The 144179-nt window shown below is 38.7% G+C and overlaps 2 protein-coding genes across 3 annotated transcripts; both read right to left on the bottom strand.

Moving 5' to 3' along the window:
* Positions 1 to 40941: 40941 nt before the first annotated feature.
* LOC128856586 (loricrin-like) lies at positions 40942 to 41529 on the bottom strand. Its single transcript, XM_054091895.1, has one exon. It carries the CDS (start codon positions 41527 to 41529, stop codon positions 40942 to 40944), a length of 588 nt encoding a protein of 195 aa, XP_053947870.1.
* A 9-nt stretch (positions 41530 to 41538) lies between these two features.
* LOC128857102 (homeotic protein ocelliless) lies at positions 41539 to 131370 on the bottom strand. 2 transcript variants are annotated; one of them, XM_054092679.1, is made up of 4 exons: positions 130384 to 131370; positions 84273 to 84502; positions 69300 to 69454; positions 41539 to 42723 (listed from the first exon to the last, which is right to left on the bottom strand). In XM_054092679.1, the coding sequence occupies exons 2-4, from the start codon at positions 84442 to 84444 to the stop codon at positions 41539 to 41541; spliced, it is 1512 nt and encodes a 503-aa protein (XP_053948654.1). In that variant the 5' UTR covers positions 84445 to 84502; positions 130384 to 131370. The 2 variants fall into 2 exon arrangements, with proteins under 2 accessions (XP_053948654.1, XP_053948653.1); XM_054092678.1 differs by having other exon boundaries at positions 84264 to 84502; positions 130384 to 131365.
* Positions 131371 to 144179: the final 12809 nt, after the last annotated feature.

Raw genomic sequence — 144179 nt, 5'->3', positions numbered from 1 at the left:
GCAATGCTTCACAAAGGCGATACCAGCGATCCATGCACTACCAACACAGACGTCCTAGATGAAGCCATGAGCCGACTGACCCTGCACAAAAAAGGCATCGTGTCGAGTTTCATCAGACATCTTGATTACCTGAACTTCGCCGATGACATCTGCCTCCTCTCTCACAAGCTCTCTGACATGCAAGCGAAGGTGGACAAACTAGTCGCGCTGGCACGCACTGTCGGACTGGAGGTCAACATCGCCAGGACCAAGGCCATGAGAGTTAACCTGAATAACGCAAGGCAGATATTAGTTGACGGATGCCCGGTGGAATTCGTTGAAAGCTTCTGCTACCACGTTAAATTCTCAAATGGAGGAACCATAAAATATTCTAAAAATATTTATTTCGATAATGGCTAAATTTACCAAACTGCAATTTTTCTAACTCTTCGTGGCCTATCTGATATAACTAAGCCAAACTTTTGGCTCGGTTCTTTACGAAGATACTCGATGGGCTAAATATAATTACTATTACCTGGAAGTATAACGTGAAAGCACCAGCTTCTTTGTTTTTTAATCCATTTCTTTATTGTGATCTGTTTTTTAAACATTGAGCAATATTTTTAGTTAAAGCTATTTAATTCATTTATGAAAAGAAAAAAACATTTATGGAATATACCTAATTGCATGATAAATAATAATATAGACTAATTTATTAGTAATATTAATATTTCATTTATGTTTTTGCGAGGCCACATTGGGGGATGAGTCAATTGTGAGTACGTCAGAGTCATCTGCGAACGTTCGGACTATTATTTTTTTAAGTTTAGGATGGGGCCTATAATATTGCCTTGTGGTACACCAGCTGATCTTTCACATAGCTCAGACTGTTCTTCGCGTTGTTTGACAAATTAACAAAGAAATATCCATTTTGGATAAATTTGATAAATTTTTCTTAACTTTAAAGGGGCCTTTAACTGTTTTCGTTTACTTAACAACCCCTAAATAAAAATTTGTCATTGAGTTACGAAACTACAATAACGTGGGATTTTGAAAAAAACGCGTTTTAAAATTACAACTTGAGCTCAAACAATTTGAACCTAGCTAAAAAAATTTAAAGAGAGTATCAACTGGCTTTTAAATATTATATAGAACTGCTTGAGCGAGCGAAAATGCGTCTACCGCTACTATAAAGGGGGCTGTACAGTTAGACGTTAGTTAAGAAAATGGACCTAAAAATATAAAATAATTCGAAGAAATAAAAATTTGTGGAGCGAAAAATATGAAGAAAATACAAGGTGGCGCAAAATTAATCACCCTATCGGAAGATGTATGCTTTTTAAAAATGGTGTCGTAAACCAATCATATTTGACACTTGTGAACCAGACAGATACACTATATCAGACAATGGCGAGCGTAAAGGTCAAAATGCTAGTTTTCATCAATCAAAATCATTTTTGTATTTAGTAAAAAAGTTAATCAAAAACCAAATTGAGTGATTAATTTTGCGCCATCTTGTTTAAGTGTGGTACAAAAATGTGCGGCATGGCCCGCAATGTGTTAAAAAACTAAAACAAGATAACTTTTTTTTGGAATTTTGCGAAATACGAGGGTCATTTGAGAAGTACGTGAAAAAGTCAGAGAGATGGCGCTACTGGCGCATATCCAGGTTATATTTAGTTAGTAGCATCTCGTGGAAGAACACACACCAAGTTTTAGTCAGATCTGTCTATTTCTTTGTGTTTCTTCAGTATGAATAGAGGAAGTCGAGTGCAGCAGGTGTGGGTGATCGCAAAATTAATGGAAGTAGGCTTACAATTTGTTTCAAATGCCCCGTAGTCTCCAGGCATGGCTCCCTCGGATCCCTAGGACTACTATTTGTCCCCTAGTTTGAAGAAATGGCTGGCGGACAAGACTTGGACAAATCCTTTTATTCGGAAGAGCTCACTAAAATAGCGTTGGACGAAGTATATAAGCCTATAGGTCTGCCTAAAAGCAGACTATGTGGGAAAATAAACAAAAAGGTTTACCACAAACAATAAAGTAATTTTTATTTTTGCACGGACTTCTTAAATGAGCCTCGTAAACACACAAATACTGGAACGCTGGAGATCAAAATAAAGATTTTCATCACTCAAAATAGTTATTTTTTTATTTAGTAAAAAAGTTATTCAAAACCAAAATTGGATGACTAATTTTGCACCACTGTGTACACGCGCTCGGAGAATGGCTGTAATCCCTAGAGGGTGCGTCGCAGATGGCGGATAGTGAATGCTTCCCAGATATGGGTGGTAAGAGAGATAAATGAAATATCTGCCACGGGCCAAACAAAGCCGCAGAAGGGAAACTTTCCCGTTTGTTAAACAAAAATCATTATAAACCTCAGTGCCTGTTCACAGTCTCTTTAGGTATGAATGGAGCGGGTGTCGGCTTTGAATCAAGCGGCTAGCTACATAATTGTAATCAACGGTCCTGTGAGGTCCTTGAACTCATCAAACATTGAGGCATGGTTTCAAATACTAATGGGAATATGTCTCTATGGACTAAATGGTTAAATGACGCAAATACTCTACACAAAATGCAGCCGGCACAACGGATACTTTATCATCGATCACTACAGCCATCTACCAAGAAAATAATGGATTTCTTTTTCCAGCAAACTTTTATTAACCTTTCTATCGTCTACTTATACAACGAGCTCTTCCAATTAGCCCTCCGTTGGACACCTTTTTTAAAAACTTCGGTTGGGCACCCGGGTCTGGCCTTACTGTACTGTTCCAGGATCCTTTTTAAAAGGTTTTATCCATAAATCGATAGAAAATTAAATTTTATTAAACTCAAGTCGGGAAGCTCAAGTCGGGAGCTGCAATAGAAATATGTTAAATTCACGTCCAAAGTCGAAAAAGCAAGTCTGGCCAGACGCGGGTGCCCAACGGAGGATTAAAGGGTATTCAATATTCCTCAAGCATCTACTGTTGCTTAACTGCCTTTAGCGTACCTTCGATTCCAGCTAGCTGCCAATGGCTATAGTCTGACAAGCACAATTGCCAATCTACTGCCTGTTTAATGGGCAGTAAGGACTTGGAAACTTGAGTTTATGAGCCAGTCGAGGTGACTATTTGATGTTATATTCCAAATTTGATTGGAAGCTTTAATTTTTCTAATAAAACGCAGTGGATGATTGTAAAATATATTGAATGATGTTTATAATAGTATTTTTAAAAAGAAGCCGGGGATTCGCTTACTCCTGCCGCCAATTTGAAAAGGCGCAGTGCGAAATCTGTGATCTTTCGATTTTATTTTTAATAAGAGTTCAGACACACTGCATATACATACATACATACATATTTACATATACACATACATAAATCCACACATACATACATATTTACATATATATTTCCATACATACATACATTCATAAGTACATTTACGTGCCCGAAACTCGCCAGCAAATGAGACACCAACAAAAAGCCGCCAATTCCACAAAAAAGCTGCAAATTACATTGCAACATTGGGGCTTTGTCGTGAACCTCCTATTCTGTGTGTGCTGCTTACCAGTCTGCAGGTTGTAGAAAAATAATCAAAAAACGAAAATTAAAAAAGGAAAAATTAGAAAGCGAAAGCAAACAATGTAAACGAATTGAAATAAATTGAAATGAATGCGAAATGTGGAAAATAATTTATGTGTATGTTTGTATGTATGCTTGGTTCAAATATACTGCCATACATAAGTTTGTGTGCGTGCATATAAGCATACATTTTATATAGGCATGTATGTACTCAGTACATATGTACTTGATACAGTGGAGACTCGATTCTCGTACGTGCAAGTTTCGAGGTTGTCGCTCGAACTGAGGTTTTTTTCACTTAAATTAAGGGGACAGATGCCTGTAAACGGGCATATTCTCCCTGATTTTCATTAAAATTATTTAAAATGAAGAAGTCAATATATTTTTTTCAAAATTGGCATACAGTTTATTTATACACCAAAATAATACATAATTTTTTTTTATATTTTAATCATTTAAAATGGCGGATATACACTCAATTCTTCCAGGAAGGTCGCAGCGGGGCTTCTCAATCGGCGGGTATTGTAGCATCGGCGTCAGTGACCTGAAAAATCAAAAAACCAAAATTTTTTTTGTTTATTAATGTCATAATTTCTATACGAATTAAAAAAAAATCGCGGAATAAAATGCTTAAAAAAATGAATTTTGGGCCGAATTTTCATACAGTTTTTGCTTCTAGAGAACTATTTTTTCAAAAAAATTTCGAAAACTTGTATTCACATAGAAAGTAATATCATAAAAAAGATGTGTGCAAATTTCAAGGTGATCGGTCAATAAATTTTCGAGTTATCGAGTTATTTCTATTCGAAAAATAAAGTTTTGAGAAAAACGCGTCTAAAGTTTGAATACAACGTAACTATACCTCTCCCAGCGCTCGAACGCAAAGAATAGAGTCGTCAGAGTTGACGATCTAAAGGATGGTTAAATTTCAAGGGCCGATGTTGAATGTGAACCACACCTAAACGTCAATGACAAGATTGGACTTCTTTCTTTGGGAATTATTTGAAAGGAAAGAGGTGCGTCGATCAGCCAGCAGCAATTCAAGAGCTAAAGGATGAGATAATTTGGCACATTAACGGCAGAGAACCTCAATTATGCGTCAGCGTCATCGAAAATTTGGACCATCGGATGGAGGTGTGCCGCCGAGGCAAATATTTTGTTCCATACGTAATTGAGCTATACGAATATTATCATATTAAAGAGGAATGACAATAATTTCCTAAAAGAATTGTATTTTATTCAAAATCAACACCGGCCCTTGAAACTTAACCACCCTTTATAATATATGAAATACTTAAATTTACGTTGCAAAAATTGTTTCACATATTCTTAAAGGATTATATTAACATTTTATGAAAAAAGAAATTTCTTTTTTCGAAATTTTACAGGTATCCGTCTCCTTAAAATAGGGCTCTTGCTAATGGTAATCCAAGTATATTTGTATTTATGAGTTTCGTTTGAAGTTAAAGAAATTTTCGATTTTGGTTTCTTTTTCTGCAGCATCATAACATCGCTTAAGCAAGCATTGTTTTGCTTTGCTCAATCCAAGCATGCTGATGTTGCCTCCTCCTCCGACATTAGTTCCTTCACCAACTGTTGCTACCTACCGTCAAAGTACCGATCCCCCGTGTACTACCGTCAAGTATTTCGTCGGGAGGCGGCTTGAGCGTTGCACTCAACGTCAGTTACTGTTTTGATGCAAAATGTCACAAGCTGCATCTGCCTATTACCACCACTGTTAGGTCATATCTGAATATTGGATGTATCATCAGCCATCTCTAATCGTGACTCCGAAAGAGGAATTATATCGTCACAATCTCAGTCAGACAGTTCTTGAAACGTTGACTGAATTGAAGTTGCAGTAAATGCATCCCATGCATGAGCTAAGAAGTATTTTACATTTTTCAAGTCGATATTTCGCAGTTACTCATCGATAGTTTCTCGAAGCGCGACAATGTGACTAAAGAGGGATTTTTTTGTAGTTCAATTTAGTAAGCCTTATAACGTTTTGATTTTTGATCGATAAGCTGGGATGAGCCCCACAATTTGGAGGAAAGTATATTACCGATATTTGGCCAGCGTAGGTCTTTTACTCGCCTTCTTTGGGATGGCATGGAGCATTTTCAATAAGAAGAAGTGCTCATTTACCTATTTATTTAAGTATTTTTTATTAAAACAAGATTCATTTATTTGACAAAAAATTAACATACCTCTGAGACAAATGCTCTGTCAAACCATTCGTCAAAGAAAACTAAGGCCTTCCAATCACTTTTATTTCCTTTGTAGACCACAGGCATATCAGTAAATGTTTTTAATGAACGCAGAATCGCCGATTTCCCAATAACCATTTTTTTTTACTTTATGATTTCCAGCAGCATCTGTAAAAGCAAGGAACGTTAGTCTCTCCTTACTAACCTTATGCCCCGAAAGCGAGGTTTCTTTTAAGCGCGCAAGAGCCTCATTGGGCTTTATAAAGCAACAAAATAAGCCGTGGTTACGTGAAATCACTTGGCAAATTGCTCAAAAAAGACGGGATATTAAAAAGGGGTATACGTTGCCATCAACAAACTAGCAAATGTGAAACCCCACATACCACCATTAAAAGATATAGATGGGAACACACTAACCACCATGGAGGAACAGCTTACCGAGTGGAGAAGACATTATGAAACTCGCGAAAGCGTTGAATAAGCAGACGTCGTCCCCAGCAATAGACGACGAAATCCCGACAGGGATATCTCGACTGAGCCCCCATCTAGCACGGAAATTAAAACCGCAATCCACAAGCTTAAAAACAACAAAGCTGCTGGCTAAGATGGTGTACCAGTTATTAAAATTCGGTGCTGATGAAATAACCCCACTACTCCGTCCCCTCTTACTTCAAATCTGGTCAACAAACACCATCCCGATCGACTGGAAAGAGGACATAATAATATCAATTCCGAAGAAGGGCGATTTAAGTCGCTGTGCAAATTGGCGTGGCATAGCTCTATTAAAGGCCGTAATAAAGATCTTGGCATTTGCCATTCTTGAGAGAATCGCCCCAGTTCTGAAGAACATATTGCGCACGGAATATTTATCAACAGATATCTGCGCATTATTCACCGCATATTTTGGCTAAGAGTTATCACCAACGAAAATCTTTTAAATATTTCAATGTGCAAGCCCATCGCAGCTGATATCAAAGAAAGGAAATGGCGTTGAATTGGGCACACCTTACGCAAAGAAGACTATGACTTCGCAAAGATGGCCCTAGAATGGAATCTACAAGATTCCAGAAGAAGAGGACGACCACGAACAACTTGGATGCGATCAATACACGCGGAATACCAATCAAGATGTTCCTGGCATGAAATTCGAAAAATTGCACAAGATCGCTCACGTTGGTCTGAGTTTGTTTCCGCCGTATGCTCTGATTATGAGCGGTATTTCTTCATATAACTATATAAATAACTTCATGTACAAACTGTTTATTGTTAATTTGACAACAGATATCAAGAAATAAAAAAAAGAGCATCCAAATTAAGTCAGACTCCTCAGCACTGTATGTCTGCTCTGTTGTCAAACTTAAATTCATGTAAAGGGTTTTTCAATAACAGGTGTTATTTTAAATAGCCCGCTATTTCGGGAGATGCCACTTTTGAAGCTGTCATTTTTTGATATTTGACAAGTAGAAACTACGCCATTAATAAAAATGGAACGATACATGCTTAAACAACGCATTGAAATTATTAAAATTCACTAAAAAATGGTGAAAATTGGCAGTGACGGTTCGTAAAACTCGAACATTTTTGGGTAATCGTGAAGCACCTTGACGGAGCGCAATGCAGAAATTGGTGAAAAAATGCGAAATTCGAGCTGTTGGCACAAGTTAGTGATGTGAAGAATAAAACCCATGCACGTCGCTCAAGAACAGCTGGAAATATTGCTGTTGTAGGCGAAAGTGTTGAAAACAACCCAGGTTTGTCCATTCCTCGCCGTACTTTGGAATTAGGCACTCCACAAACGACATTACACCGTATTTTGCATAAAAATTTGGGTCTTAAGGCTTATAAAGTCCAGTTAACACAAGAACTCAAGCCGGCCGATCATCAACAATGTCGTGTCTTCGCTGTCTTTGCTGATTGGGTCGTTGAAATGCAGGAAAATGATCCAGAATTCCATCGAAAAATCATCTTGAGTGATGAGGCCCATTTCCACTTCCACCTCGGTGGCTTCGTCAACAAGCAAGATTGTCGGATCTGGGGCTCAGAATCCAACAAGTCCAAGAGTTATTGTTGAAAAGTCTCTCCATCCTCAACATGTGACTGTTTGGTGCGGTTTATGGTCCGGCGGAGTCATTGGACCTTACTTTTTCAAAAATGAAGCTGGAGCAACAGTTACAGGTGAATGGATTGCGCTAGCGAGAGATGATTAACGATTTTTTATGGCCGGAATTTAATGGTCTTGATCTGGACAACGTTTATTTTGAACAAGACGGCGGCACTACGTTCCACACAAGCAACGAAACCATTGATTGAATATCAAATCTTATTTATTCTTATTTATTTATTTGTTTATATAAATGGTAGATAGTAAGACTAAGGTCTTTTAATAGTACTTCAACAATATTATTGTATAAACAACTGGAATATTTTTAACATACAAATTTTACACCAGTTCATTTAAAAATCATTCCAATATATTTAACTTAACTATAATAATAAGAAGAAAAGAAGCAGTAGGAAAAGAAAAGAAGGATTTTGAAAAGAAAAACTAAAAGTAGTAATTAGAGAATGTAGAGAGAAATTTAATGCCCTAATTTAATGCAATCAAACACTTTTAAAGTAGTTAAAGACTTGAACCCTGAAGTTAAATCTGTTAAGTCCAGACTTCACAGTGTCGGGTAATGAGTTCCTCAGTTTAACAGCGTTAATGAAAAATAATATATAGATGAGGCTAGGTAAATAAATTTTGGAGCGACGAATTTGTTGTGCCTGCGAGACCTTACTGGTATCAACTTCTCTGTCAGATACGGAGGAAACTTGAATAATGTAAGTTTGCACAAAAATATGCAATTTCTAGCAGACAAATAACTATTAAGGCAACAACTCAGTAACCTTGATCGCCAGGCAGAGATATGGTCATATCTGCCAATCCCCATATAAAGGGTGGTTAAGTTTTAAGGGCCGGTGTTGATTTTGAATAAAATACAATTTCTTTAAGAAATTATTGTCATTTATCTTTATTATGATAATATTGGTATGGCTCAATTACGTATAGAATAAAATATAGGCCAAATAGCCGCCGCGGCCTCGGCGGCACACCTCCATCCGATGGTCCAAATTTTCGATGACGTTGAGGCATAATTGAGGTTCTATGCCATTAATGTGCCGAATTATCTCATCCTTTAGCTCTTGAATTGTTGCTGGCTTATCGACGTACAGCTTTTCTTTCAAATAACCCCAAAGAAAGAAGTCCAACGGTGTCAAATCACATGATCTTGGCGGTCAATTGACATCGCCACGACGTGAGATTATTCGGCCATCAAATTTTTCGCGCAAAAGAGTCATTGTTTCGTTAGCTGTGTGACAAGTGGCACCGTCCTGTTGAAACCACATACATATCCATATCTTCCAATTCGGGCCATAAAAAGTTCGTTATCATCTCACGATAGCAAACACTATTCACAGTAACTGCCTGACTGGCCTCATTTTGGAAAAATTACGGCCCAATGATGCCGCCGGCCCATAAACCGCACCAAACAGTCACTCTTTATGGGTGCATTGGTTTTTTGGCAATCACTCTTGGATTATCATTCGCGCAAATGCGGCAATTCTGCTTATTGACGAATCCACTGAGGTGAAAATGTGCCTCATAACTGAAGATGATTTTCTTCGATATGCATTTTGATTTGATCGCCCGTTTTCATAATACTCGTAAGCCTGAATAATTTTAACGCGTTGCTTGATTGTGTATATTTCAATGGTTCAAATTGAATTAGTCTGAAATTCAAAAATGTCAAATCAAATGTAGAAAAAAACTTGACGCTTAGGTGTGGTTCACTTTTAACATCGGTCCTGAGTATTTAACCACTCTTTACATACCGCGTGGCGTTATTAAATGTCACATTAAGTTTATGACAAGATGTGGAGTCGAGTTTGCTGTATACCACCTCAGAGTAGGTAATGAGAGGCATAATTAGCTGGATAACTAATCTGCGCCTCGTTTTCCCTGGCATGAATGTTGCAGAGACTCTCAGCTTCGGCAATGTAGCATAAATATTCCTCCCAATTCTATTTATATGGTCAGCACAGGTAAGTTTTGTGTTAAGAATAAAGCCCAAACCTATCCACAATTTAGGAAAATTATCAACATGTACCACACTATTACATATAGGTAAGCCATATGACTTTGACGCGTTCAAACATAAAGAGTTTTCATTAGCCCATACAGAAATAGCAGACAAATCACTGTTTATTTTGAAACATAAATCTTGAACGAGACCAATACGACTGGACAAGTACAATTGTATAACATCAGCATACGCATTGACATTCACATACTGACAAACGTTAAAAACATCATTGACAAAAAGACTGAATAAAAGTGGACCAAGGATAGACCCTTGCGGAACACCAGAGTGTACGTATGTAGATTGATTAATTTGACCTTCTGCGTTCTGTCACCAAGGTAGCTGGCCATGAGCTTCACCGCACTGTCTTCGAAGCCGAAATAGTGTTTAAGCTTCAAATATAAAAATTTGTGATTCACTGAGTCAAATGCTTTAGAAAAGTCAAGTAAACAAAGTAGAGTCAAGTCTACGTTATCAAAACTAATTCTAATGTCGTGCAGTATTTTAACCATTGCAGTTGAGCAACTGTGACTTTGTTTGAAGCCAGATTGTAGTGGAGAGAGTAGACGACTGTCCTGTACAAATGATGAAATTTGCGTGGCCATCAAGTTTTCGCAAACTTTGGAAAATGTGGGCAGACCTATCAGCAGTCTATAGTCACCACCATAAATAGCATTTGTCTTTTTTGCGACTGGGAAAATCAATATTTCCATGCCTCTTTTTAAAATTTGTAACTCAACCACTGCTAGCCTTGGAAGCCTCCAGGCTTTTTCTTTAGCATTTAATTTGTAATTGGTAAGTTTTTAGCCCTTTGATCCGAAAAAAAAATTGAACCACAAACGATTGAACTTTTTCTTTTTCCGGAAATTCAGAAATGTTAAACGAAACTTTCAAGCTTTATTGTTATATATTTCAACAGTCTTGTCAAATAGTCCATTCCCGGTATAGCCATCAGCAACTGCTTCGATTCAGCTTTTACCTTCTCAATCGACTCGAAACGCGTTCTCCGGAGTGATCTCTTGAGTTTTGGGAATAGCCAGAAGTCACACGGAGCCAAATCAGGCGAATACGGTGGTTGCGGAACGATATCCGTGGGAATTTTTGGCGAAATGGTCACGAAGAACGAGTGCAGTGTGAGACGGTGCATTATCGTGATGCAAAAACCAAGAGTTGGTGGCCCATAATTCTGGTCTTTTTAGACGAATTGCTTTATGTAAACGACGCATAACGCTCAAATAATATTCCTTATTAACAGTTTGGCCAGGTGGAAGGAATTCATAGTCCACCACACCACGAAAATCGAAAAAACTGTCATCATGACCTTTATTTTTGAACGACTTTGACGTGCTCTTTTCGATCTGGCCTCGCCTTTAGCACGATATTCGTTTGATTGGTCGGTTGTTTCAGGGTCGTAAGCATAAATCCAAGTCTCATCTCCCGTAATGATGCATTTGAGCTTGTCCTGATAGTCTGAATTGTTTCACACACATCAACGCGACGACTTTTTTCCAAGAAATTGAGAGTTTTCGGTACCAAACGAGATTTGACTTTTCGTAGGCCCAAATGCTCTTTCAAAATGGTTTTCACAGATCCTTCTGGTATTCCGATCATATCAGTAAGGTCTTTAACAGTAAACCGACGATTTTTGAGCACTAACTCCTTCACTTTATTGACGTGTTGGTCATCTGTTGACGCCATTCAACTAATCCAATTCAAAAAATGTCATTATCAGAATAACATCGACGGTACTTCCCGAACTTTATTCGCAAAGATACTGCGAAAAAGAGCAAAAGTGAAAGACAAAACAAAAAATGTTGCAAGTATTGAGGTACAAGTTTTCTCATGTCGCAAGTATCTACCAAAAAAACAAATGTGTTGTAAGTAACGAGGTGTGCAAGTATCGAGTTTCTACTGTATATGCCATTAAGTGTAAATAAGCATAGGAGTCCACCGAAATTTAAAAGTTGGAAATAAGCTCAGATTCAGAGGCTGTACCCGAGACATAAGATATTTGTTTTTTTTCTGTACCCGAAACATAACACATTTGTTTTTGTTGTTGTTTCTTCTGTATTGATCAAGCTGCTTCGCCTCTTTCTAGCCTATAAAACGAATAGGGTCGCACACAGAATCAAAATACCGAAAAAATGGTAGGTGGGTAGGCAACTAATTTCAGAAAGTCACTCAACAAAATTGCATTAAAAGACATCAGAAAATTAGATGAATTTTTTTTTATGCCCGTCAGTCGGCACGGTTGTTCATAAACTTACGCACACATATGTAGGTATGAGTGTAGATATATGTACATATGTAAACATGTATGCATGCATCAGGATATTAACGTACGTATGTATGTACATATGTGCGTGTGCGTTTGACTGTAATTGAAAAGGTAGCGACTGCGCTGCCAATAACGCCACACAGCCTGCTGCTGGTGCTGCTGCTGCTGCCTTTAAAGTTTCCAATTTGACTCGCTGCTGTTGATGTTACCTAAGAAACACGACGTTTTGACTTTAAAGCGGACATTTTCTTGTACGCTCAACTTCAACAAAACGCCGAAGTGCGCATGAAAGGGAGGCGAAAATAATTGAAAAAAGAAAATAAACTTTCAACCAACAAACAAACCCACCGGAAAGCAACCACGGGAACACATACACACACGCACCCACACATACGTGTGTGTATATATGGCATACAAAATACAGACATTCCAACTTGAGCAACTCGGCATGCGTAAAAGAGATAGCCATGCATACTACCGCTAGGCTAGCTCACTTGCGCTTGAAATGCATAAGCAAAGACGCCAAGTTTACGCTGTACGGCGTTGACTCCGCCCCAATTGTGGATTCGATAAACACACATTTGCGTGAACTGGTTGAGGTGTGAGAGCGAGCTAGTTGATGGCGCATAGAATATAGCTGCTAGTTTGCTGAGTTGCACTGGAAGTAGTTTGAAATGAAAAGTTTTGTTTGGCAGTATTTTTCCCCTCGCTTGGAATTGGAACGTAACTTCGAATTGGATGGGCGCGCTCGCTGATTGTGTGCGCTAAAGGAGCGGAAGTAGCAGCAACGATGGGCTTGAACATAACTGAAAATGTCCAACGGTTGCTGCTTGCAATATTTACAAACCTACTTAGAGCTACATTTTGTATGTGCACACATACATACATACATAGTAGGTGGTGGTAACCTGTTAGATGCCATCATGTTTTGGTTTCGATTCATTTGCTTCGGATTGCCGAAAAATGTTCATGTTTACTTACTTATAAAAGTGTCTAGTACTTGCTAACATGGAATTTTAATTACAAAATCTTTATTGATTTCTGATGGGTGATTTTGCAGTCGAATGGCAGCAGCTTGTGACGATGATCTACATATTAAAAATATTGCACGGATAAATACACGCACATACATACATATATACAAGTGCATAAGGATGAAAGTTTGCATGTGTGTGGGCCTTCAAATGTTGCACTTGGATATGAAAGTCACAAATACATAGACACATATTTGTACTATATGTATACTTACATATGTGAAAATTTACATCTAAAGAAAGCAACATTTTAATGTTATATATCGGGTGTTTTTTTTTTTACCTGCATGAGAACTCTGGATATCGTTAACTGTGGTTTGACAGCTGCGAATCGCAAACTGTGTGGCCATTTCTGTTCAGTTGTGTTTCTGCAAGTCATAATGAATCGTTTAACGCCAGAGCAACGCTGCGAAATTGTGGAAATTTGCTTGGGAGAGAATAAATTTTGGAAAACTGCTTTTCTAATCTGCTGAACAAGGAAAGGAGCGCCGGAAGTAGTGTTTATTTATTTATTTATTTATTAAGCCAATGCATGTAATCGATCCCTATGGGCTAAGTAGACATATTTGAAGGTTAATAGGCAATAAAGAAAGGCAGTGCAATTAAACTATTTATAATAATTAAATATTGAAAAATTCCAATAGGTAATCTTTTGAAAATGACAAACCTATCTCAATAAATTTATTGATTTTATTAAACTGAATTAAGGCTTTAATAAAAGTAGCGTTTTGAGCATAAAGAGATTTTGAAAGATCAACATAGAAGAACTCCGAACTACGCAGAGCTCTGGCCGGAATATTAAAGAAAAGCCTCTCAAGCAGCACCGGACAGTCAACAGCACCACAGTCGTGTAGAAATTTCACAACATCGATTTTTTTACGATAATTCAAAAGTATAGCATCTTAAGAATATACTGTGAAATTTTCATGCGGAAATTCTCAATATTATAGCTTCTACAGCCCATTGACTAGGTAGAGAGCGGTCCGCGCGCTGCTGTACCTCAAACTTTACACTCATTTATTGATTGATTGATTTTCAATATTTTTTTGTTGCTAGTCAATTGCTTTATTTTACAAAAATAAAAACATAGCATTAACATTCGACTTGACTTAAGCAAAATTAAAAACAAAAAAATATTTTCTCCAGAAGTCCCTTGCGTTGATCATCACAAGTCCTTGGAGATTCATATAAAATCAATCGGACAAGAGAAATTAGTTTTATTAATAGATAATCTTGAGTCTGATCGAAGCTTTTCTCTTTCACAATTAACGATATGGCGGCCTCAGGACATATTTTTCAGATTTTCGGGGAAAAAAACCTACATTTAATTAAAAAAAAAATCGAAATTTTTAAGAAAAAATCCTTCGATCAGACACTTGTTTTTTATGTTTCTCAAAAGCAGTATACATTTTATTGAAATCTTCCAAGCGGTTTTTAAGTTACAGTGATCACCAGTTCAAAAAACATTGTTTTGAGAAAAACGTATTTAAAGTTTTTGTTTTTGTTTGTTTTTGGCTGAGCGCTCTTTGTTAGTTGTTGAATAACTCGAAAAATATTTGTCGGATTCACTTCAAATTTTCGCACAATATTTTTAAGTTATTATATTTTAAGAAAATGCAAAAAAAATCAAATTTTTTGAAAATTCTCATTACCCCTAACCCCTTATCTCGAAACGACTTTTTTCACACTATCCAACTGAATCGTCTGAAATTTTAAGATGTTGTTCACAACAACAATGGCTATCGCCCATACTAGAATCATACAAGGTGAAGTCCAAAATAAGCAAGACTAAGCTAAAATAGAAACGACAGGAGCTTTGTTCTGCTCACTTCGAGTTTATTTATTCAAAATAATCCCCTCTGGCCTTGATACACTGTTTTGCGCGATCTAAAATCTTTTCGGATGGCTTCTACGGACGCAAAAAGTTTTCCTTTCATGGCCAAATGTAATTTTCCAAATAGGTTGAAGTCGCAGGGAGCCATATCAGGCGAATACGTTGAGTGATTGATGGTTAAAATGCGATTGCTAGTCAAAAATCAGTCACAAGAGTGGAGCGATCAGATGGTGCATTATCATGCAATAAGCGCCAGCTTCCTCCTTCGCGGTATTCAGGGCGAATTCGACAAATGCGATGCAACAAACGCTTCAAAACGCCAAGATAGAAAATTGCATTGACGCTTTGTCCCATTGCCATGAACTCCTTGTGGACAATTCCCTAGAAATCGTAAAACCAAATGAGCAAAGTCTTAATTTTTGACTTCTCAAAACGTGGTTTTTTGGGTGGTGGCTCGTTTGAGGCCTTCCATTTGACACTTTGACGCTTAGTTTCAGGTTGACGTTGGAAAAACCAAGTTTCATCGCCACTTCGAATATTGTAAAGGAAGTGCTCGTCTTTTCTCGCCTTTTTAATGAGGTCTTTCGAATGTTGAATTCTGAGCAATTTTTGGTCCTCAGTTAACTTCTGCGGAATGAAACGTGCACAGACCATTCGTAAGACCAAATGAAAAAAACTCAGTTAAAATGCGATAACACGATGTTTTGGAGATATTCAACTCCGGTTCCATGAAGTTCAACGATGACTTCGGTTCATTTTTGATAAATTTACGAACAATTTCGTTGAAATTTTCGGCGATTACTGATTTTGGGCGGTCCGTATGTATGTTCATTGTCTTTTATGTCCTCACAACCATCTCTGAAGCATGTATACTATTCATGAACTCTGCCACAAGATAGACACTCATCGCCATCAACTTTTTTCATCAATTCAAATGTTTTGGTAAAGGTTTTACCGATTTTAAAACGAAATTTGATCTTAGCTCTTTGTTCGAAACTCTTTTTTGTACCGATGACACTAACATACGGACACTTTAGTCGCAATAACTTCGCTTCCACCGAACCGAATGTCACACAGCTTTCTCTGGAAGTCTGCTAGGGATGTAACTTCCAAGGCACTAACTCTTAAAGAGATGGCGCCAGCAAAAACATCTTTATAACGCCAGTCTTGTTTATTTTGGTCTTCACCTTGTATATCTCGTCCTGACTCTTCGGTGGGCATAGACATTGCGTCACCAAAGGAGGTGGAAGTTGAAACTGCAATACGAAAACTAAATAATGGCAAGCAAGCAACAGCCGAACCAATTAAATACGGCCTTGCAGCGGTGGTAAAAATACTAATTAAACTTTTAATAAGAATCTGGTGAAATGAAATTATTCCGCAAGACTGGTAATCTAGCCTAATTCTTCCAATCCATAAGAAATGATTACAACGATTTCAGAGGCATCACCCTTTTAAGGCAGCAGAAGCCACTAAAATTTTTGATAAAGCAATCGATTGAGCCGAGACAATACCAACTCGCTCGTTCACATTATTGTTCTGAAAAATATTACGGATACTGCAGTGCAAAAATCACTGAAAGTTAAGGAAAAATACTACAACACAAAAAAACCATGACTGGTAAAAATATTTCGTTGCTAATTATGTGGACGCCGCTGTATACTACAAATTATTATTACTGTTAAAAGCGTTTTGTTTAAAAATTTTGCATCTTGGCGCAATGTAATCTCGTATTGTTTGCATGGCGACCATAAAGCAATCGAATATTGAATAAAGCAGTAAGAAATTGTTGCGTGCCGTTGCACTCAATTGAAAATTGCTTAAACTACTCGTGTAAAATAGGTGCAGAAACAATACTAATCTGCATTTAGTTCTTTTTTCTGCCAAATCACAGTCTAACAGGGTTTAATAATGTACTGCATTTTACAATATTTTGCTTGAATGTTTTTAAATCGCAAATGACTTCAAAAGACTTCAAAGTGGTGCTGTAAGCTGTGTGATAAAAACAAGAAAAAGTCATAAACGCTTTTATAAAAACTACATTCGCTAAGACTCGTCCTCGATTTTGTGTGCCAGTTGGGAAAAGTGGATCTCACAATGTGTGTGCTTCCCCAATACAGCAGAACATCATCAGACTAAAATTTGTTGGTTTGAATGATGAGTAAAATCATCGATCTACAAGGAAATACAGCTTAAATCGATTTAGAGAAAAGTTGAGTTATTACTGTATTCCTTGCATTCCATTTGTGGAACAACATCAACACGCATACCACAAGTAGGAGGAGGAGCTCGGCCAAACACCTAACAGAAGTGTGCGCGCCAGTTGTCATATTTATTTTTTTGTTTTGTCTTGCCATTCAAATGCCACACCAGCCGAAATTGCATCATTAGGCCAAAATAAAAAAATATGTTATTTTATATCTTTAAAACTAAAGAGCTAAAGTGGATATTCTGTTTTTATGGTTTTTTAATAACTGTCTATCTTAATTCGCTTCAATACATATTCATTTCATGTATTTCCACGTTAAATTTCTGCCCAATTCGTGTTTAGTCATTGCCAAGTTTCTGTTTTACGCTGATGCCCATCCATTTGATTTGTAACCATCAAGGATATACGCGACTCTGGAGTTGGTGCCGTTCCAGTATTCTCTGGCTAATATTAAAATCCATTTTATAGTTTCCTGTTTTAAATTGTTTCTGTTAAAGCCGAAAAATGGGGTTGGCCCAATAAATGGCTCTTCCGCCCCTTTTTTGGCATACAAGTCTGCCGTCTCGTTTCCCTCTTGTACCTCTTATCCTGGGACCCAATTCAGGGAAACCTAATAGAGATTCGCCAGTTTGTTGAGTGCATTGCTACCCTCTATAAAGACTTTTGAATTGAACGGAAAGCCATTTAAGGACTTCATAGCCTTAGCTTGACTGTCCAAAAGTATTTTAATTTTTACTTTTCCGAACCCTCTTTTGGATAGGATTTCCACTCTTTCCAGTACGGCGAAAAGCTTCTCATGGAAAATTGTGGTAGCTATACTCAGTGTTAAAGATTTGGTTGCTCGAGGCTCCACTATCCCTGCTCTTACTCGTTGGAGCGTTTTGGAACCATCTGTGTATCATTTTTGTGAGTCATCATTTAGCCATGTTGGGTTAGTCTTCCACTCTTCCCTAGACGGAAAGATAACCTGGTATGTCTTTATAAAATTTAGTACGGGTTCCGTCTCGGTCATGCATGCTGCATGTTCAACCCTTTTTAGGATATTGAGGTGTCCAGTAAGATCTCCTGGTTTAAATTTTTCTTTCATATGAAAAGTGAGTGCTTACATAGTAGCTTCCTCTTGTATTGCTAAGTGCAGCGATCGCAGATTTAAATGCACTTCCATCCCAGCAGTTGGAGTAGTTCTCATGGTTCCTGTTATGCTTAGTCACGTTAGCTTTTGTAGTCTGGACAGTTTTGATATAGCTGTAGTTTGATTGGTTTTGTAGCATTGGTATGACCCATTTGGGCGTAGATCCTGAAGCTCATTATAGGGCTTAGGCAACAGAATTTACTCAAAAGTGGTTTTGTTGTTCAAAAGAATTTTCGTTGTCTGTTTTGTTACAGAGTTGAGGTGAGCCTCCCAGTTGAGTTTTTTATGCAGGATGATTCCTAGATATTTAATCTCTCTCTTTAGAGGTATTTCTATTCCATTTATTTCCAGAGCGGGAATATTTAAACCCCTTTTCCTGGTAAAGAAGCCATTAGCGGTTTGGGGAGGGCTTATTGATAATATCTCTTTCCTTCACCATTCCCAGGTTGTATTTAAGGCGTCTTGCATCAAAATCTTTTCCTTTTACTTTGTTGATAGAAATAACCTCGGACAGGAAAAACTAATCGATGAAAAAAGTTATATTTGAGCGAGTGTATTTCTGCCATGAAAAAAGCGCCTCATAAAAAACCATCTCGGAGGCGACTTAAAACTATAGGTGCCTCCATTTGTGGCACCACCACAAATATGCGGAGGCGCTCGGCCAAATACCCAAAAATGGGATAAGCGCCAAATTTGGCGTTCGCTTGCAATTAAATTTACTATAAGACAGACGCTGCAGACACTGGTTTGTCTTTAAGCCGCTTCAGTCCGAGTGGTCAGATACATCTTCTAATTTAAGCGCGCCCTCAAAACGGCTGGTTGGTTGCTACCCGTAAGATGTTTGATCGAAGTCGGAAGTTGTTAGCTGCTTGAAGAGTTTGCAAAATAATCGTTTCTAGCCATTTCCAGTTGTATGGCAATGAAAATCTTCCACCACCTCCGTGAAATATCATTTTGTGCGACCCAAGGCACGATTTTGACCCATAATTACTATACTTTATGCTCTTGGACGCCTTGTCGAAGAATTAAAAAAAAAAAAAAGAATTAGAATTTTCCGCAGATCAAGCAAGCGTCATATGCAGGATGATCAGTTTGGAGGTACTTTTATCAATAGGGTTCTTTTATACAGATCACGCGTGACTACTGTCAATCTAAATACATAATTTTTCATAATGGAAAGACTTACGCCTCAACAATGTTTAAAAGCGTAAAATTTTATTAGGAAAATCGACGCTGTGTGAAAAGTGTTTCTCGCGTGCTCAGGTTAATTTATGGACCTACCGAACGCACTCTTCGGCAAACCATCGGTCAAAAATTGCGAATAATTTTCCATTATTGGTTCATATTTGACCGATTGTGGGTGTAAATGAGAGTTTTGTCGAAGACCCGGATTAATCGATTCGACGCCGATCCTCCCTTATGGCATTACTTGAGCGATTTTAGGGCAAAATCTTAGTTCGAAAGGCTATAAAATGCAGCTAGTCTAAGATCCGACACCGCCGATCTTCCAAAGTGTTATAATTTCAGTTGTGGGACTCTTCAAAAACTGACCGAAGATCTGCATTTTGGGACCCGAATCTTGTTCAGCGATGAGGCTCATTTTTGGCTTAATGGCTACGTCAATAAGCAAAATTGGCATATTTGGGCTGATGAGCAACCCGAAGCCATTCAAGAACAGCCATTAAATCCATTGAAAACAACCGTTTGCTGCGACCTATGGGTTGGAGGAGTCATATACCCATATTTCTTCAAAGACGAGACTATCGCCAATGGAACAGTGAATGGCAAACGCTATCGAGCCATGATAAACGTTTTTTGGTGCCGAATAAACGGAAATTGAAGCCCGTGATCTGCACAACATTTGGTTTCAACAAGTCGGCGCTACTTGCCATGCAGCCCGTGAAACAATGGATTTACTACGTCGTCGTTTCGGTGAGCCATTTATATCTCGTCTCGGTCCAGTGGATTGGCAACCAAGATCGTGTGATATCACACCTTTGTACTTTTATTTGTAGGGGCATTTAAAGTCTAAATGCTTTGTGGATAAATCAGTTTCGATTGAAGCTTTGGGAACCAATAGGCTCCCTAATTTTAGCAAAAACTATGTACACTTACCATACGGACTATATGACTCCGAAACACAATTGGGTGAAGAGATTCCGAACAACAATTGAAGAAGAGGGGTAGAAAATACGCTTAATATATTTACTGACGGCTCGAAAATGATGGACGGAGTTGGTGCAGGGATTAATTGCGCAGAGCTGGATATCAAGCGGCTCTCTGACCATTGCAGTATTTTTTAAGCAAAAGTTTTTGCGGTAGGAAAGGCTGCAGAAATAGCACTTGGGAGGGCATCGAGAAAATCCTACATAAATCTATACGTTGACAGTCAAGCGGCAATGAAGGCAATAAATTCATATCTTAGGTCTAGGGAAGCCACAGAGAGACTAGCCGCAGACAGATGGTTACACATCTATTGGGTACCCGGACATAAGGGCATTGCAGGAAACGAAATTGTAGATGAGATTGCCAAGAGCGCAGCTTTCATGCCATTTGAACAAGAAAACGACATATAAAAACCCTTAAAGACGATCTACAATGGCATCTTTGCTGACATGAAAGGACGGATAGACAGGAGGTGGAATAATCTAGCTGCAGACTTAGCTAGAACCCGAATGAAATGCTTAGGAGCTCTATAATATGAGAGGTTACAATGTCTCTCGGGGTTAGCGCTTCAGAGCTTACTTAGATTCGCAAAAGACGCAGGCTTATTACAGGAAGCCTACTTTAAGGAAACGTAAGGCCCAAGCTCCAGTTGGTACCACTAAGTATCAATAGGTCTATGTGATGGCTTTCAGCCAGCTTGGTCAACCTAACCTATGGACATTCACCACAAGCTGGAGAAGAAGCTAGATTACACAATTAGTATTTTTCCGTCGTCTTAGCAGCCACGTATTTACACTTGTTTTTTAACACTTAAAGACAAAATTCCACCAAGGAATCAAATTAGCCTTGTTTTGTGTTTGCTGAGTCCTGATTTTGCGACTTAATAGCATCCAATTTTCATTGCTCCTTAATCTCGTTTCACAAGTGGCTTTTCAAGTCAAGAATCTGTCAAATGTCAGATTGACATAAACCATCAAATGGTACTTAGGAAATCCGATATTTTTCCGTAGCAAATGAGGGTGTGAGAGGGGTGTGCACACAAATTCATTAGCGCACATTTTTCATGCTCATTACGAGTGAGGCAAACAAAAAAATAAAAAAAAACACGAAACCACTTCGATGCAGCCAATTAATAGAATTGAAGGTTTTTCATGTGACAAGAACAACAACAACAATAATAACAACAACTACAGCAGCAACCGAAAAATCTCACAACATCATTCCCCAAACAAATTAATTCAACTAATTCACACAAAATGTTTTGAAAAAGGACAAGAACGCGGACAGTGAGAAACAGATAAGTGGAATAGCAGATTGAAATGGAATGGAATGCGTGACGGTAGCTGGGAGATGGACGATAAGCGATAAGCGCATCTACCCCGCATCACAGCAAAGGGTACCCAAATGATGCCGTTTCCATCGACGAATGACACATAAGAAAAATATGAAACCACAAAGCAATGACATCCTCAAATTCCTTGAATACTGACGGAGCGATTATTAGTTTTAAATATACTTGTACGAGTAGGTTGTAGGAATATAGGAATATTTCGCAGGCGTTTGCCGCTTGATGGTAGACGATTGGCGTGATTAGCTAGCGATCGGCCGTTTGCCATTGCATCCATTGCGGCTTTTGTATGCCGCGATGTGCGGCTGGTGCGAGTGCGGGTGCGGTCGTATGTCGGCGATTGCGAGTGCGAGTGGCGCAGAGACACGTGCCAAAACGATGCGGCGTCAAATTGGCAGCTAGTCGCTGCGGCTGGTGAGTTCTCACAGGCCTGTTAAGCGTAGTTCGTTTATAAATAGCAAATTAATGGGATGCGCTGAAAGCCGAAAGGAAAAAAAAATTACTACAACAGGAAAGTGGAAGATAAAAAACAAGGATGATGGCTGAGGGTACACTCTTATATTGGCTGATAGTTGTTTGGGAAAGCAGCAACTACTATAAAAGCAATAACAAACACAACACCGCCAACATGCAATCATCCAGCAGGACGGCGGCACAAATGGAGCAACACCATTTTGAGGCTTCTTAATCAGTAGCCAAGCAGACGGCCACATTTCAGCACTTACCGCTACTTGCATACCCACACACACACACACACACACATGCGCTCATACATATTTATTCAGCTACTCGCACTCACTGCCACATAGCCAAATATACGCAATATTCACTTACTTGCGGCCGGAGTGCTGCATCATCGTCGCTGGTGCCTTTGCATGCATTTGCAAAGTGGCATAAAATATAAATGTACTCATAGCAAATTAAGTAAAAGGAAAAGTAGCAGCAGCAGCAGCAGCGGCAGCACAAACTCATAAAAGACGAGCGCAAATGTGCAAAAAAGCAACTGACAGCAAATGGAAGCCTCATAAATACGAAATTAGTACGTAATTCTATAAGCAACACGCGCCAATTGTAGCTACGCCTCTGCGCCGCTGCTGTTTGCCCCCAGTGAATTGCTTGCTTACTTACGAGTATTTGCTTACTTGCTTTGCTCTAAGCATTGTTGTTGTTGTTGTTGTGGCTGTGTGCTTGCTGCTGCTATTTTTATTTCGGTTGATTATTGCCGTTGATTATCCTTTCAGACGAATTGAAAGGTACAGATGCATTCGCGTGGGTAGTTCGGCCACCTCAGCTCTGTGTGTTTAGTGTTAACGGATTGATGTGCGTGATAAAAAAAAAAAAGTTTTAAATAATGGTTTCTAAATAGTAAACGTATGCATATTGAGGTATGAATAAATATTGCAGCAATAAATAGGCATCAGCAACGAATAATCCGTGAGATGTTGTTTTCTTTTCTATTAATGGACATTCAACTAAGAGCTGTACAGTACCTCTTTATGTGGACTTCTGAGACTAGTTGAGAGCAAGCTCTGCCTTTGCGGTTGCCGAAATGAATACAATTCCGAAATGAATATTTGTTTAGACGCTGGAGTATTTAACACTTTGTGTGAAGATTTCTTACTATTAGGTGAGCAACTAAGTTCTCGGTGTTTTTTTTTATGAAAATACAACTTTTTTCTGAAAAAATGGTTACACGTGAATCATTCAAAGTATTGCCCATCGGTGGCTACTACTTTTTCCCATCTTTCTGGTAGATCTCGTATAACGTCGCTGTAAAACCGTTCATCTTTTGAGACTATTCACGGATCAAGTAATTTTTAACACACTTTTATTAGGTCGGGTTGTATGTATGTATGTATGTATGTATGTATGTATGTAACGGAATCTTTGAGCTGTATTTTCACTGGCTTCTAAAAATCTGATCGATTTGGAATTTTGCACACTTATCAAGGACCGATGACAATGCAATATTTTGGTAAAAATTTTCCATTATCCTTATTAGGATTGCCAGGATTAATATTTTCTTTTTTTACCTGTGGGCAAAAAGTAAGGTGAATTTGGTTGTAAAATGAAAAATCTTTATTTATTCTTGTAAATCAATTTCATCCCCTTCAAAATAATCCCCTCTCGATGAAATATACTTATGCCAACGATTTTTCCAATCCCCGAAACATGCCAAATAGTCCATTTCCGGTAAGCCATCAGCACCTTCTTCGATTCAGCTTTTATCTCCTCAATCGACTCGAAACGCGTTCCCCGGAGTGGTCTCTTGAGTTTTGGGGATAGCCAGAAGTCACACGGAGCCAAATCAGGCGAGTACGGTGGTTGCGGAACGATATGCGTGGAGTTTTTGGCGAAATGGTCACGAAGAACGAGTGCAGTGTGAGACGGTGCATTATCGTGATGCAAAAACCAAGAGTTGTTGGCCCATAATTCTGGTCTTTTTAGACGAATTGCCTCACATAAACGACGCATAACGCTCAAATAATATTCCTTATTAACAGTTTGGCCAGGTGGAAGGAATTCATAGTGCACCACACCACTAAAATCGAAAAAAACTGGCCAATGGAGTGGGGTAGCCGTTTCTCAAATAAGTCCTTCATCCCGATTACTTCTTTATCACGGCCGAAAACTGCATAGCTTTAGACTCACAGTCGATAAGAAAGGAATTAAATATAACACGAATATATCGAATCATTAATTCACTGACTGCAATGATAACAATAATTTTCATTCATAATAGTTTAGCATTTTGCTTCACTTTCATAACCCTCTGTACATAGGTAGTTGCCAATAGAATGATTGTTATATTGACTATATCAAGCATCCACGCTTTTAATTCTAATTTGAGTTATTCTATTTGAATCTTAATTTCTGTTATAATTTTGTTCTGAGGTAGTTGACTATGACTGATCGTTCGATTTGCTATTACTTCATTATAGGTCTCTTTGTCATTAAAATTTATTTTATACTTTTTAGTTCGATTGGCCATAAAAGCGTGTTTTTTAGTTTTTTTAAACTATTTTTTATTTTATGTCTTCATATGAATGGAACTGCTGGTCAGCTAGACCATGTGCCATCGATCGGAACAGGTGATGGGCAACGGTAGGTTGGCAACGTGAGGTCGAGCGTTGTCATGCTGTTGAATCACTTTTTCATGCCTCTCCGCGTATTGCGGCCGCTACTCGCGCAATGCTCGGCTCAATCGCATAAATTGAATTCGATGCCGATCCCCAGTGATAGTTTCGCTTGGTTTTAACAGAGCATAACACCAAGTTGGTCCCACCAAATACATAGCATAACCTTCGAGCGACCGGGTAGTCCCCACGACTTCCTTTTCTTTGGATTGCTGTAATGAATACATTTTTCATCACCCGCCACGATGCGATGAAGAAAACCCTTCCTTTTTGTCGCTGGAGCAGTTGTTCACAGACGTTCAACATCCCTTGGTTTTAACTCATAAGGAACCTAAGTCCGCTGTTTCTGAATCATTCCCAAAGCATGCAATCGCTTGGAAATGGATTGGCGGGTAACTCATAATACTGAAGCAAGCTCTTCTTGCGTTTGACACGGAACCTCATTGAGCAATGACTCCAATTCAGCGTCTTCGAAGGTTTTTGACCTTCGGTCGGTCATCAGCATTAAAATCTCCGTCTTTAAAGCGACGGAACCAATCTCGGCACGTTGTTTCACTTAAAGCAGCATCTCCATAAACTTTTTGTAGCTCTCAATGCGCTTCAGCCGCCATTTTTTTCGAATGAAAGAGGAAAATCAACACGTCCCGCAAATGACGATTATTCGGCACAAAATCAGACATTTTCACAAAACCAAAAGTATAGAATACCAAAACAAAATCACTAATGAGTCGAAGCAGTTTGTTTACCATATGTTTTATGTAAGAATCGACTAGAGGTGTTGTCTGAGTGACACAGCCCAGATCCAATTAGCACAAAGTGTGCCATTTTGGTACGTCACTAATAGAACCACAGCCGTATTTTAGTCAAACAATCTTGATTTGACTATAAATCTGCCTATATATTTTTTTTCCTGCAATTTCTACCAAGTTGTCCATCTAAAATTCCCCCAGCATTCTATGTCGTAGAACTCGCAGACTTGGGTACTCATATATTACATATAATGGAAGACTGTCTCCCTAGAATCTTCTTGAAAGCAGCTTCTACATTTATTGTTGTACAGCCACCCCATCTTCTTAGCATGGTTTCCGATAGGCCAATGGCCGGTTATTGCTGACGCCATTCTGAAGATGACTTTTCTTGGCTTTCTTAATAGCTCGGCAGTTCTGGAATTGTTGTAATCTGGCCACGTTTCCTTCGCAGTTTTGCAGGCATTGTTGTTGGTCCATTTGTCAACAGGCTGTTACTAGAGTTGCAAAAAGATCTCCCTTTTGTAGGCGCTTCGTGGGCAGTCCAGTGGAACCACTTCGAATACTCTAGAGGAAGCCCACTGTCTTGCCAGCTCATCAGGTTTCTCATTTTCTTCTATGTTCCTATGGCCAGTTACCCAGATGAGAGTGCTGTCTGTGGTGCGTGCTCAGGCATTTAATTCTTCTTTGCATTCAAAATCTCACGCCTTTTGATTTGGTTGACTTCATAGCTAAGATGGCTGCTTGACTTTCTGGAAAAATACGTGCTTCTGGTAGTTGTTATGGATACTTTCTGATTATCCTGCAAGCTTCCTTTATATCGAGAACTTCTCCTTGAAAGATGCTTTTTCAATTCCCTAGGCGAAAGGACTTGGAAGTGGGTTTTTCAACAAGTTTGCGGCTCGATAAGAAAAACACAATTTTTTGGTTTGATATGCACTTTATTATTCAGTATAGTCTCCCTGAACATCAATATGCTTGTTCCAACGAGATCCCATTTTAAAGTGAGAATCTGGAAGGGCTACAAAATATGCTTTAACAGCTGTTACGGCCTTATAAAGGGTGGTTAAATTTCAAGAGCCGATATTGAATGTGAACCACACCTAAACGTCAAGTTTTTTTCTGCATTTCATTTGAAATTTTTCAATTTCAGACTAATTTAATTTGAACCATGGAAAGATACACAATCGAGCAACGCGTTAAAGTTATTCAGGTTTATTATGAAAACGGGCGTTCAAATCAAAATGCATATCGCGCACTTCGTGAAGAAAATCATCTTCAGTGATGAGGCACATTTTCACCTCAGTGGATTTGTCAATGAACAGAAATGCCGCATTTGGGTGAATGATAATCCAAGAGTGATTGCAGAAAAACCAATGCACCTACAAAGAGTGACTGTTTGGTGCGGTTTATGGGCGGGCGGTATCATTGGGCCGTATTTTTTCCAAGATGAGTCCGGTCAGGCAGTTACTGTGAATAATGTTCGCTATCGTGAGATGATAACGAACTTTTTATGGCCCGAATTGGAAGATATGGATGTGGACGATATGTGGTTTCAACAGAATGGTGCCACTTGTCACACAGCTAACGAAACAATGGCTCTTTTGCGCGAAAAATTTGATGGTCGAATAATCTCACGTCGCGGCGATGTCAATTGGCCGCCAAGATGTGATTAGACACCGTTGGACTTCTTTCTTTGGGGTTATTTGAAAGAAAAGATGTACATCGATAAGCCAGGCACAATTCAAGAGCTAAAGGATGAGATAATTCGACACATAAACGGCATAGAACCTCAATTATGCCTCAGCGTCATCGAAAATTTGGACCATCGGAAGGAGGTGTGCCGCTGAACCGCGGCGGCCATTTGGGCAATATTAATGTTCCATACGTAATTGAGCCATACCAATATTATCATAATAAAGAGAAATTACAATAATTTCCAAAAAAAAAATTGTATTTTATTCAAAATCAACACCGGCTCTTGAAACTTAACCACCCTTTAGTTTAATGAAAAACGCTTTACACGCATTCATTTTTTTAGGTCTGGAAGCAGATGGGTGTCACTAGGGGCCAAATCTAGTGAATAGGTTGGATGCTCCTACTAATCGAACTTTAATTCATGGATTTAAGTCATTGGCAAAATGCTCTTGTGACGCAGCGCATTGTCCTGATGAGAAAGAAATTTTTTCTTTGCAAACAGAGTATTTTTTTCTGAAATTTTTTCCTTCAACTGGTCTACAAGATTAAAATGTTATTCACAATTTATTGTTTTATCAGTTTGCAAGTAATCCATAAACATAATTTCTTTCGCGTCCCAAAAAACTAATGCAAGAAGGTGGGTTGATTTCAGGACACGAATTCGTTTCAGAGCCGAACAACCACACAACTTCTTAGCCTCCTGTTTTGATTTAAGATCATGCTGATAAATCCAGGTCTCAACCATAATCATGAATCGATGCACAAAATCCACTTAATCCTTTCGAAATCTCTGTAAATGTTGCTGAGAAAGTTGCGTTCGAATGTATTTTTCTTCCATTGTTAGCGAATGCGGCACCCATTTTGCACACAGCTTTCTGAAACCCAATACTTAAGTCCAAATACTGCTTGCACTGCCCAATGAGGTGCCCAGGGCTTCTACTAAATGTCTCGACGGTGTTCCAATACGGAATCCTGTATTTTTTCTAAAATTGCTGGTGTTGTTGCTGTTTTCAGATGTCCTTGACGTGATTCGTCTTCAAGGCTTCTACGACCACGTTTAAGTTCAGCAACCCATCTTACAACTCCACTTGTTTATGGCGCAAAGTCCTTGTAAACTTTTAACATTCGTTCATAAATTTCCTTTGCTTTTATACTTTCCAAAAATAAAAATTCAATGACTGCACGATACTTGATTTTTTCCATTGTAAAAAAAATAGTGTCACACCGATACCAGTTGGTTTGTAAACAAAGAGAGACGTAACCAAAAATAGTCCCTCTTATCGCCCAAAATTGAAAAAGCCAGTGTGGTCAGATACGGGTGCCCAACGGAGATTGAATTCAATAGTAATTCCATAAACAGGGAATGAATGCCTGACCTCACTTTCGACTGCGTCCATATTCTTTGACATAAGCATCATGTGGGTTCCTGGACACAGCGACATTGCAGGAAACTGTGAGGCGGATGAGCTGACCAGACAAGAGACATGTGCCGTGAAGGGAGAGAATCGGGATTCCCCTGACTACCTGCGGTTTGCTCCTGGAAAGATGGGATTCGCGCTAACTCAGCGAGAGCTGGGCAAGTACACAAACTTGTAAGGTCGCGAAATTCTTCTGGCCACGTGTGGATCGGGGGCGCTCGGGCGAGCTTCTGAAGTTGACTAAATCTTAACTCTCGAATCTCATGGGTTTTCTCATAGGTCATTATGAGCGAGGAATGCACGCTGTGAGACTTGGACTTACCCTGAATCCTTTTTGCGCAGGATGTATGGAGGATGAGGTGGAATCATCTCAGCACCTTCTCCCTAGCTGCCCTGCTCTAGCGGGGTTAAGATCCAGGCATCTTGGCTCTTACTTCTTTGCTATGCCTGCTGATATAGAAGGGCTTGACATAAAAAACTGATGAATTTCATCAGCAGCACTAAGCCGTTGACACATACGCAGCACAGTCATCGTTCATACTCCACACACTCTAAATCCACCCTCCTAACCATCCCACCACCACCTCTCCCCGCCTTCTCCTTTCATCCCATCACTCCGTCTCTTTCAAATGGTATCACAAAGGAAGATACCGTTTTTCTTCGTCCAAGTGTGCTCATTCCTTGGTCAACTATTCGAACCTAACCTAATTCCTTAAATCACGAATTTGGACTGAAGTTCACTCTCTAATTCCCAATGTGGTGAAACCACTTTGTCTCCCGGATAAACTATAAAATACTGTGGGTGGCTGCCGATTCCAAGTCTGCAAGACATGCAAAGAAGTCAGAGTTTAGACAGCTTAATCGCGTTCTAACGAAAATGAAGGAAAGTGGATTTACAAGAGCGTTTGATATGTATTTATTTATTTGTGTCTTATTTGTACAACATATCATCATCATCGCCCATTGAACCATAGGGCCTTAATAAAGCATTTTCACCTCGTCATATATTTTGCACGATTTCCCTCATGCATCAACTTCTTTTTGTAGTCTTAGGTCGGCCCCTGTTGCGGCTTCCTTGGGGGTTCCAATTTAACCTTGTCGAAAGGCCTCCGTTATATCTTTCCGCAGTGCGTGACCTGTCTACCTCCACTTTGTATGATATGTATATATCTATCTCATTAATGATAGTTTACCGGAGCAAAATTATGTCAGTAACTTCGGAAGCCGCGTCATAGGGATTCTGCAGCTGAATTCTGCCAGCTCATTTCACATGTACTGGTATTTTTAGACCTCTGTTAGCTATCACCTAGATATCTGTTTTTAATTTTCATAGAATCTCAGAGGTTAATGCTTAGTTTTCATAGAATATTAGAGGTTATTACTTAGCATGTCATCACGATTGCACCAGACGTGGTTAGCGAGGAAATCATTCAAAAAATCCACGACATGATTCTTGGTGATGGACGAACGAAAATGTGCGAAGTAACAGAGGCCATAGGTGTGTCGACCGGAACGGCAATTAATATTTTAGATGTTAAGTTGGTGATAAAAAATTGTCGGCCCGGTGGGTGCCGCGATTGCTCACGGTGGACAACAAGCGGATGAGGCTGTTAACTTCGAAGCAGTGTTCGGAGCAATTTAAACGAGATCCGCAGGAATTTTTGCGTCGAGTTGTCACCGTTGATGACACCTGGATTTATCATTACACACCAGAAACTAAACAGCAATCAAAACAATGGATTTCTCACGGAAAATCTGCTCCAAAGAGGGCGAAGACCATTGTCCGGAAAGGTCATAGCGACGATGTTTTGGCATGCGAATGGCGTTATCCTCATGGATTTTTTAGAAAAAGGAAGAACGATCACTGGGCAACACTACAGTAAGTTATTGGGCCGCTTTAACAAAAAATTGAAAGCGACACGGCCGCATTTGGCGAAAAGAAAGTGCTGTTTCATGACGATAACGCACCAGTAAATTCATCCGGAGTTGTCGCCGCAAAACTGCATGAATTGCGTTATGAATTGCTGCCGCACACCCCCCTATTTACCCGATCTGACTTTTTCGCGGGGTAAAAATGTAGTTCAAACGAAGAAGTCAGAGGCGTATTTTGGAGAGTTCGATAAATCCAATTTTTTGGAGGGGTTAAAAAAATGTCCGGAGCGTTGGGAGAAGTGTATTTTTCTAAAAGGGGACTTTGTTGAAAAAACAATTTTTTTTTGTAAACTGGTACTTATTGGAATCCCCTCGTAAAAGGTTTAGTATAGTATAGGGATGAAGTAATCAAACGACATGATTCTTCTCCTTATTGAATGAACAGATCTCTTTTGCCCTGCAAATTATTGACCAAATTTGCTCCATCTGCGTAACAGCTGTAGTAGACAACGCAAATACCGGCTCGTCTTGACCACATAGAGAGAAAATCGAAGACTGTGGGTATTCGCATAGAAAATTCTTATGCTGCCTTTTATAAAACTTTTTCCCAGTGTTAAATATAGTCCGGGGCATACAAATGAAGGTATCGGCTTAGCTCCAATGGAACATAATTGATTTCTTTGAACTTCTCTATTCACGACACCTTTTTCAGAAATGCTGAGCCAAGAGTCCACGCGCATTTCATTACTTCTTGATGGATTACTTACGCTGGTCGGAATGATTCAAGGAGAGACCAGACTTAGTACCATATTCAGGTATTATTCTCCTTTTTAGATTTATTATAATTGTACATTTCAGTTGGTGCGTGACTACCATTTGGAATTCAGAGAGTTGTAAGTTCAAATCTTGGTGGAAGGCTAAAAATGAAGAACAGTTTTTTCTAATGCGGTCGCCCCTCGGCAGGCAATGGGAAACCTCCGCGCAAATTATTTATATATATACAATAAGTTACAGTTTCATAATTACCAATTTCAAAACATTTGTTACTCATTTCACCACCTTCATCCCACTGTGCAGCCGCGAGTCTACGCCATAGTTTTGATGATATTTTACTGCTTTTATAATTTCTCAAACTCTGCGAATCGCCAAAACAAAATGGCATAACAGCCCAACCAAATTCACGACAGCTGCTATTGCTAACAACAACAACAACGAGCAGTGCGGCAAATGAATGACAGCGAAACCGGTTTCAGAAAAAACAAAAACTAATTTAGGCATTACTTACCCCGCTGAAACGCGAAATAACGAACAGCATCAGCGACACCAAACTTGCGTACATATTTTTACTATTTATTATATAAAATAAGGCAGCTACTGGCGAAACCTTAGCCTCGCTGCAGTAGCCATACAGGGTGGCCTCCGCCGGCAAGTGACAGCTAACCAAGAGACCGTTGAACCAGCCAATCATCCGGTCACCGAAGCCACCACGGTGCGTCGAGTGCCGAAGGTGTCAGCGCTAAAGCTCTTAGCATCAGCTCAAACGATGTTGCGGCGGCATTTCAGGTGGCTGAGCACCGAAACAACAAACAAACGAACACAATCGCTACCGTCGCGAAAGCTGCTTTGGTAATTTTTGAGGCGCGTTCACGCTCTTAAGCGATGGTATTTCCTTTTGGCGAACTCGACCAAAATTTGAACAGTCACATAATTCGGACATTAATTACTTTGCTGCGCATTGCCAAAAGTTTATGGCGAAAAAAAATGTGAAAAAGAACGACAGAAAAATGCATGAAGAATGTGAAACACTATAAGGCGCAGGCGGACCGACAAAGGCAAAACAGCAGCGCTGATGCAACAACAACTTGCGTCGACTTGGTGGCGATAGCGGAGCGAAGAGTAGCGAAAAAACAAAAAAAAAGTATGTAAAAGGAAACAAGTGAAGGCCGATATGTAGGAGGAAGGTTGGGAGAAAAGAGACTGACGTAAGCGCGCCCTTTGTTATTTCGATACAAGAAAGCCGAAAAAACAAAAACGCGTAAATTATGCACACACGCAAACGAGTATAGAAACAAAGCCTAACAATCCAACTACGGTGAATATTAACCAAAATAACTAAGGCACAAATGAATGAAGTATGAAATCTACAACAACCGAAAGGTTAAAATTTAAGCAACGCAAAATGGCAAAGGCAAAGAGGGAACCTTTTAAAGAGCTGGATGCCGAATTTGACCTAGGAAAAGCGGAAATAAAAGACTTACATTCTCGTTCGTTCGTTATCACTTTGGTAATATAATACTTCGATTTTTACGTCTGTTTTTTCATTGTTTTGTTTTTGCTTTGAAGAAGATAAAACATAAAAAATTAAGATTCAATCAAATATACTAAAATTAAATAATAATTAAAAAAAATTAAAATAAACTAAATTAAACAAATAAAATAAAATCAAAATATAATAAATTAATAATTGATTAATAAAATAAAATTAAACAAGATAAAAAATAAAATAATATCATATAAAATAAAATGGATTGAATAAAAATGTGACTTTAAATATAAAAAAAATACAAATTTATTAAATTTTTTAATGTTAAGGATTAAATACAAGAAAAAAACTTAAAAAGAAAACAAAAATATTAAAAAAATAATTTCAAGTAAACAAAATATGAAAAAATAAATAAATGCTTGAACTAAAAGAAAGTAAAATTGATTAAACAAAATAAGAAATTATATAATTCAAAATCCGATTAAATGCTAAAATAAGAATAAATACAAAAAAAAATGTACTAAAAGAAATAAAAAAAAAATAAAAAATAAAATAATTTAATGTAAAAAGTTTAAATGCAAAAAAAAATATAAATAAATAAAAAAAAAAATTAAAAAAAAGCCAAAAAATATATAAAAAAAATATATAAATCAAATTCGATTGAGTATTAAAATAAATGTTAAGACAAAAAAAATTGTTAAAATGATATTAAAAAAAAAAACATAATAAAAAATACAATAAAATAATTTAATGTAAAAAAGTTTAAATGCAAAACACTCAAAAGAAAAATAAAAAGAATAAAAAACAAAAAAAAAAAATAAAAAATTATTTTCGATAAATATTTAAATAAACGTTAATACAAAAAAAAATTTTTGAAAGAATATTAAAAAAAAAAATATTTAAAAAAAATTGCAGAGAAATGGCGTCTATACATTAATATGAACGAAACAAAGTAGAGGGTGGCTCCAGGAGATACGCTAAAGCCGAGAGTCAAGGCGGATCTTCATCCAAAGAAGATCACGAATTGTGTTTAGTGGGGCTGGGAGGGCATGGCGCACTGAGAAATGCTCGAAAAGAATGCCACGGTCAGCAAGAAGCTCTACATCAACCAGCTACACCGCGGGAATAAAGCTTTTCGACTGAAAATTTCTGATCAACATAGTCAAACTATACTCCTTCACGACAACGCCAGGCCCCATGTGGCACAAGTCGCCAAAGCCGCACTCCCATTGAATGAGAGGTCCTTTAGCATCCGCCGTATTCTCCGGTCCTTGCACCGACCGATTACCATCTTTTCCGCTTTCTCACTAGTCCGCGTAACAATCGTCTGTCGCATTACAATTTTAATTCCGATTACCACCGCCGTCTGTCTAAGCTATTATAACTGAACCGAATGTCAACACAGTGCGCCATTTTTAGCTGTCAAACCATGTTTATTGATATCTTTAGTTTTCATGCAGCTAAAAAGCGCCAGATGTAATAAATTTTGAATCACAGAGCTTTCAGTTGGAATTTGAAAAATTATTTAGTTTAAGGAAAAAGGAATCATTTTTTTATTTTCGCGCAAATGGTTTAGAACTATTTTATGCACGCTCTTTAGCACTTGGGCGATGCTAAGACTACTAAAATTCGCGTCATTTTCAATTATTTCTGTGATTTTATAGACTTCATCGACATTTTCTTTAGCATCAAAAATGTCTGAATCGACAAAACCAAAATTTTCACGTAAGCGGCTGTCACAGCATCGGCCCATAAACACTATTCGCCATTTCAGGGGACTGGCTTCCATTTTCGCCTTTACCAAAGGAAAACTGTGCCGTGAATATTCTCTTTTTTGACTTCCATTGTTAACACCCTGTAACTCACAACTGAATGGAAAAACAAAAACCAGCAAAGACATTTATTTACTATAGTGTCGAATGTCACCTTGACAACGAGCATAAATTTTTGAATTTTTTTATCGATACTTTACGCGGTATCGATCACTACAGTCACCTACCGAGAAACAATTTTTTACCCAAACTATTTAATATTAGGTGCGCAACTAAGTTCTCGCTGTTTGTCAATAGACGCCGCCAACAGTGTGTGCTAGTCGATTCTAACTTAACCCAAACGTCAGAAACCAAGCTTAGACATTTGGTAAAAAAACTGCTTCGACACATTAGTGATTTTGTTTTGGTATCTTGGAAGTACTTTTGGTCTTGTGAAAATGACTGTTTTCGTGCCGAATAATCGTCATTTGCGGGAAGTGTTGATTTTCCTCTTGCATTCGAAAAAACGGCGGCTGAAGCGCGCCGAGAGCTACAAAAAGTTTATGGAGATGCTGCTTTAAGTGAAACAACGTGCTGAGATTGGTTCCGTCGCTTCAAAGACGGAGATTTAAATGTTGACGACCGTCCGCGTGAAGGAAGGCCAAAAACCTTCGAAGACGTTGAATTTGAGCCATTGCTCAATGAGGATCCGTATCAAACTCAAGAGGGAGTATTAGGAGTTACCCGCCAATACATTTCCAAGCGATTGCATGCTTTGGGAATGATTCAGAAACAGAGGACTTGGGTTATGAGTTAAAACAAAGGGATGTTGAACGTCGTTTTTTCGACGGTTCGCCTGTGAACAACTGCTGCAACGGCAAAAAACGAAGGGTTTTCTTTATCGCAACGGGACGGGTGATGAAAAATGGATTCATTACAGCAATCCAAAGAAAAGAAAGTCACGGGGACTGTCCGGTCATGCTTCTACGTCGTCGCCTCGGCCGAATATTCTCGCTGCGAAGGTTATGCTATGTAGTTGGTGGGACCAAGTTGGTGTTATTTATTATGAACTGTTAAAACCAAGCGAAACCATCACTGGGGATCGGTACCGATTTCAATTGATGCGATTGAGCCGAGCACTGCGCGAGAAGCGGTCGCAATACGCAGAGAGGCACGAAAAAGAGATTATACAGCGTGACCACGCTCGGCCTCTCGTTGCCAACCTACCTTAAAACACTGGAGAATGGAAATGGGAAATCCTACCCCAATCACCATATTTTCCAGATATTGTGCCGTCCGATTATCACCTGTTCCGATCGAGGGCACATGGTCTTGCTGACCAGCAGTTCCATTCATATGAAGACATCAAAAAATGATTTGATCCGTGGATAGCCTCAAAAGATGAACAGTTTTACCGCGACGGTATACGAGATCTACCAGAAAGTTGAAGAAAAGTAGTAGCCAGAGATGGACAATACTTTGAATTATTCACTTGTAACCATTTTTCCTGAATAAAGTTGTATTTTCATCAGAGAAAAACAGCGGGAACTTAGTTGTGCACTTAATATTTTCTGCGTTACACCGAAAAGCAGTCAGCCAATGATCACAAATTGTAATTTGTTGTAACTTCAGCGGCTATCAAAAGCACGAAATTAATTTTATTTGACTCAACGACATTTCTTGTGCGAATTTCCTGCTTAACAACCGGCGACAGCAATGCGGACACAAATCAAATGATAATAAAGAGCAGAGAACACAAACTTAAGAAAAGCTTAAGCGCCTTACTGCTACGCTCTACGTTGCTAATCACAATGCATAGGTACATAATTACGGAAATAAAAATGATAATTATATTTTTTATAAGCTTCATATACATACAGTTACGTACATAGTTTTAATACACATCCACATAAACACAAGTATATGAAGATTTCATTACACAGTACAATTTATTTATTCATTTACTCATTTATTTGCTTCCATTATATTATTTTATATTTATTTATGTATATATGTATGTATGTATGTAAGTGTATATATACATATATATAATAGCTGAAGTTTTATTGTTAAAGTAATAATTACAAGTGGTTTCAATTTTTTTTGTACACAGATTAACCAACTCCTTAGCTGTCTGGCTATGCATTTATGTTTACTTTCAATTTCAATTGCCATTTCAATTTCAATTTCAATTATTATTACTTACATACGTTGAGTGTTCATTAGTTTTACAATTTAATGCAAGAATTATTTTCCGCGTTATTTGCTTGGCTTTTTACAAATTAATTTAGTTGGAAGTGTTTTTTGTTTTTTTTTTTGTTGTTGTTTGTTTTTGTCAATTAATTTATTAACTTAAATGACTTAATAAAATTTACTATCAACTAACTGTTCAACGTTTTGATATAACGGTTGCTTTGTTGTTGTGTTGGACAAACATTCTGAACGCCACTGTTGCGTTTGCGGTGCAAATCAGTGTCCAGCACAAACTCAGCGCCTTAAATGCCTTTGCAAACTTTCACTGGGCTAAATATGTTTTTGTTTTTTGTTTTGTTTTTTAGTACTATTTATTATTATTAATTACTTTAATAATAATTTACATTTTTGCTTTGTTCATAACTTTACACACACTTCTAAAGAAATTCTCTTACATCTCTGAATTTTTCTGATATGAACTATTTGTGATAATAGTTGGACTTTTTACAGTATTCGATTAGGACTATTTCTTAAATTATTGCTCTTTCGATGAATGCGGGACGGGCAGGGGAATGGTGCGCAAACTTATGTGAAGTTACAATAAAAATTCTTTGTGTATCACTTACGGACTAAATTACGCTAAATTAAACAAAACTCCAATAAATGTAATAAATTTATTTTTCGAACTAAAATTTTCACATATCCATGTATGTATGTGTGTAATTAGAACTTTCGTGGGAGTGGTGGTGGCCACTGGGGGCGGCAACACGGAAAGATAACGAAAAAGTGCATTAGGAAAACTGGAAAACTCTTAGCAACAAAATTTAAAAAAAATCATAAGAAAATTCGAAAACTCTTAGCAACAAAATTAAAAAAGGGCAAATTAAAGAAGTCAGAGTCAGAATCGCAAAGTCTTGAACACAAAACACAAAAAAGTTCAATTTAAAAAAATACCAAAATAAAAGAATTAAATCGCCGATAAATTAAATGAAATTTAAAAAAAAAAAAAAAAAAAGAAATGAAAAATTAAAGAAGTCAGAGTCACATTCGCAAAATATTCAACATAAAACACAAAACAAAGTAAAATTAAAAATTAAAAATTTATATATAATATCTTATAATATATTAAATCGCCGGTAAATTAAATCAAATTAAAAAAAAAAGGCAAATTAAAGAAGTCAGAATCGTAAAGTCTTGAACATACAACACAAAAAACAGTTAAATTAAAATTAAAAAAAAAAAAAAAAAATCAAAATTAAAAAATTAAATCGCCACTGAATTGGCTAACTGCGGATCAGAGTTACCTCGCAGGAAACAAAGCGGAAAAATCGGAAGCAAATTTTCAAAAATCATGAATTGGATCAGCGATTATGTACGCATCTTTCATAAAGAGCTAAAGAGCGATGGCGCAGTCTAGAGCGCTGCAGAACTGCAAAGAGTTTCGTGACAAACCCGACCAAAAAAACTGTCGAACTTTCTCCTAACATAATGCAAAGAAACGTCCGCATAAGGCAAAAAAAAAAAAAATTTGTTCATCAATTGTTCTAATAAAACTTGGTAGAAAAGACGTGAGGTTGATGGTCGGTATTATTACTGTGCACCACCCATGGATGGGGTCAGCATATGGCCACCATTGGGACCATTGAGCACTCGATATGCTTGTCTTGTTTAAAGGAGGCGCATATCACTGAGCATTTTCTCTGTGAGTGGCCTGCCTTTGCTAGAATTTTGGTGTTCGATGATGAATGAATGCCGGGAGAATGAGTAAAATTCGTGCTCTGAAATTGTGAAAGAATGCGGAAAATGTTCACAGGACTACTTATTTCTATCTCTATCTCTGTCTCTGTCCCTGTCTCTATTCTATCCTATCTCTTTCTCTCTGTTCCTTTTCTCCTTTCCTCCTGGAGCTCCAGAGCTTTGAATACAATGGGCTTTTTAGCCTGAGTGCTTTAGGAGTTACCATTCGCTCGCTGCTTCTTGGCTCGCTTTGTTTTCCATTTCAATTTGAATTTTATAAAATGCACCGCAATACGCAACACTTTTTCCACGCGTTAGGTATCTTTCTATGTTCAAAGTCGTAAGAATAGGACTCTATGAAATTTTTAAATTTAATCAACGAATTTAGAAAACGCATTTATTGTGGGTAAGCCATGAGAAATATTATGAATTAAAAATTCATTATATGAGGAAAAATGCTAAACTTCTGAAGAGTAACGAGTATTACTCACACTCACACCCCGCCGTCGAAATTTCTTAACTAAAATTATAAACTTAAAATTTTGCATACAAAAAAGTTTAAATACTAATTTCATATGAGTTTTCAACAGTTCAAAGAAAATCATAACAAAAGTTCAAGTTATCGAGCGTTGACTGTACCATTTGCACTTTATGGGTAAAAAACAACAAAATATGTGCTAATGAAAAATGAATCAAGTCAAGTTACCAGGTGAAGCCCATTGGGCTGGCATTATCGATAATTCGAGCTATCAAGTACTCACTGTACTCAAATATTATATTACAATTGCGCTTGAAAATATGTATACAATTAAAATTATGGTTGCCTATAAGTAAAGCCTGCTTCAAAAAATTAAATATGATAAATCATATTGAGTAAAAAAAAAAAAACTAAAAAAAAAACTCAAAATGACTAATGAAAGCAAGTAAAAACATCCGCTGAAAGACATTTTTTTTTTCGAAAAACTTCATTTTAGCCATTGTACAAGGTGGCGCAAAGTTAATCACCCTACCGGAAGATTTGTAATTTTGGCAAATGGCAAATGAAAGCAAGTAAAAACATCCATTCAAAAAAATTTTTGTTTCGAAAAACTTCATTTTAGTCGTTGTACAAGGTGGCGCAAAATTAACCACCCCACCGGAAAATTTATAATTTTGGCAAATGACAAATGAAAGCAAGTCCAAAAACATCCATTCACAAAATATTTGTTTCGTAAATCTTCATTTTAGTCATTGATTAATTTTGCGCCACCTTGTAGTTTAATGCTGATTACACTAGTCTACAAGGAAAAGTATCCGAAATAATTTAAACTAATATCTGCTTCTCTGTCCATGCAAAATTCGGATTGATAAGGTGTAGGAAAATTTCGAAACATGAAAATTTCAAAATGCGATATCTCTGCGAAAAAAAATGATATTTGAGCAAACAAAACGCCATTTGAAAAAAGAAGGCTTGTATTTAAAGATGCCATCCTTTAATTTTGGTGAAAGAAAACATCTGCAAGGCTACATAACCTCAAATATGGGCAAAAATGGGGTTTTTTGCACTTTTAGGTTAGGATATCTCGAAAACTCAAACTAATAGAGCGATTCTGAGGCCAGATTTGGATTCAGCGCATCATAAACCTTCGGAAATATATAGTCTGGTTTCTGGGTCTGAATGTTGGTTAAATTTTGTCGGCCTGTGTTATCAAATAAAACTATTTTGCCGCAGCGCAGCGTGTTTCAATCAAGATCCAAAACTAAATCAATAAAAATTAAAAAAAAAAAATTATATATAAGTGATTTTTAACGCAAATTAATACACTTTCAGGTTGGTAGAAGTGAAAAACAAAAAATTACACTGACCACTTACTCATACGTTTTTTTTTGTTTTTGTTTTTATGCTAAAACTCTGTACAAACACTCAGACATTCACACACACTTTACCTATAACTAAATTGGTTTTTGACTGTGATTTAAATTTTTGTTTCTAAATTATCACTCTTTATTTCGTTGATACTGGCTGCAACTCCTTTTGCCTTCGCTTCTACTACGAGCGCATACTCGTACTTTTTTTACAACTGTATACACACACACACACGATCCATTTTTTGGAAACAATGATACCGTTTCGTTACCCCCATCTCCGTTATATTGCGTTTCGAACATTTCACTCCTCTCTGCTCTCCTCTGCTAAAACTCTTCACTCCAGATATGTTTTTTCTTTAATGTATGCGGCTCCCTTCCGACCAGCCCCCAACTCACGCATACTCGTCGTTGGTTTCGAAGTAATGCGACGGTTGCGCTGGTGGTGGCAATAGCGGCGGCAGTGCCGTTGCGGACGCCGACGGCAAATGTAGTATTGGCGTTAGTCCAGCTGCTAATGGTGTTGTTGGCGGCGGTGGTGTTGTGCTGCCGGGTGACAACTTTATCGGCACCTGGTGTTGTTGGTGCTGCTGTTGATATTGATGGTGATGATATTGGTTGGGTTGTTGTTGCTGCTGATGCATCTGATGCACCTGGTGGTGGTGGTGCAGCATATTCCCACGACTACTGCTGTTGCCATTACTGTTGCTGCCTCCTCCAGCGTAATGCGTCATCGTTGTGAGTTCTTCGTTGCCATCAAGAAAGCTGTAAGCGCCTCTACCACCAACGCCAATATAGCCATTGCCACTGCCGTAGTTTCTGCCGCCATCGCCACCACTACTGCCACTGCCACCGCTGCTGCTACCGCCACCGCCACAGCTATTGCCATTTGTACCACCCCCCACTAAAATGTTTGCGTTGCCGCCTCCACTGCCACTACCGCTGCCACAACTGGTGTTGCTATTGCTGTTGCAATACTGCATCAGCAGATTCTACACCATGTTCACGTACTTGTCTTGTGGCGACATGTAGTCCAGGCCATTTTGCGAGAAGGCCTGTGCCGAAACGGTGCCGGTGAAGGATGAGCCAGGCGATAGCCCGAAATTCGAAGCGCTATAGCCGGTGTGGCCCATGTTGTAGTTGACTTGATTCTGATTGCTAAAGTACTCCATTTGCGAGTAGTAGGCTGGCGACTGCGTGTAGTTGTTGGGGTATTGATTATATTGATTATGCCAGAAATTGTAATCATGGTTGGGCATGTATGCCGAGTGGGCGGCGGAGTGATGCGCCGACTGTGCGGTTTGTGCGGCATGTGCTGCGGCGGCAGCCGATTGTGGTGACATTGGCGTAATGGGCGGAGATGGTGTGGTGATGCTAGAGCTCGAGTCCATGGGCGTTATATTGCCGCCGGGTTGCACTAGACGTGGATTCGTCGCTGCCGCTGTGCCATAGATGCTGTGATGATGCGCTGCACTGCTGCTAATATCGCCGCCTCCATCCTTCAGGGAATCGTAGGTGGAGCGCAAGGAGCCGTCATTGCCGACCGGACCGCCTGGGTAACCGGCGCTGATGTGTTCTTTCTTGCAGACAATGCTAACGGGGCTAACGGAGGTGGCAGGTGTGGGCAGTAGTGGTGAAGAGTTTTGATGAGCGGCTACCGAAGCATTTAGCGAATTTACGGTGGCCACCGATGGGCCGGACGCCAGGGAATTAATGCCACCACCAGCGGACATATGATGCGGGTGTGACGAGTGCGCGTGCGACGATATAGCCGAACCGGATGTGGGCGCTATCGCTGAGCCGGAGGAGGACGCATTTAGGAAGGAACTATGATGGGATTTAATAGACTGTGCGACTGCGGCGGCGGCAGCAGCAGCTGCTGCAGATGACCCACCTCCACTATTCGAGTTGTTCGCATTGCTGCCAGAGCCCGATGAATTGTTCGATTTATTGCCGCTACCACCGCTGCCGGACGTCGAATGCGATGAGTGTGAATTCGGTTTGTTCGAGGAGCTGGAGTTGTTATTGTTGCTATTATTGCCACTATTGGATGAGTTGCGCGACGAAGAACAGGAGCTGGAGCCGGAGTTGACATTCTTCGAATTGTTAAGGCTGTTCGATTGCTGTTGCTGCTGAAGTTGCTGGCGACATTTGGCGCGTCGATTTTTGAACCAAACCTTGAGAGATGGAAAAGAAAGAAAGAGAGAGAGATTTCCAAAAGTTAATTAATATGTGGACTCGGACGTTGAATGAATAATTTAAGTTTTGAAATTAATTTTAAAATTGAAACAAAAATAAAAACTTTAGGTTGTATTACCAAAAAAATTTTATTTTAATACAAAAAAATATTAATAGTGTTCAATGATTTTGAAATTGTTCAACAAAACTTATAAATATTAGATCTAAAACTTAGAAAATATATTAGATTTTACAACAATTTCACAAATTCAGTGATATTTTTTTTTTTGGAATTCGAGAATTAAGATTGTTTTGTTGATAAAACATTTTAAATACATGAAAATGTAACATTGTTGTTGTTTTGCTTCAATTATTTTCAAGTGATTAAATGTGAGGAATATTTCTTGGCACAAGGCAAATAAATTGAAGTACACAATTTTTTTATTTTTAAATAAATGGGGGTACATCTTCATATATTGCACAAGTAAAGCCCCAAGGACCCCAAAATAGCGAACTTTATTGTTTATTATGAAAAGAGAAGAAAATTTTGGGCCGAAAGCTCAACTACATATTTGCTAAATTAGGCCTTCTCCCAGTTATACACACTTGAAGTTGACCAAAGGAGACTAGACTAGTCGGTCTGAAAGACTTTGCTAGTGAGTAGTCTGCTCTTTAGAAGGAAATTTGATGTCAATTTTACATTGCGTGAACAATGGAGTAATCCAGAGTGCATTCAAAGAAATTGTATGGGTATTTTCTTTGTCGATGGATCCAAAAATGATAGAGTTTCTGGAGCCGGGTGACAGTTAGCAAAAAGTATCACTTTAAATACAATGGTCTTTTTAGTCTGAGTGTTTTAGGAGCCACTAAATCTCTTGGTGCTGTTTGGCTCGACCTTTTCAAATCTCAATAAGTATCATTACGTAATGGGAGGAATGGCAGCTGTTCTCCAAAGGGAAATTTTTGCTATTCTGAAAGTAGCAGAACGGATAATTGGGAGGAGATGGAGTGGGAAATAGATTGGAGTCTTTAGTGGCAGTGAGGCTGCACTGAAGGCCCTGGAGAACGCAAAGCAAATCTCAAAAATTGCCCATTACCCCGCAGTTACCCCAATAATCGGAATCAGTTCTAAAGGAATCATGAAGTGAATCAGATATTATGCAATTTACATAAAGAGCGATGGTCCGACTTGTACTTATATGGGTTATAGAACACTGGGTTGTTCAAGGAACTGAAATTGCCAATGAATTGACCAACTGCGAATCAGCGGTTCCCCCACAAGGGCCAGAACCGATAATGGAAATCAGTTCTGCAGGAATCGTGCAGAGGATCAGCGATTATGTATGCGATTTACCTAGAGAGCGATGGTCTATTCTAGAAGAACTGCAAAACTGCAAAGTGTTTTATGACAAGTCTGAACTGAAAACTGTTGAATTTGCTTCTAAAACTGTCCTTCTTAGAGAAGGCAGATAGCACTGAATACTTTCTCTGTGAGTGGCCTGCCTTTGCTAGAGCAAGGCAACGAATTTTGGGTTCAGATGACATGAGAATGAGTAAAATCGTGCTCTCAAACTGGAGGATATTTTCAGATTTGCCAAAGAATCTGGAAAATTCTCCCAGAACTAACTTTATCTATCTCTGTCTCAGTCTCTATTTTATACCGTCCCTTTCTCTCTGACACTTGTCGCCTTTCCTCCTTGACTAACAACCATTTTACTTTCCAGTGATACGAATGCAATTGGAGTTTTAGCCTTTGTGCTTTAGGAGTTACCATTCTCTCGTTGCTTCTAGGCTCTCCTTTTTCAAATTTCAATCCATTATATCTCGCTGTGGTATGAAAACCACATGAGCTCCTCTACACACTGTTGGGATGTATGCCGGTGTGAGATTATTCCGCATGATCCCAACCAGATGTGGTAGAATTAATTCTGGACATTGCTATAGTACAACCAGGTAAATAGGTTTTTACCCAGTTTCCAATTCTTGGAAACAGATTTATATTCCGAAAAATGGCCCATAAAATCGATTTTCGGAATATGCCAACCAGATCGCCACATAGCGGGCACAAAGAAACTCATAAACTTTACCTAAGTGGCCTAAATATTGGCCGATGATTGCTCTAGCCCATAGACCTCACCAAACGGTTCTTTTCATGGATGTAATGGCTGTTTTTGAATGGCTTCGGATTGCTCTTTAGTCAAAATAAGAAAATTTTGCTTTTTTATGTAGTGATTAACCCAAAAATGGGCCTTATCGTTGAACAAAATTCGGATTCCAAATAGCTGATCTTCGGCGAGTTTTTCAAGAGCCCAACGGCTGAAATTATGACACTTTGAAAGATCGGCCGGCTTCAAATCATGGACTAGTATATCCTTTCAAATCAAGATCTTTGCGTAAAATCGCCCACGTAGTGCCATAAGATAGGCTAAATTGTTGAGATCGACGGAATAAATTCATCTGGGTCTTCAGCAAAGCTCTTATTTACAGTCGAATACAGAGAATATCACTTCGGGCTGTACGTGGTCTAATCGGTCGAGTCTCATCCAATAATGTTAAATTATTCTCACTTTTGCCGATGGTTAGGACGGCCATAAGTTGGCCTGAGCGCGCGAAGAACACTTTTCACAGAGCCCGATTTTCGTAATACAATTTCACGTTTTTTAAACGTAGTTGAGGCGTAAGTTTTTCTATGATGAAATATCAATGAATACTGAGGAAAAGTATGTATTTAGAGTGACAGTAGACACGCGTGATCTGTCGAAAAAACTCTATTGGAAGAAGTACCTTCAATCCGATCACGCTTTATATTCGATGCAAGATTGCCATTTATTAACACTTTTTCCCACATGAAATCACAATCAGCAAACGCAGTAGTAGTTTACGAAACTCGCATTTTTGAAGTGAAACTTCTTAGGCGTTGATGGTTGATGGTGAGCGAGAATGGAGGGTAAAATTTCAAGGCCATGCAACGTTTTGGGCATTTTCGTTCCGCGAGAGAGAAAAAAGATATAACGTAGAGGAAAAGCAGAGAGAGAGACAAAGATATACCTTATATATATCTTAGATACACTTTAGTGTTTTCATGAGTTTTTCCTTGAGGTTGCAAATTTCTAGTAAGAAATAACATTGCCTACTTGTTTGCGCTTGTTAGTGCAAACTTGTAGGAAATATATACGCCAAAAGGTAGGCACCAAAAACGCCTACTTTTTGGCGTTATATTTCCTTGTTGCCTACTGTTTGGGGCATTTTTTGGTCCGAATTTTTTTGGCGTTTTTTTTTATGCCTACTTTTTGCGGCTCATTTCCGTTTCCTGGCTTGTGCGTATATAAAGTGTATAAAGTGCTATCCATTCCGGCGTCGGATTTATTGGCATTTCCTTGCGGTAATTTGTGCCGTTGCTGCGGTCCTGGCATCGCTGCGTTTGAGCGGGTGATAAACGCTCGGAGTAGTGCGCGTTGTTGCCCCGGTTTGTGTCCGGCGATTACCTACACCGGTGAACCCCTTCTCCGTTTTTTGTAAATTTTGTCTATTTGTATTCTCTGCAAATGTTGTGAACTTATTTAGATGTATATTCTTTCTCTGTCTCTCTCTCTCTCATTCTCTCTTGGGTCTCTCCCTCTTTCTTTGTCTACCTTGTAAGTTTCACTTCTGTTATGTGCACTACGCTACAAGCACTTTTTTTATTTTCCCGCTCATTCATAAAAGTTTATGCATTTTTGCATTTCACTTAGGTCTTAATTCTGACTTTTACTTTAATTTGGATGCAATTTAAGAAAAAATAAAAAATAAAAAAATTTTTTTTGTTCAGTTAACCTACTCTCAAGCGGTAAAAATTCACTTTTATCATTCGTTTGTTGTTTGATTGCGCAGATAAAGCAATTAAAATACGCAAAATGACAATTTAACGATTTATATTTTTTCGAATTTCGCTGACAAAAGCAGTTTCAGCAACCGACGACGAAGAGAAAACTTCAAAGCGCACGAAAATGCCACAAAATTCTAAATTATTGAAAAATTAAATTTCATTCTTCATTAAGTGATTTCAAAAGTGACTATTTCAAGGCTTAAGCAACAGCGGAAGAGGATGATCAGAGCGAAAAGTGAAAATCTAACATTTCAAATATGCTCAGGAGCAACTATTGAGGGAACCGAAGGGTGCCCCACAGAGTCAAAGCGCTGAGTCCTTTATTGAAATTTCAAAATCAATGCATTACACTTGACAATGGAACGCAAACTCAAAGAAAACTGAAATTTAATTCGCATTTTACAGTTTTGCCATTGTCAGCGCCGGCAAAAGAGGGCTGGGATGCGCTTTACCGAGCGCTATGAGCAATTTGCCAACCTTTTTATCAAACGCACGAGTTGTTTTTTTTTTGTGTTTTTGTTTTTTGTGCGGCAGCAATGCATGAAAAGATGGTTGGGGGTGTTAAGAGGGTAATGAAATTTGATACGCCTTGTTTAATGCGTTTTTCTCCCGTCTCGCACACCGTACACCGCACATTACAGGCAACTTGCGGCGGGGAAGGGCGGCGTGGCACGTAGGCGAGCGGTTGGAGGTGGACAATCAGACAGACACTATGTCAAATAAAACGCCCTCAATCATTTTACTGATTTCAATGAAATGCTCGAGTGCACACGGCCGACCGACCGGCTATGGGCGCAAGTGCTAAAAAGTGTCGAATGGAGTGGAGTGAAGTGAATTGCAGTGGAGTGTGGGGTGGTGTAGTGTGGTGCGGTGTATTGGCGGCGGCGAGAAATGTGCCTGCGGCTGCTGTTGTCGCTGCTGTCTATGTAGTATCGTGTGGCAAGTGTTGGTGCTGATTTCTGGCAGCGCAAGTGTTAACGTCGCAAGACCGGGTAATAATGGGTGCTTGCCTTTCGCTTGCTTCACTTGAGTGTTGGGTATGCGGTGAACTCACTTCCTACTTTTTTTCAGCAGGCGCTTGGAGGTGGGGCATAATAAATTCGGTTGTTTGGAATGCTAACCATTAACAACTAACACCATGAGGCGCATTACATAAGTGTGTGTGTGTGTATGTGTTTGTTGGTGTGCTTGGGCATGTATAAATGTAACAATGTGCGCTAGTGCGCTGCCGCATTCATTATACAATACTAAAATCACTGAAATAATATTCGCAAACGGCATCGAGAATTGAAAGCACAGCTGTTCAGACCAAAGAGATTTCTCGCGTGCGCGCTGCTCTTCAGCATTTATTTGACACCAAAAGCTTGCGCGAGAAGCGGTCAGCTGCAGAGCGGGGAATGGTGCGGCCGGCAGATGTAAAGCGAAGAGAAATTCATATGCCAGCACTTTGCGGATGTTTCCTCTTTGCTGTGGCAGCTGCTCCCCTTTAGCATAACAAACAAGGATAAGTGAATGCCGCCGCCTGCTGGCTGTTACAGAAGTTAATGGGATGTTTGTTGCCAAGCAAGCGAAGAGGGTGAAATAAGTGGGTGGGTGGGTGGTGGGCGCACTCAACAATATAATCGAGTCAATTTTCTTAAGCACGCGTGCATACACACATACACACACAGACACACACACCCGCACTTTGGCAAGCACTGCCAACACACGTTTTTATCCTTTAGCCGTGAGCCGATTGAATAACTTCATCAGTGAACTGCTTTGCAATTTGCTCTCGGGTTTGTTTGTCTGTTTGTCTGTTTGTTTATTTGTTTGTGTTGTGGCGTGCACACGCGCGTGACTTTTTGCACTTGCTGCTGTTGGCGCTGCAATGAAAACATTTGTGTATTTTTTTTTTGATTATTTGGTCCGTAGAGTGCCACTATAATTTATTCATTAATGCCATTTCCGTTGGTTACTTGGAAAGTTTTTACTTTCTGCTGCTTGACACTTGACGTGGTTTTGTTGTAACTGCGTTAACACCAACAACAGTGTGGCACTCGCACTAAATAAATAAACAAACTCAACAGTGTGCCCACTCGACACTTTGACGCTGCGCTGCGCCAGTTAATGTGAATGACAATCAATGGTGGCTTTATTTTCGCTTTAATTGGTGTGAGAAAATGGCAAAATGACGAGTTTTTAATGCTGCGTTATTTTCTGAGTTCCTTCAGCACACACATTTGGGGGTATCAATAGGGTTAGGTTAGGTAGTAATGGTTGGCCAGAGAGTGGGCCCACTTGGTGGTATAAATAAGTTCACCCAACAATTTTTTTTTTACTTGATGCTGTAAAATTTTAAAATACAGCATTTTCGAAGAAGTTTTGCTTTTCACTTTTTTACGCAAGTATAGGGTGACCAAAAAAAAGGTTTTTTCTAATAGCGGTCGCCCCTCGGCAGGCAATGGCTAACCTCCGAGTGTATTTGTGCCATGAAAAAGTCCCTCATAAAAAATCATTTGCCGTTCGGAGTCGGCTTAAAACTGTAGTCTCTCCATTTGTGGAAGGACATTAGAACGCACGCCACAAATGGGTAGAGAATCTCAACATCCTCTTATTTTTCGAAGGCTGCGAGATAATTTACCTCTAAATTTTGTATTTTAAATGTTGGTTATTTATTATTATTATTATTCGTTTTTAAACCTCATAAATTCGACATATTGGAACTGGAGATCTTGTCAGTCTTGCAAAACTGTAGATACCAAGAATATCAAAATTTTTTGTAAATATTCTTCAAATAAAATAATTAAAAAAGAAATGTAGAGAATTAAATTCAGAGGATATTGTTTTTTTATCAGATACAAGAGTGAAAAATTTGCGAGGTTTACTTAGAACCTAACTTCTAAGGGGATAAGCCCTTTTTAGGGCTAAATCAGTGATGCCCAGCGCTAAGCTAGAACGCTCGATTGGTTTTTGCAAAACTCGTAGGCATTCATTTTCCAAAATTATTACTCCATAAAAAAGCAAGGTAATCGCGCACCAACCCATTCGGCTACGACGGCAGCCTGTCAAGCGAAAGGGGTGAAGGAAAGTCTTTTCCACTACCTATGTGAATGTCCAGGGCTCGCTCGGGCACGACTCCGCTCCTTCGGTAAGCCTAAGCAAATTAATGAGATCTCAGACATAGAGTTAAAGAATTTGCTGCTATACTTGGACCTCACTAAATGGATCGGTTCTGGTCACTAATTAGGATTATTTCAGTGGGAATATTCAACCACTCCAACAATAACAACAACAAAGCATATTGGAGTGAACAGAGCTCAATACCTTGGAAGCCCATTTACGGCAGATGGAGGATGCGGTGTTTTCGCAAGGGTGCAGAAAGCATGAAAGGCGGTGTACATACTAAACTTCGAATCTTTCATTCAAACGCCAAGCCTGACCTTCTCCATGCTTGCGAAACATGCGCAAATGCTTATAAACCGCAGTCTGAGGTACATCCTGCGCATTTGATGGCCAGACAATTGCATGTCGATTTCAACAAAAACCACTCGCGTAAGAAATTAGATAGCAAAACTGGACGGGGCTCGGCCATACACTACGCAAGGGAGGCATGGAGATCAGCAGACAATCACTAGACTGCAATCCCTAGGGTTAAGGCAACCAAGGCGCACCTAGAGGCTCCTGGCACATTGGCATCGAAAGTGAAAGTGAAAGCTGTGAAGAAAAACCTGACGTGGCAGCAAGTAAAAGCAAAAGCAGGGCACAGAGCAGAGTGGAAAAATTTTGTTTTGGCCCTATGCTAAGCAACGGAGCTCGAAAAACTATGATGACGATGATGAAAAGTAAGGCATATGAGCATTTATTTCTTCGGATGCCTTTTATATGGAATTGTCAAAAAAGTATGCAACAAAATTTGTTCAAAACCAACTCGAGTTCAAGTTCTCACTTCATTATACTAAAAGTGAATGGGCTTTAAATCTGCATACCAAGAATTTTTCTAAAGATTCCATTTAAAAGTTAAATTAAATTTTTTGATTTTGTGAAAAGTTTTAAAATTTGATTTATGAGGTTATATAATTAATTATATTTAAAAAAAATTTAACAATAAAAATGTTACGAATATTGTAAGAGTATAAAGTGACTTTGTAAGTGAGTATGTAAGCAAAAGTTTATAGTGCAAAACAAAACGGGTGGTTAGGAACTATATGAGTATATACAGCCGTTGAAAAATACTTAAGAACGACACCCAGTTCTCTCCATTTGAGTTTTTTTTTTCAATACATCCACTTAAATTTTTTGCATATTAGGTTTTATTTTATAAATTAAAAATGTTTTCAATCTATATCAGTCTTTTTGCCTAAGAAAAGCACATTTTTTTTAATTCATGTACAAAAGTTAATACAATTTGAAATTCCTTTGAGAAAAGTTCTTAAGCAGGAAGCAAAATAAAAGTCAAATCATACATTCTGTCAAAAAATATCGGGTTCATTTAAAAAGCGCACGTTACTCATATGTCCAAATTTTTTTTGCTGGAATGTTGGTACAACTGTCCTCTATAGTGCCGCAGAGCTTGAGCGTCTTCTCTCAATTAGCTTGTTTTAGGCATTTAATTACATCAGTCAAACGCAGGTGTGTGCGGTTTTCACTTTGGATTAAAATATCGAACGAAGAATTTGCCTAAAATATTGTGTTTTGAACGAGATTTCGTGTGCCGGATCAATGAAAATATTGCAAAAAGCCTATGGTGAGTGTACTTGATCAAAAAAACGGGCCTACTTTTGCAGAGGGTGTAGAAGTCGTGGAAGATTTACCCCGATCTGGTCGCCCATCAACGTCTTCAACGGATGAAAACGTCGGCAAAGTCAAGGAAATGGTGCTGGAAACCCATAATTTTAGTGTGAGGGAGGTAGCTTGTGACCTCAGCGTGTTTCACAAATCAATTCGCAACATTTTACATCATCAATTGGGCATGAGACGCGTGGCTGCTCGACTTGTTCCAAGAGAGTTGAATTTCTTTCGAAAAATTCATCGGAAGAAAGTGGCTGAAGACATGATTGAGCAAGTGAATTCGAAGCCAACGTATCCTAGCAAGTCACGAGACGTGGGTGTAAGAGTTTGGCATGCAAACCAGTCAACTGACGGAGGAATGGCGCTGCCCACATGAACCGAAACCCACAAAGCACGTCAAAGTCGGTCAAAAGTGAAAGTCATGCTACTCGTTTTCTTTGATTCTCATGGTGTTGCGCACTCGGAATTCATTCTAATTGGTTCTACGGTAAGTAAATAATATTATTTGGAAGTTATGCGACTTTGAGAGAGAATGTGCATAGGAAACGGCCCAATCTGTGAAAAGAAATCTCATGGATCTTGCACCATGTTAACGCACCGTCGCACAAGGCTTATATTGTGAACACTTTTTTGAGCAAAAAGTCGACAAATATCATCGAACACCCACGGTTTCAGAAGAAGCAGCGCTGATTATCGCTGGAATGTATCCAATAGAGATATTGGCAAACGAAGCTGCAGTATTGGCTGACACTGAAACGTAAGGCATCGTAGTACGGGAAACTAGTACCCAAACTTGGCAGCAAAAATTAAATAATACAACGAAGGGCTGCTGGACACATCGCTGCATTCCAGACTTGCGAAGCTGGATTGAAAGAATACACGAAGAAGTGGATTTTTATCTGAAGCAATTTTTAACCGGGCATTCGGTTCAAACATGAATCGGATCCCACTTGCGATTACTGTGGGGTAAACGCGATAGAAGACGTTCACCTCGTATTCTTGGAATGCAAGCGTTTTTATGGCTCTAGATCGAAGTTTCGGCGCATATTTAAAGGAAACTTCGATCCAGATACATTCGTGCAATCCATGCTACAAAGCCGGGAAGAATGGACGGCAGCATGCGATGTCATAGCAGAGACTATGAAAAAACTAGGGACCCTCGAAAGACTACGACGAATGACCGGCGACTAATTCGCCTTTCCCCCCCTCCACGATGTAATGCTTGGCGGTTGTCCCGTGGGGTGCGGAGTTTTGACGAAACAACAGGCTTGTTCTGGTTTCAAAGAGCCACTTGAGAGTAGCGCGCTACCACAACGCCCATGAAAAAAAAAAACCCACCGTATTCACCGGACTTAACCCCCTGTGACTTTTTGCTTTTCCCAAAACCTAAATTGCCACTCCGCGGACTACGATTTGAGTCGATAGAGGCCATTGTGGAGAATTCGTTGACGAAGATCTCTTCAAACGCGTTTTAAAGCCCCTTTGATGACTAGACTAATCGTTAGCTTATGTGGGTTGCTTCGAGTGGAGCCTATTTTGAAGGCGACAAAATAAATTTTGATGATAAAACAATTGTTTTGCGTATTATTGAACAATTGTCGGTACTTTTTTGACATAATATAAATGCGGACGAAAAATAAAAGTGTACATTAAGAATTAAATTTGTTGAAAATCCTTTTTGCTTTATTACTGCTTTGCATTGAAATTATTAAACCTCTGCAATGTTCAACTGCAATGAATTCTCATGCTGCTTTGACCTTTTCAAAAAACTGACCAAAATCGGTGATATTCTGTGTACTGAGTTCATCTTTTACGTCGTTCGAAAGATGTTCTTATTGCATTAAAGTCGGCACTCGAAGATGCTCGATCCTGAACACTGCTCAAATTGTCCTCGAAAAACTTTTTTGCCACTGTATTTTGCCACTTAAGTATTTTTCAACGCCTGTGGTCAGGGCAAATAATTTTCACTCTCCCGAATTACGCAATACTCTTTTTGCACTACTTACAAAACTAGACGTTCCTTAATGAATTGAACAACTTGAAGATCATTGCACAACTTTTGTAACGAATGCGTACAACAAATAATTTCAATGGCGCACAGCAAATAATTACGAAATTTGAAAGATGTAACAATATAACAAGTCAAACAAGAGCTCACTAATAGCGCCCGACAAAACAAACAGATTCTTATAACAAAGCTTTTCACAATTGCCAAATTACCCATATTTCTTGTGCCGTCTTATGGCTGAAGAATAAAATAAAACTTTCCAAATATGAAAAAGCAGCAAATGAATGGAAAATTTGCGAAGCATTCAATACAATTTTCACAGTACTTATTTACGAACATGCACACATACATACATACATACGCACAAATCACATAGCCAATAAAGAGCTTTCGAATGCTGTCTGGCAGACGCCAAGTAAGAAAACAAAAAATACTTTGTTGAAGGCAATGAATTGCAATTTTATGTAATATGGCGAGATTAATTAAGGAATACATATACAGACATATATTTATGTACGCACATAGATATGGTTGAAAGAAAAATGCGGAGAAAGGAGCAAATTATTGCGTATGACATAGACTAAATCAATGGCAGAAATGAAATGGAGAGGAAGTGAAATGAGGAAAGTCACAAACTGTGAGGAGCAGCTCAGTAAACGACGTACATAGGCGCCAATTATGTGTAGTAAAACACTATGTATACATATATATACATATGTATATGCACAATAATACAAAATCAATTAATAAATAAAAAATAAAAAAATTCGAGACTGTCGAAGAAAAAGTAATAAATAAACGTTAAGCCAATTAATTACGCTGACGACACAAATTTCTGTTGCACTGAGTGTAAAGTTGTGAAAAATTGTGATTTGTTAAATCAACAACAATTACATACATACATACATACACACATACATACATATACTTGGCAATACTAAATACACCGGAAGCGAGAATAACGAATTTTAAAAGCGTTCACAATTTTCCAACGTGCAATCCAATGACACTCAGTGAGCGAAAATTTTTAATCCTCAGTGAGAAAATTAATTCGGGAAACAGCTGCCTGGTGTAAACGAAAATGTTGAATTTATTTATGACTGCGTCTATGCGTGCGTGTGTGTGTGTGTGCGTACGTGTTATACCGTACAAAGTCTACTACTGCGTGGCGTTCATTGCGTGCTGGTGACAATCTGAGCGAGTACGCGCGCCCTAAATACACAGCAGCGTTTCAGGCGTACAAACACAAAAGAGTTAAGTATACACACGCACGCATGCACACATACACACACAACGCTACAATGCAGTTGTAAATGGAAAATGGCAATGTGGAATAGCCGAATGTAGGGTGTCGTGCAGCAGATAAAATGCGGCAATATTTGTAGAAACAACAATAACAGCAACACAAATTTAATCAAAATCAAAATGGTAGGCGCTAGGGTGTCACCACCAGAGCACACTTTCTCATGGCAGACTGTTAGTGGAATGCTCGTGTGTATGCATGCATGTAAAATCCCGTTTGTAACGCCGTTGCTTGTTGGTTGGTCGTTCGCTCGGTTATCAGCGCCTGTCGGTTAGTTTTGATTTATGACAAGGCAGCAGCGCCCAGCAGCCAACATTACAAATGCTTCACCACTGGCTGTCGCTTAGCGTGGCTACACACCACCCCTAGCACGCGCAAACCCTCTAACATTTCATATTTATGCCACTATTAGGGAGCATACATACATACATACATTCATACATACATACATACATTCATACATACGAGCGTACATATGTGTGTGTGTGTGCATAACAGAACACGGGCGAGTGGCAGGGCGTAAATGTTTGCGCTGTTTTGGTGCAGATAAGCTGTGGAAAATTATTACATTATTTGTATTGGTCGACGGCAGCCACGAACGCACAAGCACAGTCCTCCCCACCGCCTAGCCACTGCCGGGCGCCTTTGTGACGACGACAACCAACAAAGTTTGCTGCATTAGTGTGGGTATGCGCATGTTCGTGTACATTCAGGTTTCATTGCGTTCAATAAATATTTCTCCCATGTCAGTTATCGTTTTTTTTCCACCTTTCTAATTTTCCCAAATGTCCGCCCTATCAATAATGTCAGCTAACACTGTACCTATGTATGCATGTGAACTGAGGTATGTGAGTGTGTGTGTATTATGCAGTTGTTCAATGCAAAAGTTCACTTTGATTTGCGGATTTTATACTCCACGGAGCTGAGTTCTGCGGTGGTTGTATGGAAGGTTTTTTCGCTAGCGAGATGAATATCATTCAATTAATATTACAGTAACGATTTGTGTTATTATTTATTGGTGCGCTTGGTTTGGCGACTGCGGTGGCAGTTATACACAGCCGTAAATGCATATCATGATTTGTTTCGTGCTAACTTTAATATTTAGTCAGGGGTTACTTGGTATTATGAGTATGGCGGTTTTGAAAATGGGCTTGAAAAAATAATTTGCACGGGCAGACAAGCCACATAAATATTCGTGAGCGGCATAAACAGTTTACCGAATTTAAAAAAATAAACAAGTTGAATAGTTAAATCAATAAATTTATGTCACAAATATGAAATTTGTTGCTTAAACGGTGCTATTGCACTGGAATATATTAAAAAATATAATATTTTCATATGAAAAAAAATAAAAATTGCCAAGCATTAAATGCCAGCTGAGACTATTTGCAAAAAGGAATTTATTAATTATATTTTTTTCAGAGCTGTTCCATGGCAAGTGACAAGGGACTCAAGTATTTTGAATATTGACGTAAATTTTTCCAACAAATTTATTTATTTTCCGGCTTGAGCAAAATAAGAAGTAAACTGAATAAATTAAAAAAAAAAAATTGTATTTAATTATGAAATTCATACAATATTGAAACTTTGGGTAATGAAGTATTTTTAAGTTAAACATCGTCGATTACTTTTAACATCACAAAAAAGTTTTCTAAATAAATGATATTTTTTCAATAAAAAATAGTATTTAAAAATTTATATTATATCCCAAACAATTTAGAAAAAGAAGAATTTACAATATGAAATTTTTGTCAAAAATTTTTAACAAAAAATTTATATTTGATACCAAAAAATTTAGAAAAAATTTTTAAGTACTATTTTTTATCCGAAAAAATATCTTTTTTTGTTCAAAATTTTTGGAAAAAATTTTACATTGTAAATTCTTAAGATAACACATACTCTCAACACATTTCATTTTTTTGAAAATTTGCAAATTTAAAAAACTTAATGTTTTTTGGCTCATTTTTATATTTTAATTTAAAAAAATCAATTATTTTTAAATTAATAATTTTGAGATTCATTGACTGCTGGGAATTTTGGCCTAGAGTTTTTACAGTGAAATACATTCGATTACCTGTAACATTCAAAAACAATTTTTAAAATTTTCTTAGATAAAACGCATAAAAAAAATTAAATTTATTTCAAAAATAAAATATTTTGTTATATTTTTTTTGAGAAAAAATTATAATTTTTTTATATGTTTTTTGGAAAAAAAATATACAATAATTTTTTTATATCGAAAAAAAAATATTTTTAATAAAAAAAATCTTAGAAAACAATTGTTATAGATAAAACATATAAATAAAAAAAATTTTAAAAAAATATATATACGTATGTATATTTGAAAAATTTAATTTCATAATATATAATACAAAAAAACAAACAAAAGCAATTTTTTAAATTTTCTCAGATAAAACGTATAAAAAAAATAATTTAATTAAAAAAAATAAATAAATAATATAGGAAACAATTTAATTTTTTCTAAAAGAAATATTAGAAAAAAATTTGTATACACAAAACATATAAATAAAAAAAATGTTTTTCAAAAAAAAAAAAAATATGTATGAAAAATTTAATTTCATACTATATATTTAATATAAAAAAATTTAATTAAAAAGGTTTTTTTCGCAAAAAGTTAAATGTTTTTATAATATGTTTTTGAAAAAATTAAATGTTTTTATACTTTTTTTGAAAAAAATAAAATTTTTTTATTTATATATATTATTTTATCTATAACAATTTTTTTGTAAGATTTTTTTCAAGGGAAAAAAATAATCAATTTTTTATTAAAATCTTTTCGGAAACATGTTTCTGTTCAAAATTTCTATGCTGCAATTTTTGAAAAGCAATAAAGAAATAAAATTGAGATTTATTCATTTTTGAAAGTTTAAATATAGAGTTTTTGAAGTGAAATATATTCGATTGCTTTTAACATTCAAAAGAAATTTCTAAACTTTTAGTATAAAAAATACTACACTAAAAATGTAAACAAAAATAATTAAATAATATTTTTAAAATTCAAGAGAAATTTCTAAACTTTTAATTAACAACTTAGTGTAGTAGTTTTAACAAAAATTTAAATAACGGTTTTAGAGTTATTCAATGTTGAAAATTTTAGTACATGTAAATACGCGGTGTGTAACAAAAAAACTTTTTTCCCAAAACTGTTGAGCTAAAATTGACATTTTTTCCACTAATTTTTTTTTAACGAATAAATTTTGTTTTTTTTTTATCCAAAAAAAACATTCAAAAACCATTTTTAAAAAATTCTCAAAAAACAAAATAAAAATTAAATTAACTTTTTTTTCAAAATAGTAGGTTTTATCTTAAAAATTGCAAAAAAAAATTTTAAAAATGTTAAAAAAGATCGAAAAATTTCACATTAAAACCAATTACAAAAATTTTCAACATTGAGTAAATTTCAAAATTATTAGAGAATTCTAATAATTGCTTAGTAGTAAAATTTACTGCTCCCAGAACGGAAGAAATTCCTACTAAATGTAATAAAATAATAGTTAAATCAACGGAAGCTCTTCAGTGAGCGATAAGGGATGATAACAGTCTCAGCTCCGTTTTTTACTATTTTTCTGACTACCTACGAGGTATTTTTAAGATAAATCGGTTCAACAGAAGTTCTTTGATTTACAAAAAAGGGAATGTACACGTAGTCCAAGTTTTGATGCTTTTTGAAACTCAAAAGTTGGCAACGCTGCCATTCGCTGGACTGTATTTTGCAATAGCTCGATTCATTCTGGTATTTCATAGTCTTTACGCCCTTAAAATATATAAAAAATATGAAGTGTAGCTTCTGTAGGCATTTCGGTAGTTCACAAGGTCCTTGGTTTTGTGCAAAAGCGCTATTTAGCAGTTAAAGAATCTTCAAAGAATTTTCATTAACTTTTGTTGGAATGCAATTCGTACGGTTACACCCACAAACCTTGCTGCAATAATAGGATTATTCTTTTCAAATTACCATTAAGATTTCGCATAAGGGTAAGGGAATAATGTTTCAGGGTCACAGAATTCAAAAATATCCCGGCACACTTTTGGTGAAGGGTTATATACAGTGCGGAGCAAAACATTTACCACTGAAATAGGATAAGGGGAATACTTTCTCGTGGTAATAAAAACAGACGGACGGGCAAGTCGCCGAGTGTACATATTTCTGTCATAAAATAGATTCTCATAAAAAAATATCTGCTATTTGGAGTCGACTTAAAACTGTAGGTCCCTCTATTTGTAGAAAAATAGCAAGACGCACACCATAAATAGGAAGAGGAGCTGGACCAAATACCAAATGAAGTGTGGAAGTGCCAATTATACACATACATACAGATATAGGTTAGGTTAGATTAGTCAGGTTGCTTGTCTAAGACAAGACACTCAGTGGCCCTAAGGTCCATTGCGATACCTGATTTCAGTTGCTTAAACCACTTAGATTTGTGGAAGAAAGTAACTAGTCCCTCTAGTGGTACATTGTGCGAATTTCCCAGGTCTTCAGAGAAATAATCGTCAAAATATTTGGCAAGGCTTCTTTGAAGTGTAAGACGTTCACAGAGGAACTTGAGTTATACCGACTCAATTTCTTCTTTATCTCCACAAATCCTGCAGAAGTCATAGTGAGTTCATCTGTTGCATCCAAGCAGACATTTTGACCTTTTAAGTTTCAGTTTTGGCCAGAGCGCTTTGTGGACCCTGCGGTTAGTAGTTAGATACAACCTTCTATTAGTTTTCGCGATTGTGCTCAAGTTAATCGCAGTGTATCACTCGCTGGAGGTCAAGCTCGTTGCACAGTTCGTTTAGAGGAATGCTTATATCCTCTATTACTTGTTGAAGGTAGCCTTTCTTTGCATAATCATCCTCTCTTTCATTTACCTCCACTGAAGAGTGTCCGGGAGCCAAAAAAGTGTGGTGTTGTGTTGTTGGATAAGCATGAGGGACCTCCTGAACCCTTTAACACATCTTCAATTGATACGCGCTGCGGCCATTGCCTTGATCGCTGCTTGACTATCGACAAAAATGGTAAGGTTTGCTGGTGGTAAGTGCATTAGGCTTATCGTTTTTGCTGACTTGTCTATAGCGCAGATCTCAGCTTGCGCAGACGCTACAGCAGTGAGGAAGCAATTTAATGATGATTGTTCCGAGTACACTCCTGAGAGAAGACATGGTGACACGGATTTCTACCTGACACAGTTCTTGACGGGACAATGAATGCCTAAGACAGTATCTTCAAAGACTCGTGGACCACGTGGTCGCAGCAGACTGCTCGTTCTGCGGCAACGGTAGTGAGAACGCGCGGAACATATCTTCTTCTCCTGCCCGAGATACGCATCTGAAAGAACGTCGATCGAAGAAATGATAAAAGAAAGAATAACCACACGCAACATTGTAAATGACATGCTGCAATCGAAGTTGGTGTGGGCCAAGCTGAGAGAATCGTGCGCGTTACAGGAACTGCGGAAAAAAGAATGGGAACGCCGTAAAGAGAGAAGACAAAGAAGTAATGAAGGGTAGACAAAGACCGAAACATATATGCAGAGGCATACCGGCCAGCTTGGCTCTGCGATGCAACGCTTAAACGGCGGTATCGCAAGACAAACTAAAGCTACAGAGGTCCAAGTTAGGGTTTAGTACGTGTAGGTGTGCTGTTTCGCAAGTCCAGTTTAGTAGTAATAGTGACTGTGCATGGCCCCGAATGAGGTGCACCTTTAGCGATCAGTATGAATCGTGCATGCCGTCTATGTTGACGGAATCTATATAAGATTCCTCCTTCGAATAAAAAAAGGGGGGAAAAAGATAAAGAAGGATTTATAAGTTTTATTCATACCAACCTCGGAGCTGCTTTTCCAAGAAAGCTTTGAGTCTAGAATTATGCCAAGATGCTGGGCTTCGTTCGATAAGACTTGTGTTATTCCAGCTTTAGATGGTAACTGAAAACTCGGTGTCTTTTATCATCTAGTGAATATAACTAGTACCAGTTCGGTCTTGGCTGCGTTAACCATTAGACCGTTTGAGGTCGCCCACTTTGAGAGCTCGCTTAACGCTGATTGCATGAGCTCGCTGATAGTCGAGAGAAACTTCCCTGTCATCTGGACTTCCTTGTACATCGTTCGCATAAGCAAGTTTTAAATTCTTGTCTGGCGCATGGTAATAAGCCAAAAAATTATTTCAAAGTTAATGGTAATGTACTTTAAGCTAAATATTTTCTAAGAGCGTACAATTGTTGGCGTATGCCGATGATATTGACATCATCGGCTTAAACAACCGTGCTGTTAGCTCTGCCTTCTCCAAACTGGATAAAGAAGCAAAGCGAATGGGTCTGGTGGTGAACAAGAACAAAACGAAGTACCTCTTGTCTTCAAACAAACAGTCGGCGCACTCGCGTATCGGCACCCACGTTACTCTTGACAGTTATGATTTCAAGGTTATAAAAGACTTTGTGTATTTAGAAACCAGCATTAACATCTACAACAATGTCAGCCTTGAAATCCAACGTAGAATCTCCATTGCCAACAAATGCTACTTTGGACTAAGTAGGCAAATGAGTAGTAAAGTCCCCTCTCGAGCAACAAAACTAACACTCTACAAGGCTCTCATCATGCCCGTCCTAACGTATGGCGCAGAAGCTTGGACAATGACATCCGATGAAGCGACGTTTGAGAAAAATTCTGCGGAAGATCAAAAATCTTTGCAGGTTAGCAACGGTAAGTATCGTAGGCGACAGAACGATGCGCTGTATGAGCTTTACGATGACATAGACATAGCGCAGCGAATAAAGATCCAGCGACTACGCTGGCTTGGTCATGACGTCCGAATGGATACAAACACTCCGGCTCTGAAAGTATTCAATGCGGTACCAGCTGGTGGTAGCAGAGGAAGACGAAGGCCTCTTCTACGTTGGAAAGATCAGGTGGAGAAGGACTTGGCTTCACTTGGTGTGTCCAACTGACGCCGGTTAGCACGGGAAAGAAACGACTGACGCTGTTAGTATTGTTAAACTCGGCCAAAATCACGTAAGCGGTTATCGCGCCAATTATGAAGAAGAAGACTTTAATTTCCACGAAGCATTTCAAAGGGAAAACTGATTTGTAGAGAAAACATGTCTCAGAATGAGTTCCAGCTGCAGCTGTTTTGTTCGACACTGTAGACAGAAGATTATGCATTTCGGAGCATTCACGAATTCGTGAATATTGGTGGAAAAACTAACATTTTTGAGTAGATAATGGCAAAACTAAAATGCGCACTTGAGGCTGAATACTATTTGAGTATTTTTCACGAGAATTTCAAAATTTAATTTCGTACTTTAGTTCTACTGCTACTAACTTTTGTGCCTTTGCCACTCTACTTGGGCTCTGTGCGGTTGACGACTTTTGTGTGCACTCGATTGTCAGCGCGGCGAGACCAATGTCGCGCGTTAGCCACGTGCTTCTACTATACCTCTACTACTATCGGACATATATAATATATGTGTGTGTGTGTACAATTGCACTAAGAAGTACAAATGCTGACTTCGTTGCCATCACGTCTGGAGACAGTGCAGGTACAAAGGTGCGCTAAATGCAGACAGTAATTGATATATGACATTCGACGGCAGGGTAATTTAATATTTTTCCAGCAATGTGCACGCAAAAGCAATGTTTCCCTGCACATGCACGCGCTATGGTCAAACCGAAACAACAACAAAAAAAAAATAATAAAATAAAATAACAGAAAACGGAAAACAGAAGAAGTCAATGTGTGTGCAAGGAAATTAGGTAGTGGGAAGAAGTGAGAAATCTTAGCAAAGCGCAGGTAATGCATGGCTGAATGGATGGATGGATGGCTGGACGGATACCTTAGAAGAAACCAGCTGAATGTATTGATTTGTAGTGTACGAATTCACTTTTACGTAAAACTACAAGCGACTGCTAGTGGAAAACCAATAATTGGAGACGCACAAGCCGGCAAGCATGCAAATATGTGTAGGAGTTCATGTGTGTGTGAATGTGTTCAGTTAGTAAAGAGACAATGTGTAAAGTAGATGTTAAAAAACAAAAAAAAAGAAAACAACAATGGGTGGCGTATGTCTGCTTCTGCTGTCCTCCTCCACATGCCGTGCGGCGTGTCATTTTTCTCTTGTTTCTGCCACGTTCCCGCCACACATTCGCGCACCCCCCCGCCACGTGTACGTGCTCAAGGCAGCATTATGTGGACAAACGCCTTCAAAGGCTTCCTTGGGAGGAACGAGAAGAAGAAGAAGAAGTGGAAGGGGCAGAAGAAGAAAAAGAACAACAAACATGAGTAGTACTATTGGAAGCATGCAATTGCAATTGTCATTTAGCGGACGAGTTGCATTTGTTGTTGTTGCTGCATGCATTTGCAATGCACTACTGGCGGCTAAGTAGCCAGCACCAGCACCAGCCCCAGCAATAATGCATTAGCACTAGCTTTTTTTTAAATATTCACACACACCTACATGCATATGGAAATACAAAAAATACATGCATATGTACATACGTACATACGTCCATACATACATAAACACATACACATATTACACATTACTTATGCATGCATGTCGGCTTGTGTGTGCGCCTTGTTTGCGGATTTTGCTCGTATTCAATGTCACGTCCTTAAATTACACAAAATCGATTTTTGCAAATTTGTTGCTGTTATTGCATGTCGCGATTTTCGCGTACGTTGCATGCATTTGAAACATTTTTTTAGATTTTTTTTATATTTTATTTTTATTTATTTTTACGCTTGCATTGCATGCACTTGAAACATTTTTTTCCTATTTTGGTTTTTGTAAGTTTTTTTGTTATTTTTCATATTTTTTTTCAATTTTTTTTTTTAATTTTTTTATATTTTTATTATATTTTATTTTTACGATTACAATGCATGCGTTTAGAACATGTTTCTTCTCTATTTTAGTTTTTGTAAGTTATTTTGTTATTTTTTTAATTTTTTTAATTTACGCTTAGTACATGGCATGCATTTAAAACTTTTTTTTCCTATTTTTGTTTTTGAATTTTTTTGTTATTTTATCATATTTTTTATTTTTTGACATTTTTTTTTAATTAAAAAAATTTTTTTTAATTTTTTGATATTTTTATTTGTTTTTTTTTTTATTATATTTTATTTTTGCGCTTACATTGCATGCATTTGAAACATTATTTTATTTTTTGTTTTAATTGAAATTTTTTTTTTTATATATTTTTATTTTTTTTTATTATGTTATTTTTTACGCCTACATTGTATGCATTTAAAACATTTTTTTATGTTTTTCTTTTTGTACAATAGTTTTTTTTGTTATTTTATCATATTTTTTTATTTTTTTTTTAAATTTTTTTTTATTTAAAAACATTTTTTTTTTTAATTTTTTATATACATTTTTTTATTATATTTTATTTTTACGCTGACATTGCATGCATTTAAAATATTTTTTTTATTTTTTTTGTTACATTGCATGCATTTAAAGCATTTTTTTCGATTTTTGTAATTTTTGTTTGTTATTTTTTAATTTTTTTTTTTTATTTTTTAATTTTTTTTTTAAATTTTTTTTTATTTTTTTTCTCGAAATACCTCGTCCGTCTTTCTGTTTTCAGCCCTTTTTGCTCATGTTGCACTTATCGCCTTGATTTGCAATGTGTTGTTTTGAGTTTTTTTTGTCATGCTATTTTCCGGCGTCTCTTTTGGCTCGCTGCTTTGCTTGACGGCTGTATTGACATAAAGCATTATCGGCTATGCAGCAAATCGCTAACAAAATCAACAAACTGCGCGCATACACACGTACATATCTATTATTCAAATGCTCCTGGTGTCAACTTCTCTCTCTACTGGCTGCGCTTGCCTGGCTGATCGATTGTTGTTTGCCATCTTCTGCCGTGGCGGCAATATTTTGCCTGTCATGCAATCGGCAGCAAACGATCGACAAGCAAATATGTATGTATGTATATGTGTGTGTGTACAAATATTGTAGCTTAAAGCAACTGCACTACAACAACAGCACTTGCAAATCCACAACAGCTCAGTTGACATCTCAATTTTCAGTTAATGATATTTCACGATTAGAAAAATTGTGTGCCCATAAGTGGCAGTGAAAATGGAAGCCATTTACTGCTTTTCCTTTGTACTCAAATCAATTGGCCCGAGGCTGTGTGCACCACTATGGGTTGCATGCAACATGAGCTGGGAAGCGTGCATTCGCAAGATTTGGTTTTTTGACAGCCTGCCACTGCGTTGATAATGAATTCGATTTCTTTGGCAAACAATGCGAACATGAATATTTTCTTTTCGGCGCCCAAAATTTTGCTCATTTCATGTTGCATAAGTTTTTCTTTATTTTTCTTTATTTTCTTTGTTTTTTTGCTTACCAGATCCCCAGGCGAAAATTTGTTACCGCCATTTATGGATATATTACAGGATAATAAATGTGCGCGTGTATGTGTGCATGTGTGTGCATATCTGTGACAATCACGTCAATGGCATGACAAATAAATTATGTAGTGGCAAGCAGCATAATTTGTGGACATGGCAAATAAAAGCAAATAGTTGCCCAAATCATAGCAAACAAACCTAAATAAATAGTGGCGCAGCAAAACGGCGGAAGTAACAACATAATTTTGCGGAGTGTTGTAGAGCGAATGACATGCAAACACATACATACATACGTACATGACTAAAACGCCAATATGTTGTGGAATTGTGTTAGCTTGGGCCGAGGGGTGCATTGTTATGCGGGGAGCGAAAGAGTGCAGAGGTCATAACGAAATATTTGAGTGACAATTTGTTGCAATAGCAATTCATTAAGGGGCTATTACACTGCGCGAAATTGAATAGCAGAAGAAAAGTAGACAATTTATGGGGAAACGAAAACCCGTGAATTCCGTGCTACTTTTTTTTTGGATGTAAATGATTCATTTTGCACTAAAAATGGAGGTGTTAAACAATAAGATACATAACTTTTAGAAAACAAATTTTAACTATAAGAATTGTTGGACCACAGTTCAAAAAATCAATTGCAATGGGAACAATCACTTCCATTTTCTAGGCGGAGCCCCCCCCTTAGAGTTGTGTGCCAGAGAATGCCTACGGTTTTGACAAGATAAAACTCAGACCAAACGTCAAGTCAGCACTGCCTGTGGGAACTGAAAAAGCCACCGGGAGAGAGGAAATGATGCAACAATAACATAGTGTGCTGCTACAACAGCAACAATAACAAGGAGAAGACGACCGTCACGAATGAGTCACGATTTCATGCAAAACGAACGAGCATTCAAAAAAAAAAAGAGAAAAATAGTCAGGACTGGTCAAAAGGTTGATGTGCTAAGTAAAAAATAAAAAATAGTAATTGACGCGTATACTTCTGTTAGGTATTTGGCCGAGCTCCTCCTCCTATTTGTGGCGTGCATCTTGATGTTGTTCCACAAATGGAGGGACCTTTAATTTGAAGCCGACTCCGAACGGCAAATGATTTTTTATGAGGATCTTTTTCATGGCAGAAACACACGCGGAGGTTTGCCATTGCCTGCCGAAGAGAAGCCGCTATTAGAAACAGCTTTTTCTGTCCTTTTTCCTCTTTCATGCCCCGGGATTCGAGTCTGCACACTTCCGAATGGGAGTCCCACAGCAACCCATTCGGTTACGGCGGCCGCCGGGTGTTGAAAAATACTTACAGAATTTGCGACCTAACTTTTTGGGTCATAGCTTTTGGAAAACTCGACGACTTTGTGCGCTGGTAGGTGAATAGGTAGGTGAAATGGTTGAAGTGCCAGGCTGGTACTCCTCAAGTAGCACTAAAACGCCGTATTGATACCATTATGAGACCTCCAACAGGCAGATATCTACAGCCAGCCAGAGTTGTTGATGTAACGAAGAAGTTTGATGGGATTTAGGTTCGCGCACTGCCTCAGGCTGTCGAAGAAAGGAGCGCCCAGTGACCTTAGTCGTCTAGCTGCCAAACCTGGACATTTACAAAGCAAATGCTCTATAGTCTCCTGCTCTGAAACATACCCACAGCTCCTGCAATGGGGGTTAAATGGTAAACCTAGCATTTACGCGTGTGCGCCGATCCTCCAATGACCGGTAAAAACAGCTCCGAGTTTGAAAATTTAATCGAGTGGAGTCTCTAGAACTTTCCGAGTCTACCATTTATTGTATTGGGACCAAAGGGTTTTGGAAATACCACACGTAGAAATGGAGCTCCATTTCATACGCGCTCTCCTGAGAACTAAGTTGTGCAATTCCCCTTTAACCGCAGTCAGGATGCCGATGACCGGATAGGACGTCTCTGAGGCCAATTGGGGCGCCATTTTGGCAAGCTTATTAGTAGTGGTAGTTAGCGCAAGAAATACGAGATAATCTATGATAATTTCAATTCGAACCGTTGCAGTGGTCATATTTACATTCTTGAATTGTTCAACCTGTCTTTTTCGACGTTGTGCTTGCCTTTTTTGAGAATGGTAACTCAAATGACATGTCAAATGTATTCATAATTTACTTAAAGGCTTGACATTTACGAAATGGGACGCTATACGCTTGAACAAAATTGGGAAATATTGAAAACCTATTTCCAAAGAGGTGAGTCTTCTTCTTCTTTTCAGATTTTCACATCGATGGCTACGTCAAAAAGCAAAATTGTCGGATTTGGGGCTCAGAAAATCCACACGTTACTGTAGAGAAGCAAATGCATCCCCAACGAGTCACTGTTTGGTGCGGTTTTTGGTCTGGCGGCATCATCGGGCCATTTTTTTTCGAAAATGAGCGAGGTGTCGCGGTTACAGTAAATGGCGAGCGTTACCGTGACATGCTCAACGAGTTTTTGTTTCCAAAAATTGAAGAGAATGACATGGACGACATTTGGTTACAACAGGACGGTGCAACTTGTCACACTGCCAAAGTTACACTCGAACTTTTGGCTACCGTTTTTGATTTCCGATATCAATTGGCCGCCTCGGAGCTGTGATTTAAGCCCGTTGGACTATTTTTTGTGGGGAGCCGTTAAGAACAAATGCTATGCAAGCCATCCAGAGACGATTGATGCTTTAAAACACGAAATCGAATTTGCCATTCATGAAATTGGAGCCCAAACAATCGAAAATGTGCTTAAAAATTGAGTTGATCGAATGGCCTACTGTAAAGCCAGTCATGGCAGTCATTTGAACGATATTATTTTTCATTTATAAATGAAAATGTTCAATCTTCAAAGTAAAAAAAAAGTTTGAAAAAATATTCATTAGTTTTTTTTTTATAGCCGATTCAAAAGGCAAATTTTACATGGCCTACCCTATAGCAGCGCTAAAAAAATTTCTACAGGCATTTTCATATTTTCCGCTCAGTGTATCGAATGCCAGAATCACTGCATCAACAAATTTTGCGCATCGTTCACTGTTTATACTCGTGTCAGTGGAAATTTGTCAACGTGCCTGTGTAAACAACTAAACAAACCAGCCCAAATTTGAAAAGTGAAGCAGCAACTAAATAAACCACCCTGCAGCAGCATCAATGCCGCCTGCTAACAAAACAAATGCATGGGCATGGGAGAGGGTTGATTATCACATGAAAGTAGGCAGGAAAAACTGTCAACGCACAAACTCAGCCGAACTACTAACAGAGAGAGAAAGAGCCATCCAAAAACAAGCGCTTTGTCACCGATCCAAGCACCGATTCTCCGTTGCTGTCAGTCAATTTGTAGGCTTCGGCTACCGAATTTCACAAAGAACAGTGACACAAATCGCATTTAGCCGCCAAACAACCGACGAATGCATGCAACACTCGAGATGGGCAAACGATTGCCGCGACAGTATTTGCACAGCAGGATATGCAGCGCTGTTTAGCGGCTCCAGCAATAAACGCTTGAGCGGCTAAAGGGGGGTTGTTGAAGAGTTGAGTTAAATCGCAAAAATCAGTGATATTATTTTTAACGTTTTCCCTGCGCTGTTCAGCAGCCAGCAGCCAGCGGCGACCAGCGTATGCAAACACACGAAACGTCAGCTATGCGTACTACACACACATACATACATACATACATGCATACATACATACATATGTGCGTACATATCACATAACTGCTGGCATACATTTGTATGAAGATGCGTGAAGAAGAAGCGATGTGCGTTAGTTTGCCTTGTTTACCCAATGGATTTACCCGGATTTTTGACATTAACGTAATTGTCGGAAATTATTTGCTTCTGGCCCGCAGAAGGCAAAATGCGTTACAAATGAATAATTACCGCATATGCGTGAATCCATGCATGCGCATATGCACACACACACACACATGCATTCACGCAACACTTCGTGCTTACAAAGTCGTTAGATTATGACATTAAATGCTTGACGGTATCGCTTGCTTTTTGGCGCATACCAGCGCGCAGACACCCGCTAAAAGCAAACATGTAAATGCCGCATATGTTTTTATGCTTCAAATCTTTGACTTTGCATTCACTTGTACAAACAAACAGAAGTATTATTTGCTTTCGCACACTCAATTACAAACAGGCGTGCATATATTTGATTTTGTGGGTATTCATGCATTGCAGTTAAGTACCTGGCGCTTAAGTTAAACTTAGTGCGCACTTAAGCTTATGTGTGCCATTACAGGGCATTTGTGAATGTGTAGGTGTACGTTTTTTTTTTGTTTGCTTACCTGCACTCTGGATTCGGGTAGATTGATTTTCAATGCGACCTCCTCGCGCATAAAGATGTCCGGGTAGCGGGTCTTGCCAAAGAGCGATTCGAGTACATCCAACTGGGCGCGCGTAAATGTGGTGCGCTCACGCCTTTGCTTTCTTGTATTCACACCTGTGGGCGAGTGAAATTAGTAATGCTGTTCTAATAGTAAAAAGTAGTTGCCTAAAGCGATGCGATGAAATGTGATAAGGAATGCCATGCAATATTTTTTTATAGATAATTTAGGTTTTCAAAGGTATCAGGCGTACCTTTTATTCAAAATTATTATTTTAATTTAATTGTAATAAAATGGAAGAACATCATTGATGGGGTTAGGAGTAGTCAGAATTTTCAAAAAATTGGTTTGTTTTTTTTTGCATTTTCTTAAAGTATAATAACTTAAAAATATTGTGTAAAAATTTGAAGTGAATCCGTCAAATACTTTTCGAGTTATTCAACAATTAACAGAGGGCGCTCGGGCGCTCCGGAGCATTCGAGAGCAAAACTTTAAATGCGTTTTTCTCAAAACTATGTTTCTTGAATTGGTGATCTCTGTAACTTATCATCGGAGGCTTTGTACATACAGGGTTTGATTGAAAAGTAATGAGCCTTCCCGCGCGGAGCGTCTGCCGAGCGATCAACCGAATCGGCTGGTGGGGGAAAATGATCGTTGGACTTTCCCCTTCCACTAGAAACCGGTCCCAGTTCGCTGGCAACAGCAGTCAACATCGCTCCGTGCGTGAAAGCTGTTTTAAAAGTGTGCTAGGATTTTGCAGTGGCGAAAATGCAGCGATCGTTGAAGTAACGTTACTCGATCAAATTTTGCGTAAAGCTAAACAAAACGAGTACCGAAACCATTGGGCTACTCAAGGAGGCTTACGGAAACCAATTTCTGTGCAGTGCCCAGGTAAAACGGTGGCACAAGTCGTTCAAGGAAGGACGTCGAAGACGAACAGCGGTCTGGAAGGCCTTCGACGACGCAAACAGACGAAGATGTGAACCGCCTTCCTCTGCACCTCTGCCTTGGCCAAGATGAGGGTTCCGGTGTTTCCCCACCCTCTCTACAGCCCAAACCTATCCCCTCCGGACTTCTTATTGTTCCCGCGCCTGAAAAGAAAGCTGAAGGGGAGGCGTTTCGACTCCATCGAGGCGATTCAAAAAACTGTGACAGCCGAATTGAACGAGATTCCGGCGGGTGAGTTCAAAAAATGTTTCCTGCAGTGGAAGGACCGCTACCAGCGTTGTATTGACGCTCAAGGGCCCTATTTTGAAGAATATTAGTTGTTTAAGCTAAAAGGTTTAATAAAACTGCTTAAAAAAATAAGGCTCATTACTTTTCAATCAAACCCTATATTTTCATTCGGGAGTATTCTTGAGTGGCGGGTCCCAAACCCAGCGCACAACCAGCTATCCTGGGATGCTTCGCCTTATCACGTTGGCTCACTCCCGAACGGGTGTTCGGAAGCTTCCCAGAGGATACTTGGGCTAATCTCTTAAGTAGTGAGCTGCATGAACCATATGCAGAAGAATCGTCCTGGCCACTCCCAAGTGAATGACGATCAGTAACTTTCCACACTTGCGTGGACTTCTTCTATATATGGAACCATCCTTCTACTCGGCCAAAATCGCGTGAGCCAGAAGAAAAAGAAGATTCCAGTTTGAAATAGACAACATTAATTAGGGAGTCTAAAGGACTTTTGAAGATCAAATTTCGGACAAAAGACAGCCGTTCCTACTCATTGTGGGCTCATCGTCAAAGAAATTGTATGAATGGTGTGTGGGTTCACCCACAACCGCAAACAAATGTCATTAATCATAAACATGAAACAATGGAACGCCTGGATGTCTAGAGACTCACGGCAGTCATAACCGCTTGGTAGGTTTGAATAAAATTTACACTGCTTTTGAAAAACATAAAAAACGCGTGACGAATCGACGGATTTTTTTTTTCAAAAATTTCGATTTTTTTAAACAATTAATTGTCGGTTTTTTTCTCGAGTTCTGAAAAAATATTTCCTGAGGCCGCCATATTTTTAATTAAAAAAAAATCTTCGGTAAGGCACAAGATTGCCTACTAATAAAACTAATTTCTCTTCTCCGATTGATTTTAGTTGAATCTCCAAGGACTTGTAATGATCAACGCAAGGGACTTCTGGAGAAACGGGCTCCACACAAACAGCGATAACTTTTACAATTATTAATTTCGTTTTTTTTTTTGAAATTTTGCTAAAGTCAAGTCGAAACATGAGGTAATAAATCTATGTTTTTATTTTTGTAAAATAAAGCAATTGTATAGCAAAAAAAAAAATATTGAAAATTAGTATTTTAATATATTTGTAATAAAATAAAGGAAAATCATTGAAGTCCAATATATATAATAAATAATATAATATTAAAAAATAAAAATAAAAATAAAAAATGGTTTTTATGAGAAGCTTTCTCATATCAGAAATACGCCCGGAGGTCTGCCATTGCCTTCCGATGGGCTGTCGACTATTAGAAAAAACCTTTTCTATCATTTCGCTCTATCATTTTCGCTAAATAATTCAATGAAATCTCTAAAAAATATTGATAAAGTGCACGTATAACAACTTGGTATGGTATTATTGGCGACTCTGTTAGCAACCATCAGCTGTTTACGGTGAAGGCTTTGGTTTCAAAGGAAGCGCATCCCATTTCTGGAAACACTTCAACACAGCCGTAGCCTTCGCCAGCATTACGGCCGTGTGTTGTTTTTTTTTTTTGTCCTTTGGTGTGCCAAAAAATTTCACGTTGTGCTATTTACTATCTGTGCCACTGAAAGGCAATCAACCTAATGATAATAACATCTGATAAATCCTGGTTTTTTATTTAAGACTCTGAAATGAAGCGAAAATCCATGCACTGGCAGAAGCCAATTTCACCGAGGCTCAAAAACATCGAATGAGCAAATTAAAATTCAAAGCGAGGACGATTAGGTTTCTTCGATATTCACTGAGTTTATAAAGATCTGACTACTACTAAACATTACTAACTTTCCATTCTTGCTGAATACCATGAAAAAATACGGAAAGAAAGAAGCAAATTTCATTTCGTTTATTGAGTCTATAATTTTGTAAACCTTCCAGATTAGATTAACAAATTCCATTTAACCAAGAATGCATAAGATGCTTTCCATTTCAATTCAACTGGGCTATTCGGGTTATGTTCTTCGATTTCGATGTAACTCAAATATGTTGCTCTCTGGTCAAAATAATGAGGCACCTATTTTTTTGTTCGCCCGAAAAATTTTTTTTTCAAGATTTTTCGGCAATTTTGTTCTTCGGCTCAAAATCGATTTTCATTGAAATGGAAAGCATCCTAAGTAAGTGTATAAAGATTCAGGCATTGAACCAAAATGATTCCTCGAGAACGCAAAGTCTCAAGTGAAGTCTATAGAGCTCTTGCAATAGGGTCAAACAAAAAAGATGATAGTTCGTTTTACTTAGCTTGACATGAAATGGAAACTGAAAGTGTAGTGTGCGTTGTGGAACATTGAAACACTTATAAGTAGTTCTAGCCAATAACTGAAATCAGAAATGATATCATAGACAAACAAAAATATCGATTGAATGGTTCCTCTCGGATCAAGTGATCCTAAAAGCATATAGCGGCTGGTAAAGCATAGCAAAAAAAAGGTATTGTAAAAAATAAATAATTGGCACATACACTTCTGTTAGGTGTTTAGCCGAGCTCCTGCTCCTATTTGTGGAGTGCGGCTTGATGTTATTCCACAAATGGAGGAACCTACACTTTTCAGCCGACTTTCAAGGGCAAATGGTTTTCTATGAGAAGCTTTTTCATGTCAGAAATGCACTTGGAGGTTTGCTTGCCGAGTAGCGACTACTATGGGAAACAACTTTTTCTGTCATTTGGTGTTTCATGCACAGAGATCCAAACCAATCTAGTCACGTACCAACCCATTCGGTTACGACGGCCGCATAATAAAGGATCAAAGAAATTAAGCGCAACTTCCCTGTATTCCTTCAATTCGATTGGAAGAAGTTGAATTCATTGGATTACAGATTAAAGCAGAATATTCCAATTTTGATTGTACTAAAGAATTAAGCAAAATTTGTTTGAAGAAATAATTTTTCTTGCTAACGATTCTTTAAAGTCCCTACCATAGCGGGGCAGGATAACTAAATCAAGATATGATTTAGGAATAATAAAGCTAATGACCCGGCGTTGTGCGTTTTAAACGTCTTCGAGAAGAACTCTACCGAAGTAAGCGGGATGCTGCATCGTTGATATGATTACAAAATTATTATAATTATTGTTGTAATAAAGTGCAAGTTTAAAGCGTTTCAAAATTCTAATTTTTTTATAGCTGACGGTATTGCGTATTTTATTCATAAAAAGCATTTCGTGGATTTTTATATTGAAAAAAAATTCAATACCTTCAAGGTAAAATATAACAAAAAAATCAACGGGGCTTTTAGCACCTTCAAAATTGTACTTTATTATACTAAAATTCTATAGTATCTAAAACAGCGCAACAAATGTTTTTTTTATTCTGATTAAAAGGCTTCGAAGTTTCAGCTGCTACACCGAAGTCACCTTGTGTGGATTCGCCATAACCCTATTTAATTCTGATACATTTAAGTTCGTTTAGAATTGTCAGCCTTAGCCAACTTTTTGAATGCTGATTTAGACTATGAAAATATGGAAAAAAATGGTCCACTACTAAATTTTCAGAATGTGCGTATACCGCACATAGCCATGCACGTGGCTATGCATCAATTATTTATTACAAATATTTTATATGCACACACATACATACATACATACATGTATTAATATAATATTTATTACATACTCTGCACGAACTACGTATGTATTATGTATATACATCCATATAGAAATGTATACAGCCATTTGAAAGATGCCTTCTTGATTCTCATCCCCCGACAACCTAAAGGCAATAATATCTTCAACCCTTATTAGCATAGCAGGCAGATGAAAAGTGCTAGTGTATGTATGTATGTATGTATGTATGTATGTATGTACGAGTATGCACATATCTACCATGTACGCTTGCAATATTCTCTATTGGGTTGCTCGCCAACACGCAAGTCTGCTAAATCGATCGGGTGGCGATGCACACGAACAAAGCCGAGACGAGCTACATAAATGGTTGCCTGACTGGTTAGTTGGCTGGGCTCGGCAGCTAATAGCTAATGCTTATATGTTACATTATATGGCTGGCATATACACAGTTATGTGTATCGAAAAAACACGTAAATAGGAAGTGCATACTCGCATATACTTAGGTATGTATGTACACCCAGCTATGTTTGGCTGTGCTATGTTATGCTACGTACAATCTGCGTTGTGCAGGCACAGCGAATGCCAGTCCTAAGCCGTTCGGCTATTGTTCGCCGAATGGTAAGGATGTGAATACGCACATGCATATGTATGAGTAGCGTGCTTGTGTGCGTGTCCTTTTGTGTCCTTTGCTGTGGCTGCTGTTGTTGTTGTGTTTATTTTAGGGGAAAATACGCATTGCATACTGGCGGCTATTGGACATTTTTTGTTGGCATTTTATTTTTTCACTTTTTTGTTGACGAGCACACACCCTTTTGCCCTGCTTGCCTTCCAGCTGGTTTTACTGTATTCTTATTTTTATTTTTTTTTACAAGTTTTTTTTATGATTGCGCCATGCAGTGTCTCCTTTGCACAAATTAAAAAAAAAGCAAAAGTAGAAAATATTGCTGCTCGCGGGAGGGTGCGATCTTTTGAATTGCGTAATGGAGGATCCTGTGCTTTAATGCACTTAATGGGAAAGTCATTGCTTTTAGATCCAAGTACATATGTCTATGTGTATGTGTGTGTGTGTGTGTACTAGTATGCACATATGCCGCAAGATCACTTTTATTAACTCCAATTGTTAAACACTGAATCTATTAATTCAATTGCAGTTTTGACTGCAGCTGCTCGACGAAAAATGGCCGTCGCATGCGGATGGCTTGACAAGGAAATCAGAAAGCGCGTAGTTTTCGCGAAAAAAGAAACGTATACAATTTTGATTAAAGTGGCACGGCGCATAATATGCGATAAACTGTTTGTTCGGCTGCGAGCGGGTTATAGATTGACTTTTTTCTAATCCATACATCAAATTCACGATTAGCAAATGGGCTACTACAACCCACAAGCGAGCATGGCAGGCTGAGAGAGGCTGCAGATGGACAAAACTGATGTTACCTGTCATGTCCGACCTACTGTCGCAGATCCTCCTGTCACTAAACAGAGGGGACTGTAGGAGGCTGCTTGGACTAATGACAGGCCACTTTCTATGTGCAAAGCACATGGAAAAGGTGAGCATCTCAGATAGTGCACTCTGCTCAGCGTGTGGAGAGGAGGATGAGACGGCGGACCACTTTCTGTGCGTCTGCCCCGCCTTCGCTCGAATCAGGCTTGAGGTCTTTGGCACTGATGTGTTAAGAAACGACCACCTTGGCTCCTTGGCACCATAAAATCTACTCAGGTTTCGTCGGGGTTCGAGTAGACCTAAAACAAAATTAAAAAGGGAACCCGAGTGCAGTAAAGGACTTAATTGTGTCTGAGTGCTGTACTTGCTAGTCTGTACTTTTTGCGCTTGCATACAGGGTTTGATTGAAAAGAAATGAGCCTTCCCGCGCGGGGCGTCTGCCAAGCGATCAACCGAATCGGCTGGTGGGGGAAAATGATCGTTGGACCTTCCCCTCCCACTAGAAACCGGTCCCAGTTCGCTGGTAACAGCGGTGCAGTCAACATCGCTCTGCGCGTGAAAGCTGTTTTAAAAGTGTGTTAGGATTTTGCAGGGGCGAAAATGCAGCTGATCACAAGGAGTTTGTACCTCCAGGAAGCACTGTAGACGCGGCATTTTACAAAGAAGTGCTCCTTCGTCTGAAAAACCGCGTCGCCCGGGTTCGGCCCGACCTCGTCAACAATTGGACCCTTCATCACGACAATGCGTCGGCGCACACCGCCTTCCTCTGCACCTCTGCATTGGCCAAGATGGGGGTTCCGGTGTTTCCCCACCCTCCCTACAGCCCAGGGCTGTCCCCTCCGGACTTCTTCTTGTTCCCGCGCCTGAAAAGAAAGCTGAAGGGGAGGCGTTTCGACTCCATCGAGGCGACCCAAAAAACTGTGACAGCCGAATTGAACGCGATTCCGGCATTAAAAAATGTTTCCTGCAGTGAAAGGACCGCTACCAGGGGTGTATTGACGCTCAAGGGTCCAATTTTGAAGAATATTAGTTGTATAAGCCAAAAGGTTTAATAAAACTGCTTAAAAAAATAACACTCATTACTTTTCAATCAAACCCTGTATATTTGCTGTGATCTCAATTCATTGAAACGCGTTAATTTAACTATTTCTCTGTCTGGAAGGTTCGCATTGGTCTTTTGCGTTTCTCCTACTGAAACTGATAGTTTTGTGTAAAATATACTTAAGGGGTATAAAAAATCCAGCTCAGCAGACTATAGAGAAGACACTTTCGTATATTCAAAAAAAAAAAAAAAACCGCATCAAAAAATATTAAAAACTGTATGAGTTATCATGTAGACCGTGCCGGAAAAAGTAGTTTCGAGAAAAAGGAGTTTAAACTTTCAAGTGCCAACGAAGGAGAGCTACCTGTGCGCATCAAACACTCGACGGGCAGTTAGATTTTCTACCAAAACTGTGCATTTATGAGGAAATTCTACAATCGACTCGCACAGAAATACGCCTAAAACTATAAAGAATAAGAATCTGTAAAAAGAAAAAATCGATTTTTTGAAAATTCTGGACGTATGGAACCCCTTAACAACGTTTCTGTCTTCATCCAAAATTGTATGAAGTGTTTTCTATTTTATATTCTAACTGGTAAGTAAGTAAAAAGTAAGGTATCTGGAGTATTTCCACAACACTTCACTTTAGTGCAAACGATTCAATAATGTCGACAGGGAAATATTGCATCCAACCTCTTCGAAAAGCAATTGCAAAAGTTCATCACATTTAAACGTTTCAAAAACGATGGTTTTTAATGCTTTGAAATATTTTTCTGAGCATAAAATAGCAGAAAAAAAACAAAGCGCGAAGGAGCACCAACCAGTTTACCAAGATGATCGTTAGATTGTCCAAGCAGGATCCCAGGAAGAGTAATGCGGACACCCATCCAGACATGTGTGTTCACCTGACAAATTCAGCAACGAAAGGAGGAACTCTTGCACTTCTATTGGCAGGAACAGGTCAACTGGCACGGCAGAAGCCATTGGTAACAGCATCGCAACGGCAACGCCGAATTGAGTTTGCTCGAGCGCACATATCCTGGACTCAAAAGTCAGTGGCGTTGTATTTAATTCAGTGATGAATCGAAAATAAATACAGTTGATCCAGATGGTGGAAAGTACGTGCGGCATTCGAGCACAAGTTCGTCTCATCAATCATAAAGCACGCGGGAGGCTCAATATTGGATTGGGACTGCTTTTCGTGGCACGCTGTCGGGTCAATTCATTGTATTGAAGGTAATATGGATGCGGTCAAGTACGTGGAGATGCTACAAAATGTAATATTATCTTAAAGGGAAGGGAATTCACCGGTGATTTGGAAATTTCTGCAATACAATGAGCCGAAGCACACTTCCCGTGCCAATTTGATCAGTGTTCTGACTTAAATTCAATAGAACATCTTTGAAACGACGTGGAAAAGGCATTCAGTACGCAGAATATCACCGATTTGGATCAGTTAATCGAAACGGTCAAGGCTGTGTGGAAATACACGTTTCAGAGATGATTGTGAGGATATAAAAGACAGTGAACTTACGGGCCGCCCAAAATCAGTAATCACGGTAAACTCCATCGAAATAATTCGGAAATTTATCAAAAATCAACCGAAATTCATGGAGTTGGAGTTCAATATCTCCAAAACATCGATTTGTCACATTTTAATTGATCATTTGGGCGTACGAAAGGTCTGTCCACGTTTCATTCTGCACAAGTTAACAGAGGACCAAAAATTGTTCAGAATTCAACATTCGAGAACTTCCTATACTACATTCGAACTGGTGATGAAACGTGGTGTTTCCAACATGAACCTGAAACAAAGCGTCAAAGTGCCGAATGGAAGGCCCCAAACGAGCCACCACCCAAAAAATGTGTTCGGAGAAGTCAAAAATGAAGTTGATGCTCATTTGTTTTTACGATTCCAAGGAAATTGTCCACAAGGAGTTTGTGCCAATGGGCCAAACTGTCAATGCAATTTTCTATCTTGGCGTTTTGAAGCGTTTATTGCATCACATTCGTCGAATTCGCCATGAATAGCGCGAAGTAGGAAGCTGGCGCTTATTGCATGAAAATGCACCATCTCATCGATCCACTTTGGTGACTGATCTTTTGACTAGAAATCGCATTTCAACCATCAATCACTCACCGTATTCGCCTGATATGGCTCCCAGTGACTTCTACTTATTCGGAAAATTGCATTTGGCTATGGAAGGAAAACTGTTTGCTCCCGTAGAGGCCATCCAAAAGGCTTGTGCCGATATCATGAAAGCCATTCCGGTCAACCGGCCTGAAACACTCCTTCAAAACGCTTTTAGATCGCGCAAAACAGTGTAACGATGCCAGAGGGGACTTTTTTTGATTAAATAAACTCGAAGTTATCAGAAAAAAGCTTCTGTCGTTTCTATTTGAGCTCAGTCTTGTTTATTTTGGACTTTACTTTTTTATATGCAAAACGCAGTTAGTCTACTTATTACTGCCTCGCAAGCACTCATTAATTCCGATGCATTTCTAACCAACTTTTTCGTTTTTTTTTTTTTAATTTCCTTCGCTTTGCTCCGTCAATTTGTTGGGCATTATCTGTTAGCGCTCAAAAAGTTTTTCATTTATCATCAATAGTCTTCAGTTGCGCATTTCTCTGCCCCACTATCATACATACATACAAACAAATGCATGCACATACATACATACACACATGCACATTCAACTCGCTGCACGTCAGATATCGAATGGAGGAGGCTTGGTTGCCTGTCTCAGATTGCTGCTCATTATTCATTTTGACAATATTATTGATAATGATGTCGATGCCGGTGAATGGCGTGAGTAAAATATTGAAAACATTTATTGTTACGAGCGTATTTTGTTTTTGTTTCTAGTTTGTTTATTTGTACTTGCCACAATGATTTGCAGAATGTGACTACAAAATACACCCAACACATTTACAGTTGTGGGGCACAATTTTCAAAAGAGTTTTGCACCGCAGAAGTTTTACCCACTTACTCGCTCGTATGGCCGTCTGCACCCTTTGCCAGATGCTGGTGTGGTTTCCAGTTGAAATCACCTTGTCATTTTGTATTTAAATTGAGTTATCAGTGGCATATCAGTAGCACAAAATTCACTTAGTTTTTGCATTGACGACGACGACACAACGGCAGAATTAGAGGCATGAATGCTATATTATCCTGGCGCTGGCACTGGCATTAGCACTGTCCCTGGCCCTGGCTTTGGTTGAGGTTCTGGCTGTGGCTTTGGTTGTGGCTGTGCCTTTGGTTGTGGCTCTGGCTCATTTATCATGGCTTGCTCACCACTTGCACACCCGCCAGCAGCAGGAGCAGCAGCAGCAGCAACAATTAGCCAACCAAGCAACCAGCCAATCCATCTATGCAAACAGGCGTGCAACTCATTCATCGAAGCAGTGAACGAGCGAGCGAGCGTGGACTCGTACGCATCTCAATTTCATTGCGAATCAGTTTCACTACACTTGACTTGTTCGATAAATATGGATGCCAGGCTGGCTGACTTGCTGACTGGTCGACTAGCCGACTGAGTGTCTGCATGCGTGGCTCTGCTCTGACTAGCTTTTTCTGTAGATACACCTACACACACACACATACACACATGCACGCATACATTTATTGAACCGTTTCTTCCGTGCCCCGGCATGTGTCATATCTATTCTATATACAGAGTTTTCGCTTCTCAGCGCTGCGACGCGTCATATTGGGTATTATTATTTTAATTTTTTTATCTTACGATTTCGACCTCTCTCTTCCTCAGAAATGCATTACAATGCAAGCATGATTTTCAAGTTTTTTTTGTTTTTGTTTTTTCACTTCAATGAAACTCAATAAAATTTGGGTTTGTAAGGTGAGGTTTGTTCTTATTATTATTTTTTCATATTTGTTGTCTTTTGTGGTGTATTTTCGTTTGTGATTGTTTTGGTGTCTGGAATGTGGTGATGTCAAATCTCACTGCTGTACCAATATTTGTGTTAATGTGTTCTTCTTTCCACAGAATTTTTTCAAAACGGTTAATTGTAGCGGTGTTTCGTTGTGTGTGTGTTGTGAATTGTGAGTTGAGCCGGAGCCAATTTGTATATGATTTTACGGGTTAGTGCACCTGATCGTTGATTGCTGCTTGACGTGCCGGAGTTGCCGTGAGATATCTAAATTATTTCATCTTGTGCATGATATGCATTTTACTTTGAGGATGGAAGGGAAGGAGTATGCGGGGTGATCACCACGTTACTCAATTGAGTAGGGCCGCTAATATTTTGAGAAGATTTTTACTTCTACATTTTTTCAAGTATTGCTGCATACTTTTCGCATTGAAAGCAACTGAAGTAGGTTTCGAATTGCGGATTTCGTTATCCCCAGAAAATATATTACAAATTACGCAAAACTCCTTTTTCGATGCTAGTAAAGTTACTCCTGGCATTTACCAGTCAGACGTCATAGCCACAAAGTACGCAACTGTGTACCTTAACTCAGAAGCCGTGACAAAAACTACGATAAATATCTTCTCGTATAGCCAGGCGGGCATCAAATCTGTAACATTTAAACAGGAAGGTGTTTTATATTTTAAGCACAGTACATTTTTGAAATATATTTTGTTTTGTTTAATGAATCTTGTATTTAATTTTTCGTTTGTAATTATTTTTAATTTATTATATTGCTAAACAGCCCCAAAGCCAACACAAAATTATTAATTTTCTATTTACAGTGGCAAACAGATTCAGAAAATGAATTACAGAGAGACACAGCCTTGATGAGGATATGTAGAATCATTTGGGCATAATCAGATTTTGACAGAACTGACCAGCAAACTTTATTGAATAAAGTCACCAATAGTCACTAAGAAACAATACCAAAAAATATAAATTTATGCATGTCAGCCGGAATCCCACAATCACTCCATATGCACTAAAGATATAGTAAGTGAAGAACCGATAGAAACAGTTTCTAGCTACGAATACCTTGGTTTTTGGTTCAATGGAAGCTGAGACGCATCAGCTGAAATACGGGCAAGAGTAGAAATGGCCAGATCCAGCTGCTGCAAATTTAAGAAAATCTTTCCGATGCCAAGGTCTTAACATCAAACACAAAATTCGTTTTATAAAAATGTACCTGTGGTCTGTACTTCTATGAGGGGTGGAATGTTGGACACTGAGATTTGCTGGCATGAACAGAGGCTATTGAAATATAGGAGTCTAGAAATTTTTTAAAAATTCTATGGACCAAGCGTGTCTCTAATATAGAAGTTTTACGCCATATTAAACGTGGTCGAGACCTCCTGCAGACAATAAAGCGTCGCTAAACGGTGATCCTTGACCACATATTAAAAAAATCAATACATCAAATTCTACAGTCCCTAGCGATACAAGATGAAGACCGATCTCTATTATGATTTAATTTATTTAGATATCACGATCCTACGTCAACGCTTTTAGCAAATCTAAGCAGCGCAGGATTATCTATTTTTGAGATATTCTCCAGATTCTCAAACTGTAGAGCTCCTAGGCATTTCGAGCGCGTTTTTGATAATGCACGAGAGGCTAAAATTGAAGGAAAACGATGAGTTGACAGAAAGCAGCTTTCGTGGTAAGATCAGGAACTGCGCAGGGATTGGCAACATAGCTGAACCATGAAATACTGCTGAAAATCATGATACTCATAGAGAAATTGTAAATAAAATTTAATTCTTATTAATGGTAAAATTTTTTAATGTGAAAACAGTTATTGTATGATCGCTCACATTCGAAATCGAATAAGTAAATAAGAAAAAGAATTCTGTGTCCACACATTTTAGACTAGGTCAATTTCACCGTCTTACCATCCATACCTGTCTATACCTATATACCATTCTGCCTCTTTATTTCTTCCACTGTAATCTATTCGGGTGTAGTAAAATGGTCTAAGTGCTTGAACTTGTCCAGCCCCCCACAAATCTAATCTTATCTACACCTCTCCAGTTACTCTATTGTGTAACAAACTCAAAACTGAAGACACAACATTTACAGCAGTCAGTAGCCACTTAATTTTTACCTGCTAGCAGTTGTTTTTTGTTTTTTTCTATTTTTTTAGCAGTTTCTTATGGCAAAAAGAGGAAGTAGTAAAATAATTGAAATTATGTTAGAAAACAAATTCTTTAATTAAATATTAAAAAAAAAATCGTTATAAATAAAATAAAAAAATATAAGTGAAATAAATACTATAATTAAATATTCAATATATTTTTAGGCATTCCTTTCTGGCAAGCAAAGTGTCTTAACAACACAGGCAGAGTGGACGGGTTAAGCTTTTTTATTTCAAGTTAACTCTCTTACACTAGGAGAGCGCGCTTTTCTGTATACATTTGTATGTGTATAGTAGTAAAAAGTATATTCAGTCAAAAAAGTACCAGATTTAATAGAAATAGAAGTGGTCAATAAAAGGGAATATTTTCTTTGCTATTAAAATTTACTAAGCACGCAAAGTGAGCCGCTCACGAAATAATACTGCTATGCCAACTGATAAATAAATCAGTAAAATAATTTTTAAACGAATTTTCCAGAATTGATCTCTCTACTCGACGCAAATTCTCTGTTATGTCGTCATCAAACAGAAAACAAGTGCTTCGAATTGGCAGCTTGAGCTTTGGAAAATTTGACAACAAGGCGAATTCAATGAAGTGATGCACTTGAGCAACAACAACAACAAAAATGTATTTTGTAATTATATAAGTGATTCTTAAACCTTTTGCATCACCCACCGCTCGCCATGTGTAAGGCTTCTTGTTGATAAAAGAGAGAAATTTTGTTCACGCGGACTATTCCGCTCTTGGTGATAAGAGAGAGTTTTTGTGCGCAAGGACTATTCCGCTCTTGGTGGCAAGAGAAAGTTTTTGTTCGTGGATTATTCAGTCGAATGATGCAAAAGAGTTATGCCAAAATTTCCATGAGCATCTGATGAAACAAGCAACAACAAAGAAGCAGGCTACATTGACAACAAATACACGAAAGTGCAAAATTTGCTGCTCTGTTGTCATCACCTTGAATGAATTTGCCTTGATTATTAAGATGTGGTTGTGGAAATAAAAGGTGGCGCAAAATTAATCAACCCATCGGAAAATGGCGTCGTACGTCAATCATATTTGAAATTTGTGAACTACATAGACAGCTGCAGTACACAAGCAATCGCAATAGAGCGCGTAAGGGGTAAAATTAAGATTTCCAGCAGTCAAAATTAATTCAATCAAACACAAAATTTTACGATTGATTTTGCGCCACTCTGTATATTGATCTAGTTTTTGTACAGAAAGGTCATCATTGCCTATCTTAGTTATGTAAGTATGTAAACCTCAAGACTTTACGGTGAATTTGCTCGATCAAATGCCGCATAACTCCTACATAATCTTTACTTATCGTCCGGCATTTTTTCGGATTTTTTAAATGTCTTTAAACAGGTCTTTTAAATGAGCGATTCTCGATACTTTTTTGACAGTATATATGTAGGTATGTATATGCATTTTATTTTAGAAATAATGCACTTTCATATGTATACTTCTTTGCCTGCCTTGCGTTAAGACAATTTGCCGGCCACACATTTCAAATCGCATAAAACGCATTTGCGTTTATTATTTTTTTTTTTTTTTTATGTATTTCAAGCTACGTTTTTTACCAAAATCAGTTCGATATTTACCCCACATACCTTGGGAAAACCCAACAGCTTCTAAACCGTGAGGTAATCCGAAGGGTCCCAACGAAGGCATTGGCATTCCTGGCGGCAAAGGCCCGTGCGGCACCGAGTGATGTGGATGCGGCCCACCATAGCTGTGCGGATGTGGACCCAAATCGCCGGATTTCAAGAAACCCGCAGCCATTAAGGCCTCAGTTGAGTGTAGAGCCACTGTGATGTCTGTAGCGTAAACGGTTGGAGATCTATTGAAGAAAAGAGAAGATGATTTGATTATTATTAAAAAACAAAGTATGGCGAAGAGGAATAATAATTAAAAAATAAAAGTAAAATATGTATACGCATTATAACCTCAAAAGGTGACACTCTGCGTAGCGATCACAAAGAATAGTAACATACGAGTGCTAATAATGGCAGAAAAAATTAACACCCGTTGGGACTTGCGTGAGCGGATAATTGCATACTGTTTCTATGCTCTAGGGGTGGTCGCACGGTCGGTCAGATGCTCAACTTGCTCAGAGTTCGCTATTCTATTTGTACATATGTAGGTATGTGTGTATGTATATATTGACTAGATATGAGAACCTTTAAACACTCACCGTTTATGTTGTTGTTGTTGCTATTGCCCTATGGGTATTCATAAATTTAAATTTCAGACAGATGTGTAATTAATTTACGTGTGCGCGTGAGCATGTAATTTGGGGTCGAGTATACTTAGGTATGTATGTATGTACGAGTATGCATATATTCGGTTACACGAATACGACTAATGGCTGCTGCTGCTGCCGATAATAGTTAAATACTAATGAAACTGATGATGAGTACCTTTGATGCTGATTGATTTCGGGTGACGAAAGTTGTTGAGTTGAATTTCGGCTGCTTCGTGAAAAACCAAAGTAAGGCATTTGAATGCAATGAAACGTGAAAACGATCTGACAAAACAAAGAGCAAATTTCAAGGGGAAAAACGAACAGTATACGAAAAGTACGAATTGAGGTTGACTTGCATAGTATGTGCATGTGTGTGTGCGTGTGTGTGAGTAGATAGGGAGTTTCGTACATTTGAAAGAGGCGGATCCATAGAGAACACAAAATATTTTAACAGCAATACATGCGGTAGACCAAATCAGTACAAAGGATCAACCAACTGATAGACGGATTAGACAAATAGGGAACGAAGAGACGCTGGGACGAAGGTGCAAATGAAAAGAACTGCATTTTGTGGTAAATACTATAGTGATCGCATATGTGAAACGAAGGTGTGGATGCGAAGAGTGCAAATTTTCTTTTTTTTTTGCTTTAGTTTTGCATACCTGATGTAGTAGAGGTGATTCTTCATATACAGGAGCGGTCATTGAAATAAGGGCATTTGTGTAGCGAAAATTTCAAGTTGAAGTGTGAGGAAATATTTTATATACATATTATATATTAAATTTTTGGTTTTTGTGTGCCATTTAGTTTATATGCTGTGATCTGATCGGATAATAAGGTTTGCTAGAGATTCTAAGCCAAACGGAAGACGTGCACCGAGAAGCGGTTACAAAGCGTTGGAAGGAGAGCTGGATATCTAATACGTCAATGGAAGACACATCAAATGTTTTTTATTATATTTTATTTTTATTTTATTATATTAAAACTGTGATTTTAATGAATTTTATGTTTACTCGTGTAATGAAATGTTAATCATATTGCATAATGAAAAACTGACAAGAAGTCTATAATAAAAGACAAAGAAGAAAAAGTAGACCTTTTCTTCACTTTATTTGAATATGCGAATAGTCGTAAAAAAGCGGAAAAAATGCTGAATGATAAAAAAATTAGCTGATGCGATAAAAATAAGATTTTAACTGTGATTTTTATTTAATTTCAACTTTTTTAAAGTTTAAAGTAAGATTTAGTAAGTTTATATTTTTTTCTTAAATTAATTTCAGTCTCCAAGCATCAATAATATTTCTTAGCTCTAGTTGATGAATATTAAACTTTTTAAATAATAAAAGAAAAATAATAATCAAAAAAGAAAATAAGATAATAAAACTTTAATAAAAAAAGACAAAGGCGAAGCAGTTTTATAAAAACAGAAAAAAACGAATGACGATTGAAAAATACTGAACTCTTTATATAATAGAAGAAAAATAATAATAAAGAAATAAATAAAAAACAAGAAATAAAATAATGAAAAGAAGAAAGAAAATATAATAATAAAAATTAAATAAAAAAGAAAAGAGGCGAACGAATTTAATAATAATAATAGGACTATGAATAAGTTCGTGCGGTTTTTTTCGAAATTTGAAACTTTATTGACGTAAAATGGTTACAAATTTAATATTCAAAATATTGTCCATCGCTTACTACTACTTTTTCCCATCTTTCTGGCAATTCACGGATTCCCTTTGTGAAAAATTCGGTCGGTTTTGCCGCAATCCACGAATCGATCCATTTTTTGACTTCATCGTAATTACGGAAGTGCTGGTCAGCCAGGCCATGTTGCATCGATCGGAAGAGATAGTAATCGGATGGCGCAAGGTCTGGACTATACGGCGGGTGGGGTAGGACATCCCATTTGAGCGTTTCTAAGTATGTTTTGACCACTTGTGCAACATGTGGCCGAGCATTGTCATGTTGCAAAATAACTTTGTCGTGTCTATCGGCGTATTGCGGCCGTTTTTCTCGCAGTGCTCGGCTCAAACGCATCAATTGTCGTCGGTAGACATCCTCCGTAATCGTTTCATTCGGTTTCAGTAGCTCATAATACACAACACCCAGCTGGTCCCACCAGATACACAGCATAACCTTCAGGCCATGAATATTCTGCGCCGACGTCGATGTTGAAGCATGGCCAGGGTATCCATACGTTGCCCGACGTTTTGGATTGTCGTAATGGACCCACTTTTCATCGCCAGTCACAATTCGATGCAAAAAACCCTTTCTTTTGTGCCGTTGAAGCAGTTGTTCGCATGCCATAAAACGGCGTTCAACGTCTCTTGGCTTCAATTCATACGGCACCCAATGGCCTACCTTTCGGATCATTCCCATGGCTTTTAAACGTTTGGAAATGGTTGATTGATCAACTCCCAAAGTTTTTGCAACCTCTTCTTGCGTTTGAGCCGGATCTTGATCGAGCAATTCCTCCAATTCGGTATCCATGAACTTTGGCGGCGCACCCTCGCGTTCTTCGTCTTCCAAGCCAAAATCACCACTTTTAAAGCGTGCAAACCACTTCTGGCACGTTCGCTCAGATAGAGCATGCTCACCATAAACTTCCACCAAGATACGATGACTTTCGGCTGCTTTTTTCTTCATATTAAAATAATGAAGAAGAATTCCCCGCAAAAACACATTATTTGGCACGAAATTCGACATTTTCAAGTGTGGTAAAAATATTGTTGTTTACGCTTCAAATAAAAAACTTATACTGACGTTTGTGCCTTACGACAGTAGCTCTCCAATGAATGTTTGGAAATGTGGATCGATGGAATAATAATCAAGTTACGCCATCTGTTGTAAAACCGCACGAACTTATTCATATTCCTATTAAAATAATAAATAATAATAATAAAAATAGAAAAAGATCGAAACACGTTTGGAAAAATATTAAATATCTTAACTAATAAAAGAAAAAAAATAAAAAAGGAATAAAAATAAAACGAAAATAAAAAAATAAAAATTAAATAAGAAACGAAAAAATGCGAACGAATTTAATAAAAATAGAAAAGAGTCCAAACACGATTAAAAAATATTAAATTCTTAAAAAAAAAATAAAAAATGAAAAAAAGAAGAGAAAGGATTGAAAAATATTAAATTCTGTAAGTCATAAAAAAGTAATTATAAAAAACCAATTAAAAAGAAACCAGAAAATAATAAAATAATGAAAATTCCATAAAAGAAAAGACGAAACAGAATTGAAAAATATTAAACTCTTTAAATAAAAGAAGAAAAATATTAAAAAAAAAGAAATATGAGGAAAAAAAGTAATAAGAATAAAAAATAAAAAAATAAAATAATAAAAATTTACCAAAAATGAAAAAGAGGCGAACTAATTTAATAAAAACAGAAAAAAGGTCGAAACACAGATGAAAAATATTAAACTCTTTAAATAATAAAAGAAAACTAAAAAATAAAAAGCGGAAGAAATAAGAAGAAATGAAAAAGAAACAAATAAAATAATAAAAATTTCATAAAAAAAACATTTGAATAAATTTAAAGAATTTAAAATTTTAGTTACATAATTTTAAAATAAATTAAATTAAAATTTAAAAGCTGAGCAAACCAAGTTCTCATAAGTATTTCTCTATTATTTAAAATAAACGGTATTAAATATAATCATTTTTTTTTTTATTTTATATTAAAACAGCTAAATTCTTCAAACTAATTTCGCCATAGTTTCAGGTGTGCAAAAATGCTTCCAAAATTCTGTGAATTTTTTATTTCGTTTTCACAGAGTTTTAGAGTGTGCACATTTCAGTGTCCGCTACTGTAGTACCGCTGAAGAAAATATGCTTATTTGTATGCCAGCGAAAGGCCTAAGCCGGCAATTGAATGAGTCACTGAAAAGTATTTTAAGTTAATGGAAAACTGCAAAGCCAGGATTACATGTGCCAAAAGGGCAGAAAAGGATGCTAAGGCTGCTAAGGCATTTGTTTATGCACACAAACATGTAATGTAAAGGGTGCTCCGTAAAGTGTGTGTTTTTTAATACTACATAATTTTAAAAATAACAAAGCTTTGAGCCAAGGCAGTCACATGCATGAAATCGTATGTGGTAAATAAAAAAAAGTTAAAAAAAAATTAAAAAAACAAAATTAGAAAAAACTAATATAAAAAAAAAATTAAAAAAAAAAATAAAAAAAATTAAAAAAACCAAATCAGAAAAAATAATAAAAAATAAAAAAAAAATAATAATTTTCCTGCATTCTATGTAACTTTTAAAATGGTACCACTTTATGCAGCACCCTGTATATGCATGCATGTACACATTTGGTTATATATATGCACATATTTGCATGCATTTGCAATCATTTTTTGTTTTTGTTTTTGGTATTGTAATTTTTCAGTATAAATAACCATAAAAACTAATCCAGGTCGCAAGATTATGCAGGACAAACAAGGTGTGCTTATGTGTGTGAGGCGAGTTAATAGATCCAACCTTTGTTAGGCCTTCTCATGAAAACAACAAAAATTTGGTGACGAGTGCAAGCCCAAGATCAAAAGGCCGCCGCAAATAAGGCGACAAAGTGCTGATGGAAATTTGAAGATTTTAGTGCACCAAAAAACCAACAAAAAAAATACTGGAGATTTTTTGTAAAGCTAAAAGGATGTTTCTGAGCACTTAGCGCAACACAAAGTACATGTCGCACATGCGTACACAAACAACAAGCGGCGACTTATGGGCAAACATATTTTTAATGCATTCTACCATTTCGCACAATCCGCATTACATAAGTAAAATTATAACAACAATTTTTGCCATGATTTTATTACTTATCGGCAACCACAATGATGCGGATCGCCATTAATAGTACAGATGCACTTATATACAGGCATACATACATACACATTTGCATATATACATACATACACACATCCATATGCCTCCCCATTAGCAAAAATGCCTCGTAAATGCCAAGGAAACGGGAGAGCACCCAATTATTTGTGGAACGACGGCATCGCGCATTTGGGAAGCGAATGCCACAAACTGCGTAGAAGGCATCAGCGCAAAAGAAAGAGGCCAGAGGGGGAACAGCTGTTGGCAGAATACAAAGCCAAACGCCTAGCACTGAAAAAGGCCATAGCAAAAAGCAAGGCGGATGCATTAGATACCGTCCTAAGTGAGGTAGATGCCAATCCATGGGGTAATTGTTACAAAAAAATTTCAGAATGGGAGTACTAGCATACTGCTACCACAAGCTAAAATGCTACACATAGTAACAAACCTCTTTCCGGATCAAAGTGTACTCTCTATCAGAAGGGATTTCACTGATAACGAGGACGAAGTGCCCGAAGTACTAGTAGACATCAACGAACTAGAACTGGCCTGCAAAAGAATTTACTTGCAAAAAGCACCGGGCATTGATGGAATCCCTAACGCCGTGCTGAAAAAAGCAAGTGATACCAGACGTTTTTCGAAACATGTACACAACATGCATTAAAAGCGGAGTCTTTCCTGTGAAATGGAAAAAACAGCGACTAGCCCTACTGCCGAAGCCTGGAAAACCTCCAGAGGCTCCTTCATCATACAGGCCGCTCTGTATGCTGGACACCGCTGGCAAAGTGCTAAAAGCAATAATCTGCAACCGACTAGAGCAGTACTCAGAAGGCCATACAGCTCTGTCAGCTCGCCAATACGGTTTCAGAAAGCATCGCAGTGCAGTAGATGCAATAATAGAAGTATGCGATATAGCAAAAACTGCTATCTCTGGCAGAATATGGCGAGAAGAAACCAAAAAATATTGCGCAGTCGTGACTCTGGACATTAAAAACGCGTTCAATACGGCCAATTGGGACCAAAAACTGATAGCACTTCGCAGTATGAATGTGCCGAATTATCTGATGAAGCCAATTGCTTCATACTTTGATAACAGAACCCTATGGTATGATACAGACGCAGACCCCAAAAGCTATAAGGTAACTGGAGGAGTTCCTCAAGGCTCAGTGTTAGGCCAGGCACTGTGGAATATCATGTATAATGGAGTGCTACGCCTTGAACAGCATGAACAAGCCAGCGTTGTTGAGTACGCAGATGACCTAGCTGTGGTAGCCATAGAGATAACGCTAAAAGAGGTCTCACGAAGGTTAGAGGACACCATCAATAAAATTAAGCAATGGCTACAATCGTCTGGGCTAAGACTAGCAGACCTTAAGACAGAACTGGTTCTCATAAGTTTTAGGCGAAAAGTTGAAAATCTTCAAACAAAGGTTGTTGGTCACAATATAACATCAGCGGATGCTATAAAATATCTGGGGGTGATGATCGACAGGAGGCTAAATTTTGAAAAACATCTGGAGTACGCAAGCTCGAAAGCTGCGAAATCATGCGCGGCTTTATCGCGACTGATGCCCAATGTGGGTAGACCAAAACAACAAATTAGAGTATTTTGTTGGTAAGCATCCGCAACTCGATCCTGTTTCACGCTGTAGAAGTACGGGGCGACATATTTAAATATCCCAGCTACCTGAGATAGGCTAATCGAGTGCAGTTATGCAACATTAGAATCATTAGCGGGTACAGGACTATATCTGATGAAGCAGCTGGGGTAATAGCAGGCAGAATCCCCCTCGATAAAAAAGTAAAATGCATGAAACAAAAATACCAGCATGCAAAAAACGCGTGGGTATCTGGTGACAAAGTCTCGCTGAGGGACGCCCTACAGAGGATCAATGATATCGTTCTGCAAAATTGGCAGACTAAATGGAACGTTAGTGGGAAGGGAAGAACCACTTTCACTATATCCCCCGATATACAGAAATGGATCCGGAGAACACATGGAACCGTTTATGGTACTTCATGCTGACACAGTTCTTAACTGGCCACGATGGTTTCTGGCAGTATTTCTACAAATACAAGCACACAGACTCCCCATTTTGCCTATACTGCCAAGGAAAATATGAAATCGCAGAGCATGCCCTGCTAAAATGTTGTAGATTTGATGGGGAACGAAGCATGTGGCGCTCAAATATCGACGAGAGCATGACAGCTGCTAGTCTAGCACAATATATGCTTGAATCTGAAGAAACCTGGAACTATGGTTGCAACGTAGCCTCAACAATTATTCGAAGGCTAAGGCACGACGATAATGAACGCAGACGAAATGAGTGAATAAACACATCCTGCCCCCTCGAAGGAATATCTTAACTGGTAGCACCGTGGGGACGGAGCACAACAGCGAGGCGATGGGGTGGTTTAGTCCGTAGGCACCAGCGTATCTTGGCACAAAAAGGCCTGGGGTATATTACACTTAAATCGGGCATGCGTATAAGCTGGGAGAAGATTCCATCTTCTCTGGTCCACATACTAAAAATATAAAAAAAACGTACATACAAGGTACGTGACTTTTCTGGAAATTGCCGCAAAACTTGCCACATAAATAAAAAAAAACAAGAAAACAGAAAAACGCTGTACCAACCACAACCATTTGAAAAATACCTACACCTCACACCTTTTGTACCAACGAACGCGCCACATGAGCCTAACTAGCTAGTCATCAATAGGAGCAATCAAAGCCATAAACTTACATAAAGGGTGATCAGTTTAGAGGTATCCGATTTTAAATTGAAATAAAACAACGAAATTTCAAATTGACTGGCAGAATCATTCATGATTGTGAAGAATCATTCATGACATTTATTTTTTAAAGAGAATCCCTTTCAAATGTTGATCGCTTGAATGACTCGCTGGAGGACTTCGGTTGGGATCTCGTGAATAACTTTGGTTGGCTGAATGTTGGCTTAAAATGCCTCAATTCGAAGCTGTTTTATCCACAAAGCATTTAGACTTTACATACCGTCACAAATAAAAGTCCAAAGTTGTGATATCGCACGATCTTGGTGGAGAATCCACTGGACCAAGATGAGCGGAAAATTGTCCACCGAAACAATGACGCAGTAAATCCGTTGTTTCATGGGTTATATGTCAAGTAGCGCCGTCTTGTTGGATTGTTTGAATCATATGTTGATCTCCGGCTTCAATTTCCTCCGCCAAGAAGTCGTTTATCATGGCGCGATAGCGTTCGCCTTTCACTGTTCCATTGGCGAGCCATTCTTGACTTTGAAAAAATATGAGCCGATGACTCCTCCAGCCCATAGGTTGCACCAAACGGTTGTTTTCAATGGATGTAATTGCCATTAGGCTCTTCTTGAATGGCTTCGTCTTGCTCTTCAGCTCAAATACGGCAATTTTGCTTATTGATTTGGCCATAAACCCAAAAATGGGCCTCATCACCATACACCAAACACCCTATTGGGAAAAAGTACCTCGAATCTGATCACCCTTTACAAACATTTGACTAATCAGCGAGCCTAATAGCAAGCGTACGAGTGACATTTGTCTCTTTCCAAACGCAAAAAAAAAAAAAATAATAATAATAAAAAGAGAAATGTCCCTTTTTCAATTTTTTGTTGTTGTTTTTTTTTGGCACTTTTCGAGTCTAAATCGTTTTTCTGCAACTTTATCACGTACGCACGCGCATTACATTATTTTGTAAGCCTAGAAAAAAAAAACAACTATAAAAATGAGCATAAAGCGGAATACAAATTTTCACTTTCAGTTTCCGGCTGCGTGAAGCAACAAAAAATAATATAAACCAACAAATCAAAATCATGAAAAGAAAAAAGGAAAAATGAAAAATTTCAATTGCACATGACTGCCATTGTTGAATGTCGTAAATGAACCAGATCGAGTTGGTTAGATGCGCATACATACATACATATATACATACATACATACATAAGTGCATACATAAGTACATACATAAATACATACATACATACATATGTACATACATACATACATACATACATAAATACATACATACATAAGTACACACATACATACATATGCTTACATAAATTTGTATTTTCCGCAGCAACTCAAACTGTTGTGGTCAAAATATGCACAGCCGGTAGCCGAAGCAATTAGCGACAGCAAACAGCAAAAAATGAAAAAAAAAAAACCTTTTTTCAACAAAATCTAAAAAGCCTTAAAATTATACAGGCGCATGACTTTGGTTGCCACCAAATGATTAAAACCGCACACAGTTTTTTAAGGCACTCTAAAGCAAGGCATTATTTCTTTTTTAATCAAATCATGTATGTATGTATACGTGCACATTAATACACACACACACATCCACACATTTGTACCTCGCCAATGCAATAAATCGCCAAATCATATGAAATCATATGAAAGTCCCATACGCCATTTGGGGGCCAGTAGTAACACAAAAAAAAAACAAAATAACTTAGTTTTGTCTGCAGGCTGGGTACACATCACCCGCATCGCACGTTTATTATCAACGCTCCACTCCAAGTTCCATCATTCACTTATTCCACCATAAAAGCACACACTTCTGCACGCATATTTGCTTGAACATTTCCAATAATTACGGTCAAAATAATATTATCTATTTACGGTAGCTGTGGCGCATTATAGGTAAACATCAACAAACGCCTAAGGAAAATACTCACAAATCCACAAAAACATGGCAGTCAATCAGTCACATCTTCCACATACTGGACTATTTATCTGGCTAACTAATGGCCAACTGTGCGCTGAAAGTGTCATGTGGAGCAATGAGCACATACACACACACACGTATGCATGTATGTGTATAGCCAGCAGCCAGCAGCCAGCAGCAGAGGATGTCAATGATAATGCATTAAGAGGCCACACGAGTATTCGTTTAATAAAAATACTAACAAACATGCCTGGGAAATATTTATGGGCAACTATGGGACTATCAGCAGCAAACAGAGCATACCGAAAAAAAAGATGTACGCGTTTGTAGACATCATTAAGCGCTGCTCGATATTCGTTGGCGCAGCCGCAACCGCAGTAGCTGTTGTTAAGCAGCACAATTAAAAATTGAAGAGCAGCGTTGAAGAAGTTGATTCCGCGTTTGAGTAATATAGATCATAGCTTTAATGAACTGAGTGCTGATTCAAATACACGTTTTGGAGAAAAGGAAAATATGAGTGCTGGAAATAAAGTACAGGGTGTTCCAAGTATATAATGGTAGTTCGTATGATTCAATAATAGAAGATTGTGTAAAGTTTGACAACTGATTTCGGATGCTGCTTAATATATTGAGACAACTTGGAAGTAAAGGAAAAAGAGGCATAAGTAATAAAATGGGTTAGCAAAAAGCTTTAACAGATCACGAAAAAGAACAAATCGATATCTTCACTTCGGAAATTTGAAAGTCCCAATCACCAAATTGCCAAAAAATTTGGTCGAAGTCCGAATGTTGTTGATCTTCATGTGAAACAAGATGCCTCTTAAGGTAAAAATGACAAAGGCGTGACTTCAATGGCTTTGTCATGGAAAGAAACCCGCAAACTTTTTAGGATTGCAAGAAATTCCGCGCTTTCAACAGCAAAAATTACAGAAATGGCGAGTGTTGCAGCCAGCAAATCCACTGTTCGTAGGGCTATTCTAAAAGCGCCGGATCTGAAGCATACAAAATTATAAGAAAAAATCCACCTTTGAATGAATGAATTTCACAAAGAACGCCGCCTCGATTTTGCAAGCGACCACATGGCCTGGAGTTATGTTAGAAATAATGATTCCGGTGAATGGAGAAAAGTAGTTTCATATTTAGTGACGAAAAGATGTTCAACCTGGATGAACCGGATGGATACAATTACTATTTGCATGATTTAAGAAAGGAGAAAAGGTATTTGAGCCGGCATCACGGCCGTGTAGGTCGTGTTATGGTATGCAGATAGGAAGAGATATTATAGCGCGTTCGAATTGAAAATTGTAGACTACTAAATGACGGTCTCCTTGCCGCGGGGATGAGGCTTAAGTGGCGAGTTAACCCCATTCTATGGAGATTAACTTACCACGAACTAAGAGGGCAGCTCCATGTAGGAATTGGGTATCCACTCAACCGCGGAACGGCGGAATTGGTGGCCACCCAAGTACTATGTGGAGAGTACCGTACCGACAACCTGGCAGGAGGTATAAAATGCATTTTCTTACAATGTGGAGGCTTAACAAGGATCTTTCTGCACGAGGTAACCCACTTCTGGGAAATCCTCCCGTCGAGCAATCGACGGCTCGGGCATCGGATGTGCAGGCCCGAACCCCACACTCCCCTATGACCGGAACTGACACCCAGGGTTCCGGAGGAAGCGAACTACTAGTGGTGAAACATGGCACATTGGCTATGCCAATGGAGAGCCGAGTGAGTGTGAGTGATACACCGCCGTCGAAACGATCTGAAGCAACTGAACAAGTTGTGGAGGATGTGGAGATGGCGGACAATCTCTCAGTAGACTCAGACGGATCTCTGGTACCGAGTAAGTCTTTGACAACGGTTAAACCTGGTGCGAATCAGGTAAGTACCTGTAAAAAGACCGAAGTTATTGGAGATTCGAACGCAGGTGTTGGTCTAACCGCAAGGCAGATCAAACGAAGGAGACAGAAGGCGAGGCAAGCCGAAGCACTAGCTAAGGCAAGGACTCAAGCTCCGTCAACTTCGACACCTGTAACGGAAACGGGAAAGCGTGGCAGAACAGAGGATTCCTCTGTAACGCTGCGCTCTTCCGGAAACGAAACGGGGTCTGTGCCAACGACCGGGAAGAGGAGAAAGGCAAAGAAGAGGAAAGTCGAGAGACGGAATTCGGAAATGCCTGCATCCTCGACCCAATCCAAGGCAGACAAACCTTTGCCTGACAAGGCAGAGGCTAAGGGACCTCAAATGTCGAATGACACTCTTCCGTCAACGTCTGGCGAATCATTCGCGAGAATGGCAGCAAAGGCAATGACGGTGGAGATACATACCGACAAACAAGATGGTCTACTGTCCAAAGGGCAACAAAACTATCTTGACAGCTATCTTTGGAAAGCTATCGGTGAGTCGAAAGACGCGCCGACGTTCGAGGGGAAAAGCGTGGTAGACGGCATCGTAAAGGTGCACTGTTCCAATGCTTTTTCCCGAGAATGGCTAGAAAAAGTTATAGCAAAGATTCCAGCCTGCGAAAACAGCAAGTTTATTCTTGTTGAGAGTAGCAAAGAAAGGCTGGTACGAGCGAGTGTCTGGATTCCGGGTCCTTCCTGTAATTCAGCAGAACTCCTCAAACGCATCCGTGTTCAGAATAAGGATCTTGACACGACTCGTGCACCAGGCAGAAATCCGCTACCACTTCGGAGGCGGGTTCCCACCTGGTACTGGGTATCGATCTTGGGTCCCTCAAAGTGCTTAAGTCGAAGTACGGTTGCCGTCCTCACCTACATCTGGGGCGGATCCAGTTCCGCGTCCAGGATAAGGTGGAGGACAAAGCGTAAATATTCTCAGTCTCATGACTGAAGTAATATTTACACAGATTAATCTGCAGCATAGCAAAGCGTCTACGGCTCTCTTGTGCCGTAGGCATGCAAAACTGCAAACAAACCCACACATAATACTTATACAAGAACCATGGGTATGTCACAAGCGTATCTGTGGTCTAAGTGCTATGTCGTGGGGACAAATACTTCATTGTGAAGGGAATGTGAGACCGCGAGCATGTATTTTCATGCCGAGGTTGATCGAACACACGATGTTAAAAGAGCTATGCTCTGGAGATATCGTTGCTGCAAAAATAAAGTACTGGAAAAGTGGGAACAGTGTCGAAGCTATCATAGTTTCGGCCTACCTACCCTATGACTCTGTACAGCCACCTCCTTCGAGGGAGCTAAGAGAAGTGGTCAAGTACGCAGAATCCAATAATCTGGGGCTAATAGTGGGCTGTGACGCAAATTCACAGAACATTATGTGGGGAAGGAGCAAATGCAACCCCAGAGGTCTCAAGTTACTGGATTTTATCCTGTCATCCGATTTGGTCATCCAAAACACTGGTAACAAACCAACTTTTGTGACCAGAAGGAGACAAGAGGTGATTGATTTAACACTTACCAATAGGTCAGTTGGAAATCAAATCAACCGATGGCGAGTTTTGGAAGAGGACTCTCTTTCTGATCATCGTCTTATCGAATTCCGACTGGGAATTGACACAATATCAATACCTTCCGGTAGGAATCCTCGAAATGTGGACTGGGACAGGTATGGTGAGCTTGTAACAGAGCGATTACCAAACCTGAAAAAACTCAAATCAGCAGAAATGATTGAAGATGCTACTAAGATATTAGAAGGTACTTTAATCAACTGCTTTGAGGAACTGTGTCCACTCAGGCAAAGCAGACAGGGGAAAGCGGTTCCTTGGTGGAACCCTGAACTGTCGAAGCTTCGTGTACGGTCCAGGAATCTTCTTAATAAGGCCTTGAAGACCAAAACAGAAGAGGACTGGGCCAATCATCGACTTACACAGAGAGAATATAAGAAAAAAGTACGGCAAGCCAAACTTGAATCCTATAGAAATTTCTGCAGTAACGTCGAAGAAATGAGGGAAACAGCGAGACTTTGTAAGGTCCTTCATTTAGACCGCTCAGTAAGGCTGGATTCCATTCGAAAACCTGATGGTTCATACACCATTTCCAAATCGGAAACGTTTAATGCTCTACTCGAAACCCATTTTCCGGGTAGTAGAACTCTCTCTGAAGCTGAGAGTGGCATGAACAATGACGGTGGCAACGGTGGAACCTCTAGGTACAGCTGGTATATTGCTAGTCGGATAGTGACAAGGGAATCGATAAGGTTTTCCTTATCTTCCTTTGACAACTTTAAGTCCCCTGGACCTGACGGAATATATCCAGTAATGCTTAAAAAAGGAGGAGACAGGTTGATTGAGGCCCTGAAAAGGATCTTCACAGCCTGTCTTGCATTTGGTTATATACCATCCCAATGGCGGCGCGTAAGAGTAGTATTTATTCCAAAACCAGGCAAAGATGACTATTCCCTAGCAAAAAGTTTCAGACCAATCAGTTTGACATCGTTCATGTTGAAAAGTCTGGAACGAGTGGTGGAGAAACATATTCGAGTGGGGGTATTGCCGAGAAGTCCACTTAGTAGAAATCAACACGCTTACCAGAGTGGAAAATCATGTGAATCAGCCTTACACGATCTTGTTAGCAAGATTGAAGCTGGGCTGGAAGCTGACGAATACACAATGGGCGTGTTCGTGGACATTGAGGGGGCTTTTGATAATGCCACTTTCGGCTCGATATGTTCTTCTGCCGAGCGACACGGAGTTAATCAAGCCATTATAAAATGGATATACTCCATGCTCTCTGAGAGGCTGTTAACCGCTGGTGGGAGCGACGACGAGCAAATCACAGTCAGGGCCAAGCAAGGATGTCCCCAAGGGGGTGTTCTTTCTCCGCTGCTGTGGTGCTTCGTCGTAGACTCCCTATTAGCGGAGATGCAGGAACTCGGCTTTCACGTCCAAGCATATGCGGACGACGTCTGTGCGCTAACATCGGATAAATCCTTAAGGAGGCTTTGCACGAAAGTGCAGAGTATCCTTGACAAAATCGATGATTGGTGCATGAGACAAGGTCTTTCCGTTAATCCGAACAAAACAACCATAGTCTTGTTTACGAGAAAACGGAAATTGGATGGACTCAGTCTTCCAACACTGAAAGGTGTGACACTTGGTCTTTCCAACGAAGTTAAATACCTAGGAGTAATCTTGGATAAGAAGCTGACCTGGGAGACACACGTTTCACTGAAGGTGAATCGTGCATTGAAGATTTTTCAGCAATGCCGTAGAGCCTTTGGCAAAACTTGGGGTCTGAAACCTGCTGTGGTCCTATGGATATACACGGCACTTATCAGACCAATCCTCACTTACGCTTCTGTGGTCTGGTGGCGACGGAGCATGGTTAAGTCCACAATCCGGGAACTATACAGGCTGCAAAGAAGTGTATGTTTATGCATCACGGGTGCCATGAGTACAACCTCTGGTGATGTCCTAAATGCTATGCTTAATCTGCTCCCCCTGGATCTTAAGATACAACAGGAAGCAATAAAAGCAATGTGTAGACTCCATAAATATGGTTTCTGGCACGAAGATGGAACTTCGGGACACAGAGAAATCTTTAAGTTGCTGTCGGAGCAGTATCCACTGTTTTTGGCACCTAAAGATGACCTGATACCCACAGTTTCGTTCGGAAGGAAATTTGATGTCAGATTTCCATTGCGTGAGCAATGGAGCAATCCAGAATGCATGCAGGGAGGTTTGACGGATATTTTCTTTACCGATGGGTCCAAGACTGAAATAGGGTCTGGAGCCGGATGGTACTTAAACGATAGTAATAAGTATCACTATGCTATGGGGGGAATGGCAACTGTTTTTCAAACAGAAGTTTTTGCCATCCTAAAAGTAGCCGAATGGATAATCGAGAGGAGATGGAGCGGGAAACAGATTGGAGTCTTCAGTGACAGTCAGGCTGCATTGAAGGCCCTGGAGAACGCGAAGCAAACCTCGAAGATTGTTCAAGAATGTAAGAAGAAGCTTAATTCTGTCGCAAGACAAAACAGGCTTGTACTTATATGGGTTCCGGGACACTCCGGTGTTCAAGGAAACGAAATTGCCGACGAATTGGCCAACCGTGGATCAGCGGTGCCCCCACAGGGGCCAGAGCCAATAATCGGAATCAGTCCCGCAGGAATCAAGAACTGGATCAACGATTATGTAGGCAATCTACATAAAGAGCGATGGTCCGGTCTAGAACGCTGCAGAACTGCAAAGTGTTTTGTGACAAGTCCGAACAGAAAACTGTCAAACTTTCTACTAAAACTTAGAAGGAAAGACATTCGGTTGATGGTCGGCATCATTACAGGACACAACCCATGGGGTCAGCATATGACCACCATTGGAATCATCGAGGACCCGGTATGCCTGTCCTGCTTGGAGGAGGCGGATAGCACTGAGTACTTTCTCTGTGAGTGTCCTGCCTTTGCTAGAGCGCGACTACGGGTATTGGGTTCCGATGTCATGGGAATGAGTAATATTCGTTCTCTAAAACTGGAGGATATTTACAGATTCGCCAAAGAATCTGGAAAATTCTCACAGGACTAACTATCTCTATCTCTGTCTCTATTCTTTCCTATCTCTTTCTCTGATACTTTTCTCCCTCCCTCCTTAACTATCTACCCCCTTTCCAGAGCTTTAAATACAATGGGCTTTTTAGCCTGAGTGTTTTAGGAGCCACCAAATCTCCTGGTGCTCCTTGGCTCGACCTCTTCAAATTCAAGTGACGGGAAGAAGCTGTTAAGCTCTGTTGGAATCATGTTTTCTCGAGATGCGTGTAACCTGTGGGCCTACTAATGGTATTTTTTAAGAAGATAATGCGGCGATACACACTTCAATTGTGGTCAATATTTGGATTGCGTCACAAAGCGTTGAAGTTTTAGCGTGACGACCATATTCCGCAGATCTAAACATAATTGAAACCCTATGGGGATGGCTGGCTCGTAAGGTCTATGAGAGTGGGCCACACTTTGAGGACAAAAATGCTTTCAAAAATTCAAATGATTAAAACCTGGTCTGGTCTAACATTTCATTAGGCCTTCTGCAGAATTTCTACAAATCCATTGATCAACGTATTTACGAAGTAATTTATAAATAAAGTGGCAGCACAATCTTTGAGCTTTAAATCATAAATGTAAAAAAAAAACATCTACTATTGGTATTATTGTATTTTTTTCTTATTTGGTTAGTGCCTCTATTTGAATGAATCAAGTAAATCAGCTGCTGAAGTTTAACTGCTACGAAATAATGCTAGATGGAATAATATTTTGATGCATGTTTATTTTCCAGCAAAGTGCAGTCTTCACTTGAATTATCAATAACCCTTGTACTACTAAATCAAATACGGTTGCACTAATAACCATTTTCTTCCATACAAATTATTGCCTCTAATCAAGTGAAGCGGACTATATAAGTCCCTGAGAGACAAGCAAAAAGTCAATTTGTATGCCTCTTTGAAAAGGCAACATTGAATTTCGTCTGTAAGCGCGGCTTTGATCGTTCAAAAGCGTCCATTTAGCTTATAAATTCGTTCTGTTGGTCCAAGCTCATCTCATGGGGCTTTTTTGCAGCAAAAGTTTGAAAATTATAAAACTTGGTATTGAAAACATCGAGCCAAATATGCACCGTATCAATAAACTCTGTCGTTTCGATGGGCTAATACATGCCACTAGAAATTTAAAATATTTGATGAAAACTTCCCCGAAGATTGTTAAGAAAAATTTAGTGATTCAAACGTTTTCCTTTATTGTACCTTACAGTACAATTCAAGATACAAATTGCAAGATGAGTAAATCAAAACAAAGCCGAATGGCTCAACCATTATTGCATGCTAACTTTTTTAGCAAAAGTTTTCATTTCTATGCATTCGAGTACTTTTTCTTTGGAATTTCCTCTGAAATAGAAAGTAGATTTTTTAAGAGAGCGGAGTCGCAAGTCGTCGCAAAAGTCGGTGCCGCCAATCTGGCGGCAAGATGTCATTAAGAGGAAAGGAAAGATTTTCAGAATACAGATTTCTAGTCCGAAAAGCTAAATTTGCTCCAACTAGCTGGTTCTCACATCAGCGAGATTTGACGATGGCAAAGGGTTATGAAACAATAGCCTCATGGGTCGTTAGCACTTGCAACAATTTTCGCAAATGATCGACACGTCTTTTCGATTATTTTCGATTGTTAAATTTATTCATGCGGTATTTAATTCAAAAAAATCCTTTTAACGCTCAATGCAATCTGTATCCTTGAATGAATGCAGTTGAGACTGCCCAAGCATGTCTGAATTCAGGACAAAAGGTGACAGCCGCAAACCAGCTGATTTAATTTTTTTTCTTTCGCCTCGAATATTAGAATATCAGAGAAGTGGCGAATAGAAGAGTACAAATTATAGGCGCCTCCTACTCGTATGATTTGGCCATCCGAAACAAAATTGTGAGAGTAACTTCGGCTGCGAAGTCGTCGGGCGCGGTTTTTCATACGGCAACGAAGTAATATGATTATAGACTGTGTTAACTCGTTTCATATATCACCAGCACAATCTCAGTTTTGTCGTGAATAAGCCGTAGTCACATCCCTGGTTACGTCAGCAAATCAACTGAGATCCGGTTAACGAACTTGACATCTAGTTGCCTATGCCCTGAGCAACGACTGATTGGGGGAGCGTAAGAATATGTTCGAAATGAGCGAGCCCAATCGCGCTGTCGAATCTTCTTTGACGTAACAGCAAAAGTTATTCTCACAATTTTCCTGCGAATGGGCAAACTTTGTAATCTATCATCTTGAAATTATCATCTTGAAATCAGCTAGAAATGATTGGCTTCTGACATCAAGGCGCCCGTTTGAAAACTCCTTTACATATGAAAGACCCTTTATATGTAAGTATTCAGATATTACTTACGAAAAATTCACGCCATGAAAATTTGTTTTCGACAAAATCAGCTTACGAATTTTTTAGTTTAGCTAGTAAGCCGCCATTTTTTTATCCATTTTTAAAAACTTATGATGGCCAAAATTAGCTGCCAATTTTAGACATTTCAAAAATAATTGTGGCGCTATTATCTGACTGTGCCACATCCACAGAACCAGCAGCTAAGCAGTTGAATTCACTTTGACGCTGGTTTTGGAGCAGTGACGCATTCAATGCCAGCGCGCATTTTAATGCATTTTTAATTTGAAAACTTATGACTTATTTAAATGCATTAGTTAGTGCGCGCGCGTACGTATATATGCACATGCACACATACATACATACCTGCATACATACATATTTCCATGCACATGGGGGCATTTGCTGAGACGTTAGCCGCATAACGTGAAAATTCGCAAACGTCAGCGTCTGTTTAAGGCGAACGCAATTGACAGACAGCAGTTAGGCAGCGGCGTGGAAAAATTGCATTTGCATTTGCATATGTCAAAAAACTAATTAAAAGTAAACAACTTGTCCGCGAGTCGCCACCGCACAACCAGCCGCACAGCCAAGCAACTAAGCGCGCATGCATGCATGCATGTGTGTGTGTGTGTGCATTTTAATACAAAGAAGTAAGTAAGTAGCTGTACTGCATTGCAGCCCAATTAAACATATTTCTAGGCCAACTCATCTACTTGCATACGCGTGTGTGTGTGTGCGTTCACACATTTCTGTTTTTCCTTGAATTTGCTGCGTGCCTTGTACAGTTAATAGTCTTAAACTTGTCAAAATCGTCAACTAACTAAAAACACACACAAACGAGTGCGCGCACACACACACACACACACCTATGCATATCGGCATGTAAAAACGCAAAATAATTCACACAGTTATTTTTCGCATTTTTCGGTTTGACTCTTAATTAAACTTCAAGTTGAGTTTTTAACAGATTCATCACGCAGACTCGGATTCGACTTTGGGATTGGATTCCGTTGCGGCTACGCATAGCGAAGTTGGCCAAAGCAAGTTGGCGCAGCGGCTGCCACTCTTTATAACTGGGGAAATTTTTACAGCTAAAAAGCAAAATGTGAAAATTAGAAAAACTGCTTTATAAATAGAAAATCGTATGTGGCATTGCTGCTGCGGCATGCAATCGTCAGTGGTGTCGGGCGTTGTTTCGTCTTATTGAAATTGAAGTGCTCAAATGCTGTGCTACTACAACAAAAAAATAACAACAACAAAGTGGAAAATCAAATGCAAATTCGAATTAAATGTCAGCACGCATTTAAACTGAAAAGGAAAAGGAAAATGCCAAGCTGCAACAGGCGTTTGTAGCAAAAATGCATATACATATGCAAGTGCACACGCACACACACACACACACACATAAGAGCATTTATATTTATATTTATTATTTCCTCCATTGCAAAAGCGCACCGCTGCGAATCAAAAATAAAGCTGGCCAAGACGAAATGATTTTCCCGTCGCCAACGCCAACGTTAACAACTACAACAACATCTACCACTCAACAGCGTTTAACAAATGCAGAGAAATGCGCGGTTGCATGCAGCAGGAAAAATGCAAGCAGTAACTGCCACTACAATGCGCATTGAAGAGGCAGCAACAAAAAAAAGTTAAAAAATTAAAAAAAAAAAACAATTTAAATAAAAAAAAAATTTTGCATCGTCAGTAGCGTCGGGGCAGCGGCTTCAGCTTCTATTTATTTCGGCCTCAACTTCAGCTTCTACTAAGGTCTCAACTTCACCTCCTACTTCAGCTTCTACTTCGGCCTCAACTTCACCTCCTACTTTAGCTTCTACTTCGACTTCAAATTCAGCTTCAGTATCAGCCATAGCCGTCTCAGCGACAACCCGCTGTTTTACTAAGTTTATTAAGTCGCATAATTTTTCCCCCTACTAACAGTGCGGCAGCTCATTATGCACCGCCAACAACAACAACAACGTCTACTGTTGCTGCAGCAGATGAGTCCGCCACAGCCGCTCGCTGGAAAGCGCAGCGAAGCTAGAAATGATAAAAAGAAATGCATATTAAACCAGTAGCTGTGCGCTGGCATTCTCTCTAAAATCTGCATTCATTTATTTATTATAATGCAGCCTGTTTTTGGTCTGTAGAGATGTGTGCGTGCCGTGGTCAGCAGTCAAGTCGAATTTTCGTTATTTGAGTGAGAGATTTGGACTTGGTTTAACGGTCAAAGACATTAGCCTACATATTTTTGGCGCACTATTTTCTTGGTAGTTAGGAGAAGTAATATTTTTGGAATTTTTTCTTAAAAAAAAGGAGACAATTTGACGCATTTTTGCAAGCTATAAAATAAATATAAATATTATACAGGGTGGCTGATGAAAGCCGCTACCAAAAAAAAATTGAATAACTTTTTTTCTTTTTAAGTTATCTGTTCCATTTTTGTATTAATTTGCAGATTGATCTTGAAAATTTATTAAAATGGATAACTGGGACACGCAAACAAGAATTTGGATAGTGCGCCGCTATCACGCACTGGAGTCCGTAGTTTTGGTACAGAGAGAGTACAGGCGGATGTTTGGCGGCGATCCCCCCGAACAGATGGACCATAATGAGACTGGTGAATAATTTTGCTGAGCAAGGAACAGTCGCAAGAAGGCCTTATCATCGAAACCCACCAGTTCGGACGGAGGAAACGATCGCTGCTGTAACTGCAGCTATACAAAGCAATCCAAGGGTTTCAACAAGAAGCTTATCTGCTCAACTTGGTGTCAGTCGACAGTCTTTGCAAACAATAATGCACAAAGATTTAGACTTATTTCCCTACAAAATTCAAATGGTTAACAAACTGAATGCAGCAGACTTGTCGATTCGCTTGGAATTTTGCCAGAAGATCCTGCAAATGGTGGAAGAAGACCAAAACATGTTAAACTGCCTTTTCATGTCTGATGAGGCCCATTTCTATTTAAACGGCAATGTGAACAAACAAAATTGTCGAATATGGAGTACTTCTAACCCACAGATACTCCACGAGATGGAATTGCATCCTCTTCGCGTGACAGTGTGGTGTGCGGTTTCTTCACGCTGTATTGTCGGGCCTTATTTTTTTGAAGAAAATGGTCACACCGTTACGGTTACTGGAGACCGTTATTTGAAAATGCTGAAAGAATTTTTCTATCCAGAACTACGCCGAAGGAGAATTCCTTTCAACTCTGTGCGGTTTCAACAAGATGGGGCAACGTCTCACATAGCCCAGACTGTTATGACAGAGTTGCGACGAAAATTTCCCAATAAACTGATTTCAAGGAACTCCGAATTTCGTTGGCCCCCCAGGTCGCCTGACCTTACTGCACCTGACTTTTTCTTGTGGGGTTTATGTAAACAAGAAGTTTATAAAACAAAGCCAACAAATTTGGATGTATATTACTAAAACAATCCATTCGGGCAACAATTGCGGCTATTCCTGTCGCAACTCTCAAAGCAGCAATGAACAACTTTTTACTAAGATGCCGCACTTGTGTCAACGAGCATGGAGGGCATTTAAATTCAATTATTTTTAAAACTAGTTAAGCTACATTTAATAAAATTTAATGACCTTCAACTTGAAAAAAAAAATAAATGAATTCCATACACTAAAAAAAAAGTTATTTGAGTTTCTTAATGTAGCAAAATTCATCAGCCTCCCTGCATAAAAAAAAAGTTATAAATGATAGTCCAGGCGACATAAGTTGCCGAGCTGGCGTGTACTTAGTCCGACGGAAGCTGATTCGAAGGTACTTAAGCGCGTTTTACTGTAGTAAGTGAAACATTTAACTGCGAACGGTTTAAAAAATATATTTCAATTAAAATTTGAATGTTAATTTATTATATAAATATTGGGTTGGGGAATAAGTGCATAGCGTTTTTATATTTTCTTTTACTTTACAACGATTTGTTTGCTGTTTGGCAAAGGGTAAGTATTCATTCCATGGAACTCTTTCTGTTCTACAAAACTATGTTAATTGTAGTTGTGAGTTAATTTTTTATTGGTTTGAGACTTAGGAATGGAATACCCAGGAGGCAAACGTCAACATTTGCGGCATCTGCTCTTCTTTGTTTAGTCTTTTGCTTTTTATCGAGGTCAAAAAGCTGTCGAAGCAGCCCGGGACGGGAAGGTGGCATGGCGAGTCTACAGCACAGAAATGGTTCACAAAGTTCAAAAATGGCGAATGGCGAATGGCGACTTTCACGTCAATTTCACGACCCGCAGCTGAAGACCTTCTGAATTAGATGAAAAACGTCTCAAATCACTTTTGAAGGAGAAGGGTCGTCAACCTAGTCGTGAATTGGCGGAAAAACTGAACAGCGACCATAAAACGATTTTCAATCACCTTCATTGAATGGGATTTACCGAAAAATTGGGAGCCTGGGTGACTGGGTGCCTCACGAGCTCAACGAAAAAACACAAACAAAGTCGCCTTCAAATTACTTCTCAGCATCTCGCCTACCATCGAGCAACACGCGGTCATAAACAACGCTTTTTTTACCGAATCCTCATCAATATGAAGCAAAGAAAGGAGCTGGCGGCTCCAGGAGATACGCCAAAGTCGAGAGTCAAGCCGAATCTTCAACCAAAGAAGATCACGAAATGTGTTGGGTTGGACTGGGAGGCCATGCTGCACTGAGAAAGGCTCGAAAAGAAGGTCACGGTGAACAAGGAGCTCTACAAAGCCCAGCTACACCGCGTAAATAAAGCTATTCGACTGAAAAGACCTGATCGACATGGTCACACCATTCTCCTTCACGACAACGCCGGGCCCCATGTTGCACAAGTCGTCAAAGCCGCACTCCAAGACCTCGAATGGGACTTGCTTCAGCATTCACCGTATTCTCTGGACCTTGCACCGACCGACTAAACCAATAAAAACTGCCTCAACAACTTATTTGACTCCGGACTAGGTGATTTTTGGCTAAACGGCATCAACTAATTTGTTCGAGAGGTGGGAAGAGGTTGTAAGCAGCAAGGGTGAATATATAATTGATTAACTTATTGATATAATTGTTATTTTTTGTTTAATACTAATGTTCAGTGTGTTTTAATAATTTTAACGCTACTTGAGAAATATCAAAGATGAAAGAAGAAAGTACCGTCTAGGAATTATTCACTACTGACAGGTAAACGTCACTTTTGAAAGACCCTTCATATCCAAAGAAAACTAATATTCTTCTTCCTAATTGGCGCGATAACTGCCTACGCGATTCTGGCCGAGTTTAACAAAGCACGCCAGTCGTTTCTTTCTCGTGCTAACCGTTGCCAATTGGACACACCAAGTGAAGCCAAGTCTTTCTCCACCTGATCTTTCCAACGCAAAGGAGGCTTTCCTCTTTCTCTACTACCACCAGCTGGTACCGCAGCGAATACTTTCAGAGCCGGAGCGTTCCTATCCATGCGGACGCCAACGTAGCCGCTGCATCTTTATTAGCTGTGCTATTTCTATGTCGTCGTAAAGCTCATACAGCTCATCGTTCCATCGCCTACAATTCTCACCGTTGCTAACCTGCAAAGGTCCAAAACTCTTGCGCAGAATCTATCTCTCAAACACACCAAGCGTCCCCCCATCGGATGTTGTCACCGCCCAAGTTTCTGCGCCATATGTTAGGACGGGCATGATGAGAGTCTTGTAGAGTGTTAGTTTCGTTCGTCGGGAGAGGACTTTACTACTTGCGAGAGAGGACTTTACTGCTCAGTTGCCTACTTAGTCCAAAGTAGCACTTGTTGGCAAGAGAGATTCTACGTTGAATTTCAAGGCTGAGATTATTTTCGATGTTAATGCTGGTTTCTAAATAAACAAAGTCTTTTACAACCTCGAAATTATAACTGTCAACAGTGACGTGGGTGCCGATACACAAGTGCGCTGCCTGTTTGTTTGATCACAGGAGGTACTTCGTTTTGTCGTCGTTCACCACCAGATCGCCATTCACTTGGGAGTGGCCAGGACAATTCTTCTGCATATGGTTCAAGCAGCTCACAACGTCGCTCCTCTGGGTAGCTTCCGTACACCCGTTTGGGAGTGAGCTAACGTGAGAAGGCGAAGCATCCCAGGATAGCTGGTTGTGGTTTAGGACCCGCCACTTAAAAATCCCCCCCGATAAAAACTAATACTACAAAACAAAAAAAATCGAAATTAGCTGATTTTTATCTGCACTCAGAGTCACCAAAATATTATTTACTTGTAAATACCCACATAATTTTGTGCCGATTTCATTCTTCAAAACCTTTGCCCATTTGAGAGCAGCGTTTCTGGCGCAATTAAACGGAACGGTGCCAATTTTCCTAAACGCCCACTCGAAGCAAAAGTTCTTATAAAGTTTTAAAATATTAATTGTTTTTTTTTTCGCACCAAAAGCTGAGGCAATGTTTTCAACGCCAATTCAAAAATTATGCCATTACTTCGCCGTAATCTGCTAGCAGCCAGGCAGACAGCAGACAATAGCAAAATATGAAGAAAAAAAAAACATGAAAAAAAAATATTAAAGAAAAAGAAATATTAAAAAAAATTAAAAAAAACATGAAAAAATATTAAAAAAAAACAAATATTAAAGAAACTTCTTAAAGCAATACAAATAAGTTCCATTTTTGATTTCCTGTTGATATTTGACGTTATTAATTTCGACCTATTATGCGCCAGCACTCATAAGCGTGATTATGTAAATTTTTTTATTGATTTCTTTTCATGTTTTTTTTTTATTATTTATTTTGCTAAAAGCACACCAAAAGAAAACAAACCAAAATTACACTACAGTGTCGCCAATAGTTCTTTGTACACTTTTTTTTTGTTTTATCCGAGCACTGCTTGACAATTTACCAAATAAACAGAGGAAAAAATATAGAAAATAATTAAGGTAAAAATAGAGATATCGCAAACACATCAGCTTTGGAGGCAAAAGTATGGAAAAAAACCTGACGTGCAGCGTCGTTCGTTGCCACTGGTGAACCACATTTAGACGCGCGTTCCTTTTTTGTGCCTCCATCACAAGGCAATTCCACTAGCGGCGGTGTGGATATCAGTGCTTCCATATCTGGAGGCTATGTATGGCATATGGATTTTGTGCTGCGCGCAGCTGAACCGCAAGCAGTCGACAAGAAGTCGACAAGTAAGCGTTGCGTCATTTCAATTCAGTTTTACCATTGCGCACAAACATACAAACATACATACAGAGCGATTTTTGTAAAGGGTGGTTAAATTTCAAGGACCGATGTTGAATGTGAACCACACCTAAACGTCAAGTTCTTTTCTGCATTTCATTTGACATTTTTCAATTTCAGACTAACTCAATTTGAACCATGGTAAGATACACAATCGAGCAACGCGTTAAAGTTATTCAGGTTTATTATGAAAACGGGCGTTCAAATCCAAATGCATTTCGCGGACTTCGTGAAGAAAATCATCTTCAGTGATGAGGCACATTTTCACCTCAGTGGATTCGTCAATAAGCAGAATTGCCGCATTTGGGCCAATGATAATCCAAGAGTGATTGCCGAAAAAGCAATGCACCCACCCACAAAGAGCGACTGTTTGATGCGGTTTATGGGCAAGCGGCATCATTGGGCCGTATTTTTTCTAAAATGAGGCCGGTCAGGCAGTTACAGTGAATAGTGTTCGCTATCGTGAGATGATAACGAACTTTTTATGGCCCGAATTGGAAGAAATGGATGTGGACGATATGTGGTTTCAACAGGACGGTGCCACTTGTCACACAGCTAACGAGACAATGGCTCTTTTGCGCGAAACATTTGATGGCAGAATAATCTCACGTCGCGGCGATGTCAATTGGCCGCCAAGATCATGTGATTTGACACCGTTGGACTTCTTCCTTTGGGATTATTTGAAAGAAAAGGTGTACGTTGATAAGCCAGCAACATTTAAGAGCTAAAGTATGAAATAATTCGGCACATTAACGGCATAGAACTTCAATTATGCCACAGCGTCATCGAAAATTTGGACTATCGATTGGAGGGGTGCCGCCGAGGCCGTGGCCGCCATTTGGCCGATATTTTGTTCTATACATAATTCAGCTATACCAATATTATCATACTAAAGAAAAGTGACATTAATTTCTTAAAAAAGTTGTATTTTATTCAAAATCAATACCGGCCCTTGAAACTTAACCATCCTATAGATAAGGAACTATTTGCATTTCGTGGTCTTTGGAGGTGTGCCGTCCAGGCCGCGGCAGTTATTTGGCCGATATTTTATTTTATACGTAATTGAGCCATACCAAACCTCCGAGTGTATTTCTGCCATGAAAAAGCTCCTCATAAAAATATCTGCCGTTCGGAGTCGGCTTGAAACTGTAGGTCCCTCCATTTGTGGAACAACATCAAGACGCACACCACAAATAGGAGGAGGAAGCTCGGCCAAACACCTAACAGAAGTGTACGCGCCAATTATTTATTTTTTATTTAGTATTATCATAATAAAGAGAAATGACAATAATTTCTTAAAAAAATTGTATTTTATTCAAAATTAACACCGGCCCTTGAAACTTAACCACCCTTTAGTTGTTCGGCTACAGCCGCTACAGCTCTACGGCTGGTTGTGACTCTACTTGTCTATGATTTTTTGTTTTGCTTGCACGATCTTGATAGCTTCTCGGTGTACACTTGAATGATCATTTCTATTTAAATGGCTTTGTCAGCCAAAAAGAGCTCAGAAATCAGAGGGAAAACAAAATTTTAAATAAAATAATCAGAAAAAAAAACGAAAAGTAATAAGCAAAAAAGCACTAAAAATCTGAAAAACAAAGAGTTGTGCATGAAAAAAAAATAAAATAAAATAAATAAAAATCTGTCGCCAGTCAAATTTTAGAAAATCTCTGAGCTGTAAAGCTGTAAGAATTGCGCGGCCAAACTTTGGTAGCATCGAAAAAAGAAAAAAACCCAAAGCAAAAAAAATCAAAATGCAGCTTAAAGGTGTGCTGCTCCCATTAACCGCTACGTTACAATAAATATAAAATAGGAAAAATAAATAATAATTATAATTATCAATTGAACTAAAGTCGCGACGCGTCGCAAGTCTAGCCGGTGCGCTGATAAGGCTAGGAAGCTAGCAAGCCAACTGACGGCAGAGCGCAGAGCTGCGCGCACGGCTGAACAATGAAACAAGAAACCGAAAAAAACCAAAAAACAAACCAAAAAAAAAATCCAAAAAAAGCCTTTGCCTCACTTCAAGCCTTCAATCACTTGATTGACTTATGATTATAAAATTCACTTATTGTTTGCAGCAGCGCCTTATTGTTGTTATTGGCACTTATGTATGTATGTATGAGCGAGTTCGGAATCATTGATTCAAATTTAATTTCGTTTTCAAGCCCAGCCCAAGATAATTGAATTTTTTTTTTTTTTTACTTTTATTATTTTAAGATTTCTGAGTGTTTCAGTAACCAGCTTTTTTATCAAATTCGTTGCTTTTTTCAGACTATTTTTTCTTTTTGAGGAAAGAAATAAGAAAATATTATGGAAGCGGATATGGCGCGCATGTACCTATGCGCTTGTCTGCCGCTCCAAATGGTGAATGAATAAATGCGTGTTTTTTACATTTTCCCTCTTTTTAATTTCCATTCAATAAATCTCCAATATTCCTCTATGCGTGGGTGGCTCCTTGACGTGGTTTTGACAGCCAATAACTGGTTGCGCGGAGCAGCATTCTATTTAGCTGGCTGTCTGTTTGTTTGTGAGTGCGTAAATATGTATGCATGGGCATGCATATGAAGTGTGGATCAATAGCGCTATAGAATATTTTGCGCGATCGTGGATGCGAGGGTGGAGTGGCTTATTGCTTGTACTTCTTGTTTAATGCCGGAATTCGGATAGCAGTCGCAAGTCAAAAGTCATCATTGGAAGCTGCTAATCAGCAAAGTGACTACTAACGGCTATTGTAATCTGCTAAGTGACACTTAGTAGCACATTTAATTTTATGTTTTTCATAAAAAGTTTTGCAGCAACGAAATTAAATTTTTTTTTATTTTTTTTTTTTTGTATTCCATAGCTCCTAGCTAGAAGGGCCACAATCAATACTCATATCAAACCTTGAAGGGTGGATGGATGGACGAAGCATGGCGTTATTGACCACTACCTAACTCAGATACTCACCGGACCCGGCAGCTTTCATGAATATCTACACCGTTTCCAGCTGGCCGACAGCCCTTTTTGCACGAGTTGCTTGATTACAGTCGAGAGCGCCAGAACATGTGGCCTTTCACTGCAGACGTTTCAGTGAAGAACGTGCAATGTTGGCGAAGGCATTCGAACGCCCGCCATCCCACGCAAGATTTGTCCAGGATATGTGCTCGACCATCACTAAATGGGACGCCGTTCGCAAAAACGTTCGCGGCTACAGTCTTGACGAGGCTCAATCGCATTGACTGGGAAAGGAAAGCCCAGAAACGACAGCAGCAGTTTCTACTGCAGCAACAACACGGGCAGCACCAGCAGTAGAAGCTGTAAGATGGACTAAGTATTCGACTGTTTCCACGACAGTCGGTTCTAGGTTACCGAAACGACCCGGATTTATATCCGGCCAAGGACTGTCACTCCAGCAGCATTCCCTGTATGTAAATATGGGGAATGTTTAAGCTGCTACAACAACAACAACAACTAAGTATTCAATACGATTCAAATATTAAATCAATTAGATAGCAAGGCCAGCTAGATTATTTCTTATCTAATCCAGCTAAGTCATAATTCGACAGTTCTTAGGAGAAAAGGAAAAAAGAAATATACAAAATTCAAAAAAAAACCTTATAAATATAAAGCCTATTCCTTTATTAGAAACTTTTGGTACCTTTGCTAGCAGGTGGCCAGTGGAGATAAACAGTTTTAGACAAACCGACGACAGAAGACACAGACGCTTGAGCCAAACACTCACAACAGTACCAAACTGAAGACAAGATAATAGTTTGTGAGTATCGGACTATTGCATATTCTCCGATGTTTCATTCACCCTACAACCGTTTTCGAAGACAGTGGGAGTAATTATAAACATCGCATTTTATTTAGAAGAATGTCAGGAAGAAAGCAGTAAAACTCTGAGGCTAGAAAACAAAAAGAAAAAAAATTTAAATCAAGTTACGAAAATGGTAATCTGGTCACACTGGCCACCAACTGCACAAATTAGCCGATATTAAGAAATTCGCTGAGAGCAAAGTAACGGTACCACGATAAGTGCCACCTCCATCGCTATTCAGCTATTCACGGCATAGATAATAAGATGCGAAACTCTTTCATTTTGTGTGAGAGCATGCCACTCCCTGCGCTGATGAACAGCTGATAGCATGATTCAATAATAAAAGGTAAGCAGCTTTCTCATTTCCTCTTGACAAATCGGCTCCCTTAGCAAGACACTGGGTTGCTAACTCTAAAAATTTTTAGCAAAAGTGGAAGAAAAGTAAAATTTGTAGTAAAACATTTTGTTTTCAAAAGGGTTTTTAAGCACAAGAATTTGCTCAGTATGTCCATAACCAAAGCGATATGGAAAACTTCCTGACATACAGCTTAAATCAGGATATGTTAGAGCATCTTTTTGGGGCAATGAACGTGAAAGATGGACGTTTTGACAATTTGAGCACGATGCCTTTCAAATATAGGTTGGGGAAGTACTCACTTTACTTTAAAAATAAATAAGTTACCCACAAGAGCTCCTTTAACAATGTGTAATTAATCACAGCCTCCGGATGGCAGATGGTTATTTATGAGGATATTTTTTATGGCAGAAATACACTCGGAGGTTTGTCATTACCAGTCGAAGGGCGACCGCTATTACAACCAACATTTTCTATCATTTGGTGATTCACTATATAAAGGTTTAAATGTTAACAGGAGTTGAGAGAAGAAGATCCAATATTTTTGCATAACCTCAAAAGGACCAAAAAATGAGATTTGCTCTTTCAAAACATCAAATTTTATAAAAATCTACAAATTTTCAATAACAAAGGTTTTAGCTTCTCAGCATAAGCTTTGAATGCAAGAGTGACCTTTTTCAACCATTTTTTCAATTATACAATTAATTTAGCTAGCTGGATTTTTTGAAAGCTTTTAATAAAAAGAAAAAAACACCAAACCTAAAATTCTCGTATTATGGGTATAAAAACGCACTAAATTTATTGCGAAGAACAAAGGATTGGCAAAATAGGTATAAGTGAGTTCTTTTTACAGACCAGCCAGCACCACCTCACCTAACCTAAAGGCTTGGCAACACTGCGCAACTAAACTAATATGACGTCATGCACTCGCTGATGGGCACAATTTTGTTTTTATCATATCAGCGTGAATAGGCCGCCAAGAGCATGCGGCTGGATTACTATTTTTTACTATTTTTTTTTATTATAACAAAATTTAATAGACTAAAAATTGTGATTATAAGCCTTTCGCAGTGAGCATGGAACGGGAAGTCCACTATTTCTGAGACTACATCAGATGGCACTGTCCCTCAAGCTTGGTCTGAATGCCTTGTAAGAGTGATGAGCTTATTTATTTCATATAAGTAAATACAAGTGGGCAGAAAAAAGCGAACTATTTCTAAATTGTATTAACACTACTAACAGGTAAAAATGGGAAATAGAGCACTAAATAGTGTGGGCAGAATATATTATATAAAGAACTAGGCCATAGCGAAGTCAAAGTTATTTTAAGAATGTCCTAGAAAAATTTTTAAATCATGGATTTTTAAAGCAGGCAGGAACTGCATTGGGCTAAATGGTCTGCACAATAAAAAAAAACTGTTTTTTGTATAACTTAAATGAGAAGCAAACAATCTAACATTTTTTTTGGTGAGGCCCAATATTAAAACAATACCGCTCTACTTTTTTTGGAAATACCGTACAGTACTATCTCGATAATCCGGACACGCGGTAGTCCGGTCACATCTATAATCCGGACAACTGCATAATTCGGACAGTTTAACATTTTCTACTCTATAATCCGGACATTTTTCAAATTTGCTTCGCAATATGTACATACATATGTATTTTAATTTTTAATTTGCTTTGTGAGTTTTTCGTAAAATAGCAGTACTTTAACAACAATATATGTATACGAAATGCAACAACATAAATCACGCGTTGTGTTTATTCTTTAGTGACAAACTGAATTGAGTGGACATTATTATTATGAGCAGTGGAAAATTTAATAAAGGGGGTCATAAAACCCTTACTCTTCAGAAAAAATGTGAAATTTTAGATCTCCTTGAAAAAGGAAAATCATTAAGATGGTTTGAAACAGAATTTGGTGTCAACAAATCTACTGTTTTTGACATAAAAAAGAAACGTGATGCCATTAGAAAATTCGCGACTAAATTTGAAATGAAATAGTACATACTAAATAAAAAAAATGTTTGATTATGTACAGATGTACATATTATTATGTAAGTATGATTGTACTGTATTTAATAAAACTATTTATGTAATATACATACATATATCTGAATTGCGTTATGTTCATTTCAAAAAAACAACGTTTAGTTGGAAAACAAAAATCATCTATAATCCGGGCACCCCCATAATCCGGACGACCCCTAACATTAAGGGTGTCCGGACTATCGAGATAGTACTGTACTTAGTAATACCGAAAAAGTGTTCATGTTTTAAATGCAGTAAAGATTTTCAATGGAAAAATTTAGTCAATTTTATTACTAGTCCTTAGTAATACTGAAATGCTTCATGTTCCAAACACAGTAAATGATTTTTAATGGAAAAATTTAATCAATTTTATGACTGGTGATTTAAAGTACAGACAATTTATTATATAGTAATAATTTTGTAAATAAATATCCACCTAATTTTTCCGGCTGGCGACTTTAAAGTCAATGCCGTAGCTGCATTTAAATGAAAAAAAAAATATTTTAAATAGTTTTGTAAGACATTTGTGAAAAATAAATGAATCTATCTATCTTTCTATAAACATAAATATTTATAAATAGCAAAATAAAATTAATCCTACTTTGTTACCGAAATGTCTCGTCTTTCGCCCACTCTTGTCACTGAAATAAACTATTTTGAATTTTTGTGGCGCAAAAAATGACACGCTCACCACAAATTCGCGCATCTTAGCCACACTACTTTGACACTTTTTCAAACCTCAAATTTCCCAGCGAAAAATATGACTTTCTTTAATTTAAAACGAATGCCATTAAAATTTTGATAAAATTTACGTCCGACTACCATTAGAATCCACTAAAAAAAACAGGTACGTTGCGGTTTTGCCCAACTCACATTTTATTCTTATCGATACAAGTCAATTATGTGGCGAAGAAAGAATGTCTGCGTATAAACAATGAAATTATAGACGCATACCCGCAAATATATACCCAGCCAGTTTTATTGTTATGCTATTTTTCGTTTGAAAAGCAATCGAAAGCAAAAAATATTTGTATTAGGAAACCCTTTCTATGATTTAAATTAACATTTCTCACTGAATTTCCAATACCTGCGCGTAATTTGTACGACGCCTGCTTTTATACGATTTGTAAGCGCTACACTCATTCATACATACATTCATGTATGTGCACGTTGTTGTTGGTTGTTGTAGTGTCCAACATGTGTATCATGCATGCGGTGATTATTGTTAGTGTTCTTTTTTTTCTCTCTCTTTTTTTGTTTTTTTAATTTATTCAATATGCAAATCGACGGCCAGCAAAACGGTGGCTGAGCGCAGCATCAAAGTGGAAGTGAGAGCCAATAACCAGCGTTGGAGCGGTGGTTTGGGGGAGGTTGAGGAAGCGCAATAAGCAGTGATGCTTCGTTTTCATGATCAATAATTAATAAAGCTAAGAATATATTGATCGTGTTTGTCGGCTGCTTGGTCACTTGCTTTGCTGCGCTGTTTGGTTGGTTGGTTGGTTGGTTGGCTTGCGCGGTTGCCGCTGCTGCTGCTGCGGCTGCTAAACAAAATACTACAAGACATTAATATTGTAACTTTGGCAGAAATATAAGAAATAATTTATAGCAGCTATTAAGAATTCAGCATGTCCAACGCTCCGAAACACCAATACGCACACACACACACACATACGCATGCAGATGGCTTGAATAAACACGTTAAGCCAACAAAAAGGGGTCCCATGAAAGCGACGCACGGCGGTCGGACGGTCGAATGGTTGGACGGACAATATCGTTGCTGGTGTCTGTGGCAGCAATGAGAGTGGCCCCAACAGCGTTAGTAACGACGGCTACGGCTACTACTTACAAAAAACGTGTGAATAATGTGTCGGCATTTTAATATGTTAAGCGACGGTTAATATTATTGGATTTTTGTTTAGTGCCCACACCGCAACGGATACGACAGCGGATCACAGCGGAGCGTCACGAAAGTGATCGGAGAAGGCGGAAAAGCAGCCGCGCATTGCTTTGCTTTCCTTCTGTGCGTTCTGTTCTGCTCTTTTCCTGATTTCGAGTTTTGTGCTGAAATTTTCTTCTCTTTCTAGTTTAATAAAATTTGTTTTTCATAACGCATATTTGTTTTTTTTTTTGCTTATATTTGCTTGAGTAGTTCGCATACTTTTTTTATTTTTATTTTTGCATTGACCATTTCTACGAAGATTTCTTCATTGTTTTTAATTGTTTGGAAGTCTTGGAAATCGTTATGACTAATTGCATGCTGCATATTTGCATATTAAGTGCCGAAATTGTGTTTTATGAGTCTACACGCACGATAATGTGCATAACGCGCGCTTTGCTTTGAGTTACTGGGTTTGTTTTATTCTTAATTTTTTATTTTTTTCATTTTTTTTACGTTTCATATTCTTAATTTTTTAAATTAATTAGCTTCAACACATTTTTCATTTTAATGTGCTTTAAGACAGTTTCGCGCGAATATTCCTATGCTATAAATGGCTATTAGCTAAGTTAAAACGATTTTGTCACAGCTAAATTTTAAAATTAACAAAAAAAACCGTTATAACCAAATCAGCTAAAAATAAACATTTTCTAGTTTACCTATCCCAATTGAGTAGTAAAGTTTCACTTTTATCGGCGCAAAAGGGGATGATACCCAACATAAACTGAACTCATTATAACCGCAGAGTGTGTGAGTTCACACATTTAAACGCAATTCATATAATTTATGGGCAATCTATCAATTGAATATTGCCCAATATTCTGTTTTCAAGTTGCTCATTGGTAGGTGTAGTAGTAAACTGATTTCATAAGTTTTCCATAGAAGAGAACAGGAAATTGTGTGTGAATTTATTTATTTTAACTTAATATTTATAACCTTTAAAAAACCGACAAGAAGAAGAAATTATACAAAAAATTGTATACCAGTTTATGATACTTCACTTTATTGTAAACATCGAAAACTACGCTAGTTTACCTACAGTTGTCCCGGTGTATATTAGAATGAAGGTTAGGTTAGGTTACCGAGCTTGCTTGTCTTAGACAAGTCACTCGGTGGCTTTAAGATCGATTGTGATACCTGCATTTGATTTCCATTTCCTATATTAGAACGAATCTTAGCATAAATTGCTCAGCTGCTGCGGCTTTCGGCGCTTACGGGTTCGAATTAGTGTCATTGCATAAAAACTGCTGCTCCAAACTAAGTGGTGGAAATACTAGAAAATTTGAAAGTAACGAAATTTTACACTCCCTCAGCTTTTGTAGGCTTTGCAACCCTATGGAGTCCTTGTCGCAATCAGCGGAGTCGAATATTACTAATAACAGGCAAGCTGGTGATTAGGACAATAATGCAATCAATGACTCTGTCTATATTTTATAAATAATTTACATTTGAGGCAATCAAACGAAAGGAAAAACTATTTCATATGCGAATATTCACTATAATTTACATTAATTTGAAACAACCAAACGATTGCAAAAACTATTTAAAAGCAAAATTCTTCACTTAAAAAGCGCAGAAAATATGCAGCTCATTTAAATTAAAACAAGTTTTACTTTCATTCCATGCATTGGAGCACATTTTGCCCGCCCTTCTGAGTTACCACTGTACCGAATCTCATCAGCAGTTCGCAATGCACAAATTGCAGCCGCTAGTATACGCGCACTCGCTCACCCGCTCACTCGCGCATAGCTACATACGCAACAGGATCATCAACATACATACATCCATACAAGCATAGTAGCTGCACTGGCTGCCGCCCTCTTGCCTTGCTGTCGTGCTAATATACCGCTACACTCAGCGGCGCTCTTCTTATCATCTGATGACATTCTCTTCGCTTATCACTCTCACATCGTGATAACTGCTGGGCAGCGTGACCTGAGATGCTCTTAGTGATAGGTGAAGATTATGTTTTCTCAATTGTATTAGATGGGTCACTGACCCAATACATGTAAATATGTATGTACATATGTATGAATCGTAATCATAACGTGTGCTTTTCAAAGGCAACGTATAACGGCGCATATCACAGCAAATATGAATATAAGGGACACAGAACTAAATGTTATGTACTACACAATTTAGTTGGGTTACAATTTTAAATTTCATGTTTTTATTCAAGTAAGTTTTGCATGTTGGTAAAGCCAAGTGGAAACGGCCACTCTGCTCATGCTCCATGCTTGATTCGTTGGCCAGTATATGAAGTAAAATGTTTGATTTGGATGGCATTTTTTTAGTCTGCCTACAAATATACATACACTTATATGTACGAGCTTAGAAACCTCAACCGTGAAGAGCACACGGAGAGTGGAGAGATTGTAGTTGGTGTGATATACATCTGACCGTTAACCGGCTCTCAGCGCTATGAAAAGAGCGGGCTGCCGAATCTTTTATGTCGTGACAGCCGAAATTACTCTCACAATTTTGCTTCGAATGACTAAATCTTGTAATCTATTATAAAGAAATAATATCATAATTGACGCCTACACTTCTGTTTGGTGTTTGGCCGAGCTCCTCCTCCTATTTGAGTCGTGCGTCTTGATGTTGATTCACAAATGGAGGGACCTACAGTTTTAAACAGACTGCGAACGGCAGCTATTTTTTTTTATGAGGAGCTTTTTCATGGCAAAAATACACCCGGAGGCTTGCCATTGCCGTTATTACAAAACACTTTTTTTTTAATTTGGAGACTCGAATATACGTACCCATTCCGCTATGGCGACCACCAAATCATCATATGAAACTCTCTCATTTTTCTGTTGAAAGCGGGAAGTAATTGTTTTTTTTGATCTGGCAACAAAACCGAATAAGTCCGACTTAGCTCAACTGACACACGAAAACTGAGCTACCACCATTTATATACTTACATATGAAGTGCACTAATTTTGATCGGAAAATATAAATTTCGTTGATACCAAAAAAATTAACTACAATAGAATGGAGTGGCTGCAAATTACAACGATTGTAACGGCAATAATGTAATAGAAATTAACAACAGTAAATGCTTGTGAAGGCAGATAAATTGACTCGGTGCGACGACTTAGTCGAATTGTTAACCAGACCTTATAAACGGATGGGGATGTAACCGTGTAAGAGCGAGTATTGACCAATTGTATCGAAAACCCCTTGTCTTGAGTGCATCTCCAGAACAGGAAGGATGACGACAACACTACACTCTGAAGACTACCTTTGGCAGTAAGGAGACATGCAACATACAAATTAGGTTGTTGAAGCACTGCGGGCGCCGAAAGAAACTCATCCATCTACCTTACCTTTTTTTTTTGAAAAAAAAAAAAATATGGCTACAAGTAAAAGTCGCCTACGACTATGTCACGCAATCTATGATTGAAAAACTGGAAAAATATTGCGTTAAGTGAAACATGGAAGTAAATTTAATGAAATCTGAAATGATGGTCTTTAGAAATGGTGATTAACTAGTCAAGGTTGAAAAATCGTGGTACAAAGGCAAAGAATCAAAATTGGTGGCAGAATATAAATTGAACCAATTGATCATCCAAAATGGCGTTTGTTAAGCAAGTAGAAGCCAGAAATATTCAGCAAAAGTTAGCATTAATTGTTCATGGACCAATTTTTTAGCTAAGCCATACGTTTCATACAAGCCAAATTGGAAGAAGTAAATAAACTTCAGCGTTATTTTATTTAAAAAAATTCAAATAACCTGAATTCCCCACGAATTACGCAATAACGCTAGAAACTATCGTGAAAAATAGCGAAAGGACTTGACATGAAATATAAGTAGATTTGGAAAACTATATACCATACAGGGGGAGGGAAGGGGGACAGGAAAGGGGAAGGAACGAGACAGAATATCCAGGGCTTGGATTAGAGAATTTGAGGATGACGACCAACGAGTGGCGTTTTACGTTTGTGTTAACCGCTTCAAGCTGCTGATGAATTTCTCCAGATTTCTTTGATATTTAAGTCCGCCATATCCGCTGGTGTAGCGCGAAAAAGTGAGAGAGCTCAGATGTTTAAACCTTGCCCCAACGAGAGCCGGGCAGCTGAAATGAAGGTTCTGAGATGATTTCACTTCGTCCTCCAGATAGCTTCTGTCGAAAGGGCTTGACGCAATGCCAAGTCTCGCCGCATGGACACCTAACGGCCAGTGTACGGTGAGGTTGAAAAGAAAAATATCGATCCAGCTGGTCTAAGAGTGACGTATGAAATTTTGAGTTTATTTACTAGTAATAGAAAGGATATTTCATAGGAAATATACCTTTGACTACACAATGAAAGACACTTTGAAATGTAATTAAATGTCTTCTGAATATACAAAAAGTTGATTAAAAACAAAAACTTGTAAAAATGTTTATGTAAAAATGTAAAATTTACTAAAAAAAAATTTTGAAGGAATTAAATTAATTGTAAACCATGACTTTTACAAATGAAACAAAGAATTACTACTCCTTTTTTTTAATTTTATTTTTAATTTTTTTTACTACTAGTCATCTTCGCAGAAAATCACGCTTTCTATGTAGCAAAATATCTTAATTTTTTCTGCAATGCGTTTATAATAAATAATATAAATAATTTTAATGAAAACCATTTTGATCACACAAAAGAAATTCTTAGAGAGGGACTCTGTTAGGGAAATGCTTTAAAATATACCTCCAAATAAGCAAATCTCTCCTTAAGCCGACTTAGGCGGTTACTGCTTGTGGCCACAGAAATTTGGTAGTTATGTGGCTTAAATGTTCCCGAGTTGCTGCGGTAGCTGACAAACTAACGAGTGGCCCGCAGGTACATGCGCCGTCGGACATATGCACCTATACATACAAATAATATTATATGTAAATATGAATGCTTAGATAGGCACGCATAAATACACCAAAGCAGTAAATTAATGCATCCGCCAAATAAATGAGGCGGCTTTTGTGAAATAGTCATTTTCGCGCAAATGTTTCATCTGTAAAAATGCAACTTATTTACGTCAAAATACGAATTGCGGTTAATTGTTTAGTTTAATTTTTTGCTTTACAGCTGATAGCCTCTGATGCTATTGCTGCATGACAACCCCAGTTTATATATAATAATAGATATTAATATAACATTGTATAAGCTTAATTAAAATAAAAATAAAAAAATAAAAAAGTTATGCTTTTGTAAAAATACGATAAAGCAGGTAAATTTTAATGATAAAATAATTTTTGGGTTAATTTGTTATACTTGAGAGCAACGATGAAACAATTTTTAGTGTTTTTTTCATTTGTTAACGGTAAACAGTGGCATAATTTGTTGCGTATCAAAGTGGAGATTCATAAGCCGCTGAATATGTGGAAAAGTCGCTTGAAGTCTTTTTGTGGAATATTTCTTAAGCGGGAACACCACTGCGATTTTTCAAAAAAATCGATTTTTGTTTTTTGCCTTTTTTTAAAATAAATATATTCAAAAATATGTAAAAAAATTTTAACCAAAAATCTTGAAAATTAACGAAGTTATACCCAACACAAATAAGTGCAGGTAACACTAGGCTGGATTCCGGGACATGAAGGACATGAGGGAAATGAAATGGCTGATGACCTTGCAAACCAAAGGAGTAAATATGCCACTTACTGGTTCTGAGCCTTTCTGTGGACTCACAACACACACTTTAATGAATTTCTTAGGAAATGGGAAGAAAGAAAATTTGCTGCACACTGGCTAAACTGTGCCGGTCAGCGTCAAGCCAAACTATTCCTACGTCCCAACTAAGGAATATCTGACAAGCTTCTCTCACTAAGCAGAGTAGAACTGCGTCTTTTAACAGGATATCTTACAGGTCACTGCAGCCTGAGGTATCATATAAATCATATTGGTCTATCTGAGACCAATGTCTGCCGCTTTTGCGAAATGGACATAGAAAGCTCAGAACATGTGCTATGTGAATGTCCTGCGTTGGGCAGACAGAGACTTCATCACCTTGGTGGTATCGTAGTATCTCCATGCAATCTTTGGAACAACAAACCCAAAATTGTGCTAAAATTTTGAAAAAAGCCTAAAACTCAAGGGTTACAAAATAGGCCTTTCACAATAGATCAGCTCTGGTCGCAGTGCGTAATGGCCTTCTAATAATAATAATAAAGTGCAAGTAGTGAGTTACAAAGGCCAATGGAAACATTAAACGCGTTTTTCTCATAACGACTTTTCTGAACAAGGTGACGTCGATTTCTCGAAGACTTATGAACCGATTTTAATTTTTGTAAATATATTGGCTACAGTCGTACCTAGCCGTTTTTTTTAATTCTAAAAATAAATTTTTTTCAAGCCTTTCGAAAACAAGAAAAGGGGGAAAAACACAAACTAATTTTTCAAAACTGCACTATTTTCTCAAACAAAAATATAAAAAAAGCCGCTACGTACGACGTGCGACAGTCGGTTCTACGTAACCGGAACGACCCGAATTTATATCCGTCCAAGGACTGTCACTTCAGCAGCGTTCCTCGTATATGCACGGGGAATGTTTGTACTGCAATAACAACAACTACGATAGCCATTGATGTATAGATTAATAATTTTTTTGGTTTTTTGCGATCAGATGATTTTTCACCGCTGTATCGTGGCCACCAGGGTGCATCAGTTTTCTATGACGTCACTGCATTAATATACAATATATTAATAAAAATTTCATACTTTTTAATAAAAATTTGTGTCAGTATGGTTGAATATATGCTAAATAAATTATAATTTGTCCGATCCTCAAATAATTATTGCTACTTAATTATAAAACAAAATTCATGAAAATCACTTAATTTTCACGCGTTCACAGTGGTGTTGCCCCTTAAGCGAGTTCATAAAGTTACTCTAGAGTAATTCATTCTAGCACCCGCATGAAATGCTTAGGAGCTCCGCAATATGAGAAGGCAGAAGGTCTCTCGCGGTTTGAGCTTCAGAGCTGACTTAGATTTGCAAAGGACGCTGGGCTATTACAATAACTGTTTGACTCATAAGTTAGGTTAGGTTGAAGCGGTTGTCCACTGTGGGCCACACTCAGGCTCATGCCTCATTGTGATCCCCACGCGGCTTCACTTGTCCTTGTCCCTTGCCTTATCCCCTGTCTTATCCTTTGCCCTTATCCCTTGCCCTTATCCCTTGCCTTATCCCTCCAAAAACCAATGTGCACTTTTCAAAAATTTTGTAACATCCTTAACATCCGACAGAGCCGAGATCTTTCAATTCATTAAAGGATTGTCTACCCCGAAACGGCACGTACCTACGTCTGGTTAGAGCAGGACAGTCACACAGAAGGTGCGTGATCGTCTCTTTAACTCACAAGTCGGTACTAATAAATTTGATATCGCTTTCTTCCGATGTTACTTTTGCTTCAAAAAGCGGAGCAACTGAGACTATCGATGACACAAAACCTCAATATGTCAAAAGGCGAAGACTCCCGACGCAGGAACCAATTGTTGTCAATAAACACAAGCGCGGCACAAATAGAGACATAAGAAAACGAACCTATAGCAGAAAACTGACTACAAATACGATGGGCCCAGATGTAGGTGCATAGAACTGGTCCCACTTCATGGACGCCGTTCTTGGCGCTCCCGAAGTAATGCAGAAAGTAGTCCCGGGAAGGGAGTCTCCCTAGAAGAGGAGGAAGGAGTGTTTAGTGAACACATCACTCAACGCAGTAGACGACGGTCGCTGTCAGTGCGAAGGCATTTTGAACCCTACTTCACTTACCAAAAACAAAAACAAACTAAAAACCTGCTTCTCAGCTGACCTGCTTTTGGGTGATTGAAATTCAATCATCCTGGCTCGGTTCTCACTATTTAAATACGGCTATGGAGTTAGTTAGCCGCTATATGTGTAGTTATAGGATGATTCAAGGGCGATGCAGATTTTCAACAGTAATTATTTTCTAAATAAATTTTAAATTTAAATAATTTTTTTTTTAATTAAAAAAATTTTTTTTTTTGTTTCTTTTTCAGACAGAAGGTACTACAGGCTTCGTCGAACTTAGTTCTGAAGCTATATTCAGTTGAAGCTATATAAAGTTAAACTTTTAACTCTCCGTAGAACAGCTGTTTTAAAACCTTCGGTCTGAGTTTGGACTTATTTCGTGCTGTTCGAGGATCCTTTTGAAAAGATTATATCCATAAATCGATAGAAAATCAAATTTTAGGAAGCTACCTGGCAGCTCAAGTCGTTAGCTGCAATAGAAATTTGTTAAATTCACGTGCAAAGTCGACAAAGTCTGGCCTGAACCAGGTGTCCAACGGAGGTTAATTAAAATGGTTGATCTGCAAGCAGTGCATTTCAACATAACGGCATATTTTCAGCTAAACGATTACTGGAAATCCCCATACCATTCAAGAAAAGCCTTTGAATCCACAGGCATCTCACTACTCGGTGTGGTTTTTGAGCTCGCAGAGTCGTAGGACCACATGAAATGTTGCTTGCAGCGTTGCTACGGTGAACACTGAACGTCACAGCGACTTGAAAACAAACGTGGACTTTAAATTACGAGAACATCGGCAAAATGTGGTTTCCATAGGACGGTGTCACTTGCCAAATGGCGCATGAAACAATGGTTTCATCGCAGGACGCATTAGCTCTCAAAACAATGAAGTTAAACGGCAGCCAAGAACTTGCGTTTTCGCACCATTCTTACTTACATTCCTACACTGGGGCTACGTGAAACTTGTGGTCTAAGTCAATATGTTCTAGACGCTTTCACAACTGAAGAACGAATGGATTATAAGGCCTCCGTTGGATACCTTTTTTAAAATCTTCGGTTGGGCATCCGGGTCTGGCCTTTTTTTGTGCTGTTCGACTATCCTTTCGAAAAGGTTATTTTCATAAATCGGTAGAAAATTAAATTTTAGGAAGCTACCTGGCAATTCAAGTCGTTATAAGAGAAATATGTCGTCGTCAGTTATAAGAGAAATATGTTGAATTCACGCGCAAAGTCTCGAGGAAAAGTCCGCCCAACGGAGAGTAAATGAAGTACAGCTCGAACTGTGTGAAAAAATCGTGGAACATTTTTGATATTCGCCTACTGTGAGCTGGACATTTAATGGATGTTGTTTTGTATACATGAGTGCCATGGGAAGAAAAAACATGTTGAAAAAACAAAAAAAAAAAAAATAATAATAATACAATAATTTCGGCAAATTTTGTGGTATAACAGAAAAAATCTCTCAAAAGAGAAAATTCTCTGGTCTAGTCTGAGTTCCATCATCAGCTTCGAAGCGCTTACAACAGTCGTAACTAGACAATTTTTTTGGCTCAGAGCCTGTTTTGCCACTCCCTTCTGCAGCCATCAAAGCCACTGTTAGCAAATGGGTTACTCTAACCCACAAGCGAGCATGGCAGGCTGAGACTGGTTGCAGTTGGATTAAATTGATGTTACCTGTCTCGTCCGACCGACTGTCGCAGTTCCTCCTGTCACTAAGCAGAGGGGACTGTAGGAGGCTGGTTGGACTGATCACGGGCCACTTTCTATGGGCAAAGCACATGGAAAAGGTGGGCTTCTCAGACAGTGTACGCTGTCCAGCGTGTGGAGAGGAGGATGAGAAGGCGGACCACTTTTTGTGCATTTGCCCCGCCTTCGCTCGAATCAGGCTTGAGGTCTTTGACACTGATGTGTTAAGAAGCGACCACCTTGGCTCCTTGGCATCATAAGATCTACTCAGATTTCTGCGGGGGTCGACTAGATTTAAAGACAATTTAAAGGGAATCCAAGTGTAGTACAATGGACTTAATTAATGTCTGAGTACTACACTTGCTAGTCTGTCCCGACAAGAAACAAAAAAAAAAAAAAAAAAAAACTAGCCAAAAACTAGTCTTCCTCCCCCTTACTTCCGTCACAATGGTACCTCAAAGCATGAATTGGGTTCCTTCGTCCCATTGAGCCAACTCTTTGGGCAACGATTACAACCTAACCTAACTAGTCAACGTTTGAATGTCGGTCCTACCCTATTTTCCCTGTCTTTCTTTTGCATTTCCTCTCGTAATAGTACCGCTAACGGACAAAGTTAAACTACGAGTCCAAGTGCGCGCGCCTTATCCTTGAGAGCGGCCCTGAAACTATTTTTGGTGTTTTACTATTTTCAGTGTTTTCTTCATCTGCCATCGGCAGACAGTTGCTGAATTTGTTGCGTATGAAAATCGAGATTCATTAGCTATTGGATAGTGAAAAGGTCGCTTGAAGTAGTTTTGCGGAATATTCCTTAAGCGAGTTTTTTCAGAAATCATCACGAGCGACGAGCACCGTTTCCAACTCTCACCATTTCCAAGACGGCCCCTGAAGTTTGACGAAGCAGTTTAATGTTTATCTCGATATTCGGCGACGAAAATGGCAATGAATTGGGCATACACTTCGGAAGCCTTATGGAGATATTGCAAAAGCAGCCTTAGACTAGTGGCCACAAGGAAGTTGCAGGCGCGGGAGCCTATCCAACACGTGGAGACGATTAGTTGAAATAGAAGCGCTTCAAGCAGGCCAACAAATCAAATTTCTAGCAATGAATAAACCTAAACCTAACTTTTTTGTTGAGGCTCTATATTCCGCCTAGGAACCACGGGAATATATGTATGGTATATATATATATAGACAATCGATAATCTTCGTACCCGCCATGAGGCAACCCAATTTCTACAAAAAGTTATCGCAAAGGACGCTGCTTACTCAAAACCTGTGACGGGGTGCCACACTTTTTTGTAGACGACAATGAAAACGTGGTGAGCGTCGCCATCAAATGGTAGCGGACCATGTTGAACCAGTTCTTAATATCTGAATCTTCCTCAGTAGAAGTTGGGGGATATACGGTTCTGGCAAGACGGCGCTATCGCTTACACAGCGCGAAACTAACACGAGATTCAGGCTCAGTTTTCTAGAATTTTTGATTTTTCGTATAGGTGGTTTTGGTTAGTCAACGATATCGCGCCACGATAACTGCCCCAGACTACTTTCGGTGGGACTATTTAAAGGGGTTTTTTCATACTAGTACAAAAGAAACTCTGAAAGTATTCGTTGCGTTACCAGCTGGTATTAGTAGAGGAAGAGGAAGGCCTCTTCTGCGTTGGAAAGATCAGGTGGAGAAGGGTTTGACTTCACTTGGTGTGTCCAATGGGCGCCGGTTAGCACGAGAAAGAAACGACTGGCGCGCTTTGTTGAGCTCGGCCAAAATCGCGTAAGCGGTTATCGCGCCAATTGAGAAAAAGAAAAGAAGTTTAATTTTTCATTTTTTTATTGTAAATAAGTCTTTGAGTCTCATTATTTTTCGTAGTTTCTTCATAATATCCGATCAAAGGTGGAGTAGATAAGCCCTCAGCAGGCAAAGGCGAACCGCCGAGTGTATTTCTGCCATGAAAAAGTTTCTTATAAAACTGCATAAGATTAGGCCTGCATTTTGCTCACTCCACTTTTTTGGTAAAATTTGCAGTACTAGATGCCCTCTGTGCAGGAAGCAGAAGCGAATGCTGTGAAAAACGTGCATCGTCTTGCATTAGCTTAAATAGTGTGAACCGCCACTGTGAATGCAAGCAAAATTAAAAAAAAAATATTCAGAAAGCAAAATCATTTAGGGAGCATCAAAATGATTTAGGAATAATCAAAATGATTTTGGCATCATCAACGTGCTTTTGGAATCATCAAAATGCTTTTGGCATCATCAAAATGATTTTAGGCAGTCTCCTTCACTCAAAACAAAAAAAAAATCGCTAAATTTCTATCGACATTTAAGATTTCCGACCTTAAACCTTCTTAGCGTCCACTACTTTTTGTTTGTTTCTGCTGCAGACTTACCAAACTTTTGTTGTACGTTGGAGCAGTTTCCCCCTAGGAGACGGCTCAGCTGCGTTTTGCGTTAGCGACGGCTGGTCACTTTTCGGGTATTCCAAATTTACAAATATCGATGCACAGGCCCACTGACGACTTAATTGTGAGCTTTTGCACTTGAAATTAAGTTTCAAAAGGTTTTGCTTTTATTTATTTATTTTTTATTTATTTACTTGTTTGTACACAAGCGAGCACAATGACACTTTAAAGAATTCTTTCTTTAATAATTTTTGTTTTCGCAGCAATTTTCGCTTAGGTTGCTAATCCAATGCTTTGTCTGTTTGTTGATATTTCGCACAAGCAATCACTTAGTTTATTAATTAATTAATATAATTTTGTTTACTTTTTCCCCCTTTTTTTTTGTATTTGTCTATCCATGCAGCTCGTGCGTATTGCTTTTTCGCGAGCTATGAACACATAATAGAAATCTGCACTGCGATTTCATGCTTTTAAATCCTCTTCTTCACTTTTTTGCCTCTTTTCTAATTCATTCATTTATGTATCTCTCTTGGGTCTGCTACTGTTTAGTTCTGCATGCAGATTTTACCACTTTTATATTGCCAAAATTTGTTGTACCTGTTTCTTTGCAGGTTTTGCAAAAACCTTTCGGTTATTTCGCACACTTCTTCTTCACCAAGTTCACCAAATGTGATCGAGATTAACGCTCCAAACTCGGCGGTTTTTGCACTATTCGAATATTATTTAGATTTTTTTTGTTTCGAAAACTACGCGCCGAATTTCAATCTGCGTAAACTGTAGGCATGAACCGCGGCCTTACAATAATAATAATAATAATAAGAATATGGACTACGGTTACGGCAACAGGCGAAAGACGGTGGTTAAACGCAGCGGAAAACGATAACAACGCCAACGGTAAACTCTCCACAAACACCGAGTGAACTCTATGAACGTAACTTTTGGACTGACTGCGGTGCTGTGTACAAACAAGCAACACCTTTGTGTGTGGTTGCTGTTGGTCGATGGAAAACCAGATTCGTTTAAGCGTGGATGTATGTGTGGATGTGTGCGTGTTGATTTTGTTGCTTTAGTGTGGGTAAACGAAGCAGGGTTGTTGACTACTCTATATATGTAAAATATATGAATACCCAGAGAACGCGTGTAAGAGTAAGAGAGCAGGCGAGAGAGAGTGCACGCAAAAGTATGTCGCCGTTATTGCTTGTACCAATCAGTTCGAAAGAGTAGGCACTAAAGCGATGAGTGCTCGCGCCGTGCATTGAATAGGAATACGACTACGAAAACTGTATGGAGCACCCAACTGTCTTCGTGTTATATTTTTGTTTGCTCACACAAGCAGGTTGCCAAGATCAAAGCACGCATGCTAAAAAGAGCTAGCTAGCTATTGTGTTGGTAGTCTGTAGATGGCTGCTTGGCATGTATGATATTTTATAGTTGTTGTTGCTTGCGTTATGCACACTGCTGCTGTTGCTGCTGCTGCTGCTGCTATTTTTCTTCGCTCAAGCACTTTGAATGCTATTCGTGCTGTTCAACGTGCATACATATATACATACATATGTACATAGGTTATATTTGTACGCATGGCGTTGTGCTTTACAGATGTAAATACACATGAATGTATTTATTTGGAAGTCTTGTTGGCGGTTTGATGTTGTCGCCCCAAACACCTACATTCTTGTGCGCTGCCCACTCCATACCGCCCATCACTGTGCACGCTTGCAGATACCTACGAGTAGCAAGTCACAGCCTAACAGCTATCAAACACACACACACACACACTTCTGTGCACACACACACAGCACCTATAACCACACCCCCTACAACGGTTCAACAGCCGCAAATTCGCCTCATCAACAGTGCCAAACAGCGGTTCTTCCGAAAACTTCGTTTATTGCTTTGCAGCAAATGGGTGCCGACATGCGAGTAGGAGTGGGTTGAGATTGGCGAGGACAACAACGACGTCGATCAGCACCACTACAATGACGACCAAGGCGAACACATCACTATGAGCAACGACGCATTGAGGTTTTTTGTTTTTTTTTTCGTTTTTGTTTTATTAAGTTGGGGTTGTTGTCGTTCGTTGGTTGTGGACAGTGTGGGTTGTGTGGGCCAGCAAAGGCTCAAATGGTGCCACAGTTTGCCATATTGGATAGGAGCCCCCAGCTAGAGCGTTCGTTGTTCGTTGTTGTAGCGACGCATTCGACAAATGTCGGCGACAAAAATTTTTGTGTTTTCAGCACACGCCATCTTGCGACGTTACGCTACGGCTGTATACCAACCACACGCCTCGCACTTGCCACTGCGGCTATTAACACGCAGCTATTTACATACATACATACATACATACATACATATATACATGCATACATACATACATACACACATACACGTATACATCTCTTTGAAGGAACACATGTGCACGATTTGGCTCCAAAGGACCTCCAGCTAAAAGCATGTGCACCCACACACAGCCATTTTGGTTACCTTTGTATGTAACTATTTTTGGTATACGCCTTGATGAGCGAAAAGTGTTGTGCGCAAAAAAATGCAATCAAAAATTTATGCAGGCTCTTCAACAACGGTGAAAATGCTGAATAGAACCCTGATGAGAACACCGATGCGAAGGCACACATGAATTAACCACTACATGCGGCAAATGGAGGTGCGGCGGTGCGGCGGTGGCGCTCATAAATTTCACATTTCTTATTGCATTTTTGAATTATCGTTAATGTGTAACCAACTAATAACCGTGATTGATTGAATCAAGAGATTACATTTAGATTTCACATATTGATTCCAGATGTTAGACATCACGAGCTAAGAGATTTCGAAATCAAGTTAAGTAACTGCCGCCTTTGATGTGTCGACAAACTTCTGTGACGGCTTGCAGGCTAATGTAATTTAAATCACTTGATTGAATTTAGCCTGAGAGTATTTAATAGGAAAAATTGAGAAATACTGCAACAGTTTAGCCGAGCGCATTCGAGCAGCAGAGACGCATTAGTTTGAGAAACTTTTGAACTGAAATTGTTCGTTAAGAGTTTTATGCCAGGGAAAGTCTAAGAATTTCGATTATTTCGACACCGTTGGCACCGCTTTTAGAATGATAGCGATCTTTCCATGAACATTTCATATAAAACACCTGCATATTCACACATTCATAAATATTGGCAAGCAAATGTATGTAAATACAGGGTGCAGGTGCTCCACATATATTTTGAAATAAGCTAATTTTGTTAAAACTTACTCAAATGACGGCATGCAAATTAAAAAAAAAATGAATAAATAATATTAAGGGGGGTATTCTAGTATAGAGGCATGCATTTTGGGTGCTATAAATAAAAAATAAAAAAAATATTTTTGCAATACATTTTTTAATTAGATATTTATTAATGTTTTAAAAATACATACAGGTGTATACCCATGAAATGAGACCTTTTTTTCAATTTCAAACGTTTATTAACAAAAAATGGTTACAAATTTAATCTTCAAAATAATAGCCATCGCTTGCGGAACATTTTCCCCATCTCTCAGGCAGTTTGTGGATGGCGCGCCAAAAAAATTGGCCGTCTTTGGCCGCAAACCAATCATCGAGCCATTTTTTGGCTTCTTCGTGAGAATTGAAGCCCTGCTCGGAAAGTGCGTGACCCATGGATGAAAACAAGTAATAATCTGAAGCCGCCAAGTCTGGTGAGTAAGCCGCACGCACCAGCGGTTCCCAATCGTACGTCTCTACCAATTTCCGGGTCGCTCTTGTGCGATGTGACGGTGCATTGTCATCAAGAAAAATTACTTTGTGACACTGGTCGGCATATTCTGGGCGTTTTCGTTGTATAGCGCTGTTCAAATCGGCCAATTGTCGTTGGTAGCGTGCACCGTCAACTGTTTCACCTGGTTTTAATAGCTCGTACCAAATCATACCACGCTGATCCCCGAAAACACACCTTACGGCCGAAGCGATTTGGTTTGGCCGTTGTTTTTGGTTTGTGGCCGGACAGACCATACGATCGTTTACGATTTGGATTGGAGAAATACACCAATTTTTCATCACCCGTAACGATTCGTTGCCAAAAAGACTTCCTTTTGAACCGGGAGAGCAGCATTTCACAAGTGGTTTTCCGATGTCCGCAAATCGTAGCTTGAAGCCACGAAATTCGATATTTTTAAGAGCGACAAAAATGCATTGTTTTATGAAACATAACAAACAATGAACTGAATATTGTTGACAGATGACAGACGAAAAAACAAGACATTTGGGAAGGTTTAAAAATACTCCTAGCTACATATATCGACTAATAGCTGAAAGCCTCATTTAATAGGAAAATCTCAAAAAACGAAAAACTTTAAAAGTTATAAGTTGTTGAAGTGGAAAAAATTATAAATTTATTTACTACTTTTTCTTACTTTTCAGAATTTTTTAACAGTAAAAATTTTATTTTGCTTATACTCGTATCAGTTCAGTCCATAAATTCGTGCGTTTTTTAAAGGTGGTTTTAAAATTAATAAAAAGATGTTTAAAGTATTTATTAATCAATAATATATTCTCCTTCATTATTTACAATGTCTTCCCAACGTTAAGGCAAATTTTTAATTCCCTGCTCAAAAAATTGTTTGTCCTTGGAGCCAAAATCCGCTTCGATATGCCTTTTTATAGCTTCTTTTGAGGAGTAGTTATTGTTACTCATATGGCATTGAAGTCCACGGAAAAGGTGATAATCACAAGGTGAAATATCCGGAGAGTATGGAGGTTCGGCATTAGCTCCCATCCGAGCTCGTTCAGCTTGCCTAATGCTTGCCTTGCGGTATGAGGCCTTGCGTTGTCGTGGTGAAACAAAACTTTGCGTCTATTCACTGAAGACGGTCGATTTTTGTTAAGCTCCTCATTCAGGTTTGATAGCGGATGGGAATAATAATCAGCAGTTATCGTCTGGTTTGGTTCCAGAAGTTCATAATAAGCAATGCCGGCCATATCCCACCAAATAGACAGAAGAATCTTCTTGGGGTGAAGGCCATCTCTAGGGGTCGGTTCTGGTGTTTCATCTTCATCTAACCATTGGCGTTTGCAAACAGGATTATTGTGAAGGACCCATTTTTCATCACCAGTAACGATACGGTTAAAAAAACTTTCATTTTCAAGACGTTGCAGCAGCTGAGAGCACACATTCACTCTCTGCTGAAGGTTGGCGACGGAAAGTCTATGCGGAACCCATTTTCCCAGCTTTCAAGCCTTTCCCAACTGAACCAGGTGCCTGTGAACTGTTCCATGCGATGAATTTAACCTCTGAGCTATCATATCGAGTCTCAAATTTGGCTCAGCTTCCACGAGTTCGAGCAAGGCGTCGGAGTTAAAGACTTCAGGACGACCAGCGCGCGGGGCATCCTCCACGTCGCAGTTACCACTTCGGAATTTTGAAAACCACTTTTGCGCAGTCCTTAAACTCACGGTACCCACTCCGTGAACAGTGTTTATTTCTGCAGCAGCAGTTGTTGCATTTTTACCACTTTTATAAACAAATACAAAATATGCATCTCATTCGAAGATTCCATTTTATTTTTTAATAACACGTCCTTCTATCCGCGATTAAAATCACTTGTTGAATGCACAGTATATCAAAGAAAATATAAATAGTTCCGTTATATTCCGCGAATAATTTTTTGTATGCAAAAATCGCACAAAAGTGAAATTATGGGTAAAATACGCACGAACTTATGGACTGACCTGATATATAACCGTCAGGCAGGCAGGCAATGGCAAACGTCCGAGTGTATTTCTGCCATGACAAAGCTCCTTATAAAAGTATCTGCCGTTCGGAGTTGGCTTGAAACTGCAGATTCCTCCACAAATAGGAGGAGGAGCTCGGACAAACACCCAAAACGGGTGTACGCGCCAATTATATATAATATATCGTCCCCTTAGTATAACAATAGCCTATGTGCTCATAGGCTATTATTTTTTTATTGAATTTTTGGATTCTCCATCGTCGATTTTATATGTGGTCAAAATTTTGTCAAATTCTAGTTCCACAAAGTGGGTCAAAACGTCAGTCAAAAAATAAGAAATATTTACAGACATAACGAGATTTGAGTGAGAGCTACTTTCCACAAAAAGTTTGAAATTCATTTTCTCAAAACATCAAAAAATTTATAGGCTATCTTAATACTAAGGGGACGATATATTATATCCATATATATATATAATTTCCCTAAGTCATATACCAACTCTTAGATATACATTTTATCCTTTTATTTCTGTATGCCTCCTTTAGGGCCTCAAGGTTGCAACAATGTTTAGTTTAAGGCGGGCGGATTATTGGCCTAACGCAATTAAGTTTTTTCTTGGATCTGTAGTGTGCCAAATTCCCGAAATTTCGACCTAAAAAAGACGCACCTCATAGATGATACGAATAAAAAATTTTCCAGCGTAAATTTTATGTGTCAAATTTTTATAAATTTTGTTCATGAATAATTTATTGCTTTACTGTCTTGACTGCTCAATTTTTTTTTGTCGGTAGTTTTTGTTGTTAGTCTGGCCGAATACTCATTTTTTTAGATATTTTTTAGGAATTATTTTTAAAGAAAATAAAGTGCGATCGTTTTGATTTTACAGTATGTTGTTATTGACTTCAAATAGTTTACAAAAACAATTTTTTTTGACATATCTTTTGTAGTAGTGTGGCATCAAAGTAAGCGTCTTAAAAAAGATAGGTGGCTTATCAACAGGATTTTGGCTCTTCAGGACATCTGCAATGAAAAAGTTAGACTGATTATTATTCTGTAGGCTTGTCATTCTGGCAAGTTCGACAATGGGAAATTTTTTTTGAAAAATAACAAAGTGGCGGGCTTTTGAGAAAAAAGTTATGCTTTTCGGGTGGAAATCAGACTGTTGTATGGAAAGTTAGGGCTGAAAAGAAACGAAAGTAGCATCTGCCAAAACTACTGATGTGTGGAATAACTGATGAAAATTTCAGATCACTCGGTTAAATAGAATTTGCTGTAGGTCGTTGATACACCGGAAAAATGTTGTTTTGAAAAAAAAAACGCATTTAAAGTTTTGCTCTCGAATGCTCCGGAGCGCCCGAACGCCCTTTGTTAATTGTTGAATAACTCGAAAAGTATTTATCGGATTCATTTTAAATTTTCACACAATATTTTTAAGATATTACACTTTAAGAAAATGTAAAAAAAATATATATTTTTATTTTCAATTTTTAACCAGACTACCACCTTAATTTATTTACTCATAGAATAGAGCTTTGTAAATTCTGGTGATGATGCGACATAATTGGTTCAAATCACTAATCACTTTCCTGATAAACCAGCCAAAATTGATAATTGAATAAGATTTATTTCATTAAAAAATTAGGTCACACATATTCCAAGAAGTGGCCCCAAGTGTGATTTAAAAAAATTAAAGTCATAATTAAAGTCACGAGCCAACATAGTTTCCAATTGGGCCTGTCAGCACTCGATTTAGCGCTTCTTAAAAATTAAATTGATTAACATTAAATATTAAAATAAATTTTGTGTCAAGTGTTTTTTTAGTATTTTTTTCTGAATTTAAATACAGCCTTCTTGCATTTCTCATTGCTAATTCGCTTTCAGCCTACCCGAATGTTTTGGTGCGTGACTACAATACGTAAGTGCCCAGGCGCGAATCTTCAGGCATGAAACACCGAAATGATAGAAACAGTTTTTTTTCTAATAGCAGTCGCCCTTCAGCAGGCAATGGAAAAACTATGAGTGTTATTCCGCCATGAAAACAGGTTAATTGGCAACACTGAGGACCATAATTTCAAATTAAATGTCTAAAATATAACTTAGTTATTGCACAAGTATATACTCGTAATTATAGAAAAGTTTAGAAAAACTAATTATATTTGTGATCATTTCATTCCTATATGGAACATATGGTCTCAACGAATTGTTTCCATTGGTGCCGATTTTGTGCCAGTAACTTAATTTCGTTCCATGTTTTATTCGTCTTTTCCATTCCCATCTCTATCATCCGTCTCCATGTGTTTGACGGTCTTCTTCTGCGGCGGCTGCCCTGCGGCACTACATTTCTGGTGAAGTCGTTGTTTGATCTGCGTAAGGAATGGCCAAGCCAGTTCCACTTACGTTTAGTGAATTCAATTTCAATCGGTTTTTACTTTGTGGCTTGTCAGAGCGCTGTGTTTTGAAATGATATTTGGCCAGAATACGTGCATGATTTTGCGCAAACAGCGGTTTACAAAGCTTTGAAGTGATTGCGCATCTTTTTCCAACAAGTTCCATGTTACGCAGGCGTAAATGAGACCTCAAATATCCGTAGTTTGGTACTTCTACTTAACTGTTGCGCGCGTCATATGGGGCTTAGTTTACTAAACGTAGTTTGTGCTTTCCTTATTCGCTCTTTAATATCTTCACTGGATCCTCCGTTCGCCACGATAACCCAGCCGAGGTAAGTTAAAGAATTAACTTGCTCTATCGCATGTCCATTTATGGTGAAGTTTGGACCTCTCTTGGTTTTTGCGAAATTTATTTTCAACCCCGCTTTGCTTGCATATTGAGTGCCAGCGTCTAGATTCGCTTGCATGCCAGTATGATTATGCGCCCGTATAATATAATAATATAACGTCTGCATAATCTAAGTCTTCTAGACGATCTGTTAAACCCTGCGAATGCTTATTTTCATTTTGAGAGCCGCCATCAGTATCACATCGAGAGCGATGTTAAATAGTGGGGTGGAAACTACGCATACCTGGCGTACGCCTTTTTCAGTTAGGTTTCGTTCACCGACCATCCGCTCGTGAATAGCTTTGCAGCTGGCGTCTGCCTTAAAGTGCCTTTACTAACCTTATTAGTTTTGATGGAGCGCCTTTGCATCTCATCGCTTCCCAAATTACACTGATTTCTACGCGATCAAATGCTTTTCGAAATCAATAAAAATAAGGTGGAGTGAGGATCGCCATTCATTTGATTGCTCAACAAATATTCGCATGCTATTTATATGATCCACGCTTGATTTGTGCTGTCTAAAATCTGCCTGTTCTTTCCTTATATGGACGTGCGTAGCCAAACGTTTGTTTATTATATGTGCGATTACTTTGTTCGTCATGTTTAGAAGGTAGATGCCTCTCCAGTTGCTGCATTTCGCCAGATCACCATTTTGGGAATGTTAGCGATTAGGCCTTCTTTAAGCTCTGCTCCTGTAACGTCTCGTCCTGCCAAAACTCTTCCACTAGCGGCTTCAAAATGTTTGCACTCACAGTGGGCTCTGCTTTAATAAGATTAGGGGGAATACCATCGGGGGCTGTTGATTTGTTTATTCATAGATTATTTATTGCTACTACGATTTATGCTTCGTCTGGACTATCTATGTTGATGTCTTCCGCCTCGGTGTGAGCAACACATTCGCATACTCTAATGTTCTCTTTTGTAGCACCAGAAAGCATGTCTCTATAATGTTTCGCCAATATATTAATTTGTTCTTCTTTGATGGTTGTAATGCGACCATCGTCATCTTTCAGAGGTTTACTTAAAGATAGTTTTTTTTTTTGGTAATTAGCCACTTCCTTAGGTTTTATAGGTCTTTTAATCGGTGAGTTTCGGCCGCTTACGGCCTATAACTATAACGGGTGGTTAAATTTCAAGGGCCGATGCTGAATGTGAACCACACCTAAACGTGAAGTTCTTTTCTGCATTTCATTTGACATTTTTCAATTTCAGACTAATTCAATTTGAATCATGGAAAGACTCACTATCGAGCAATGCGTTAAAGTTATTCAGGCTTATTATGAAAATGGGCGTTCAAATCAAAATGCATATCGCGCACTACGTGATTTTTTCGGTTAATTTAATCGTCCAAATGTGCGTACAATCGGAATAATTGTGCAAAAGTTTGAGCAAACCGGGTCTGTAGGAGATGTGAAAACACCAGTGCATGCTCGTACAGCTCGTACTGCAGAAAATATTGCTGCTGTTCGCGATAGTGTGGTTGAAGAGCCGTCCACCTCAACTCGTCGTCGTGCCCAACAATTACACCTCTCACGCTCGTCGTTGATGAACATTATTCCTAAAGACTTGCATTTACACGCTTACAAGGTGCAGTTGACTCAAGAACTAAAGCCTCTTGACCATTTCAAGCGTCGTCAATGGTCAGAATGGTGGCAGGAAATGGCAACAGTGAATGACCAATTTTCGAAGAAAATCATCTTCAGTGATGAGGCACATTTTCACCTCAGTGGATTCGTCAATAAGCAGAATAGCCGCATTTGCGCGAATGATAATCCAAGAATTACTGCCGAAAAACCAATGCACCCACAAAGAGTGATTGTTTGGCGCGGTTTATGGGCTGGCGGCATCATTTGGCCGTATTTTTTCCAAAATGAGACCGGTCAGGCAGTTACTGTGAATAGCGTCCGCTATCGTGAGATCATAACGAACTTTTTATGGCCCGAATTGGAAGATATGGCTGTGGACGATATGGGGTTTCAACAGGACGTTGCCACTTGTCACACAACTAACGAGACAATGGCTCTTTTGCGCGAAAAATTTGATGGCCGAATAATCTCACGTCGCGGCGATGTAAATTGGCCGCCAAGATCATGTGATTTGACACCGTTGGACTTCTTTCTTTGGGGTTATTTGAAAGAAAAGGTGTAATTTGATAAGCCAGCAACAAGTCAAGAGCTAAAGGATGAGATTATTCGGCACATTAACGGCATAGAACCTCAACTATGGCTCAGCGTCATCGAACATTTGGAGATATGCCGCCGAGGCCGCGGCGACTATTTGGCCGATGTGTTGTTTTTTACCTAATTGAGTTATACCAGTATTATCATAATAAAGAGAAATGACAATAAGTTTCTAAAAAAATTGTATTTCATTCAAAACCAACACCGGCCCTTGAAACTTAACCACCCTTTATAAAAGTTTAGAAAAACTTATTAGTGCTAAGTAAATTTACAAACCCGGTATTCATAAATTTAGATTCAAATTTTTCGTTAAAAAAAAACAAAAAATCCGAATGTTCTCTTCTTCTTAATTGACGCGATAACCGCTTTCGCGATTTTGGCTAAGTTTAACAAATCGCCCCAGTCGTTACTTCTCGTGCTAACCGGCGCCAGTTGGACACACCAAGTGAAGCCAAGTACTTCTCCACCTGATCTTTCCAACGCAGAGGAGGCCTTCCTCTTCCTCTACTACCACCAGCTGATACCGCGTCGAATACTTTCAGAGCCGGAGTGCTTGTATCCATTCGGACGACATAACCCAGTCAGCGTAGCCGCTGGATCTGAATGTTACGGCGACTTAAACTTGGGTTCATGTGAGTTTTTCCGTTTAATAAAATATTACTGAAAATTGCAAAATGACTGCAATTAACTCTACTTGAATACAAAGATTAACTAAAACTGGCATTCACGTTGGTGCATTCCATAACTTTAAAAACATTTTTAACTAAGTCTTAAAAGACACTCGGCATTGGTATTTAATCTTCCATTGTAGCAGTTGAGTATTACACTTTTTTATGACCTGATAGCTTAATTTTGCTATTTAGTAGTGCCATTGTGTGGAAAAGTGGTAAGCTTGCGGCCGCTAATTTTCAATGAGCTGCAGAAAAAGTCAGGTCAAAATTTTTTAAATTAGTTCTGATAACGGAAAACTGATTAAACACACTTTGTAAGAGTAGTGAGAAATTTCATATTTGAAGCATTCACCATGAAACGGATCAGCGGATCTTTCAGCTATGATGAGATGAGCGCTACAGACTTCATTCAGCGAATACTTACACACATGAAAAAGGCTTTTTTTTGGCGCGTTGCTGCTGTAGAGAGAGGTGTTCGACATGAAATTTGATACTGAAGTTTGTAATGAAAACGAAATAAAGCTCGAAAAAAGCCCCTGAAAAACCTATTTCTAAATAAGTCAGAAAGTCTGTGCTGATTTTTGCGGTCTGCCTTCTCTCTTCTTGATTCGCGCTATAGCCGCTTAAGCCATTTAAGCCGAGCTGGGGAGTGGTTGTGCAACTACAAGGCAAAGTGTCGGGCCAGCGTTAACTTGGCAATGCCCGGTATGATCCTTGCAAGTGCATATCAAACAGCTCACGGCCGCCGAAATTAGCTCAGGCACTCCACGTATACCGGCACCACAGTCACCCGTTGGACACCTGCTAACGTGAGAGAACGCCTTGGTTAGTTGCTTAGTAAGCCAGAGTGACATCTTGGTACAACGGCTTCCGAGCTAATGCTGCAGCGCCTCCGTCCTGTTGAAACTTTTGGCAAGCCTTCGCGTACATTCCTCATACGTAACCAGTAAGTTAATGGCGAAGACTCAGTTGAGAACTCCTGACTAGCTCCCGTTCTGGCTCTGAACTCTATTGCTCATGAAACGTAGAGTTAACATTTGCAGTTTCCTCGGAAGAGGAGGAGGGATTCGTTCAGTAGCCACATCAATTCACGCCGTATACGACGATCGCTGTAAGTGGAGGGCATTTTGAACCCTACCTCACCTATTAAAAACGCAAAAAAATTGGGCCGAGCTTAACAAAGCGTGCACACACCCCAATCTAGCTTAGGACTTAGAATTTCCCCGCGATGAAATATGCCTTCGGTAAGAGGCGACTAAAATCTAACATGAGCCATCAGTCCTGAGGTATATGGAATCTCAACTGATAGTAGTCTTCGCGTACGAGGTCTCATTGAAAACTTAAACGCGGTATCACGTGGAAACAGAAGCCCTCGGAGTTCACTCCGACATTTTCTTGCGACGAGCCTTCAGAGAATTTTGTGATGACTAGGGTTTAATATCTTAATTCGTGTAGAGCCTTTTGTTTCAAGTGTAGCTGCAATGACTAGTTTGTTCGTACCTTATATTCTTGGAGCCCCGCTCAACGTGCTTTTAAGTACCCTGGAGTTAAGTCGACGCCGGCAGATACCCACATTCAATACATCGGACATCAAATGAAGCCAAGTTCTTCTCCACCTGACTTGTTTTTTGGAGAGGATTTGACTTCCTCCCGGGAGTTTGCATTACATCGAGGTGGAACCATGATTGTGTCTATAGGCCACAATGGGAACCTGCGTCCAGGCGCCCATTTCTGCCTGCGACCTATTGTGATAATACGTCGGAGATAGTCTCCGTTTGTTCCCACTATAGGTGGGATCAAAAGAAACGTTGAAAATGCGGCAATGTCATGTCCAAAACCGTCTTGTCACTGTATGATTTAGTCGTGAGTGATAAATTCGGTCATCTGTAACTGTCGTCAGTTTGTCTCTATTCGACTTCCACTGGAACTCTGCTTCTAAATGAATATAGGCTCATGCGTCAAGCTATCAGCCTCTACCTGCTGCTCACCAGTTTAGCAAACTTGCACGCCGCATCCCACCAGCTTCTTTCCTTGATCTGTCCAACGCAGTGGAGGTCTTCCTCTGGTACCACCAGCTGGTGTCGTATCGAATACTTTCCAAGCCGGAGCTTTCGTATACATTCGAATGGCATGACCTAGCCAGCGGGGTCGGTGGATTTTTATTAGCTGCATTATGTCTATATCGCCGTTGATACAGCCCTAGGATACTCGTGGAAAGGCCTAAACATTTTCCACAGAATCTTTCATCAGTCATCGTCTAACTATTCTGACCCTATCTAAGCGCAAAAGAAGTCAACCATGGTGAAAAGATTTTTAGTCTCCCAAGTGACATGGCAGCCGAAGTTCCTCTCACAATTTTCTTTTTCACCATAGTTAAAGAGCAAACCTGGTAAATCCACCATCCTTGAGAGTCAACACTTAAGATTTTAAAACTACTACA

The sequence above is a fragment of the Anastrepha ludens genome, chromosome 3 (genome assembly GCF_028408465.1).
Source record: "Anastrepha ludens isolate Willacy chromosome 3, idAnaLude1.1, whole genome shotgun sequence".
Lineage (NCBI taxonomy): Eukaryota > Metazoa > Arthropoda > Insecta > Diptera > Tephritidae > Anastrepha > Anastrepha ludens.
This window is presented reverse-complemented; position numbering and strand designations above follow the sequence as displayed.

Excerpts from the sequence above, each read along its gene's own strand:
- LOC128856586 (XM_054091895.1), bottom strand. The coding sequence starts at position 41,529 with ATGCAGTATTGCAACAGCAATAGCAACACCAGTTGTGGCAGCGGTAGT.
- LOC128857102 (XM_054092678.1), bottom strand. The coding sequence starts at position 84,444 with ATGGCTGCGGGTTTCTTGAAATCCGGCGATTTGGGTCCACATCCGCAC. Across the intron at positions 69,455-84,263 it reads GTTTTCCCAAGGTATGTGGG|GTGTGAATACAAGAAAGCAA; the intron begins GTAAATATCGAA and ends ACTCGCCCACAG. Across the intron at positions 42,724-69,299 it reads TACCCGAATCCAGAGTGCAG|GTTTGGTTCAAAAATCGACG; the intron begins GTAAGCAAACAA and ends CCATCTCTCAAG.